At 24.2% G+C, this 120,367-nt stretch overlaps 27 protein-coding genes across 40 annotated transcripts; 11 read left to right on the forward strand and 16 right to left on the reverse strand.

The window, feature by feature from the left end:
• Positions 1-3,121: 3,121 nt before the first annotated feature.
• LOC122848257 (ras association domain-containing protein 4) lies at positions 3,122-6,493 on the reverse strand. Its single transcript, XM_044146217.1, has 4 exons — positions 6,309-6,493; positions 5,927-6,021; positions 4,363-5,867; positions 3,122-4,295 (listed from the first exon to the last, which is right to left on the reverse strand). Exons 1-4 carry the CDS (start codon positions 6,346-6,348, stop codon positions 4,235-4,237), a joined length of 1,701 nt encoding a protein of 566 aa, XP_044002152.1. The 5' UTR covers positions 6,349-6,493; the 3' UTR covers positions 3,122-4,234.
• A 1,982-nt stretch (positions 6,494-8,475) lies between these two features.
• LOC122848256 (prosaposin) lies at positions 8,476-13,517 on the reverse strand. Its single transcript, XM_044146216.1, has 7 exons — positions 12,876-13,517; positions 11,973-12,069; positions 11,532-11,895; positions 9,680-11,399; positions 9,456-9,595; positions 9,155-9,385; positions 8,476-9,076 (listed from the first exon to the last, which is right to left on the reverse strand). Exons 1-7 carry the CDS (start codon positions 12,913-12,915, stop codon positions 9,017-9,019), a joined length of 2,652 nt encoding a protein of 883 aa, XP_044002151.1. The 5' UTR covers positions 12,916-13,517; the 3' UTR covers positions 8,476-9,016.
• Positions 13,518-14,711: 1,194 nt separating this feature from the next.
• Positions 14,712-26,690, forward strand: LOC122848258 (putative uncharacterized protein DDB_G0277255). The gene is made up of 7 exons (XM_044146218.1): positions 14,712-15,638; positions 21,376-21,678; positions 22,048-22,243; positions 22,523-22,981; positions 23,566-23,772; positions 23,895-24,091; positions 24,185-26,690. Exons 2-7 carry the CDS (start codon positions 21,460-21,462, stop codon positions 26,261-26,263), a joined length of 3,357 nt encoding a protein of 1,118 aa, XP_044002153.1. The 5' UTR covers positions 14,712-15,638; positions 21,376-21,459; the 3' UTR covers positions 26,264-26,690.
• Positions 26,691-27,359: 669 nt separating this feature from the next.
• Positions 27,360-34,500, reverse strand: LOC122848259 (probable chitinase 10). Its single transcript, XM_044146219.1, has 3 exons — positions 34,265-34,500; positions 33,913-34,189; positions 27,360-33,842 (listed from the first exon to the last, which is right to left on the reverse strand). Exons 2-3 carry the CDS (start codon positions 34,182-34,184, stop codon positions 27,416-27,418), a joined length of 6,699 nt encoding a protein of 2,232 aa, XP_044002154.1. The 5' UTR covers positions 34,185-34,189; positions 34,265-34,500; the 3' UTR covers positions 27,360-27,415.
• Positions 34,501-34,952: 452 nt separating this feature from the next.
• LOC122848260 (cyclin-dependent kinase 11A-like) lies at positions 34,953-39,739 on the reverse strand. The gene is made up of 4 exons (XM_044146220.1): positions 39,498-39,739; positions 38,780-39,400; positions 38,499-38,687; positions 34,953-38,405 (listed from the first exon to the last, which is right to left on the reverse strand). Exons 1-4 carry the CDS (start codon positions 39,563-39,565, stop codon positions 36,848-36,850), a joined length of 2,436 nt encoding a protein of 811 aa, XP_044002155.1. The 5' UTR covers positions 39,566-39,739; the 3' UTR covers positions 34,953-36,847.
• On the forward strand, positions 36,046-36,492 carry LOC122848261 (pigment-dispersing hormone peptides). The gene is made up of 2 exons (XM_044146221.1): positions 36,046-36,171; positions 36,235-36,492. The coding sequence occupies exons 1-2, from the start codon at positions 36,046-36,048 to the stop codon at positions 36,358-36,360; spliced, it is 252 nt and encodes an 83-aa protein (XP_044002156.1). The 3' UTR covers positions 36,361-36,492.
• Positions 39,740-39,968: 229 nt separating the features above from the next.
• Positions 39,969-43,745, reverse strand: LOC122848262 (serine/threonine-protein kinase PITSLRE-like). Of its 2 annotated transcripts, none has more exons than XM_044146223.1 (5): positions 43,579-43,745; positions 42,990-43,403; positions 42,147-42,758; positions 41,828-42,025; positions 39,969-41,761 (listed from the first exon to the last, which is right to left on the reverse strand). In XM_044146223.1, the coding sequence occupies exons 1-5, from the start codon at positions 43,644-43,646 to the stop codon at positions 40,162-40,164; spliced, it is 2,892 nt and encodes a 963-aa protein (XP_044002158.1). In that variant the 5' UTR covers positions 43,647-43,745; the 3' UTR covers positions 39,969-40,161. The 2 variants fall into 2 exon arrangements, with proteins under 2 accessions (XP_044002158.1, XP_044002157.1); XM_044146222.1 differs by having other exon boundaries at positions 39,982-41,761; positions 42,147-42,773; positions 43,579-43,738.
• A 186-nt stretch (positions 43,746-43,931) lies between these two features.
• Positions 43,932-46,998, reverse strand: LOC122848264 (ras association domain-containing protein 8). The gene is made up of 5 exons (XM_044146224.1): positions 46,388-46,998; positions 46,216-46,326; positions 45,680-46,142; positions 44,593-45,618; positions 43,932-44,226 (listed from the first exon to the last, which is right to left on the reverse strand). The coding sequence occupies exons 1-5, from the start codon at positions 46,457-46,459 to the stop codon at positions 44,126-44,128; spliced, it is 1,773 nt and encodes a 590-aa protein (XP_044002159.1). The 5' UTR covers positions 46,460-46,998; the 3' UTR covers positions 43,932-44,125.
• A 167-nt stretch (positions 46,999-47,165) lies between these two features.
• On the forward strand, positions 47,166-50,437 carry LOC122848265 (beta-1,3-galactosyltransferase 1-like). Of its 5 annotated transcripts, none has more exons than XM_044146230.1 (4): positions 47,166-47,828; positions 48,266-48,374; positions 48,572-49,215; positions 49,294-50,437. In XM_044146230.1, exons 3-4 carry the CDS (start codon positions 48,630-48,632, stop codon positions 49,788-49,790), a joined length of 1,083 nt encoding a protein of 360 aa, XP_044002165.1. In that variant the 5' UTR covers positions 47,166-47,828; positions 48,266-48,374; positions 48,572-48,629; the 3' UTR covers positions 49,791-50,437. The 5 variants fall into 5 exon arrangements, with proteins under 5 accessions (XP_044002165.1, XP_044002161.1, XP_044002164.1 ...); XM_044146226.1 differs by having other exon boundaries at positions 47,774-48,017; XM_044146225.1 differs by having other exon boundaries at positions 47,800-47,903; positions 49,294-50,208.
• Positions 50,438-58,656: 8,219 nt separating this feature from the next.
• On the forward strand, positions 58,657-61,664 carry LOC122848267. The gene is made up of 3 exons (XM_044146233.1): positions 58,657-59,118; positions 59,649-59,836; positions 59,904-61,664. The coding sequence occupies exons 1-3, from the start codon at positions 59,026-59,028 to the stop codon at positions 60,031-60,033; spliced, it is 411 nt and encodes a 136-aa protein (XP_044002168.1). The 5' UTR covers positions 58,657-59,025; the 3' UTR covers positions 60,034-61,664.
• Positions 61,329-64,241, reverse strand: LOC122848266 (enolase). The gene is made up of 4 exons (XM_044146232.1): positions 64,113-64,241; positions 63,370-63,463; positions 63,113-63,286; positions 61,329-63,044 (listed from the first exon to the last, which is right to left on the reverse strand). Exons 2-4 carry the CDS (start codon positions 63,430-63,432, stop codon positions 61,977-61,979), a joined length of 1,305 nt encoding a protein of 434 aa, XP_044002167.1. The 5' UTR covers positions 63,433-63,463; positions 64,113-64,241; the 3' UTR covers positions 61,329-61,976.
• Positions 64,242-64,715: 474 nt separating this feature from the next.
• On the reverse strand, positions 64,716-70,182 carry LOC122848268 (facilitated trehalose transporter Tret1-like). Of its 2 annotated transcripts, none has more exons than XM_044146235.1 (10): positions 69,726-70,182; positions 69,261-69,609; positions 68,362-68,497; positions 66,834-67,048; positions 66,399-66,665; positions 66,089-66,329; positions 65,813-66,006; positions 65,504-65,683; positions 65,028-65,162; positions 64,716-64,937 (listed from the first exon to the last, which is right to left on the reverse strand). In XM_044146235.1, exons 1-10 carry the CDS (start codon positions 69,740-69,742, stop codon positions 64,893-64,895), a joined length of 1,779 nt encoding a protein of 592 aa, XP_044002170.1. In that variant the 5' UTR covers positions 69,743-70,182; the 3' UTR covers positions 64,716-64,892. The 2 variants fall into 2 exon arrangements, with proteins under 2 accessions (XP_044002170.1, XP_044002169.1); XM_044146234.1 differs by having other exon boundaries at positions 69,261-69,612.
• Positions 70,183-71,457: 1,275 nt separating this feature from the next.
• LOC122848269 lies at positions 71,458-75,907 on the forward strand. 2 transcript variants are annotated; one of them, XM_044146236.1, is made up of 5 exons: positions 71,458-71,932; positions 73,554-73,697; positions 73,774-73,911; positions 73,977-74,173; positions 74,365-75,907. In XM_044146236.1, exons 3-5 carry the CDS (start codon positions 73,821-73,823, stop codon positions 75,241-75,243), a joined length of 1,167 nt encoding a protein of 388 aa, XP_044002171.1. In that variant the 5' UTR covers positions 71,458-71,932; positions 73,554-73,697; positions 73,774-73,820; the 3' UTR covers positions 75,244-75,907. The 2 variants fall into 2 exon arrangements, with proteins under 2 accessions (XP_044002171.1, XP_044002172.1); XM_044146237.1 differs by having other exon boundaries at positions 73,554-73,691.
• A 2,583-nt stretch (positions 75,908-78,490) lies between these two features.
• LOC122848271 (protein claret segregational-like) lies at positions 78,491-80,827 on the forward strand. The gene is made up of 2 exons (XM_044146238.1): positions 78,491-78,676; positions 78,746-80,827. The coding sequence occupies exon 2, from the start codon at positions 78,746-78,748 to the stop codon at positions 80,774-80,776; it is 2,031 nt and encodes a 676-aa protein (XP_044002173.1). The 5' UTR covers positions 78,491-78,676; the 3' UTR covers positions 80,777-80,827.
• A 365-nt stretch (positions 80,828-81,192) lies between these two features.
• LOC122848274 (COA8 family protein CG14806, mitochondrial) lies at positions 81,193-81,899 on the reverse strand. The gene is made up of 3 exons (XM_044146245.1): positions 81,741-81,899; positions 81,468-81,683; positions 81,193-81,393 (listed from the first exon to the last, which is right to left on the reverse strand). Exons 1-3 carry the CDS (start codon positions 81,795-81,797, stop codon positions 81,193-81,195), a joined length of 474 nt encoding a protein of 157 aa, XP_044002180.1. The 5' UTR covers positions 81,798-81,899.
• Positions 81,900-82,049: 150 nt separating this feature from the next.
• Positions 82,050-85,455, reverse strand: LOC122848272 (probable ATP-dependent RNA helicase DDX43). The gene is made up of 3 exons (XM_044146239.1): positions 85,255-85,455; positions 82,794-84,960; positions 82,050-82,715 (listed from the first exon to the last, which is right to left on the reverse strand). Exons 2-3 carry the CDS (start codon positions 84,957-84,959, stop codon positions 82,503-82,505), a joined length of 2,379 nt encoding a protein of 792 aa, XP_044002174.1. The 5' UTR covers position 84,960; positions 85,255-85,455; the 3' UTR covers positions 82,050-82,502.
• Positions 85,456-85,736: 281 nt separating this feature from the next.
• On the forward strand, positions 85,737-90,147 carry LOC122848273 (transmembrane GTPase Marf). 4 transcript variants are annotated; one of them, XM_044146244.1, is made up of 10 exons: positions 85,764-85,888; positions 86,272-86,342; positions 86,805-86,889; positions 86,979-87,105; positions 87,169-87,667; positions 87,811-87,831; positions 88,067-88,220; positions 88,297-89,045; positions 89,134-89,301; positions 89,388-89,944. In XM_044146244.1, exons 2-10 carry the CDS (start codon positions 86,280-86,282, stop codon positions 89,787-89,789), a joined length of 2,268 nt encoding a protein of 755 aa, XP_044002179.1. In that variant the 5' UTR covers positions 85,764-85,888; positions 86,272-86,279; the 3' UTR covers positions 89,790-89,944. The 4 variants fall into 4 exon arrangements, with proteins under 4 accessions (XP_044002178.1, XP_044002175.1, XP_044002179.1 ...); XM_044146240.1 differs by lacking the exon at positions 86,272-86,342 and having other exon boundaries at positions 85,757-85,888; positions 86,580-86,889; positions 89,388-90,147; XM_044146242.1 differs by lacking the exon at positions 85,764-85,888 and having other exon boundaries at positions 86,320-86,342; positions 86,580-86,889.
• A 267-nt stretch (positions 90,148-90,414) lies between these two features.
• On the reverse strand, positions 90,415-92,336 carry LOC122849363. The gene is made up of 4 exons (XM_044148055.1): positions 92,057-92,336; positions 91,735-91,924; positions 91,187-91,614; positions 90,415-91,092 (listed from the first exon to the last, which is right to left on the reverse strand). The coding sequence occupies exons 1-4, from the start codon at positions 92,147-92,149 to the stop codon at positions 90,415-90,417; spliced, it is 1,389 nt and encodes a 462-aa protein (XP_044003990.1). The 5' UTR covers positions 92,150-92,336.
• A 268-nt stretch (positions 92,337-92,604) lies between these two features.
• On the forward strand, positions 92,605-95,541 carry LOC122849364. Its single transcript, XM_044148057.1, has 3 exons — positions 92,605-92,978; positions 93,065-94,729; positions 94,868-95,541. Exons 1-3 carry the CDS (start codon positions 92,816-92,818, stop codon positions 95,539-95,541), a joined length of 2,502 nt encoding a protein of 833 aa, XP_044003992.1. The 5' UTR covers positions 92,605-92,815.
• A 634-nt stretch (positions 95,542-96,175) lies between these two features.
• Positions 96,176-99,347, reverse strand: LOC122848275 (N-acetyltransferase eco). The gene is made up of 3 exons (XM_044146246.1): positions 99,298-99,347; positions 96,908-99,041; positions 96,176-96,825 (listed from the first exon to the last, which is right to left on the reverse strand). Exons 2-3 carry the CDS (start codon positions 99,032-99,034, stop codon positions 96,322-96,324), a joined length of 2,631 nt encoding a protein of 876 aa, XP_044002181.1. The 5' UTR covers positions 99,035-99,041; positions 99,298-99,347; the 3' UTR covers positions 96,176-96,321.
• A 713-nt stretch (positions 99,348-100,060) lies between these two features.
• On the forward strand, positions 100,061-105,459 carry LOC122848276. Of its 3 annotated transcripts, XM_044146248.1 has the most exons (7): positions 101,773-102,352; positions 102,426-102,989; positions 103,087-103,228; positions 103,346-103,922; positions 103,987-104,225; positions 104,295-104,454; positions 104,546-105,290. In XM_044146248.1, the coding sequence occupies exons 2-7, from the start codon at positions 102,507-102,509 to the stop codon at positions 104,871-104,873; spliced, it is 1,929 nt and encodes a 642-aa protein (XP_044002183.1). In that variant the 5' UTR covers positions 101,773-102,352; positions 102,426-102,506; the 3' UTR covers positions 104,874-105,290. The 3 variants fall into 3 exon arrangements, with proteins under 3 accessions (XP_044002182.1, XP_044002183.1, XP_044002184.1); XM_044146247.1 differs by lacking the exons at positions 101,773-102,352; positions 102,426-102,989 and adding an exon at positions 100,061-101,074; XM_044146249.1 differs by having other exon boundaries at positions 101,784-102,989; positions 104,546-105,459.
• Positions 105,446-106,673, reverse strand: LOC122848278 (peroxiredoxin-5, mitochondrial). The gene is made up of 4 exons (XM_044146250.1): positions 106,366-106,673; positions 106,168-106,302; positions 105,964-106,095; positions 105,446-105,890 (listed from the first exon to the last, which is right to left on the reverse strand). The coding sequence occupies exons 1-4, from the start codon at positions 106,468-106,470 to the stop codon at positions 105,699-105,701; spliced, it is 564 nt and encodes a 187-aa protein (XP_044002185.1). The 5' UTR covers positions 106,471-106,673; the 3' UTR covers positions 105,446-105,698.
• A 298-nt stretch (positions 106,674-106,971) lies between these two features.
• Positions 106,972-107,484, reverse strand: LOC122849365 (ribosome biogenesis protein BRX1 homolog). Its single transcript, XM_044148058.1, has one exon. It carries the CDS (start codon positions 107,482-107,484, stop codon positions 106,993-106,995), a length of 492 nt encoding a protein of 163 aa, XP_044003993.1. The 3' UTR covers positions 106,972-106,992.
• Positions 107,485-107,587: 103 nt separating this feature from the next.
• On the reverse strand, positions 107,588-108,181 carry LOC122849366 (ribosome biogenesis protein BRX1 homolog). The gene is made up of 2 exons (XM_044148059.1): positions 107,926-108,181; positions 107,588-107,848 (listed from the first exon to the last, which is right to left on the reverse strand). The coding sequence occupies exons 1-2, from the start codon at positions 108,019-108,021 to the stop codon at positions 107,588-107,590; spliced, it is 357 nt and encodes a 118-aa protein (XP_044003994.1). The 5' UTR covers positions 108,022-108,181.
• Positions 108,182-108,540: 359 nt separating this feature from the next.
• Positions 108,541-112,925, reverse strand: LOC122848279 (transcription termination factor 2-like). Its single transcript, XM_044146251.1, has 3 exons — positions 112,546-112,925; positions 112,316-112,473; positions 108,541-112,234 (listed from the first exon to the last, which is right to left on the reverse strand). The coding sequence occupies exons 1-3, from the start codon at positions 112,695-112,697 to the stop codon at positions 109,026-109,028; spliced, it is 3,519 nt and encodes a 1,172-aa protein (XP_044002186.1). The 5' UTR covers positions 112,698-112,925; the 3' UTR covers positions 108,541-109,025.
• Positions 112,926-113,154: 229 nt separating this feature from the next.
• Positions 113,155-114,361, forward strand: LOC122848280 (death-associated protein 1). Its single transcript, XM_044146252.1, has 3 exons — positions 113,155-113,445; positions 113,598-113,691; positions 113,761-114,361. The coding sequence occupies exons 1-3, from the start codon at positions 113,397-113,399 to the stop codon at positions 113,915-113,917; spliced, it is 300 nt and encodes a 99-aa protein (XP_044002187.1). The 5' UTR covers positions 113,155-113,396; the 3' UTR covers positions 113,918-114,361.
• Positions 114,362-114,837: 476 nt separating this feature from the next.
• Positions 114,838-118,629, forward strand: LOC122848281 (extracellular signal-regulated kinase 2-like). Of its 2 annotated transcripts, XM_044146255.1 has the most exons (10): positions 114,865-115,262; positions 115,682-115,901; positions 115,965-116,095; positions 116,164-116,479; positions 116,555-116,747; positions 116,826-116,966; positions 117,032-117,198; positions 117,270-117,424; positions 117,744-118,265; positions 118,362-118,629. In XM_044146255.1, exons 1-10 carry the CDS (start codon positions 115,176-115,178, stop codon positions 118,365-118,367), a joined length of 1,938 nt encoding a protein of 645 aa, XP_044002190.1. In that variant the 5' UTR covers positions 114,865-115,175; the 3' UTR covers positions 118,368-118,629. The 2 variants fall into 2 exon arrangements, with proteins under 2 accessions (XP_044002189.1, XP_044002190.1); XM_044146254.1 differs by lacking the exon at positions 118,362-118,629 and having other exon boundaries at positions 114,838-115,262; positions 117,744-118,322.
• Positions 118,630-120,367: the final 1,738 nt, after the last annotated feature.

Here is a 120,367-nt window from a genome sequence, read left to right on the forward strand (position 1 = left end):
CGCCATGTCCCGGAGGAATTAAATTAATATAATTAATAAATAGCTAACACCTATAACAGCAAAGTTGTCCGAGAAATATTCCCGTTCCATGCAATAACAATTTGCTCAATCCTCGGTGTCCACATTGGTCCACTCTAACATGGAACGAAATATATTAATTAATGTTCTAGAGTCAAAGTACCTATTTGGAGTAGTATTGACGATAGTTTTAAATATTAATCCCGTAATTTAAAAAAAAAATTAATAAAAAACCAAAAAAAAAAATTACAATTTCAATCTCTCCTTTTTCAATTTTCCTATAAAATCTTGGTGTCCTTGATGTTTAACTAAATTATAACGATGAAAATATTCAAAAAAAATGTAGTAATTGTCTGTTTAGATTTTAAATGTAAATTATCACTCAGTGATTATAAAAAAAATATATAATTTTTCAATTAATAAATCAATTTTTTTTTTTCTCTATTAATTTTTTGTTTTTTTTCAATTTCATTTTTAATTTTTAAAAATGCACATGTATTGCGTTTCATTTGACCAATATATAGTTACGAAACCAAGGTGCAATAACTAAATTAATTTTTTCAAAACACTTTCACAATCACTGAGTATATTTTAGAAAAAAAAAAAAATAAAAAAAACTTTGTGGCCCTGTATAATCATTTTCATCGTACCTCTTTCGATAATTATTATCCTAACACTTGTAATCCTCCTAAAAAACCTATATAATACTTGAAAATTAACGTTATTTATTTTATCTGATTTTTTGTAAAGCACAAAATAAATAAAAATGTCACGCATTGACATGCTAAATTAAATTATAAATAAATGGATGTTAGAGATATTTTTAAACTTGTACTAAATGTGATAATTGATGAATTGACAATGAGCAATCTAATTGTAATATAAATATATATATCAATCTATTGAATAGATATATATATATTATATAAAATATAAATTAAATTAAAAAAAATTAAATAAATATATTATAAATGATCTATAAATATAAATCGATGTCTCTGTCGTACAAGCTGTGACGTAGACTTTGCATAGTACGTGTTAGCTTTTAAATAAAATTAAACGTGGATATAATAAAATAATAAAAATTATATGGTAAATATCGGTGAAAATAATACGTTAAAATTTTTAATATTAAATTATATTAATAATTAAATAAACACCGTCTTAAATCTGTCCACAATATTGTCAAATGACGCGAGGTGACACTCTACATATATATTATATAAATAAAACAATTAAACAATAAAAAACATAATTTTAATTTAATTATATTTTACAAATATTATATGAAAGTAAATTTAATAATTTATTATTATTATATATTTTAAAATATGCCGTGGTACAAATGTAATTTTCAATCCGATCCTCATCGCCGTCACAATCTCAACATCGACCAAAGTAATTAATGAAATGGAATCGAAATAAATTAACAAAAAAAAATATATATAAAAAATTAAAATTCACCTCGCGCCAATGATGGTTAATTATTATTATTATTACAGCTAAATTTAAATTATTGTAATGATAAAAGAAAAAAAAAAATGAAAAGAAAAAAAAAAAAAAAATTATTAAAAATTATTAATATACCGATGAATATTAATGAACAATATATAACCAATTGTTGTCTACGATATAATGTTATTTTTCTAATTCATATTCAATTGTTATTGTTGAAAAAAAAAGCACATCGAATTTTAGATGAAATAAAGAGAAAAAAAAAAGCAAAAAAAAAAAAAAATATGGAGAAATACTGTGTAATAGTATTTATGAATTAATTGCCTTTTTGGGTAATGAAAAAATTTTCTCAATGTAATTAACAACAAAAAAAAAATATGGTTGTATTGACCTGCACAAAATAAAAATTATTCGTTTATAATTATTATTATTATTATGAAATATTGTAGCCAAAAAATTTAAAATTAAACAAAAAAAAAATGTGGAGTTTTTAGTCAGATGAAATGAATAAGCCAATTTAAGAAATTTTTTAATTAACGTGATGATGATAGGGATGATAATGATGATGATGATTGAAGAGAAAAAAAGAGAGATGATTTTTTTATGTGTCAAATTAATAATTTGGTAATATTATTATAGGTTTTGTGGAGGAGAATGTCAAGTAACTAAATTGATAAATATTGATTTAGAAAAAGATTTTTTAAATAAATCAATAAATGGTCCAATGTTACTTGAAATTTTTGAACGGCTTAATTAAGTAATTGATATTCTTATTATATATACATGCAATGTCGTTTGTTGACAATTAGAATTACGCTTGAACGAAATTTTAAAAAAAAAATTTAATGCCAAATATTATGCTCAATAAATATGAGTGGTAATTATTCGTGCAGGCCTAATCTATATGTAAATCAATGTATTATTATTATTTAATTTTTATTTAATAAAAACAATCTTGATTTTGATAAAAATAAAATTTTAAAAATCCTAATTTTCCACGCAGTTATTTGGCGAATATTTGCGAACACGCATTGTATTTTTTGTAAAGCTCATTGAGCCAGATTGTGATAATCGAATTCGCCAAAATTCGTCGTTAATTTGCGTATAAAAAAAAATATGTTTTATTACGATAATTGTAAATTGAATAATCTTTTTTTCTTGGATAAATTTTCGATTGCCTAGTCAAATAAGTGAGCATTAAAAAAAAAAAATTTGTTCATATGCCAAAGGTAAAATAATGTAAGAAAAAAAAGAGAAAAAAAAAATTTGTTGTTAATTTATTTTAGTGCTTATAATTTTAATAAAAAAAATTTTAAAAATACTAATTATTAGTTTAGATATGAGTGTCGTGCAATGAGCGATTGTGCTCCTTCGATGTTGTGAGTAAATACATACTCGTTTTTAGAAACTCGTATGATATTAAAAATGATTTTAACTACTCATAATTATTCTGAATTGCATTGATTCCTTTTGACTCTATTTATTCGATGAAAAAAAAATGAAAAAATTAAAAATTAAATAAATACATTCTGTCCAATCTAATTGTTTTTGTTTTTATTTATTCCTTGATTTAACATTTTTTCTATAGAAAAGAAAAATGATTCAACTGGTAAGTGATGATTAATTTTTATTATAAAAAAATTTGAATTATTTAAATTTGTATTTATTGTTATTTTTTTTTTATTTTACAATTTGTTGTTTATATAATTTATTGGGGAATTAATTTTAATTATAATTCGTTTAAAAATATATTTTTATCATGGTTTTTGTTTTTATATTGGTGTCATGGTTGTAAATTTTTTTTAATTTTAAATATCTAATTAATTAATTTGATTGTTTTTTTTTTCTATGAGTTAAATAGATGGAAAATAGAAATCAACATGTGATTTACTTGAAAATGATATTTTAAAATTTATTACATTTTATGTTGTAATTTTTTTTCTTTTTTAAATCAGACTTGTATAAGCTGCCATATTTATATGGTGTCTTGGAATATTGTATAATTTTATTTTCATCATCGACTCAATAGTGGCTATTCGCAATATACATATTTATTTTTTTTTTGTTATTAATTTTGAAGTTATTTGTTAACAGGAACTATAAATCATTTTTTTGTTTAAAGCTTTTCTATTTATTTTCAGGCTTTTTTTTATTTAAATAAAGCTACTTGTTAGAATTTAAAAATAATAATGAATTTTCGTTTATTTAATTAAGATAATTATAAATTTTAGTAGCTGATATAATTAAAATGTAAAATAGTATTTCAAAAAATTTAAAAAAGATCGATAAAATTTCTCATTTTAATTCAAGTTGAAAAATAAAAAATTTATATATTTTTTTTTCCATAAAAAAACATTGATTATTTATCAAACACTGAGTCGATGTTTCTATTAAATTTTTCCTACAAAATAATAGACAAACATGTATAAAAAAAAATCTAATATCTAAATAATTTTTTAATAGTAACAAATTGTTAATAATTGTTAGTTAAAAAATAATAAAAAAAAAAAAAAAACTGAATAAAAGAATTTAATTTGTCACTATTAATTTCTTCATTCACATTTTTTCAAAAAAAAAAAAAGCTATATGATTATATTTCTCACGCTTAACGTGATTTTGTTAATTAATTAATAAGAACAATAATAATTATTAGTACTTATTGTAATAATTTATTACAATAATTGAGTACGTTAAGAAAAAATCGTTGTAATGCAAATGTAATGGAATAAATTCAACCAATTGTTTTGTTTTTTTCTGTTACCTATAATCGAACTTTAAGTTCTTCCATTCGTTGTTTAATCCGACGTCTCATTTCTTTGTACCTGTTAAAAATACAACAATTAAAAATTAATTCCCTTGTTAATAAAATAGCTAATGAATAATACTAACTTTTCTTTTAAAATTGCTATCTGTCTTTCTTCTTCATAATGATAACGTTGTAAAATTCCTTGACACTCAGCAATTGAAAGATTTAAAAATTGTGCAACATCAGAGCTTATTTCTTGTGTTGATAATTTATCAACTAAAAATAAACGTGCAACAGTTTCATGTGGTCCAAGTACAACTCTAACTTCAAGTGGATATTCATCATCTCTCAATCTTCGTTGTTCACCATTATCTCTTACAATAAATAATGCAAAATTATCTGGTTTAGCATCAACTTTATATTTATCCAACATTAGATTAATAACTTCTTGTGTACTAACAAGACTAGTTACCCAAACAGACATTTGTGAACCATGTGGTGGTGTAAAAAAACTTGTTTCACGATTATAAAAATGTCCATTTATTGAACAACGACGTCGTAATTTACTACGTGATTGTCTACGTCCACCAGCACGTCTACGTATTGCTGTTGATCCTTGTTTTCTTCTTAATACAACACCATCTAATTCTAATCCACTGTCAGTTGACATTGTCATATTATCATCATCTCTAAATTGTAATGAACTAACTGAATCTGTATCACTATCACGATGTCTTTGTAAACAATCTGGACCAGACATTGAACGATTTAAACCTTTTTCAATCCAACTATCATCATTACCAATACGATTACTACTACTTCCACTTTTTTCTAAACTATCAAAATATTCAACACGACGTAATGTACCATTTTTATTTGGTGTACCATGACAATTTGGTGTATCAGTACCAGATGAACTTTCAATACTTGGACTTGATGTATTACTAACATTACTACCTTGTGTTTTAGTATTGATACTTGAACTTGATGAACTTGAATTATCTAAACTTGAACGACTTGATATTATAGATTTATCTTTGCTGGAATGTGAACTCATTGATGGTAGATTTTCTGGCATTGTTTGATATAATTTTTCACCATCTTCTATTTTTCTTTCTACCTGAAGTAATTCATCAAGTTCATCTAAATCCATATTTTTAACATCAAGCTTCATTGGTAGAGTTAAACTTTTTAAATGATCTGGTGATACTGGCACAGAATTTATCACAATTTCACTTATATTTTCAGTTAAATCTTTTATTTCAACTTCAGGCTTTTCATCAACATCTGAATCTTCCTCCTCTGATACACTTCTTCTACATGAATTACGATTTCTTGCTGTAACAACTGTTCTTTGATCATCATCTTCTTTTAAATGTATAACACCACGAACTCCCCAATATATTCTAAGTGCTCCTTCAAGTATTAATCTTCCATTAACTTCACGACTTCTTATTCCACCACTTTTACCATCATAATACTGATTAAAAACTTTTAATTTTGTTTCTAGGTGAGATCTTGGTAGAGCTGAGCGTAATTCTTTTTTACCAAAACTTGTGTGTGATTCAACTCTTGTTCCATGACCAAATAATTGTGGTCCAAATAATGCTCCATAACATGGCACATGACAATAAGGAACACCCTTGTGCTACAATTAATTTTTTAAATTAATTTATTGTTATAATTATTGTTTATTTAAATATTTACCTCAGCATGTTGACCTGGATTTAAACGTTTACCACACTCTTCACATCTAAGACACTCTGGATGCCAATCATAGCCTAATGATTGTTTTCTTTCAGCTTTAAAATTAAATTAATTATTAATTAGCATAGAATAATTATTTTGTCAATGGACAATGATATTTTCATTACAAAATGGCCTTGACAGTTTATTAACCTGTCATTCATCTTAAAATTTACTTGAGATATTTATCATATTGAAATAAACAAAATATACTGTACAAATTTTATAAAAAGATATTATTGTTATTTTTTTTTCTATCATTAAAATGTAATTATTTATTGGTGGTGTTATTTTTGGAGTAATTTAAATTGAATTTTCATGATTAAAGTATGATGATAGTTACCAAAATAAACAGGCTTTCCACATTTATGACACTTCCACATGTTGTTATGTCAAATGAATGACAATTGGTTAATATTTTTGTTAAATTATATCACTAATGCAACATTGTTTTTAAGATAATTGTATACTTGTTTATAACAATATAAAATCAACAGTTTTTTTTTTCAAGTGACAAAGAATATGTCACTGAACTATACACAACAAGCTGGAGCAAAAAAGAGAGAGATGGAAAATTAATGTACCGATGTGTAAGAGAAAGCTGGAAAATATCGGGAGAGAAAAAATACGTAATATCAACGAAAGATAGCAGCATGATGAAATTATCGCTCAACAAGAAATCTACTTATATTTACTTTTTTTTTTTTAAAATACATATAAAAATTATTTAAATAATTATTGAAGATATTTTCAACTTTTAACAATATTTTTTCGATAAAAAAAATGAATTTTTAATTTTTAACTTTATAAAAACTTTCACAACATGATGTTGCTTGCAGGGGCTATGAGCAGAAACGTTTTTAAATTTTTTTTTTTTTTATAATAATTGTAAGGAAAATTATTAATTTTTAATTTTCAACTTTATAAAATTTTTCCAAACGTGCTACTCACAAGGGCTTTTTTCACATTAAACCTACTTACCTTCGAAAATTAGTCATTTCGAAAATTTCAATGATAGAAATTATTGTTATAGAAAAATATATTATATTTATTCAGCTGTTGTTTAATCAGTATTTATTGTAATTTTATGACCAGACAATTTTTTTCTACAAATCTATTTCCTGGTATTGTGTATATATAGCCACGTTTTTTTCTAAAAAAAAAATATCAATTATTTAGCGATTGACTGAACTGTACTAATCGAAATTAAAAATTGACTCTGTTTTTTTTTATCAGTCAATTGAAGTCATTTATTTTCCAGGTTTGAAATAGAGTTACTAAAAAATCGACGAAGGCATAGTCACTGCTGTCATCAGCGTAAGTAATAAAATAAAATACTATTAAAATTATAAAAAATAAAATTAATAAATAATTGAAAATATTTATATTGTGATGCAGAAAAATTATTAAGATGAAAAAAATTTTATTGTCTATTGCATTGTTGGTATTTATTGCGACAAACGTATTGGCAACATCTGGAAGTGTTTCTATTGCCAACAATAGCAAATATACTCTATTTTTTTCGATACAATGTAAACGTTTTAATGGTAAAAAATACTTTGAAGAAACTGAACATTTTAATGATGGAAATGTTAGAACACTTTATGTTCCGGATGATTGTGAGCATATTGTTGAATTGCATTTAACTAACATTGAAAACGATGGATTTACTGAAAATCTATTGTTGAGAAGGATGTTTTATCTTCCAGTTGATAAATGTTTAAGAATGACTAGTGATTCTCGTGGCAGTATACATAAAAAAGAAGAAATATGTCCGATGTCTGCATAAATAAATTATATGTACCAACAATGTTTAACTACTGTCAACAATAAATTTAAATTCACAACAAATATTTACAAGAAAAAAAAATATCTGTATAAATTGATTACAAAATAAAATGATTGATTGAAAATTATTGTTTAATATAAAAATATGATTTTTAATATTAGCGTAAAAAAAATTAACAAAAAAAACTGATTTTTATAAATTAAAAATGAAGCCATAATAATTTATTGCAAAAAGTAATTTTTTTTTCACGTAAATTTATGTATATATTTTTATTTTTTATATGTTTTAAAATACAAATAAAATTCGTTTCAATATTTTTAGTTTGACACTTGTGGAGTCCAAGGTTGTCATTTAATGATGAAATTAAAAAACAGGAATGTGAGATAGTATTTCATGGCCTTAGAAAAATATATTATTAAAAATAATATTTTTTTTTTATTTCATTTCCTGGTATTGTGTATCAATAGCTGTTTTATTTATATAAAAAAAAATAATATTCAGTCAACGATTGACTCAATTATACTAATCGAAATTTAAAATCGAAACGTGTCCAAATATCTGCACAAAAGAAATTAATATCCAAAAATTATAAAAGCTCTTTTTCATATGCAAATTAATCAAGAAAATATTATTTGTTATCTGCTCGAAAAAATGGATTATTTATTAAAGTAAAAAAAGTACTGCTAATTTTTTTTTCGAGGTAAAATAACAACACTTGAAATGATTTTTAATATTTTTTTTTATTTAATCGTTATCACAGTTAATTTACATGTAACGAATTATTATATTCTAAGTAATAGTAAATATTTAACTTATTTTTAAACGAAAAAAATTAAAAGAAAAATGAAAATTATAATATGTTTTTAATTATGTTTAGTTGTAAATCGTACAAACTTGAGATAATGATATTTTTTTAAAGGTTTACAAACCATTTTTAATCATAGCAAAATATCATAAGCGAATATGATAAGCAAAGGCATGTAGTTACACATCTACAATATTAATTATAACTTTAAATTTTATTTTAATCTTTCGTCGTATATTTTAAACAGAAAGATTTATTCATCACTTAATCAAATGTCAAAATAAAAAATGATAAAAAAATAATATTCGATAAACAAATTTAGTTTTTTTTTGTATCTAAATGATTGATGAATAAAGCCTTCATAATTTCAAACTCGACAATATTTTTTTTCTTAAAAATAAAATGAATAGAAAAGGAAGAAAAAAAAACACTGTGCCATGTGGCTTTTGGAGATTGTTTACAAAGTGTCAAGAGCTGGTGATTTATTCCAAACATTTTTCTTGCAATATTCAGTGTACTGAAAAAAACAAAAATTATAAAACAATTATTATAATTTTATTGATGAAAAGTTGAATTAAATTATGAAATAAATTACCTTGCATTCAGCAGCTATCTTTTCATTGGAGCATACATATTTATTTCCCCATGTGCAGTATTTTGTAGGAATATTTGCATCAAATCTTCTGTCACGAAATAGTGAATTTGACATTGCAAAAAAATCTCCAGATGAACAGAGTGTTAATTTTCCACATATTTTTTTAGTATCAATACCAGATTTTAAAAGATTTATAATACTCTGTTCGTATACTTCAAGCATCATTGTACACTGTTAAATTAATTTATATATTAAATCAAATAATCTTTAAATAAATATAATATAAAATAAATAAACTTACTTTTCCTTGTTTACTTGGTGCAATATATTTGCAAGCATCACCAACAATTTCTTCAATAACATGATCAACTTTTGGATTTGTTAATGCTGTATCAATTGAAGAAATCATTGCTTGACAAAGAGCACACTCATCAATTGAATCTACAAAATAAAATTATTAATTTTACATATTTTTTAAATATATATTTACTAAATAGAAAAATTAAAATTAATCGAAATAATTACTAATCATTCGTTGAACAGCAGCTTGACATAAACCAAGAAGTGTACAAACTTCTTTTGGACTAACTTCTGATGACAACATATCAATAACCAAATCAGCATATTGATTAACAAAATTATTACAAGATTTTGATACAGTTTTTGGCATATAATTACATATATTATGAACAATATGCTCAATTTCATCTTTTGTTGATTTATTTTTCATAGCTTTTTCAACGTATTGCATGACAAATTCACATGCAACACATTTACCATCATCTTTAATATTTTTTTTAACATCAACTGGATAATTTGGTATTTCATTTGTCATTATTTCACCATCTTTATCAAGTGGAAATAATTCAACAGATGGTCCAGCATTTTTAGTTGGATCACAAAGTTTAGCATAAACACAAATTTCTTCTGGTGATAAATCAGCAATTAACATTTCAACAAGTTCTTTACTATAACCTTTTATCAATGATGTACATTGTTCATTAAGATCTTTTGGTAAATGTGTACATAATTTATCAAGTGCATGTTCAATATTTTCTTCTGTTTTATCATTTTTAATAACTTTTTCTAATTCACTAACAGCAAGAAGACATAATGGACAACTTGGTTTTTCTTTAACATCACTATGTAACATAAGATCTTTTGGTATTTTTTCCCACATATTCATTGCATCAATTGATGGACATACATGCATTGTTGGACATACAACTGATGGATCAATTGATTGTGCAAGTAATGCAACAATAGCATCTTCATAAGTTTGTAAAAATTCATCACATGTACCTTGAATTGATTCAGGTAGCTTTTTACATACTTTACCAAGTATATTTTTAAAATCATCATCAATTTTTGGATCTGTTATCATTTGTTGTACAAAATGAAGTAAATATTCACAAAATGCACATGTTTCTTGTCCTTTATTATCCATATTTGGCATTAATAAAGCTGGAAATGCACCCTCATATCTTTCATATGGTAATTGCATTTCTTCAGCTTCTGTTTTTTTAATTCCACTACCATGTTCACCAAGATTTTTATGTTTAATATCAGATATTATTTGATGATTTTTATTTATATTTTCAACAGGTAAAAGTGGCATAAAAGGTGTTGCAGCAATATTTTTAACACCTGGTGATGGACAAATACCAGCCATTGTACAAATAGCATTACTATTTAAATTATGAGTCAATGATTCATATATTATTGTGTAATATTCATCAACAAGTGATTTACACTCAGTGGAAAATGATTTTGTTTGTTTACACATTCCTTCAAGTACTTGTTTAAATTCAATTTCAGTTGTATTTGCAACAAGAAGATCTCTAAGATGACCAACTAATTGTTCACATAATTTACAAGGAAGATCATCATTTATTTCAACAATTCCAACTGTTGATAATGGACGTATTTCAACTTCTGGAGCTGATGAATTTTCGTGTTTATGATAATTGCCAACACATTGACCAGAAAAATGACATATATTATTTGGAGTTAGATCTTCATCAAGTCGAGTATGAATACTGTCAAAGTGTGTTATAGCAAGAGACATACAAGCATCTGAGAATGAACCCATTTGTCCACATATTGAAAATAATTTATTAAGTAAATCATCCTTTGATTGTTTTTTAAATTTGTCAGTTAAATGTGTTGCAATTGTAAAGCAACCTGTGCATGAATCAGGTTCAAGTTCATCATTTTCCAATGATACAACTGATGCTTTCTTAATCTAAAAGGAAAAAAAAAAAATAAATAGATAAATGTCGTGACTTTTTTAATCATTAAAATGTCAGTACATATCAGCAGGGTCAATTGATTAAAATCCCCTTTTTTGTTTTATCAGCTAAAATAATTTACTAACCGTAATTTTTGATGCTTCATGTTCAGCAATAAGTCGATCAATTTCTTTTGAATTACATAGTCCAGATACTGAACAAACAACTGATGGATTCATTTGTGATGATAATGTTTCAACAAGTTCTGGAACAAATTCATCAACAAGCTTGTCGCATACTTCAATAACTGGTTTGATGAGCATCAATTTACATGATGTTTCAAATACATTTTTTAAATCTTCCTGTGTTGCATTACTTGTCAATTGATCACGTGCTTGTTGTACCATTTGCTTGCAAATATCACAAACACTGTCATTGTCTTCTGGAACATTTCTATTTAACCAATGTTTTGTAATACAATGCTTTGTTGCACCACATCTTGCTGAGCTCCTGTATAAATCAATTAATTATTTCAATAAAAAATAAATTATCTTTTAAATATTTTATTTATTATTTAAATTACATACGTCAAATTTTTACACCAGTATGATGGACCCCATGTACACTCCTCGGCACCCAACAATTGTTGATGTTTACGAGTCACTGGAACTGCGGCTGTTGCAACTTGATAAATAAATAAATAAACATTAATGAGTAATAAATATATTAAAATAATTATAACAAAAGAACAAGGTCCATAATAACTACAAAAAAAAAAATGATAACATCATTTCAATTTCCTTTTGAATTGAGTTCAACTGATAAAAATGAATAATATACAAAAACATTTCGAGATAATTTGGTTACAAAAAAAAAAATAATAAAATCATCATCAGCTATCACTTGTAATAATAATAATTGAAATTTCTTTTCGACTAAATTTATTCAACATATTTTTTAGTTAATCTGTTTAATTAATAACAAATAAATAATTGAGGTAAAAAAAAATTTTTCAATGTTTTTGCTTGAGTCATGAGTAATTTTTCAGGACAAATTTCCATCAACATTCCAATTAGTTAATGACTCACACTGTAATAAGAGTCATTCAATAGCTATATATAAAAAAATAAATAAATAAATAAATAAGATTTAGTTGCTATTATAAATAGATATTTTGAAATAAAAAATAATATTGTTGTTATTTATTATTAACCTGAAGAAAAACATCAAATTGCGTTTGAAAAATTAAAAAAAAAAAAAAGAAATTTCCAAACCGTTTTATTACGCAGATTGTCTTTTTGTTTGTTTTTTTTTTTTTATCGAAATTTATTTATAATAAATTATTAAAACAAGATGCCAATGACATTGTCAAGATATAAATAAAATACATTGATGTTCGACAAAGTAGAATAATTAACGATAAATACAACAAAGAAAAAAATAATTCGTGATGTGAATTATTAAAATATATAATTAAATTAAATAATTACCAGTCACAATTGCAGCCAGGGCGAAAAAAATCGCCTTCATTTTTTAGTAATCACAATTCACTTGGGTTTTGAGATATTAAAATTAATATTACAATTTAACTTGTGATTTGTTTATTTATTTTTATTATTTTTTTAAAAATATTGTTGATAAGTGTACTTAACTCGTATCGATCAAAGATGACGAATAACTTTCAAGCATCAATGTTGACCAATTTGTACTGTCACTGTCAATTGAGTCAATGTTTTTATAACGGGCTAGTATTTACATATATTCTCTCAATTCTCACTGATTCTCACACACATTTATTTGATTAACTGCACATTGGACAGTGCTGCCACTAATTTATCAAAATGCACTATATTATTGAACAATTGAAAATTTAAATTTCGATGTAAAGATATCAGTAAATTTTTATTTCGATTTTTTCCAGCTCAGTTGTATTTGATGTGGAATTTTATGATTTTTTTCTTTTCAAATAAAATGCATTTTTTAATTTTTAATTTTGATAACAGCACTGTATTAATATCAAAAAATTCTCGTCAATAATGTAGAGATTGATAAGTAATATTATTTATCAAATCAATTAATTATCTTAATTAAAATTAGACCAGCATAATATTATTATTAATAATTTACAAACTGCTTACTTGGTAAATAATAAATGTTAATCGAAATAAAAATCCAAATGACTCGTACAGTGCTGCCTCTTATATTTTCACACACATCAATTCATCATTAATTATAAAAATTTTAATAAATTAAATCCTATTAATACATTATTTTAATAATCAAAACAAACACTGTACAAAAAAAAAATGACAAAAATTTTTTTAAACCCATTTAAAAAAAAAAAAACAAATATCTATTTTGAGAATAAAATTTCAACAAGCATTTAAATTATACATTCTTCAAAATATTCTAGCTTTATTTGAAAAAAAAAATATATATATATAAAATATACAAAAATTTAACGGATATTTATAAATAGAACAGTAAAAAAATTTGACAAAGAAATTTTAATTTATATCTTAAAGTGTCTTACTCATAATTTCCAAGTATAAAAATAATTTAAAAAATAAGAAATAAAAACAATTAAAATCATCTCAAATTTGTCAACAAAGAAGATGAAATTTCGTATACCCTGATCAAAATGATATACAATCAAGTCAACTAATACCTTACAAAAACAAACAACAACAAAAGAAAAAAAACATCTTAATTTAAAAAATTAAAAATTAATAATTAATAAAATAAATTAACCATCAATAAACAATAAATTTCCAATTCAAAAAAAAAAAAAATTAAAACGTGAGAATTTTTTAATCACAATTATCCACTAAATCATGACTAGTAAATATAATAAAAAAAAAAAAAAAATGATGCTGCATTTATTTTTCAGATGAATCATTAAATATTTGACATGATATTGTATCAGACATGTATCAAGGATGTCTGTTACGATCCCCAAAAATCTTGTAATCATACAGCTACATCGAAAAACCCAAATACACCATCAATTCAATCGAAACATTTTTCGATTCATGAGTTGTATTTATACCCATAAAAACTTGGAGCACATATGTATCAAATGTTATATCAAACAAGGGGTAAATATATATTTCTATTTTTTTTTTTTATTTCATTTCACCACCCTAAATTCGTATGGAGCATGATGAGTGCGCGATGTCAATGTCTTGTCTCTCCCGGTCTCTCCCTGCACTTGGACCAACAATATACATCAAAGATGCTGGGTTTTGCGCAGGATCTCCCATCAGGACCATTTCCCTTTCTTTATTCCATATATAAATATTATTTTCTCTTTATTTTCGATATTCGCATTGATGTTTGTGCGTTGTGATACATATATAGGGCGTCTTTTTTTTTCATAAATTTATTTCCATCAAAGGAACAACTTGCTTTATCATCTCAAAATAAAATTTTTATATGGTTAAATAGCCGGCGCTTGATCTCTCTCTCTCTTGCTTTACTTAATTTTATATTTTTATATTATGTATTTGATAAAATATATATACAAAGTGGGCCTGTTTTATAGTGTGTGTTGAACTGTTGGTTAAAAAATATATATTGGAAGTTGGACTCCCACAGTCACCTCAACTGCAAAGCCAGTTTTCCCCACATCGGCAAATTGTTAACTTGTGTATATTTATATATATACAACATTGCCGCGGGCATTGATATTACTGTATATATATGTATTTACCAAGACGGTGAGACTATCCCCGCGCGTTCAAGTACATGGTAGTTTCTCTGTTCAGTATATGCCTTGATGTTGACGATCATAGCATCACTGTAAAAAAATTACATTAATTATTATAAACAATTATTACTTGTGATCATTTTTTTTTTCTTTTCTTTTTTAATAACGTGTTTAATAGTTTTTTAGAGGATTTTATTTTTATTATACCGTTTATATATTAAATTAAATATCATGTAATATGTATTTTAATTTTTTTTTTTTTTTTAATTTAATAACTTGCTTAAAGTAATTTTAAATATTAAATTAATTTTTCTATTATTGGTTTATTGTAAAACATGTGATTGTGCAGCGTCAATTGAAAATTTTTTTTTACTCCAATTTTTTGTATTTTTTTTTTTGAGAAATTATTTTTGTTTACGAGATTATGGATATTTAAATTTTTTTAGTAAGATTACATGTGCAATATTTTGTAATTTGATATTGTGTATTTTAATTTTTTTTCATTGGATTTTAATGGATATCATAAGGTGTTTTAAAAATATTGGTAAGTTGTATATTTAATATTAAAAAAAAATTTCAATTTAACAATTGATTAATTTATTTGAATAGTTTTAATTTTCAATTATAGAAAATATATTATTGTATATGACTGAGTTTCACAAGTCATTCAAAATGGTAAATAAATAATAGAAAAAAAAAAAAACGAGGCTAATATAGAAAAGTGTAATTAACACTGATTGTCGTTGAAATTAAACTAACGTGTTTGTGCGTGATGGATTGGAATAAAAAATAGTTAAAAAAAAAAATAAATAATAGAGAGAGACTTGTAGAGCAAAGTAACATTGAGAAAAGTGATGAACTTTGAGTGATGAAAGAGTTTAAGTATAAAAAAAAAATAATTCAAATAAAAAAAAATTAATTTGATCTTGATGTATGGTTAATATCGAAGAAACCGGTAGAAACTTGAATATCCTCATACGGATGAGTATTTAACCTAATAAATTTTTTAATTTTAAATTTAAATTGTACATGATAATTTTTTCGAAAAAAAAAAATTACCATAATTGCAATTTTATATAGGGTAAACAAAAAATAAAAAAATACATTTTTAATTATTTTTTCTCCATACAATTATCGTAAATTATATTATAATGTCTTCATAGATAACACATGCTCTACATAAATTGTATATATTTGTTTACACAGTGCGAATAGCTGAAAAAACAAGTTTAAAAAAAAATAAAATACAAGATGAAGAAAAATTATTTTTAAAAAATTAACATTCAAGATGATATATGAATTACATGCGAAATTAAACAGCTGATGTAATTCATACTTGTATTTAATATACGACACAGGATATCCTTGAAGTTGTCATCATCTTCTAACGGACTATCCTTCGTTTTCGTCCTCGCACGGAATTTCAATAAAATTAACTTAAAAAATTCACAGACATATTACAAAATAAAACCTGAATAACTGAAAAAAAAAATATAAAAAAAAATAATACAATCTTCATAAAAATAAATGATAAAATAAAATATAAATAATTTCCATAAATACATACATATAAATAAAATATTTATCATCAAATTTACTGTAAAATAAAATATAAATAATTTTATCTTAGAGAAAATGAAAAAAAAAAAAATAGTTAATACCTTTTTTTTTCTAAAAAAAAAAATAATGAAAAGAAATTTTTTATTTTTATAACTGCATATATTATTTTGTCATATGATTATTTTATATATATATATAAATATTAATATTGAAATGGGACACCCGGTAGTGTGTGTGTGTGTGTGTGTGTGTAGGTATATCGAGGTACTATCACTGTAAAGTTTTTTAAAAAAACTCGCGATGGTAAGAAAGTGGGTTTTGACCTTATATACGCAAACTTATAAAAACCAGTAAAATTATTTATTTAAAAATATAATAATATACTGTATAAATATAAAATTAAATACATGAAAAAAAAAAATATATAATATTGTTGAATTTCATTCAAAATTAATTTTAAAAAAATGATAAGAATGTTGAATGGGTAGGAGTTGTATGTCATATAAATTTACATATTTTTATTCATATTATATTGTGATGGTACTATGTACCATACGCAGTAACTATATAGCGATGACCTTCCCCACGCCCTCATCTCTCTCATATATATATATCCTTTCTATATAATAATACAATCATGACTATCATTATTTTAAAATTTCCTTTTACGAAAGTTTTGAGACAATATTAAGGCAAGGGTTACAAAAAAAATACCTGTCGTACATCGTTTGACCAAAGTAATACATTTTTTTTTTTTTTTTCTCTTTAAATTTATATAATAATAATAATGCTATTATTATTATTAAATTAATTATCATAAATAATTAAAAAAAGATCGTATCAAATTTCCTGATGATAATTTATACGTGTTGTTGTTTTTTTATTTTTTTTAATTTCTTTTTAATTTGCAATTAATATTAAAAATTTGTAATTTTTTTTTTTGTAAATTTTAATTTCATTTATTTAAATATATTTTTGCAATATTTTAATATTTTTTTTTAAAAATATATTTACAGACTTGGTGTAACCTGAATCTCGCAGGTTCTCAACTTGAATTAATCTTTAAAAACCAATTTGACATTTAAAAAATATAAAAAAAAATTTTAAAAAAAGTTAAATTGATATTATAAATAAAATGAATATAAAAATTTATATCAATAAATTATTTTCTTTTTTTTATTTTGTTATTTAAATTAATTGTGATTGAATTGTTTTTTGATTTTTTTTTTTTTGAAAATTTAAATAAGAGAAATATATAAATAATTGTTATTTATTATTTTTATGCTTGGCTGTTTAATTTATATTTTGTATTGAAAAAAAAATTTTTAATGTTAATAATATTATTGCGTGTGATGTTGCCGGTAAATCCTTTTTATTATTTTTTTTTTTTTTTGAGAAAAAAAATAATTTAAGTGATAGATGTCATTGTAATAAATGGTAAATACAAATATGTTTATACAGCTCTCGTAACATGCTGAATGACCAAGATCATAGCTCATGCTGCTCTGCAAGATCAACTTCTGATATCTGCAGCAATCTGCAGATACAGATACATACATATAATATGCAGTAATGCAATATACATAGTCGTCAGTCGTGATCTGCTCCTCATGGGCGTTGCAACTGCAGGTAGAACCTGAATCTCAAAGGTTCTCAACTCTTAAACATTTAAAAAAAAAAATTATTTATATTTTTTATATAACACATACTGCATAGAAACATTTAATTTACAATATTTAAATATTTTTTCAATCAAAATTAAACAGTATTAAAAATAAATCGTTAAAAAAATTATTCCATTTTAATTTTTATTATTCGAAATATATACTGATTACTATAATCTCTCCTTTTTTTTTTTTTTTTCTCTTTTATATAAATTACAGTTTGCATATTTATTTCTATCATTTAAATTATTTTCCATTGAAATTATTCATATGCTATTTAATTATTTGAATTTATGAATTTATTATCATCATCAACAACAGTTATAATTTAAAAAAAAAATATATTTATTACTATCATTTGTATTATTTTTAATTTCAAATCAATTTATGATTAATATTTAATTTTTTGTATTTATTGATTGTTTATCATTAATCAGCATCAATAATTTAATTTACAAATAAATATATTTCTTTTTTTTTTATAGCAAAATCAACTTGCTTATAAAATATTGATGAAAATTTTTTGATTTGCATAATCGAAAACAATAAATTGAATTAAATTATTTCCAATTTAAAATGTATTAATTTTTTTTTTCTTTTTTGATTTAAACATAAAACACATTTTATTTTTAATTTTTAATAAATAATTATTATAAATTTTTACATTTAAATTTTAATAACAAAAAAAATTACAAAATAAATTTTCTATTATTTTTTAAATTATTTAAATAATTGGAAAAATAAATTTTTTAAATAATAAACATTTCATTATTAATTATTAATAAATAATTATCATAAATTTTTACATTTAAATTTGAATAATAAAAAAAAACGTAAAATTAGATTTATTAGTATAATTTAAATTGAATAATTGCTACTTTTTAATTATTTAAATAAATCAATTAATTACCATCAACAGTTATACATTAAAAAAAAAATGAATAAATTACAATTTTAAATAATTTTTCAATAAAAAATTTCACATCAGTATATTTTTATATTCAACTTGCGTAGATTTATTTATATAAACTACTTTTTTTTATTAAAAAAAAAAAAAAACAAATTATTCATTCAATGTAAATATATATATGTCTAGAAATGTATTTTTTTTTTATATCCATTTACGGTTTATGGACACGATTATTTTTTTTTTACGTAATAAAATACCGGCAAAATTTGTAACAAGGACGTGCTGATTTTGTCCATTTTTGGTATCAAACTACCTGCTGATGCGACTATTTGTTATAAAAATACAAATTATTTAAAAAATAAAATAAACACTAAAATTCAGTAGTGCATATACACAAACATAAAATAAATATTCACACGTAAATCCAAAACAAACATCTATATTCTAAAATTACAGCAGCAATTCATACGATCTCAGAAAGTGTGAGTTTTTTAAAAAAACTATCCTTATTTGTCTCGTCATGGTGCTATAAATATATATATCAATTATATATTATATAAAACATGATACACCGATATCAATTTGTTGACACAACTAAAAAACCAAGAAAATATATTTTAATCTCACAAAGAAAAAAAGCCCAAAAGCTCGAAACAAAAGTAATCTTAAAAAAGACATTGTTGCTTGTCTTGTTATACTGCAGTGATAAAAAAATAAAAGAAAAAAAAAGAGTATATAATAAAAAATAATTTATATACTATATAGATTATATTATACTTTCTCCAAGTTGTCAGAACATAATTGTTGCAATGCATGTATACTTGTTAAACTATAAAAAAAAAAAAAAAAAGATAATAACAATTTAAAATAGTGTTGTTGATTTTGTTTAAAATAAAATAAAACTACTAGGATTACTTTTTTTTTTTTTATTTATATAAAATAACATATTTAAAAATCAATTATAAATGTCTAAGTTGTCTATCATCCTCTTATTATCACTTTCGAAATAGAAGTAGCTATGATGAGTATATAAACATATAATAAACAACCGGAAGTATTGTACATTGTTTTGAGGTGAAACCGTGTGCCCATGGATTAACATTGCCAAGATAATAAGAGCAAAAGCAAGCAAAAGCTTCCCGCAATAAATATATAGATATATAAGTTTGTGTTGTGGTGCCGACAGTGTGTCTATTAACTTTACTTTGCCACTTTACCTATGTTTTCCCCGAGACCACCGAGATATTATACCGCCAATGAAAAAGAAGATTACTTCTCTTTTTATTTTTATCTATGATTTTTAACTATTTTTTTTTTTTCAAATCTAGCTTTCGCTTTGCTAATACACACACCACTTTCATCTGTTATATATCAATATTTCAATCTATTTATATATATAAATAAATATATTGAATTTAAACAATCATAATAAATTATATTTGAAAAAAAAAAATTTATTTTATTTAATAGTGCAATTTCAGATAAATTTATTTATTTTGTTTTTTTTTTTAAATAAATATATTGAATTTAAACAATCATCATAAATTATAGTTGAAAAAAAAATTTTTTTTAACTATTTTAAATTGATAAATTTTATTTGAAAAATAAAAAATTTATTTTCATTTATTTTCGAAATTTTATTTAGATAGTCATAGTTAAATTTATTTAAAAATAAAAATATTATTTTTCTATTTACAATTTCAATAACAAATATTTGTCTTTTTTTTTTTTTAAATAAATAGATAGTTATTAAATTTAAACAATTATAATTAAATTAATTTAAAAATAAATTTCTTTTTATTTATTTTAATACTAAATAAATATTTATCTACTTGTTTTGTTTTTTTACAAATAAATAAACTGAATTTAAACAACTATAATTAAATTTATTTAAAAAAAAATAATTTCATTTATATTTACTTTACACAATTTTAATATAAAAAAAATATATATTTTCTTTTATATAATAAATAAATATATTGAATTTAAACAACTATAATTAAATATATTTAAAAATTTATATTTCACTATCAAATACATTTTTTTCTTTTATATTTATTATAATAATTTGAATGTCAGATGTACGTGAGATTTATAAAGTTATATAAAAAAGTAATTGATTGTTTTCTTTTTTTTTTTTTCTCTAGAAATATGTTGAAGACAGAGATAATGATTTTAGACTTGTCTTGCTAGAAAAAACGTGAAAAAAAAATTTCAAGGATTTGTTGCAAATGGCCTCATTACTGATAAATAATGAAATGGGCACCAACGAGTCAGGTTCCACTAGATGTATTATTCTCCTTCAAAGAGCCTTGGCCATCCAACTGAGTCGTGGTGGACCAACAACACCAAAATCAATAACATCAAATAGCCACAATAATGACACATCAATTGATCAACATCCAGCTGACGAGATGTGGATGTACGACAAAGGATACAATTTATTCCAGGTATCTACATATATCAAATTAAAATTCAATCAATCATATTGACATTATATTCATTCAGCATTTTACATCATGTCTCAACAACAACAAAATACTATTATCGATAAATAAATAAAACATTTAATAAACAATTAATTATACTTTAAATTATTTTTTCATTTTAAAAATTCAAGAGTTAATTAATTTTAAAAATCCTAGGCTAACCAGTATTATTTTTCTACGTGTCATATATTTTTTTCCTTTAAAAAAATAAATAACTGTTGCTAAATTAATATAAATGGAATATCACATGTGCAATCTGATTTAATCAAAGAAAAAAAGGTAACTTGTTTAATTGTGGTGCTATTTGTTTGTTTGTTTTTTTTTAATTAGAGTTTTTTAGAATCAAATTCAAAATGTTGGTGGAATGCAGCTCTGATTGATGCCACGCGCCAATTGAGATACAAGGGTCACGTATCACCGGGCATTCTCATGGTTGGTGGTCCGCCTTGTGCTCTTGAAGTACTTAGAGCTGCTTGGTCAAGAAATGTACTGAGGCCTCCAGCAGATCATGCAATAACTTGCCTTGGTAAATCTCATTATGATTTAATCTTAAATACCATGTTATATACTATAAACATTTTATATTTTCTTTTTTTTTCTTTTTTGTTTCTATTTAAACTCTTTTTTTCATTATTTTATTTACAATACAAAATTAAATTTTTATCTAACAAATTTATACGAGTATGAATAAACATAAAATATAACTGCTTGTTTTTATTTTTTATTTTTATGATAATTTTGTTTACCTTGGATAATGACATTATGAAATATGAAACAAAAAAAATAATAATAAATAATGTTAAAGGTGATATTGAGGATTGTTTGATGGCACCAGTATCACAAGGACAATTTACACCACTTCCTGAAGCACTTTGTTGGGCAATATTAGAATTAACAACACAACGACAAGCAGCAACACTTGATACATTACGTTCAGCATTAAAATATGCATTTCCATCAATGCAAAGACCAAGTCGTGAACTTGTTTATGATGCACTTGCTAAATTAATACAAGAAAGAAAAATATATCATACATCACAAGGTTATTTTGTTGTAACACCAGAAACAAAAAGATTAAGAAAAGATTCATCAAATGGATCTAAAAGAAATTCAAGAGATATTGGAAATTGTCGAGGACAAGGTGGTATGTTGATGAGTAATGATGAAGCAATGGCACTTGTACATGGTGAAATGATGACACTCAGAGATGGTAATGTTACACATCAAGCTGTTCAAACTAATCTTGCTGATGTTATCTGTGGTGGTAATTATTTTTTCAATTTAATATACAATTACATTTACTTTTTTTATTTTACAACTTTTTAATTAAAATATATTTAATGTTTATAATTATATACTATTTTTTAATTTATATAATTGACATTTTTTTATGATGTAATATTTAAAAAACAAAAAAAGCTTTGTTTAAATTTTTATTATTTATTTTAAATTGTAAATTAATTATTAAATGATTTTTTGATTAATCATAAATTTTTGATAAATAGTTATTTACTACTTACGTTCATTTTTTATCTGAGCATTTATAAATTTTCTCTCAGTACAAAAGTATAGCCTCCGGCTTTCCTGTCTCTATGAATTTTTTTTAAAATTTTATTTCAAAGTCTATTTCACTGTTATTATTGGATAGATAAGTGTTTGGGAGTGTTTACAGTGAATTGTACATGTAAACAGATATTAGATAATTCATATAAATTGAACAGGTGATTTGCAGATTGTTAAATTACTTTATGTTAATATTTTCTCATCGTTTATAATATTTTTTTTTCATATTAAATTCAAACAAGATCAATTTAAATCTAAGTAAATTTTATATTTTATATATTTCAGGTAATCCAAATGATAAGGTATTATTTGCAAGATGTAGATCAGTACCTGGACGACTTGAAAGACGACATTCATTGAGAATTTGGGGTTCCGCAAAACGTTTGCATAGAAGTGGAAGTTCACGTTCATTACCAAGACGACCAGAGCGTAGTGAAACATCATCAAGTATTGAATTTACAAGCACAGACAGTACAACACGTACTCCTACAAGTAGGTTAATTAATATTTAAAAAAAATAATAATAATATTTTATACTCATTAACTAACCAATTAAAAATAACAATAGAAAAAAAAAAAAAATCAACAATATTATATGATTTCTATTTTTCAAGGTTTATCTGGAATATTTTCAGAAAAAATAGGCCTACTGTCTAGATTATTTAGACGTACAACAAGAAGAAAAGGAGCAATATCTGATGAAGGAAAAAATTCACCATTGATGGGAACATTTAGTGCTCAATATCCACCAACAGAATGGTTTAATCCAAGAGTTGTACATTTACACAGTGTTGCAACACAAACAAAATCAGTTAGTTTATTTTAATTGATAAATAAAAAAACAAATCATATTACAATTACCTAGTTCAATATAAAAATTAATAATAATAAATTTAATTTACAGATTAAAGAAGGTCTTGATCAATCACAAACAAGTTTTCGTGTATGGGATGATACATATTCAGTTAGATCAGCAACATTACCACGTCGTCATAATCAACAAAGCAATGATTCAACAAGTTTACTAGCAAATTCAACACCGAGAAGTTCACGTCGTCATCGTTCACCAAGTTCATCAACATTACCAAGATCAAAATGCTCAAGTTTAAGCAGATGTACATCACGTGCATCAGTTCTACCAACAACAGCTCCAACAACAAATGGAGCATCAACAAAAACATCAACACCGCTACCATCACCACCACCATCACCAATATCACAACCAGAATTATCATCATCATCACCATTACCACCACCACCGCCAACACCGCCTCTACCACTACCACAACAACAACAACCAGCACAATTATCATCATCAGCATCATCATTGTACAGTACAAATAAAAGTGCTGGTAGTAATAATTCAATAAAAACAACAAATACAAATACAAATACATTAAAATCATCTGGCTCAACAAGCTCAACAAATGCAACAACTGTTAGACTTGGTAGAACATCAAGTACAAGATATAATACCAGAAGACAACATCATGATTTAAATAGTAATAAAAATAGTAGTAATAATAATCATCATAGTAACAGTAGTAGTAGTAGTAATCCTACAAAATCATTATCAAAATCAAATAGAGTACAGCAACAAAAATCAAATTTAAATGATAGAAAAACATTATCACATTCATCATCAACAACTGTTAATCAAAAAATTATAACAAATTCATCTTCATCATCATCAACAACAACAACAACAACTCTACCATCATCATCATCTTCATCTTTATCGTCTTCGTCTTTAAATCCATGGAAAATGATACAACATCAAACTGGCACAACTCTAACACCATTACAAGAAACTCAAAATTCAATAACACTACAAGTATCAACAAATTTAAGTCCAAATAAAAATAATTCAATAACAACAAGTACAACAACAACAACCACAACACCATCATCACCACCATCAAATGATAATTATGATAGAATTTCATCAAATACATCAAGTACAACAACAACAATATCTGGTACACCTGGTACAAAAATATATGTACATCAAAATAATAATAATTCACCAATAAATTCAATAATAAAATTTGATAATTCAAATAAAACAACAATTAATAATGATAATAATCATATGTATGATAAAAAAATTGATACAACAATAGTAAATTATGTTGATAAAGAAAAAGATGAATTAATAAGTGAAAAAATTAAATTAGCAATATATGAAAATGAAAAATTAATAAATAAAAATATTGAAGATGATGATAATAATAAAAAAAAATATAAACAATTAATTAAAATTGATAGACCATCATCATTATATACAACAAGAGATAATAATCAATTAAATGATAATAAATTAAAAATTGATGATGATATAACATTAATTAATAAATTAAAATCAACAAATAAATTAAATAATAATAGTAAAATTAATTTAACTGATAATGAACGTGAAAAAAATACAATGACATTAATTAATGATAATAATTCATCATCAATAACAAATATACCAACAATGAAAAATACAAATGATGCTATGAATAATTCACGTAAATTGAGTTTATCATTATCAAAAGATACATTGAGTTATAGAAATTTATTACGTCCAGATTCTAAAAATAATATAATATCAAATCCACCATCACCAACTAAATCATTTGATGGTATTGGTGGTTCATTTAATAATGTTTATATTGATAATCTTGATTTCGCTAAGAAACAGCTACGTGCACCACAAGGATCAGAGCCGAGTTTAGATAAAACAGCAACAACAACAACATCATCATCATCATCAACAAAAACAACAACAGCATGTCCAATAATAAGTCGTTATGATTTGCATTCATATCCAAGTTTAAGTGATATGCAAGTACAATTTACAAGTCTAGCTGCACAAAAAATTTTAAATGGTTGTCCAATAAATAGTGTTGATACACTTGTTGAAGTCAACATGGCTGCATCAGATAGTAAACCTGATAATCGTGATGTAACTGTGCACACTGATTTTGGTCTTGTTTAAAAAGACTACGCATATTTATTTTTATTAATTATATTATTAAAAACTAACTGTTTTTTTTTTTTTTTCTAATTGTTATTAATTATTTTAATAAATAGTTATAAAATATTCAAATAATAAAATTCATCAGTTGTCATCTCACCGGCCGTGCCGACGACAAATAATAAATTCAACTATTGAAAAATAATATTTATATTGATTATTAACTGAAAATTCAAGAAGTCTTTGCATCATTTTATCATATTAAAATGAAGATTATGTTAAAGTCTTGTGTCTTGTTTATTTTCGTTTTTTTTTTTAAATAATAAATCAAACTGAATCTGGTTGAAGATAGAGTTGTAAAAGTGAGATGCCAAAGAGGTTTGTTGAGATTTTTATTACATGTATATGATAAAAAAAAAAAAAGAACGTACTTATTATTAATTAAACATATATCTATTATTAATAATTGTAGAAAATAAATTAACATTAATATGAGAAGCTATTAAATAATGAAAAATAATTTCATTTTATATTTCAATGCAAAACACGTTAATAAATGAAAGTGCCAAAACCATAATTCTAATTGCCTTACAAGTCGGAGGATTTTTTAATGGTTTTATACTATTATTAACTATTAATTTGCACCTAATAAATAAGCATTATTATTATCAAAAAAATTCACTGTAAAATTTTAATTGCAAAATAAAAAATAAAATTTAAAACAGAAAGTAAAATATTATAAATTAAATATTTGTTATTTTTATTATTAATTTAATTGTTTAATATAAAAAAAAAAATTTTAATTATTAATTATAATATTATAAATATACTGTATAACTGAAAAAGAAAATTTTTCAATTTAAAAAATCAGCTAAAAATTGTACATTGTTTAAAAAAAAAAATATACAAAATAATTAATTATTTTTCGTCATTTATTATTTAATATTTATCAATTAAACAATTTTTTTTTTTTTTCACAATAATAATATCTATTAATACATATTTTTTTATAAAAGCTCCAATTAATCATAGACATTTTTTTTTTAAATTTAAAAAAAGAAACTGACAAAAAAAAAATTAATAATAAACAATTGCATTATTTAATAATAATATTTTCGTAATTAAAAATATATGAGGATATTAATAGTAATTAAATTTAATGTTAAAAAATAATTATTGTTTTTTGTTATTATGATTTTTACATTTTGTATTTTCAGGCCAATCACAATGACGTAAATTCCAATAGAGACCATTGGGACATGATAGCACTGATACTTGTCCAAAATTGCATATTAAATATTTTGAACAATCATCTTTATGAGGTTTATATTGTTCATTTTCATTACATTCACCAATTGGTAGCATTGTTGTTGGAGCTGGTCCAGATATAACTTCAACGGAATCACCATTTTCAATTATTGTTTTTGATGTTGTTGTTGTTGTTATTTTTGTTGGTTTATTATTGATATTGTGAACATTTAAAGAACAAGTTGGTCCAGCTGGATAATTTCTCAATACTCTATTAATTGTTCTTAACAATGGACTCGGTTCACAGCCACAACGATTTTCAAAATCATCCAAGTCAAGTGCCCAAACCATAGCACCAGCTAAATTATGATTTTTAACAAATTCACTTTTAAGTTTAATTTGCTCAACATCATCAAAACTAACCCATTGATCAGCTTTATATGCATACGGTCCAATACGTCGTTTTGGATCTTGCACAACATTCCAACCTTTGAATAATATTTTTTCACATATTTCATAATAACTTAAAAATCCACGTGCTCTTGTTGAATCACCAGCTTCACCACCACCATAAGTTGCTGAATTTAAACCATTAACATTTGTTTCAGCAAGACTAAATGATTGTCCATAAAGTGGCATACCCATTACTAATTTATTTGCTGGTGCACCTTTTTCAAGCCAATAATTAACTGTAAAATTTGCATTAAATGTCATTTCCCAATCATCATCACGTACATATAGTGGTGCAACATGACCAGTTTTTTTATCAAAATGACCATGATAATCATATGCCATTATTGCAATCCAATCTAAATATTTTGATATTATTGATACATCATAACCAGCATCAATAACACGTTTACTTGGTGATACTGCTGATGATAATAATAAACCTCTTGGTTTAAATTCATCACTTAATTCTTTAACAAACATTGTAAATGATTCTTTATCAGATTCAGGTCCTTTTGTACAATCAACTTGCCAACATACTGGATATTCCCAATCAAGATCTAATCCATCAAAACCATATTTATCAATAAATTCAATTATATTTTTAATAAATCTACTTCTTGATGATAATGAATTAACTAATTTACTATATTTATCACCAGCTGAATCATTCCATCCACCAATTGCAATTGATACTTTAATACCTTTTGTTTTATATGCAACAACACGTTCATAAAATTTATTATCAATATCAGCCCATGAATCATGAGTTTTAATTGTCAATGTTGAACTATCTAACACAGCAAAACCATAAATAATATGTGTACATAAATCTGGATCAATATCTTCAGGCATAAATTTACCACCTTCTTGTCTGTACCATGCCCAATTTGTAAAATAACATACAACTTTAAATTTATTATTATTATTATTATTTTTATTTTTATTATGATGAGTTGTTGGTCTTGATGTTGTTGATGTTGTTGTTGTTGTTGATGGAGAATTCATTGTTTTATTATTATTATTATTGAATGGTTTCATTTTTTTTGGTGGTGTTAAAGTTGTTGGTTGTACAATAACACTTGTTGGAGTTTTATCATTATCATTTGGTGGACTTGCTAATACTTGTTGTAATGTTGATAATAATGGATGACGTCCATGACCACATTTACCACGAAAATCATCTAAATCAAGTGCCCAAATCATACCACCACCAAGATGATTATCTCTTATAAATTGTGCTTTACGTTTAACCATTGTAACATCATCAAAACTGACCCATTGATTACCCTTGTATGCATATGGACCAATTGAATTATTTTCATCTTGTACAACTGTCCAGCCATGATTATTAATTCTATCACATATTTCATAGTATGCTAAAAATCCAGCAGCTTGAGTAAATTCACCAGCAAGACCAGCACTTGCTGGTGCATTTAAACCATGACCACTACGATTTGGATCATGTATTGTAAATGATTGTCCATAAAGTGGTATACCCATAACTAATTTACGTGGTGATGCACCTTTACTAATCCAATAATTAATTGTGAAATTTGCATTAAAATATGATGGTTCAATATCTTGATGATGATATAATGGTGCAACATGACCTGTTTTTTTATCCCATTGACCAAAATAATCATATGTCATAACTGATATCCAATCAAGATATTTTGATAATTCTGGTACATCATAACCAGCATCAATAACCATTTTACTTGGTGATACAGCTGATGATAATAATTGTCCTTGTTTTTTAAGTTGTATATTTAATTCTTTAACAAGTAATGTAAAACCATTTTTATCTGATGATGGTCCTTTTTTACAATCAACTTGCCAACATACTGGATATTCCCAATCTAAATCAATACCATCAAAACCATATTTATTTATAAATTTAATAGCATGATCAATAAATTTTTTTCTTGATGATGCTGAATTAACTAAACGACTATATTTATCACCAGCTGAATCATTCCATCCACCAAGTGCTAGTAATACTTTTAAACCACGTTTTTTATATGCAACAACTTTTTCATAAAAATTATTATCATAATCAGCCCATGAATCATGAGCTTTTATTGTTAGCTCAGAATAATCTAATACAGCAAATCCATAAATAATATGAGTACACAATGTGTGATCAATATGTTGGGGTAAATATTTTCCACTTCCTCTACGATACCATGCCCAATTTGTAAAATAACAAACAACTTTGTAATAGCCAGATAGGGTTGATACTTTTGCCGGATCAATTTCAGCTGATGGTATAGTTGGTTTAACTGTTGGTTTATTTGTTGGTTTATTTGTTGGTTTAATTGTTGGTTTAATTGGACGTCTTGTTGTTGTTGTTGTTAATTGATTTGATGGTTTATTTGTTTTATCATTATCAGCTGTTGAACTTGTTGTAACTACAATATTTCCTACATCACAATTTGCATTTTCTGGCCAATCACATTGAGATGTTTGTTTATTAAAATGAAGACCTGGTGGACATGGTTTTATTTCAGGTTTACCCCAAAGACAATATTGATAACTACTACAATCACCATCAACAGCATTAAAACTACCAGATATACATTCATTATTTTCATTTTTAATTGAAAATTGTAAATTTTTATTTGGTTTCATTGTACATGATTTTTTAAATGCCCAATCACACATTTTTTTATCATCATTCCAATTTAAACCTGGACCACAATTTTGCATAACTAAATTATCATTAACACATATTAAAAATTGTGTACAAGATTCTGGATATGGATAATATTGTCCATGTTGACAATGTGTAGGTATATTTGGTTTTACAGTTGTTGTTGTTGTTGATGATGTTATTGGTCTTTTAGTTGTACTTGCTGCTGGTTTTTGTGTACCTGATTGACATTTAACTAATGATGGCCAATCACAAACTCTTTTATTATGATCCCAGTGTAAACCAGGTGCACAATATTCACGTCTCAACATTCCTTGTATACAACGATAATAAGTACCACAATTATTTGGATCTGATGAATAATCACCATTGTCACATGATCCACCAGGTGTATTTATTAATTCAGGTTCATGAATAATTGGTTTTTTAGTTGTTGTTGTTGTTGGTCGTGTTGTAGATGATGATGTTGTTGGATTATCTGGTTTCCAACTCCATGATGGCCAACTAGTTGTTGTTGTTGATGGTTTTTTACTTGGTTTTTCACTCCATGGTATCCAACTTGTTGTTGTCATTGGTTTTTCAGTCCATGTTGGCCAAGTTGTTGATTTCATTGTTGTTGATGTCATTGGACGTGTTGGTTTTGGACTATCACCATCATGTGCATCACTATGTGCAGTCATAATTGGTGGTTCTGGTGTAATTGGTGGTTTTGGTATTGTACAATCTTCTATATTAAATAATGATGGATCAGCTATTCTTCCAAGTCCATTATTTAAACTTTTAAGTAATGGAAATGCTCCACGACAACATTTATTTGTAAAATCATCAAGATCAACAGTCCATGCTGTTACACCACCATAATCATTATCAACAATCCATTTAGCTTTTTTTTCAACACTCATTGAATCATCATAAGATACAAATTGATTATTTTTATATGCACTTGGACCAGCTCCAGTTTTCCATGACTGTCGTTTAATACGATCACAAATTTCATAATATGCAAGCATACCCGGTTGATTTGTAAATTCACCAGGCATACCTGGACCACTTGCTGAATCACCCATACTTGAATGGCCTGTTTTTGAAAGACGATATGATTGTCCATAAAATGGTATACCAATAAGTAATTTATTTTTTTCAGCACCAAGACTTGTTAGATAATTCATTGTCCAATTAATATTGTAATATGGATTTTTATCATTTGGCATTGTGTATAATGGTGCCAAATGACCAGTTGTTGTTTCCCATGATCCAGCATAATCAAATGTCATAACAGACATAAAATCAACAGCTTTACTTATTTTATCAATGTCATATGCACGATCAATTATTTCCTTATAACCCGAAACAGATACAGCTAATGTTAAATGATATGATTCAGCAATATCATCAAATGCATCTCTTAATTCATTAATAAATTTTGTAAAATTTGGTCTATCTGTATCAGGTCCTTGTGTACAATCACTCTGCCAACATTTTGGATAATTCCATTCAATTGATATACCATCAAAATTATTTTTAATCAAATAATCAATTGTATTTGATATAAATTTTTTACGATTAACTGAATTACTAACAAGTCTTGAATATTTATCACTTGTACTATCTGTCCATCCACCCAGTGCCAATAATACTTTACTACTGTCTTTCAACATTGTTATTCTTTCATAAAGTTTATTATCAATATCAGCCCATGGATCAAATTCTTGAATTAATAATCTATCAGAATTTAAACCAGCAAATGCATAAATAATATGACTACATAATTTTTTATCTAAATTTTCAGGCACAAATTTACCATTATCTTTACGATATAATGACCAAGATGTAACATAACATACAACCATTTTATTAGCATCATCATTATTATTACGTTGTGTTATTTTTTTTTTAAATTTTTTTTCAATTTTATATTGTTCATTGATATTTGATTGTTTACAAATACCAGCAGTTGCTTTAACACATTTTTTATGTATACTATCATAAAATTTATTTTTACCACAATAATCATTATATAATTTTCCATCATCACAAATAAAATAACGTGCACAATTATTATCATCTGGATGTATATCATGATGTTGACATTGACCAATTGAATTAGTTTTATCATCAGAAATAATATTAAATGCTGAATTTAACATTGGCCATTGATCACCACAAATACCAATGAAATCATCAAGATCAAGGGTGAATAATGATACACCACCAATACCAATTGTCTTGATATAAGCTGATATTATTTTTAATGTTATTGGATCATCATAACCGATCCATTGATCACCACGTTTAATATATGCACCATCATCATCTCTTCCTCCAATCCATGTGTTATCTTGATTGACAATATCACATATTTCATAATAACCAAGTTTACCTTTATTTTTAGTATATGCACCTTCAATACCAGGACCAATTGTTTCCTTATTAACATATGTTGAATTTTTATATTTCATTTTAAAACTGTAACCAAATAATGGTACACTTAAAATTATTTTATTATTTAATTTACCAGTTGAATCAATTGACGTCCATTTTTTAATTATATTTTTAGCAATTTCAAGTGTTATTGGATGATGTGATTTTTTATCAACATCATGATTAATCCAAGAACGAAGAATTAATAAATTTGTTGATTCTAATAATTGTTGATTAACATTGTCATTTTGTCTTTTTGTTACAGCAATAATTATATCTTCCATTGATTTACGAATATTATTGATTAATTTTAGCAAATCATTGTCATTACTATTTTTCCAATCAATATCAATACCATCAAATTTATATTTGTCAATAAAATCAATTATCAATTGACTTGTATCATGACAACATGTTGTATATTTATTGACAAATTCAATTGATATTAAAATATTTATTGATGGATTATATTTTTTTAAATTTAACAAAGATTTAAAGCCACCTTTGACTTCATCATAATCTTGATTATTTAATGATAATATTGATGTTGTATGATCAATAGTTACAGCACCATTATAAATAATATGTGTACACTTTCTTTTGGGTATTGAATGTGGTAAAAATGTTAACTGTTCATTTTGATTTAAACCAGTTGAATTTAAATGACATATTATAATACCAGATGAATCATTATCATTACTACTACGTATTGATGGTGTAACATGTCGTTCAAGCCATACTGAATTATGATCTAATATATTTGTACCAAGTGATGGTGGTGGACGACGTTCAACAGCATCTCTTGATCCACTTTTAACATATAATCTTTAAAAATAATTATAAAAATTATCATTTGTTTAGTTAGAAATCGAAAAAAAAAAAAAAATTTATTTACCTTTCTGATGTTACAATGATTTCATCAAATTTATTATGAATTTTTTGATTTTTATATTCATGAAATGGTATTGATTCAATTGCATCTCTGAGTGGTAGCCTCATTGAACCAAATTTAATATTTGAATTAATATTTATATTGTCATTATTGCTGATTGATGATCTATCAGGCAAAGGTGGTAAAATATTATAATCCGGTACGTGATAGGATGTGACAAGACCTGTCATGAGGGTCATTAGACCCACCAAGGTCATTGCTACAGTCCAGCCCATTTTATCTAAACAAAAAATATATATTCAATTAATTTATAAAATATATATCTTCTTTTTTTTAAAAAAAAAAAAATTCTTACCTGGTTTCTTTACAGGGGAAAATAGCACAAAGATAATATTTCAATGATACAACAAGTACGTCGACACCAGAGTAAAGTTTAAAATTGAATGACTATTTTATTTTCATCATACGTTTGTAAAATAAAATTGAAAAATAAATATATGCACGATGAAGAGGGAGACAGGAAGGATTATTGGAGAAGGCCCTTCAGGGACAACCTTGCTTGATAGGAAAAATACACGAATGTGATATTCAAAAGGCGTATCATGTCCCCATATATATACTCTCGAGGCTGCTCATCCTTCGTTTGTTCATCACCACCCCGCCCAGTTCCAAGTTTAAGCAAGTGATTATATTTTTTTCATATTGAAATATAAAATCAACAATTTGCTAATATTTTAATCTATCATTAATTATTTATCCTTGCAATAGTTATTTATTTTTTTCAACATTGAAAATAGAAATTTAATAATATTATATAATTTTATAACACAAAAAAATCATTATATTTTAGTCATTCAGGGTCATTGGCATCATAAAAAAAAAAAACATTTATACAACTTGTTTTATATTTGAATAAAAATACATTTAATTAATTTGATGGATTGATATTCTCATCAAATAATACAAGACCGTTTTAAAATGAAAAAAAAAAAATATAAAAATTAGCATTTTACAATGTTTACAAGGAAATTAAACATGGATTATTTTTTTTTTTTTTTTTTTGGTATTAATGGTGTCATGTTTAAGCTGAATGATTGAGATGTATAATGATAATATTAATTCAAATTAGAAATGGATATTTAGTTTTAGAAAAAATAAATAATACAAGTACTCAAACTGGAACAGGTTGAATGACTTTGATTGTAGCATCCAGCTCTTTTTCGTGGTGTCGTTGATGTTGCTGGTTTAAAAAAAATTCAAAGACAGTTCAAGGCCTTTTCAGGCCAAACTCAAGAGCTGGTTTTTCTGGCTTATTTGTGACCAATCATCATTGTATATAGCCAATACTTATTTTGAAAAAAAAAATTCAATAATAAATACAAATTAAATTTTTTTTTTTTTTTTTTAAATTATATATATTATATAAATTATATAAATTTATGTCGATTATTTATTGTTGAAATAAAAATGAGAAAATCAAGAAAATTTATTATATTTTTAAATTAAATAATAATAGACGTTTTTAACAATTAAAAATTTGAAAATTATTATAATTGTTTAAGGAGTTTTTTGACTTTATATTTCACCTTGAAATTTTTATTATTTTTATATATTTTTTGCATATATAAAATCAGGTTTTTTTTAAGTGATCTCTGTGATGATTATGTCGAGTATTACCAAAATATCTGACTCATCGTAAAATTCGAAAAAAAAGAAAACTAAAAAAAGCTTTTTACGAAATAAATAAAAGAGATTATAATAAAATAAAAAATTTATACTCGATGAAGATTATTTAAATGTAAATATATAAAAATAATTATTTATGTAAGAAGAAGAAGAAGAATAAGGGTAGAATTAAATGAAGCATAATTTTTATAAAAAAAAATACATTTAGTACCTGTCATGAGCATTGATAAGCTGTAAAAGACAGAATTTAATTAGCCATGAATTTATGAATAGTATAAAAGGGCATTGTCTGTGGATAAAATTTTTATAAATATTTGAAATTTCAAAGAAGAATCATTGTCTGAATAATAAATTCATAAAAAAAAAAACAATAGAAATATTGGAAGCTGATAAATAGAGGATAAAAAAAAATATTAATTACTTATTTACAGAAAAAAAAAATAATTAAATATGAATACCAGTTGTTTGTGCATCATGATTATTTTATTGTTGTTTGTGTTGATAAATTTTGCAGTTGGTACTAGTGTTGATGAGCGTGAATTAGATTCATCAAATTATCAATATGCAAGAGAAGTGGTAATTATTTTTATTTAAAATAAAATATATATTTGTATTGTTAATTGTATTATTATTTTTTAGGACAATGAACTTCAGCTTGCAAGAATACTAATGCTTCCTCAACGTATTTGTCACACAAAACGTAATTCAGAATTGATTAATTCAATTTTAGGATTACCAAAAAATATGAATAATGCTGGAAAATAAATTAACGAAAAGGAAATAATATTTTAAAAATTAGTCAATGGAATTCTAGTCTTGCTTGATTGTTATCTAAACAATGTAATGATCATGATAAAATTTGATTAAAATAAAATCATAATTGACTGTTGAGCTTTATTTTTTTAGTTGTTTTAATTATTACTGGGAATTGTTGTTATAATTTGAACGATGAGTGTTAGAAATGTATTAATTTTTAACAAACAATTAAAATTTTTGATAGAAATTATCAACAGCTCGGTTTTTCTATAGAAAAAAAATTGTCGGAGAAATTCGAAATAATTTTCTAGGCTTGTTTCTACGATGGACCAATTGCAGATGAATATTTTCACCAAAGAAATTGAAAATTAAAAAAAATGAAAAAAAAATAAAAAACGATTGTAATTCTGTAAATAAATTATTTACTATGGCAAATGAAAAATATTTATAAAATTGTAAAATAAAATGTATTACGCAATTAAAATGTAAAGTACAATTAAAATTTTAAATGAAAGCCAGCACCAGCAACTGGAGGTGATCTTCCACGTTTAGTCGTAATGCCCATATGAAATCCTCCTGATGAATTTAATTCTACTGGTTCATCACCATCGCCAAGTTGTTTATATTGACCACCGCCACTTGGTGGCTTTGGTGATGCATTTTTAGTTTTAACACCGAGTTCTGATTTAGCTGGCCAAGTTGGAAACATTTCAGGATCAATAGCATATGGTGCTTCTTTAAAATACTCATGTCTCAATGAATCTTCAGCAGTTAATCTTTTTGATGGATCATATGTCAATAATTTGGTTAATAAATCAATACCATTTGTTGTTAATGTTAAGCCAAAACGTTGACGTAGATTATCAAGAGAATATGCTGTCATTGAAAATGGTTGTGCGATTGACAGCTTACTGTAACCTGGCAAAATTTTATCATTTGGTGTACCTAGTTCTTTAAATATTTTTTGTAGCTGATCGATTTCTGTTCTACCTGGAAATAATGCTTCCATACGTACAAGTTCAGCAAATATACAACCAACAGACCACATGTCAATTGGTGTACTGTATTCTTTATAATTCAATAATAATTCTGGTGCTCTGTACCAAAGTGTTACAACAACTGGTGTATACTGACGTAATGGTGAACCATATTCACGTGCCAAACCAAAATCACCAACTTTTAATATACCACGATGACTTAATAATAAATTTGATGTTTTTAAATCACGATGCAATATCCAATTGTCATGTAAATGAAGTACAGCTTTTAATAATTGTTGCATTAAACATTTAACTTCACCAGGTATAAATACTTGTTTCTTTTGTTTCATTGTTTCCATCAATGATTTTAAATCATGCTCAACGTAATCCATAACAATAAATATTCTATCCATATTACTACCAACAACAATTTCACGTACAGTCACAATATTTTCATGTTGTGCTTTTAACAATGTATTTATTTCACGTAAACTTGTTATTGGAAAACCTTCTTTTTCTTTTTCCATTTTTAATCTTTTCAATGCAACTATTTCATTTGTTCTTTTACATTTCGCTCTATACACTACACCATATGTACCTTCTTCAATTCTATTTAAACACTGAAATTCTTCAACACTACGGCAACCTTGTATTGCTGGTAAATATGGTGGTAATTCATCTCCATTGTCATTTTCTTCCAATGATTTCTTTTCAGTGTAATCATTGTTGTCATCTTTTTTATTATCTTCATGATTATTTTCATCTACTGGTAAATCATCGACTATCGTTGTATTTTGTGACACACCATTTGACTCAATATGACCTGGTGAATCACCATCAGAATGATCTGATTTTGCTAAACGATCAACTGATAATGGACTTGGATTATTATCATCAGAATCAACATTTGATCCATCGACTGATGTTTTATCTGAATCATTTGAAGCGTTATTATTTACATTATTATCATCGTCTTCATCATTACTATGTGAAGTCGATGTATCAGAGGTAGCTCCGTCTGAGGATTTTTCTTGCTCGTTATTACGATCATTTGACAAATTTCTTCCAGTCGATCTGTAACATAAAAATTAATAATAAATATTACCCAAGCTAAATCGTAAACATTATTCACGTAATATTTTTTTTTTTTTAAATCAATCGACTTACCGTGGTGAATTTGATTGATTACCAGATCGTCGAGATCTAATACTCTCATCTGATAATTCAACAGTTAAAAAATCAGTACCATGTTCTGGACTACGTGAACGTTTTTTACCACGATTTAATCTTTGAGCCTCTAAATCAAATCTCAACAGCTCTTTTCTTCTAGCTTTTTCTTGTTCAGCTTCTAGTAATCTTAAAATACAAAAATTAAATAATTAAAAAACTATATTTATTATTGCAAAATGTCAATGTATAATAATTAATAAAAATAAAATTGCAATTACCTGTCTCTGGATAATTCTTGTTCAGTCATTTCTCTTGGCTCTTTTACTGAAATTTGTGGTTCCATAGTATCCATTGACTCAATTTCATCAGATGGTATTATTGCCATAATTTCACGTAATTGTTGTTCACGAAATTCTCTACTATCACGTTCAATTTTTTCTCTATCACGTATTTTATCATGTTTATGATTTCTTTTATGTCGTTTTTCTTGTCGTTGTTTTTCAATTGATTGTTCAACCACAATATTAGTGTCAATGTAATGCTGTTGTTGTTGTTGGTGGTGGTGGTGTTGTTGTTCATCATACATTTGTGCATATCTACGTTCATCAATATGTAAATCACGACCTTCTATAATTCTATTACTTTCTGATCTATCTAATCCATCAATACCACCACCACCACCACCACTGTGTCTACTACGATGTCTATGTCTATTCCTGTGTCGTTCTTCTCTCTCATAATAACGTGATGATTTATATTCTTTATTATCATTTCTTCTATCATTTTTATCATTGTGCCTATCTCTTCTGTGTGATAATAAACTTGATTTGTATCTATGCATTTTTACTTGTGGTGGTTTTATATTCAATGTGTCACTATCATTATCCTCGTCAGAAAAACTGTAATTAATTGATTTTTTTTTTATTAATTAACACTGTTTAAATATTACTCAAGGGTAAATAATTATTTATATTTATTTAATGACAAATTTATTACCTGAATTCATCCAAATCATTTGGATTTTTTTTTACTCCACTTTGTTCACTGTGATTATCAACATCCATTATTCATTTACTCACTTTTTCGAGTATTTTTATTTATTGTAAATTTAATTAGTTTTTTAATTAATTTTTTTTATTTAACAGACTACAAAATTGTTATAAATAATATTGGCTACATATGTACACATGTATTTACAAGTTGACGCAAACGTATTGTCAACGTTATATTTTTTTTTTTATCTTGTTTGATCATGGGAGCCAACATGCATGAATAATATATAACTAACCAGAATAAAAAAATTACTATGACACCAAAACAAAAGTCCCTGAAGCAACAAGTTGTTGAACTTGAAAAAAATAAATAAATAAAAGTGTAATTTTTAAATTAACAAATTTGTAATTAAACTTTTGAATTTGAAATTATTAATAAATATTAATGACAATATGAAAGGAATAAAAAAATTAATTTTTTAAAATTGTTTTGGGTTTTTATTTACTATACTGTATAAGTATGAATATTTACAAGCTTTGATAATAATAATTGAATTTCAAATATTATTTAACATAATTTATTGTGCAAAAAAAAAAAACGAGAAATTGAATAAACATTATATTCAAGTAAAATTATATGTAAAACATATTATGCAACTAAATTAAAATTAAAATTTCAAATGAAAACCACCACCAATTGGAGGTGGTCTTCCACCTTCAGTCGCTCCCATATGAAATCCTCCAGATGAATTTAATTCTACTGGTTCATCACCATCACCAAGTTGTTTAAATTCACGTCCACCACTTGGTGGTTTTGGTGATGCATTAGCTGTCTTAGCACCAAGTTCTGACTTAGCTGGCCACGTTGGAAACATATTAGGATTAATTGGTAATGGAGTTTCTTTAAAATAATCATGTTTCAATGCTAAACTGGCAGTTGATCGTTTTTCTGGATCATATTTTAATAATTCAGTCAATAAATCAGTACCATTTTTAGATACAGTGGAAAAACGTTGTTTTAAATCTTTTTTATGATAAACTGGAATTTTAAGTGTTTGAACAATTGGTAATTGACTATAACCTGGCAAAGTTTTATCATTTGGTGTACCTAATTCTTTAAATATTCTTTGTAGTTGATCCATTTCTGTTCTACCTGGAAATAATGCATCCATACGTAATAATTCAGCAAATATACAACCAACAGACCACATGTCAATTGGTGTACTGTATTCTTTGTAATTCAATAATAATTCTGGTGCTCTGTACCAAAGTGTTACAACAACTGGTGTATACTGACGTAATGGTGAACCATATTCACGTGCCAAACCAAAATCACCAACTTTTAATATACCACGATGACTTAATAATAAATTTGATGTTTTTAAATCACGATGTAATATCCAATTGTCATGTAAATGAAGTACAGCTTTTAATAATTGTTGCATTAAACATTTAACTTCACCAGGTATAAATACTTGTTTCTTTTGTTTCATTGTTTCCATCAATGATTTTAAATCATGCTCAACGTAATCCATAACAATAAATATTCTATCCATATTACTACCAACAACAATCTCACGTACAGTCACAATATTTTCATGTTGTGCTTTTAGCAATGTATTTATTTCACGTAAACTTGTTATGGGAAAACCTTCTTTTTCTTTTTCCATTTTTAATCTTTTCAATGCAACTATTTCATTTGTTCTTTTACATCTCGCCCTATACACTACACCATATGTACCTTCTTCAATTCTATTTAAACACTGAAATTCTTCAACACTACGACAACCTTGTATTGCTGGTAAATATGGTGGTAAATCAATTCCATTGTCATTTTCTTTCAATGATTTTTTCTCAGTGTCATCATTGTTGTCATCTTTTTTTTGTTGTTTTTTATTATCATCATGATTATTTTCATCTACTGATAAATCATCGACTAACGTTGTATTTTGTGACACACCATTTGACTCAATATGACCTGGTGAATCACCATCAGAATGATCTGATTTTGCTAAACGATCAACTGATATTGGGCTTGGATTGTTATAATCAGAATCAACATTTGATCCATCGACTGATGTTTTATCTGAATCATTTGAATTATTATCTAAATTTTCATCATCATCATCATTGTTGTTGTCATCTTCGTCTTCATCATCGTCGTCATCGTCATCATCACTTTGTGAACTTGACGAGTCTGAGGTATGATTGTCTGAGGATCTTTCTTGATCACTATTATGATTATCTGATGAGTGTCTTCCATTTGACCTATAAAATGTAAAATTATTAAATTAAGTATTTAATTAATTATATTTCAATTTCAAATTAACTTACTTTGGTGATATTAATCGACCATCATCATCATCAGACTGCCTCGATCTTATACTTCCATCTGATAATTCTACAACTGAAGAATCAACATCAGCTTCCGGACTATGTGAACGTTTTTCACCTCGTTTTAATCTACGTGCTTCTAATTCTAATCTTGATACTTCTCTCCTCCTGGCTTTTTCTCGATCAGCTTCAAGTAATCTTCAATAATAAATAAACAACAAATTTATATTTATCATTACCCAATAAATATATATAATAAAATAATAAATAATTCAAAAAAAACATAATTGAAAAATGATAAAAACAAAAATACAATTACCTATCTCTACGTAATTCTTGTTCAGTCATTTCTTTTGGATCTTTTAGATGATGTGTCATTTGTACTCCCATAATATCCATTGATTCAATTTCATCAGATGGTATTATTTCCATAACTTCACGTAATTGTTTTTCACGATGTTCTCTGTCATGTTCTCTTTCATGTTCACGTTCACTTTTTTCTCTATCACGTATTTTATCATGTTTATGATTTTTTTTATGGCGTTTTTCTTGTCGTTGTTTGTCAATTGATTGGTCCATCATAATATCAGTTTCCATGTAATGCTGCTGTTGTTGTTGCTGTTCATCATTAATTTGTTGTCCATGTCTACGTTCATCAATACGTACATCACGACGTTCACGTACATCATCATTAACAATTCTTATATCACCAGAAACAATACCACCACTACGACGATCACGTACATCTTCAATTCTCATATCTCGTCTATTATTTTCTCTCATTATTAACATTTCTCTTGATTCACGTAATTCACGAATTTCACGTTGTTCACGACCACCATCATCAATCATCATATCACGTCTTGATTCTGTTTTTATTCCTCGAATATCACGAGGATCATCTCGACGTTCTCGTCGTTTGTCCAATAATCTTGAAACGAAGGCCCTTTTGTTGAGTTATTGATAATTTATTAAAAAAAAAAAATAAAAAAAAAATAAACAAACAAACAAACAAAAATATAAAAAAAAATAAGCTATGAAAAATGGATTGTAACTAATTAATTAAATTAATTATAAATATATTATCATTAAAAAAATAATGAAGCTTTAATGAATTAAATTAATTATCAAATAAAATATAAATCAAGTTAAATTAATTTACCTAGTACGTAGATCTTCAAGTACACGATCACCAGTTGTTCTATCTTTTCTATCATGTCTTGATGATGAATCTCTATCACGTGAATGTGTATCAACTCTATCAATTCTTTCCATTCTATCACGTTGATCTCTTTTTGATAAATCAGAACGATCTGATCTTTCTGATCTATCTAAACCATCAATACCACCACTATGTCTACTACGATGTTTATGTTTATCTCTGTGTCTTTCTTCTCTATCATAATAACGTGATGATTTACGTTCTTTATTGTCATCTGATCTTCTATCACGTCTATCATTATGTTTATCACGTCTACGTGATGATGATGAACTTGATTTATAAACACGCGTTGCCGCTTGTGGTGGTTTTATGTCCAATGAATCAGCAGTATCACCACCTTCTTCCTCAGAAAAACTGTAATTTTAAATTTTCAAATTATTTCATCTAATCAATTATTCATTATACATTTATTATTGATTAATCATTTTAATAATAATAATATTATATAAACAATAATTCAATAATAAAATTATCATTAACCTTTAAATGTATACAAACATAGAATTTGTAAATTATTATTTAATATTACCTGAATTCATCCATATCTTTTGGACTTTTTTTTATTTCACCATCTTCACTTTGATTATCTACATCCATTATTTGTTTAATTGTTATTATATTTATATGATTTTTTATTTTTATTTTTAATTAACAATAATAAGTATAAATATATATTCACTATTTTTTTGTGTGTGTATTTGTCAATTGTTTTTTTTTCTTCTCTTTTTAATGACAGCTTCTTCTTTTAATATATTTTTTTAATGGAGGTTTGTATGGTGCTGCCACTGTCGTTTATGCGCGGTAAAATTTAAATAATATTCATGTGTTTAAATTAAAATTAATTATTATTGATGAGGTAAAGGTTAATGATATTTAATATGATTCATTTATAATAACAGTAAATGTATTTGAATAAATTTCAATGTTATTGGACACTGTCCTAATTGTATTACATTTATTAACAACTAATTATATTTTTTATAATTTAATTATGCAATTTTTACTATATTTTATTAATAATATTATTCTAAATATATATATAAGATATATATATTTTTTATTTTATTTTTGATATATTAAACCCACACACCATGTGGATTTTTGCTAGTTGGAACTGCTGTTTCAAGTTGCCTTGGTGATCCAATCATTTTTCGTGTACTACCTGGTTTTTGAGCACCTGAAAAATAAATCAATTCAACAACATTATTTTATTATTTAATTAGTTTTAATTAGTTAAAAAGAGTTCGAAGTGAAAGAGAGACATTTAAATTAAAAAAACTAGAAGAATTTTATTTTAAAAAATTAGTACTGATGATCATCATCATAGTAGACAAATTGAAGACACAAAACTTTGCTCAGTCAACAAAATATGCTAGCATCTAATAAATACAAATAAAAAAAAAAAACAAAAACAGTTTCTGCAATTTTTCGAGTGAGTTATTAATTTTTCAGTTTAATATTTTATAAAATTTGTTCCCTTTTTTTATAATAAAAAAACTAATATGAATAATTTTAAATTAATTATAAAAAAACTAATAATTACCTTCAAGTAAATGTTTAATTTGTTCATCTTGACAAGCAACAGTTAAACTCTGTAAATTAGCTTCTTTCATATCAGCAACAAGTCTTTCAACTTGTAATTTTTTTTCAATAATTGTCGTTTCAAGATTATTAACTTCTTGTTTTAAATTATCAGCTGATTGATTTGTATGATCATTTAATCTTTTAGCTTGTTCAACATCATTTTGTAAACATTCAAATTCATTAATAACTTTTCTTTCAATATTAATACGTTCATCAGTTTCACGATTTAAATTTAATTGTTCAAATGTTAATTCTTCCATAACTAAACGTATTTTATTTTTACATTGTAATAATTCAGTCTCACAATTTGCTAATTTTGAACGTAATAATGTTATTTCAGATAATAATGTTTGTTCTTGTTGTCTTACTAATTCTGATTCTTCTTCAGTATTAACAAATTCATTTAATTGTTCTTCAGTAATACGACAATCTGTTTCAATTTTATTAACTTCTTGTGATATATAACCCATTTGTTTTAAATTTTCTCTATTTTTATTTTCCCAATATATTATTTCAGCATCAAATTTTGTTAGATCAACTTGTTGTGAATTTATTGTATCACGTTGTCTATTGACTAGTCTTATTAAATCAGCATAACGTTGTGTATATGCAACAGTAACCATACCATTTTGTGATTGATTTGTTTGTCCTGGTAATCCCATTGTTGCTGTTGTCATTGCTGGTGTTGCTGTTGTTGGTGGTGTTGATGATTTAACTGGTTGTGTTGTTATTAATGTTGTTTGTTCACATTTTGTCGTTGTATCTTGTAATTCTTTTATTAAATTTCTTTTTGTTTTTAATTGTTCATCTTTAATATGTCCATAATTTATTATATCTCTTTGACCATTTGGACTTGTTACAATTGGTGGTGGTGGATCACGATAAGGTGGAAGTGTACGTATTGGTGATGTTTCAAGTCCCGGTGGTTCTCTATATGGTGGTACTTTTCTCATTTTATCTTGTATATTATTTCTGCCATTATTACCTAAACATAAAACACAAAATAAACATTTGTAAATTGAATTTAAAATATTAATTTTCTTTACCGTCACTTGTTGATGGTGATCCTCTTGTTGGTGAATCAATTTTTTTTTGTAATACTCTACGTGAATGATTATCTTTATTTTTATTTTGCATTGTTGGTTGTACAACAGCAATATTTTCCATTTGTAAATCAGTATTATTAACATCTGTTGTATTAACACCATGTAAACCACTAAATGTCAATGATTTTCTAATATCACGATTACGTTCAAGTAACTTTGGTGATTCTGTTTGGTGTTTATAATCAGATGTACTATTTTTATTAATATTATTATTATCATTGCCTTTATTTATGGCACATTGTTCAAGCATTGATCCTCCTTGTATTGCACCATTTGATGGTGAATTACCATGTATATTTCTTGTATTTGATATTATTTGATTTTTGTTATTAATTTGTTCTGTATTTGATCGTCTTAATATTAATTGAACATCTGATGCATATTCACCCCATTTCATCAATATCTAGTATTTAAATAATTCATTATTATACCTTATTATTGCTATTATTTATTTAATTAATTTATTTATTTATTACCGTTACTGGATTTTCGAAAGGAGCAAGAAAACGTTCATTATTTCTCCATCTTTCAACAAGTGTAAATCTACCAGATTGGGCGGTGGCATGTGCAAGTGCATAAACAACATCCTAAAAAATTTTTCATTATTATTATCAACAAAACAATAAAAATCATATGATATTAATTTACCTGACAAGTTGTTGTTTCTGTAACACCACAAACAATTCTTTGTATTCCCTCAACCCAAACTTTCAACTCCATTATTAATATTACATCAACAAATTAAATTTAAACTGCATTGCTAATTAATTAAACAACTTTATTGCATTATAAAAAATATTATTATATTATAATTAACAATTGAAATCAGGAATTTCAGCTTGTTTGTAATTTTTATAGTTATATGACAGATTATTGCATTGTTGTGATTTGATTATTTACTCCGTTTCCATGGCTATTGTGTTATTATTTTTATATTAACACATACATTGACTAAACAACAATTAATATACATATATTTGTCATAAATATTTATGTTAAATTATATTACTATCGAATAACCTCACTGACGTATACTCATAATTATTTATGTATATTTACTTTTTTTTTTTTCGTTTCGATTTTTTATATATTTATTCTCTTTTTCATGTATCAAAAAATAATAAATAACACATGTTTTTATTTATATCAATTTATATATTTTTTTTTGTTGTTTAATTATTTTTATTAATTTACATAATTAAATTGTTAATTATAAATTTATATTTACTGTTTAATACTAGTACCAACAGAGTGGCTCTGTCAGAGAGATATAATGATTTTTTTAATTATTAAAAAAAATATATTGTTGTTTGGAAAAAAATAAATAAAAAAAAATTAAACAATGTCATGTACTTGTGGCTATGTTCACGCATGTGTGTAATTTTTTTTTTTTTTTTTTATGTCGTTGTAAATTACCGTGTAGTATACAGTATGTTACTGGGTTTTATTTCAATCTGAAAGTTTTCCATTTTTTACCGGAAAATCTTGAAAATTTAGTTGATTTTTTTCGTGGGATTATTGTTTTGTTAATTAAATTACAGCAAAATTAAATTAATCTGAAATTTACATCAATTAATTTCAATTATTTTCATTTATTTAAGATTTTTTCTAAAATCACTAAAAAAAAAATTTCATTTTTACTTTTTACATACAATTAAAATTTCTGAATTTAATTAAGCTTATATAAATTAATTATCTTGTTTAAAAAAAATATAAAAAAGCAATGTACTAATTGATAATAATATTGATAAACTATAAAAATATATTAACGATAATTCTAAAAGAAAAAATGTAACTTGATTTTTTGTCGTCAAAAAAAAGTTGAAATTTCTCATAAAAAAAAATGTAATTAAAAATCAACGACTATCATAATCAATTATATTACAAAAGAATATTAATTTCCATTGTTTTTTCTAAATAATAAATCAAGTTTTTTAGAACAACCTTATAAATTTCACATAATTATTTAAATTAAAAATAAAAAACAATATTCTAGGGTATTTTTGTTTTAGAACAACCAACCCAGCAAGTGGTAATTCTGAGTTTGATTTCTCCTTCAAGGGTAATCAAAAAAAAAAAAGAAATTACGGTAATATATTTTAACAAAGTGTAACAAAGCATTATCAATTTATCAATAATGACTAATTATTAACAAGGGGAAAAAGTACGTTTTCATAAAATATTAACAATAACCACCTGTCCACCTTGCTGGGAATCTAACTAATCCATTAATTTACCCTTGATATATTGCCTGATATATTTAGCCACATAACAATAGGTATACAACAATAGTAATAATAACAATAATATTTAAAAAATTATTCGAATGTGTACATGTGTGTGTGTGGTGTGTTCTACATATAGGTATTTCGATCTATACAACTGATAAAATATTAAAATGTCAATGGCATAAATATTCTTAACGTTTTTAATTTTTTTTTTTATTTTTTACTATGAGTCAGAATATATCTGATAGTTTCAACAACTAGTTATATGTATATAAATTTTTTTTTTTTCTTTTTTTAGTCAATAAGTTATGTGTCCAGTATGTCTACAAACGTTCTTCAATATCTTTAGTCAACGAGGTGTGGCGATTGTTGATTTAAAAAAATTCTTCAGCTTAAATATTAACAAGGTAAATAATAATAAATAGATAGATAAAAAAAATACATTATTTTTTTAATAATTACAAATAAATTAATAGGCTAATTAGTTGATAAATATAATTTAAATTAAATAAAACAAAAATATTATTTTTACTATTTTAAATATAGTGCTTTTTAATTTTGATGAATTAATTAATTTTTTTGTGTTCTTTTTTTTGATATACAGTGACAAATAATAAAAATATATTTAAACATCAAATGTAAAATGAAAGAATATTGTTAGCATGTTGGAAAAGCGACGATATCTCCATGGCTACGTTGCACAGCCATACACAGCAACACTTGTTATAACAACATTATTACTATGTTGTTTTACATTTTGGATGTTTATTGAAACACCAAGAGTACAATTAATAGTACCAGATGAAAAACTACAACCATCTTATATTCTTCTTGTTCCTGATAATGTATCATCATCAACACTACAACAACAACAACAACAGCAACAAGAAGCATATTCTCTAAATAATTTATCAATTGACGATGAAACAAGGCTAATTGATTTGAATGATTTTAAATTTATAATTAATCATGACTTATGCAATAAAACAGAACCATTATTATTAATAATGATTCATACAGCACCAAAAAATTATGATAAAAGATTAACAATACGTGAAACATGGGGAAAAAAAACAAGTGATATTGTTATATTATTTTTAATTGGTGCAACAGATGAATATCATGATAGTATAATTGAGGAAAATAAAAAATATAATGATATTATTCAGGGAAATTTTATTGATGCCTATAAAAATATGACTTATAAACATGTGATGACACTTAAATGGGCAACATATTATTGTTCAAGTAAGTATATTAATTTACAAAACAAAAAAGTAAAAAAAATATAAATAATTTTGATTTTAAAATTTAATTGCATTACAGATACAAAGTATATATTAAAAATAGATGATGATGTATTTATTAATATTCGAGAACTGATTGATTTTATAAAACATAATTTATCACCATGGGGTGCAAGACGTATGATACTTTGTGATCCATTACCACCATCAGCAGTTAAACGTACATATCGTTCAAAATGGCGTGTATCACCACAAGAATATCCAGATAGAAATTATCCAGGTTATTGTGCTGGTTATGCAATATTATATTCACCAGATAGTGTCTTTTTATTATATCGTGAAGCACAAAAATTACCATATTTTTGGATTGATGATGTTCATATTACTGGTACTGTTGCTATTAATGTCAATTTAACACATGATTCCCTCCATTCTTATATTCTTAGACATGATGATATGATTAAATTAATTCATAATTCAAATTATCAACATAAAAGCTTTATATTTGGACCACCTGATATGACTGAAGATAATATCAAAGCATTGCACCGCATAAGCTCAAATAACACCACGTAAATTTAATAGGATAGTTGTAATATTATTTTTTAATGACCGCTACTTAATTAGTTAGGTAATGTTTAATTTAGATAACATGTACATCACGTTTGCTTATTTTTTTTTTTTGTATCTTTTTTTTTATTGCGCAATTGACTGTGGTAAAATTATTAATCAGTGTTTCTTTATAAGTTGTTGCTCATTATTTTATGCATTTTAATTGTAATTAATTATTATTAATTAATATGTGATAATACAAGTATAATTTCATAACACCTGATTACTTTTATTTATTTTTTTCTTTTTTTTTTGGTTTATTGATTTTCATTGAATTGTAATTTACATCACAGCAATTAATTTGCCAAAATTGGTATTATTATTTGGTATTAAAATTATTTTTTCTTTTTTTTATTATAATAGATAATGAAAAGAAAATGATATGTTAAATCAGTATTTAATTTTGCCAAATTAAAAAATTAATAAAAATTGTAAAGAAAAAAAAAATAAATAAAATGTAAATATTAAATTGAGGTGAGACAAAAAAGTAATGGGAAAGAAAATTATTGAAGAGTATAATTAAAATTAGTTGTTGAATTTTGTCAAATGTGTCGTTGTTTTTTTGGTGAGGTTTAAAAAATTTATTGTTGATATTTCAACTGGCCAAATAATTTAATCTCAATAGTTTTGTAATTTTGTTTTTATGTGTGTATAATTATTGTAAAATCATTGAAGAAAAAACAACATTTAGTTTTTAAGAATCCATGTAATAATTTATTTTACTGACATAATAAAAACTCAATTATTATAAGAATCGAAATATTTTTATTAATACCTTTTGTCATTGGAAAATTGATGAATATTTTTTTAAATTTATTTTTTGATATTGTTAATTTATCAAGTAATTTATATATATTTTTATTTTGTTGTTAAAATTTGTAAATTAATAGAAAGTTTAATTGGAAAAATTAAGATTATAATTATCGAAATATATAAAATTAAATCAAATAGCCTTGCTCGACCGGTACAATCATTACAAACCGCGAACACTTTCGAACTTTTTTTAAATTTAAAAAACATGTATAAACAAAAATTAAACAAGTAATATTTAAAACTATTTGTAAAAAAAATTAAAATTATTCTTTTTAATATTTGCCAATTAGATTCAACAAAAAAATTTCAAAGAAAAAATATTATTCAATTGTTAATTAATTGTTTAATTAATTTTTTTATTGAATTATTTATTTTTCTATTAATTTATTAAATTATTTATTAACTCGTTGATTTACTTATTCAAATTATCAGTCGACTTTAGGTGTATCTTTCAGAGTAAATAAAAATATTTTTTCTACAATTTTTAATCATTATTTTTGCTTTCTATTATATTTTCTATAATAAAATACAGTTTAATATTAGTAAATAAATATAATTAATTATAAATTACATAATCTTCTAATGTTTTTATTAGAAAAAAATTGAACTCGTCAAGTGAACAGCAGTTTAATAAAAAAAAAATTCATTCAACATACTTGCCAAATAAAAATAATCATTCCAATTTGTTTTTTCCATTAATTCATAAAATAAACTCTAACAATATCAATATATAAATATTTATTTTAAAAAAAAAACAAAATAACTGAACAACCATTAAAAAATACATTTATTATTAAACGAGGGCATTTATATTCAACGAAAAAAATAAATTTAAAAAAAAAAATCTGTTGCATATTATATTTCGAAAAAATAATAAAAAAGTATAAAATCACTGGCGAGACAAAATTTAAAATACAACACAAGAACAAAACAATCATCATAAATGTCTTGTTAAATTCTATGAGAATCAGCTTGTCACATATATTTAATATACCTCAATAAATCAATATTTTACGAGACACCTCAACGGAGAAATTGCGGTGTTTTACGAGTCAGCAATTTGACCACAGCACATATTCCCAAAAAAAAAAAAATAATATTTAAAAAGAAAAATAAAAAAAAAATGAAAACACATGAATCAAGTTATTCGCATAATTTGAATTCTTGTCTTTGATTCATGTTGAAGGAAGCATCCCTGCGTGAGTTTAACAACACTTTTATTTTATTTTTTATTTTCAATACTTCCACGTGCATCATATAGATGATTCTATATAGTATGATTATATTTTGATGAGTTACATCTCACGGTTATTAAATTTGTTACCTTACGTATATATTTTTTAATTTTTTGTGCTCATATGTAAAAATAATTATGATTATTATGCATACATCTTAACACACGCACTACAAACATATATATTTTTTTTTACTTAAAAATTTTTCATAAATTTATAATATATATATTTATTTTACTTTTTTATGATTTTATTTTTTAAATACATTTATAATATATTAATGAAAATAAAAAATTACATCTGTATGGTTAACAGGCCTTTATGTCATTAAAATAAATTGCATTTTTCTTGAGCTTTTTTACTATTTTAAAAATTATTTTTTATTTTTTTTTCATATTGGATCATGTATAATCTGTATTACTTATCAACATCATAAATAATATACATCAGTCAACTGGGTCACATATTAAATTCGAATTTAAATATATATTTATGGATTATATATCTTGCAGCAATAATTTGCATTTGACTTTGTAAGAAACATCAAATTATTCAAAGATAAAAAAATACAAGTATTTTTTTCTTATATCTTTGTATATAATAACATGTGTTACTACATTTTTAAAAAAAGCTATTTAATATATACAAAAGTATCAATAAAACTTGTATTCAAAAGAAAAAATTCGATATATTTATTTTTTGTATTTTTAAAAATTTAAAAAACACTCAAGATTTAAAATACATGACAGTAAAATTAATGTAATTTTATAATTTTTAAAATTTTTTAAAAATAATACACAGTGTTTAAAAAAAAATTGAAAAATTATTTAAATTAATTTATTTAAATTATCAATTATCCCTTAAACAAAAAATTTTAAAAAATTGATAATTTTGTGTAATATTTAAATTAATATCATAAAAAAAAAAAAAAAAAAAGTGATAATATGCAGTTTTAAAATTAATGAATGAACTGATTAATATTTACGATAAGACAATGATTTTTTATCTGACAAAGTTGATGATGGTCGTAGTTTTTAATATTTATCATCATTGACACTATCAATATATGTATATAATTTTTTATAAATTTATTTTAACATATGTATATAAATATGTGTACAGGTCGCTGCGTAGTAACCTCGAAAAATAAAAAAAAATAATAAAATAATCTTGTCATTCAAGTCATTGAATAAATTATAATTCCAAACGTATATATGATAACAAATATTCGTCATTGAAATAAATAATGAATGAAAACATAATACTGCGTCATATATATATGAAATAATAATAATATTAATTATTATTATAATTATATATTAATTTTAAAATTTAAATGGCTAAATGGCTAAATGGCTTATATTTTGCCTTTCTAGTGCGGCACGAGCGCGTAAAATTTATATATTTTTGAATTAAAATTTGTGTGTCTAGACACACATGTTTATTACTTTTCTATTAATTTATTTATTTTTATTATTAAAATTATTATTAAAACACTTTTTAAATGTCATTTGTAATTATACTTTTAATGTGGCTATTTTATTCATTCCACATGATGATTTTAGATTTCAAACTTTAAGTTTTTTGTAAGAAAAAAAGAAAGAAGTTGAATCACCGTGTAGAATAAAATTAGATTTCTATAAAACCCCAAGCTAATGAAAATATTTTCTTGGGGATAATACAACTGATGAATATTTTTAAATAATAATATTTATAAAAATAAAAAATTATTAATTGCTTACTTAATACGTTTATGAGAAAAATCTTTAATTTAAGCTCCTGCATTTACATTTAAATTTTTTCAACGAATTTTTTTTGCAATTGTTTTGTAAAAATGTAGAGTTAATTATAGAAAAAAAATTAATTATTAATTTTGAAAATTAACAATAAATAATTAACAATTACTATTTGACAATTTGCCTTTTGTTTCGATTTGTATTTCAAATTTTTCTACTGACTTTTTTGTCTATCCAGTCGAAAAAAATAGTGAAAAATATGTCTAATAAATTTTGATAGTACCATTTAACAATAAACAATTAAAATTTATTAATTACCTATGTGTATTTATTATAATACACATATAAACTTGCTCGTTAAATATTTCTTTCATCAGCTAAGAAAAAAATCTGCGAATAAACAAACGATTTATTTTTGTAATTCGAAGCACACAGATAAATATATTTATTTAATCTAGATTAATATTAACAATAAAGGTAATTAGATCCACTGTATTTATTACAATATAAGTGAGTCAGTTTAAAGCAGTATTCGTTTCGATGCTTCGAGAATTGAGAACTGCACGTGCGTTTCCTGTCGGTCAAATAATCATCCAAAATGAGTATGACTTTGGTATCACATGTGATAAACTAAACTGACATTAAATACATACAATCTACATCATCAATAACAATTGAATAATTTAAATAATTAATTAATAATTAAAAAAAAAAAAAATTCAAACTCATTCAGTATACAACAATCATAAAATTAATTCTTAAAAAAAAATTTCCATCTATATCAGCTTATATAATTAAATTACTTATATATATTAATTTTATAATTTAATTTAATTAAAACAATAATAAAAATTAACATAATAAATATCAAAAAATATAATAAAATAATGAAATAATAAATTACCTTTCACAATCACAATAAAAATTCAAAAAAATCATCATAAAAATTTTCATCTCCAAAACGAATAAACAATAAAATAAAAAAAAAAAAAAATCATATTATTCAATGTTGAATAAAAAAAAGGATATTTCATTAACTTATTTTCAATTTTTATATATAGATATATATATACCTGTGAGTATGTGTATCTTAGTTTGTCTCGACGTAAATTCAAAACGGCGTCGCGCTGTCTGGTTAATAAGCGCGACTGTAGTTTGTATATATATATATACAAATAAAAATACAAATAGTATATACTATAGTAGGTAATAACAACGTATCAAGTATCTACAATATTATTATTATTATTAAATTAATTAAATAACTTGTTATCAATTTAATAAATATAAAAAATAAAATACTAAAAATGATTTTTTTAATTTAAAAAATTAAAATTCTTTTCATTTTATTAATTTATTTTTGATTAATATAATATTACTGTTATTATTAGTATTAATTTAAGATATTAATTGAATAAAAAGTATGTGTATTAGTGATCACTCCGGATGTTTGATTAGATATTCATGTTGTAAATTAATAAATCTTATTACTTGTAATTTATGATATCTTTAAGTGCTGTCAATCGAAATAAATAAATAAATATATGTATAAAAGATAAAAGATTATTATTGTGCGTAGTTTGTATATATTAAAGTGTTTTTTAAATTTATTATCAAAATACCAACGTCAATGTATTAGCCAAGTGACAAGCTTGACACGGGATGCGTTTCCCATGCGTAATAACTTAATAATCCCATCACAGGGTCGGAGGTCTCTGTAAACACACAACTGATAACAAATATATATATGTATTTTTTTTTTTTTTTTTTTATATATGTTTTTTGTATTTTATTTAATATATATATTGCGTATTTTTTCATTAAATATGTACAATATTTGTTGTTTTTTAAAAAAACTTTAAATTTGCGATTTAAAATTTTTCTTATTTTTTATTTTCATTTATAATTCTTTTTTTAATTTGAAAATAAAATAAAAAAAAAAAAATTTGAAAAATTGGTAGTAATATATTATACATACACAAACATGTGTATATGCATGTGTTAATGTATATATTTATTGTAAATAAATTGAGGGAGCTTTTACGCAACACGTTTGGCATCGTGACTGCCAAGAAAACCAAAAACGAAATTGCTTCCTGTCTTCTCAGAAAATTGTCTGGCCTCAGTAGCTTTGATAATCCAATTTTGACAATATTAATTTTAGTAAAATTTAATTTTTTTTTAAATAATAAATGTTATATATATGAATTGTTGTAATTATTATTTATTGTATATATACTTTTTTATTTTGTATTTTAATTTTTTTTTCCTTATTATTGTTTTCTCTGTAATCGATTATTTATGATTTGTTTAATAATTAAAAATTGAAATTAACAAAACAAGAGAATAACGAAAATAATATTTATAAATAAAAAAAATATATTTTAAATTGGGTAGATTTTTTTAGGAAATTTTTATTTATTTTTATCGGTAGGTTTTTCAATGTAATTTTAAAAATTAATACTAGAATTTTGTATTTAATTGAGCTTTTTTTATATATCAAAGAAAAAATAAGAAAAATATATCGTTAAAATTATCTTAAAATGAACTTTCATCTGATATATTTTTTAATGCTACAAAATAAATTTAAATAATGTATTTTTAGATAATACTGAAGAAAATAAAATAAATAAAAAAATAAAAAAATCAACAAGTATTAATATATATTTTTAAACATAGAGCTTTAAAATTAGCCCTAAATAAAAAAGTTGTACTTTTCATTCAAAAACAAGTCTACAATGTTGATTCACAAAAAAAAAAAAAAAAAAAAAAAAAAAAAATCAAATGTGTAATTGAATAAAACAAATTTGATAATTTAAATTTTCAATTGTTGGAAAAAATTGAATATAAATTTGTTAAAATAATTAGATAAATAAAAACTTATAATTAAAATTGATAAAAAATATTAACAATTTAAAAATGGAAAAGAAAATTAAATAACTAAATTGAAGAAATATTTAAAAAAACAAAATTTCCACTTAATATAAAAATTTAAAAAATTAAAATTATATTTGTGATTTATTAATAATTGAATAGATTAAATGACGATATCAATGATGTCACCTGATGAAAATTTTAGCTGTATAAAAGATCCACTGTAAAAAAAAAAAAAAATGAAAAAATTCGAATGATGATACATAGTAATAGGATGATTCAAGTTGACGTCATGATTTGCGGGTATTCAACAAGAATTTGGACTATGATAATAGCAGGGTGATACGGGTCGACATAATAATCCAATTCGTCATAAAAAATTCCCAGAAAAAAAGAATTTAAAAAAGAGTTAAATTTCTCTTTTTCCAATAATCTTTAATTTTATATTTAATAAAAAATTTAAAATATCAATTTTAAATATTTTAAAAAATTTTTAAAACAAAAAATTTACATTATTATAATGCCTAATGATGACAGTAAATATTCATCTGGTTACAAGAAAAAATAAAAAATAAAAAGCCATGCAAAAAGTTGAAAATGTGCATATAATTAATGTTTTATTTTTTTTTTTACATGTATTTATATAAATATGTATATATGTGTTGTTTGACTTCCTCTTTTCTCTCATTTATACTCACCCTCATTCGTTGCACAAAATGCATAAATCTATATACATATATACACCATAAATATCTACCTTAAGTATATAAAAAATGAGAAAAAATATTAAAATAAAAAAATTAAAATAACGACACGTTGACGAGTCGCGCGAAGACGAAGAAATTTCGTCACGCTTTAAAACTTCAGTACTCTGATTCATCTTACAAAAACTCTCCATCTCATCTCACAAGGAAGAGATAAATAAAAAAAAAAAAAAAGTTCACGTACACGCTCATTCACGCATATTCTAAGAAAAAAAAAAACAATCTAATGATTATGATTTTTGATAAAATGCGTAAATGAAAAATATTAAAATTTATTTGAATTAATTAATTGAGGGATGAATAATTAATTTAATTCAAATATTAAATGAATAAATAAATAAATAATTGAATGAATAAATTAATAAATTAATTAATAATTAAATAAATAATACACATATAAATACATTTATTGGATAAATAAATATATATTGTTAAGTTTAATTTAAATTGAACTTATTGCGCAGTACTTCAAACATACACGCATGTGTTTATATATGTTTTAAAAAAAACACCAAAATATATATCAACATATATACATATGTACATGTACATAAAAATACATATATACTTGTAAATGTCTGACGAAATTTTACTCCTCATTGCTGTGATGTATCGATGCTTATTTCTCTAGAGAAAAAAAAATCCTACATTTATTTATTTTTTTTTTTTCTACAATACAAATATTTAACAAATTTCTAATTAATATATAATATTGTTTATTAATAATTACAAATAATAATAATATTATATAATTAATTTATTATAAATAAATAATTTTATAGAAAAAATATTTTACTGTAATTTTTTTTCTTCCTTTTTTTTCGATAATTCAAATGTAAATACAAATAGTAAAAATATTTTTCGTAGAAAATAGTTAAGCCTTGTATATTCAGGGTTGTTTTATCGTGTCAAATAAATAAGGGTCTATAATAATACATTTTTTTATTATTATAAATGCGCATTCCAACTAGACCATACTAGATAAATAAAAAAAAAAATTCCATCATCTGATAATGCACATTCAACGAAAAAAAAAAAGAAAAAACCAAATAAACTTATCATAAAGAAAATAATATTAATAAAAAAAATAAAAAAAGCAACAATCTCAAAATTGCATCATTCAAATTTTATCTTATAAAAATTAATTAATAAAAATAATAATGTTTTTTTAATTTTTTGTAAAATTTTTTTATTTTTTTTTTGCTCTTAATTAATAACAAGAAATTACAAATGTTTATTATAATTATTAAAAATATATTGCAAATATTAAATTTTTTTTTTTTTAAATTTTTCCCTTTAATTTTTTTCATATAATTTTATTACTTTATATTATTATAACTTCTAGCTTGATATTGCCCCTTCTCATCCGGTTAACACTAGCTCACAGCCTATATAAACACGAGACGCCACGAGAGCATCCTCACTCTCAATCTATGTTCAAAAGCCAACAAGAATAATCCAGTGGTGGTTTTTTTTAAAAAAAAAAAAAAAAAATATTCTATAAATTCATTCATATATTTTCACTATAATTATATTATTTTTTGTGCATGTGTATTGTGAATTAATAGCAATTAATTAATTGATATTAATGATTTGTTAAAATAATAATTGAAAAATAATTGTGAGTCTGTGTCGAGTGAATGCCGGATTGAATAACTTGATGATTCAAAAGTACGCGGTTAAAAAAAAACAGTGTTATTTACATAAGTCGGTTAACAGGACGTATCAATAAATTATCAATAAATTATCGAATTATTTCAAATTAAATTAAGTGATAATGGCTAATGTCAATATCAGGATTTTTCTTATATTATTATTGACAATTATTGGCTGTGTCAATATGACTAACAGTGCTACTATTCGTTCAGACGTAAGTTTTTTATTTTTAAAAATATAATTTACACTAATAATTTCATTATAAACAAAATTTTTTTTTACTATTATCTATTATTTTACGCACTAGTTTTACTGATAAAAAAAAATATTTATATAAATATTTAATCGTCAATAGCGTGATAATATAAAACGTAAAAAAAAAAAATTTATCTACAACTTTTTTCATTCATCAAATTACAAGATATTTCGATTATTATTATTATCATCATACATAGTAGTAAAAAAAATAATGTCTACTTGTATCTATATATGAAATTAGATTTGAAGAAAAAAAAAAAAAATCATAAAACCGGAATAAAGTACTTGTTACAAATTAAATTTAATAATATTATTTTTTATTTTCTAATTTATTTTTAATAACGTAATTATAAATTATTATTTTGATGGAAAATAGTGACGTAGTATTAATGACAAGGCATTTAATGTGAAATTGATTATACACGTGTTAAAATGAGTAGAAGAAAAAGGATTTTTATAATTAAAAAAAAAAAATTATTATTTTAGGAATTTGGAGAATTACTTGAACGTATGACAGCGTATGATAATAATTTATCAGATAAAATACGTTATCAAAAAAGAGCAATTCAATCAGGGGGTGAAAATGTAGCTCCAAATTATTGCTTAAATCAACCTTGTGGATGGGCTGTTTATATACCATCAACTCGTCAAATTGAATCATTCATAACAAATGTGTAAGTAAATAATAATTGATTGTCTAAAAAATATAATAATAATTTATTGTTAATTAATTAATTTTAGATGTACATGTCCGGATAGTACATACGAATGCATTCGCACGGACGATGACCTTTCAGTAAGTGCCTATGTCTATCGTTGTCGTCAGAATACAACTGCGGATGACATTAAAGCTCCTAAGGATGCAAGCTAAGGATTTTTCAGACTGTAGTTTATTACATTTTAATTTAAAAAAAAAAAAAAGAAAATATTATTTCATTTTTTTATCCTATTTTAATGAGTGCATTTTATTTTTTTTTTTTTTAATTTTATTTTTTTTTTCACTCTCACTTTTTCTCTCTCGCTCTCCCTCTAATTACTATCTCGTATTAAAAAAAAGAAAATAATATTTTTAAGATAGCATATTAATAGTTATTTACTCAACGTAAATATAATAACTTAAATTAAAAAATTTTTGTAAATTAGGCAGCAGATATATTATAAAAAAAAAAATGATTCATCAACTTTTAACCAAATGATTCATGTAGAATTTTTTTTTAGAATTAATAATTGATGTATTTACAAGACACACACACACACACAAAACTACAGGACTATTTTTTTTTTTCATTGTATATTTGAAATTATGAAAGAAAAAAAAAAAAACTCATCGGTATTATATAATTACTCTAAAATAATTAAAAAAAAAAAAAATTTTTTTTTTTTTTTTTCATTTTTGGGTAATGTAATTTTCAATAGATATTTTTTTTTTTTTAAACAAAATTTTATTCACTCTATTTAATTGCACATTATTTAAGAGATTTTATATTTGTTAAATCATATTAGGATTAAAATTAATTAATATTATATTTAGACAATAATTTATTTCCATAAAAAAAAAAACCATCAAAATTTAAATTCATTTTTGAAAAAAATCTAATAGCTTTATATTGTTTATATTAATTAACAAAAAAAAAATATATTTAATAATAATTAAACCTGCCATGACATGAAGAAAAAAAAAATGAAAATTATAAAATTTAATTTATAAACAAAAAAAAAACAGTTTTTAAAACGACAAAAATTGTTTCGAACAAAAAAATCAAAGAAAAATGAGAAAAAAAAACGACATCAATATCCTCCACGTACTTAAATCGACGAAAGATTTATTATATATAATATTTCCGATATGATAAATATTATCAATATTATTAATATACATTATTTATTATTATTAAAAAAAAAAAAAAAAACAAACAAAAAAGAAATAATAAAATAAAAAAATATTTGTGTTTTTATTTGTTACTTAATATTGCATTGTACAAAATTCAGTTGGGAGTATCATTTTTATTAATTTTTATTGTTTAATAATAATATAATATTATTGTTAATAGTTTAATATTGTTGTTAATAAGAAATTTGATAGAAATAGTCAGAGGCTTATACGTTAAAAAAAAAAGTAATTGGTGCTGATAGTAATTCACTAATTCCATATAGAAAACCATTTAATTTGTTTCTTTAATTTTTTTTTTTTTTAAATAAAATTATTGATATATAGTCTCTGATAAAATGCTCAACCTGGAAATGTGCAAAATTATATTGTCCATAAGAAAAATAATAATGAAATTATGGAAAAGAATGAAAAAAGAAATAATAATATTCAAAAAACTATAGAATTTTTATTTTTAATTAGTTTGTAATTATTATTTTTTAATTGGATTAATTTTTTTTTTTGTTTTTTTATGTATTTTACACAGTATTTAATTATTAAATTTTATGTAGATGGAGAGAATGAGGGGCAAAGCTAGATGAAATAAAAAAAATTAATCAAAAAAAAAAAAAAAATTACAAATAATTGTTTTATCAATTTAAAAATAAAAAAAAAATTAATTATTATCAATATTTATTGACTTTTTTTTTTGTTAATTATATAGGTAAAAAAATAAATTACAATTTTTTATTTTATTTATTTTATTTATTGTAATTTCTATTATTTTTTTTTTTCAAGTTTATATTGGTTTATCTAGACAAATTTAGGTAACAACAATATTTGTATTTTTAAATTGAACATTTTGAATTACAGCTGAAATAATAAAGTTACACGAAAAAAAAAAAAAAAAAGTAATATTAAGAATTAAAGAAGAAAATATTGGTAAATTAAGCTGATGGATTACGGAATTTTTCACCAGCAAATTTAGCTGAAGCACCAAGTTCCTCTTCAATACGTAAAATTTGATTGTATTTACACAATCTTTCTGAACGACATGGTGCACCAGTTTTAATTTGTCCAGTTGATAGACCAACAACAAGATCAGCAATAAATGTATCTTCAGTTTCACCAGAACGATGTGATACCATTGTTCCCCATCCAGCACTTTTAGCCAAATTATGAGCATTTATTGATTCAGTTACTGATCCAATTTGATTGACTTTTAATAAAAGACAATTACATGCTTTCTTTTCAATAGCAGTTTTAATACGAATTGGATTTGTAACAGTTAAATCATCACCAACAATTTGTATTGGTGTTGCAGCAGTTAATGCTGACCATGATTCCCAACCATCTTGATCAAATGGATCTTCAATTGATACAATTGGAAATTCTTTAACAAAGTCCAAGTATAAATTTTTCAATGCTTCTGGCTCAAGATATGTAGCTGGATCTGATTTTTCATTTTTAAAATCAAGATCATATTTTCCATCTTTATGAAATTCTGATGCAGCAACATCCATACCAATTTTAATTTTTCCCTCATAACCAGCAGTTTTAATTGCATTTATAATTAAATTTAATGCTTCTTTATTTTCAAGTATATTTGGTGCAAAACCTCCCTCATCACCAACAGCTGTTGCATCAAGACCAAACTTCTTTTTAATTCCAGCTTTAAGATAATGATAAACTTCACTTCCCATTTTCATGGCTTCAGTAAAGTTTGCTGCACCAACTGGTAAAATCATAAATTCTTGCATAGCAAGTTTATTACCAGCATGTGAACCACCATTAATAACATTAAATGCTGGTACTGGTAAAACAATTTCTTTATTTCCAGCTAGTTCAGCAATCCATTTATAAAGTGGAATTGATTTTTTAGCAGCACCAGCTTTACATACAGCCAATGAAACACCAAGAATTGCATTTGCACCTAATTTTGATTTATTTGGTGTACCATCAAGTTTCAAAAGAAAATTATCAATTTCAGTTTGTTCTGTTACTTCAATATTAGCCTAAATAAATTAAATATATAAATTAGAAAAAAAACAATTAATTTAAAATCATGTCAATGTTTAATTACCTTGAGTAATTCAGGTGCAATTATTGAATTGATATTATCAACAGCTTTGAATACTGATTTTCCATGATACATTGATTTGTCATTGTCACGAAGTTCAAGTGCTTCATGGACACCAGTCGATGCACCAGATGGTACAGCTGCTCTGAATAATCCATTTTCAGTTACTAAATCAACCTAATTAAATAGATAAACAAATTATCAATTTATTAACTCTAAATTATTATTAATTTATCAAGTTAAATGAAGATATATTTTACCTCGACAGTTGGATTACCACGAGAGTCATAAATTTGACGAGCCTTGATACTTTTGATTGGCATTTTAACAGTTGAATAATTTAACTTTAAATTTCTGCAAAATAAAACAACAACAAAACTAATTATAATATTTAATCAACAAAATAACTATTAATTTTAAAAATTATTTACAGTCCTAGATGTCTTCTTGATTTCACATAAAAAAAATTAATTAAAAAACAAAATAATATCCCAAAAACAATTGACAATAATGAGCATTAAAAAATCAATAATATTTTTTTTAAATAAAATAAAAGAATCTTTATGTAAAAATAAAATCAATATGATGTCACATGAACGTTTGTGTGAGATGACATCGCGTTGACCTTGTCAAGGTTAAACTTGAACAGAAACTCTATTAAATATAAATATATTAAATAAATAATAAAATAGCAATAAGCAATTGACAATAATAATTATTAATTAAATTATGATAAATTTAGATGAAAAATATTAATTGACCTTGATAATAATTTACTCAACAGCAAACTTGTCCCATTTTGTATTGCTCGCATTTTCTCTGTTAGAAATTTTTTTTTTCTCAATAGTAATTTAAAAATTAATAAATGATATTAATTATGATAAATGCCGGTTTTTATTAAAACGGATAAATGCAAATGTAAATTAATTAACGTTGATATTTTTAAGTTAATAAATAGTTTATAATTATTTAATTAGTTGATAGAAAAAAAAAAAATTTTTACCTTAAAAGATGTGTGACAGTCAGCCAGACACGAATGAGACTCGGACGCTTTTTGAGTTGGTCTATTGATTCTCCGTGTGTTAGTAGTTGGTACGTAATATAGCATCACAATTCCATCATCTAATCATAATAATAGTTCAAATTTGTATATGTATATTAATAATGTTTTCAATGTGTTTGTGTGACCTACGTCTGTCCTACGAAACGCCGGATATTGATTATTTTATACTCACCAAGTTTTTTGAGAACGAAAAATTAATAAATAATTAATTAATTATAATTATACATAATTATTTAATTAATATATACATTTTTTAATATAATTAACATAATTTTTTAAATGTATATTTAAATACAGTTGTTGTTTTGATTTTTTTTTTCTATCTACTTTAAATTGGTAGGATAGAAATCTGCTGATAAAATAGAAACTCTTTTGTAAATTCAAAAAAGACATTTCGAAATATATTTTTTTTTTATTTTTTTTTTTTTATTGAATATATAATACATATTTTTTATTTATCAAGTGTCATATTTATAGATAATTTTTATTTTATTCAAGTAATAAAAACTATAATATAATAAAAAATAAAATTATATAAAAAAAGTTTTTTTTTTTTTCTATTTTTTTTTTTTTTTTTGTTAATACTAAAACAATATTTCTATCAGTTCTAAATTTACTAAAAAAAATGTAAATTATTATTGTTTTTATACTAGTGAGTGTGTATATTTTATAATATTATTTATATTTAAAAAAGAAATTGATTTATTGAAGATATTTTTATTAACACTTTCGTCTTGTTTTGCTTATCCAGAGAATATTTCCATCCTGAATGTTAAATAGATAAATAAAGTATAAATTAAAATTGTTTATTAAATAATTTTTTTTATATATTTTTTAAATATACTTTGATATTACCTTGAAATAATCTTCGATATCTTGAAGTGTACGATTTTTAGTTTCTGGCAAAACTAGCCAAGTAAATAGAGTTTCCAATGATGCAGCAATTCCAAATATTCCAAACACTCCAGCAATTCCAATTGCATTTTTAATCTAATTTAAGAAACAAATAATTAAATAGAAAAAAAATAAACTAAATTATTATACAATTAACAATAGAAAAATAATAAAAAAGTAAAAAAAAAAAATGTTTTAAATATCAAAAAAATACAATTTACAATTTATTTTTATAATTTGACATTTAAAAATTTTTAAATTATTAAATTAAATATTTAATTATTAATTAATAAATTTAATATTTAATATTCACTTTAAAAAAAAACCTTTAAATGTCAATTTAACATTTCAAGATGTTTAAATGATTTTAATATTTTATTTTTTAAAGTTTAAAATTAATTTCTAATTATTACAAATTAAATAAGAAGCATAAATACCATTGGAAATATTTTAGCAACACCAAAAAGTGCAAAATTAAATAAAAACATTGTAAATCCACCACCAACACCACGTGCACGTTGAGGAAGTAATTCACCAATTAGTAATCCTGGCAGTGTCATCAATCCAATTGTATTCAAACACACGTACATGAATACACAAATAATAACAATATATTTCTAAACAATAAAATGAATAATTAAAATATTAAAAAAATAAAAAAATAATTATTTAAATATATATAAATTACTATAATAAATTGCAATAATATTGTTTTTTTTTTTTTCATAAAAAAAAGGTTAATTTACATCAATATATGAGTCATTATTTTTCATAAAAAAACCAGCAAGAATAAGGGATGATAATGCTGTACCACTTGCTGATATCAGTGCAATTGTACGACGTCCAATTTTTAAAAATAAAATACATGATATTCCACAACAAATTATTCTAACAACTGCCATCAATATACCAGCAATATAATTATCAATTTCTTCACCACCTAAACTCGATATTTTAATTTATTAATAAATTAGAAAACAATGAAAACAAAACAAAGACAAATGGATTTATTTAAAACTTACCAATATCACGTATAATATCAACACCATAAAAAACAATTAAATAAGTTCCAGATAATACTTGAAGTAAAAAAAATAAATTAATAATAACAAGTGGTTTTATTATTTCCAAATGAAATATATTTGTTTTGATACCACTTGTTATATTCGTTATCAATTTAATAATATTAATTTTCGATTTATTTTTTTTAATAAATAAATCAGTATTTGATCTATTTTCAAGAATTGTCAATTCCAAATTAACCTGAATAATAATATGATTTGTTATTAATAATTTTAGCTTTTTTTATTATTAAAGATTGGATTTATTTACTTGTTTTTCATCATTTCCACGTAGCCAAAGTAGTGCTAATTTAGCTTCATTAATTTTATTATGTTTAACAAGCCAAGCTGGACTTTCAGTTATAAATGTCATTGAAATAAGTGCTATTATTGGTAAAATAATACTTGAAAATGCAACTGTTCTCCAGTTGAATACACCAAGTATGTAAACAATTGCGATACCACTACTGTATGCAACCATCAATAGACTCATGAGAAATCCTCGAATTCCAGCATCAGAACATTCACCAACTAGTACCTAAATAAGTAAAATTTAATTTTAAAAAAAAATATGAAATGATTTATGATTTTTAATTATTTTCATCAATTAACAATGAAAAATAAAATATATTATGTCAAGATTTATAGCCAATAAATTTAACAGTTATATATTTTTTAGTCATAAATAAAATTAATATTTATGTACCTGTCCAGCAACAGCAGTTAATCCAACAGCAGTACCACAAAAAATTCTTCCAACAAGCATTAACCATATATGTTGAGTACTTGAAAATCCAATTAAAATCCAGCCAAGACAAAGTGGTATTGTTGCTATTTGCAAAAGTGTTTTTCTACCAATTAAATCCAATAGTGGTCCAGATAATAATGAACCAATTGGACTTGATAAACTATGAATTGATGCTAACAATAAATTATTATTAATAAATAATCTATATATCAAACTATTATTTATTTTATAATAAATAAAAACATTAAATTTTGATTTTTAAATGTAAAAATTGAGCATTTAATTGTCAAAATAATTAATTATCAAAATTTTACAACTTTAATTTTCAATTTTTAACATTTAAAAAAAATTTAAAAATTGTTTAAAGTTAATAAATAATTAAAACAATTAAATATAACAAATAAAAAATTAAATTTTATAATAATTTATCAAATAATTTAATCTCCATAAAAAATTAATTCCTAATATTTATTTGTGCTACTATATGCAATAAAAAAAAAACTTGTTATATAAATGTTTTTAAAATAAATATTAACATTCATTTTAATAAATTTTTCACAAGGTGGTACAAAATGATCATTGTTGGATTCACAACAATTTATAAAGATCAAGTTAAAATTATTCAATAAAAAAAAAAAAATAAATATAAAATAAAATCTAGGTCAGTTATACGCATCGTGTATAAAACATTTAATATAATAAGTAAATTTATATGTATGTGTATAAGTGAATGGATGAGGTTGATCTATAACGAGACACAATTGACGTATTTACAAGGACAAATTACATATGCTTTAATGAGACACATGTACCATGAACCTGTACTAACACTTGTAGGTCCTTGAACTTGTTTTGCATCAATGCACTTCCTTCTATAATTTTAATACTTGCAATTATTTATTTTATTTATCCATTACATCCAAACAATTAATACTATATTTTACCTAATAAATTTAGATATTATATTAATTAATTTATTAAATAATAAATTATTAATAAATAATGAAATATAATATATAAATTAAATGTTATTTAAAAAAATTAAAAAAAAATAATTTATTTATTTATTTATTAATAAGTAGGTGATTGTTCGTTATTGAAATATAAATTTAAATAAAATTTAAACAACAATGAAAAATATTTAATTTATATATATTAAATTGTCAAAATAATATGTGATAAATAATCATGAAATTGATACGATATGATGGTGATGGTGATACATAACATTGACCTAAATTATTCGGTTAAATTGAGATAAAGTTGAGACGTCAACAATGGTTTATATATAATAAAAAAAATTGTCCTTGAGTAATGAAAATTTGCAAGGTTTTTTTAACCTTTTATATTGTAACAATGAAATAATCATTGTTATTTTATTTTTTAAAAAATTTTATAATAATTGATTTATATTTTATTGTTTATGTTGGAAAATATTTGTATTTTTATTTTTTTTTATAAGTAGTTTAGTAGTATTTTTATTTACCTATCCAGGAGCCAAGATTTTCGTTAATTTTTAAAGTTGAATTTGTGTTGTTTAATTGGGGCAATAGTATGGCACTGTAACCAATGGGCATACCAGCACTTGCTGTCACAGCAAGCACCGCAGCAACCACCATACACTGAAAATATTTTTAATACAAAAATTAATTATCTTTTTAATTAATTAAAAAAAGCTAGATAAAAATAATATTTTTAAAAATGAATTTTTTTATTTATTTTTTTTTTTAATCAATTAAAATTATCAAGTAATTAATTTTTGATTTGATATTTTTAATTTTTATAATGTTTTTTTTATAATTGAACATAATTTATTTGTTTATAATTTTTTTACCACTAAAATATTGTGAGAATTAGAAAGAAAAATTTTTTAATTTTTTTTAAAAAAGTCAATAAATATTTCTAATTATTACAATGATTTTTTTAGAGTATTAAAAAAATTATAAATAAATTGATGTTTGATTATAAATAAATAAATACTAAACATTAAAAATATTTAATTAAAAATTATTTATTAGTTCAATTAATAACAAAAGCAAAAATAAATTAACTATTAAAAAAAAAAAAATTTCTAAATTTATTTTGCTTCTTTTTTTATAAATTAATTTTAACTTTTTAAATTTTACAATGTTAAAAAAATTATACATTATTTTTAACTATAAAATATGCATTATCCATTGTAAATATTCAATTAAAAATTAATAACATTTTAAATAACTTTAATTTTAAAATAAAAGTTTAAAAAAAAAAAATTTTAATTCTACTCTTTTTTCTTTTTTTCTATGAATTATATCAAACTTTTGTTTTTAATATTTAAATATTAAATTTTTGTCTAATAAATTACAAATTAATTATATTTTAATTATTACGTATTTAAAAACTTACCTGAGCTATTATTCCTTGACAATTTGATGAATAACTCGATGGTGTTTGAATTTCATTATCATCATCATAAAAAGTTTTTTCATTCAATTTATCTTCATAGTTATTATTGTAATTATTATTATTATTATTACTATCATTATTATTATTATCATCATTATTATTAATTTTAAAACTACTATTATTATTATTGAATATATTTTTATTATTAATTTTATTATTATTATAGTAATTATTATTTTTAAAAATTTTATTATTTTCTAAAAATTCTTCCGTTTCGTGAAATTTTTCTAGGTTTGTACTATTCATTGTATTTATTGGATAATATTTTGATTTAAATACATCATCATCACTGCTAAAAGAGACAAAAAAAATAATCAATAAATAACAATTTATTATTTATAAATAAATAATAAAAATTTGTCTATTTATTTTACTTGAATTTGAAGTTTTAAAATTATTTTTTACCTTGAATCAAGCAGCATTTTAATAATTTAATTTTTACAAATGTATAAAATATTTATAATTTTTTCACAGCAAATAATAACTAATGATAATTAATTTTTTTATTAAACTATTCACAATAATTATTAATTAATCACTGAAAAAATAAAGGAGAATTTATAGAAAAAAAAAAAAAGAAAAAACTACTGCATCATTGTTGAGGTTTGGAGTATTGAAAAAAAAAGACAAAATTATAGTTAAAACTTGGTAAAGATTGTCACACAGTGACAGAATTAACAAACTGAATGTTATAAATTTGCAGACAAGTGCTTTTATAAGCATCAACGAAGCATCTGTATAGTTGGGGCGGGATTATACAAACAATTATGACGAGAGTCGATGCTAGAGTATCATCATCAGTTTGAAATTATTTTCATTCACTTGTAATATCTTCTTGGAATAAATTAAAATTTATTAATAAAATTAATAAAATTTATAAATATATTTCATTATTCAAACTAAACTATTTTCTATTCTTTATTTTTTTTTTTAAATCAAATTTAAATAAAAAAAAATTCATGAGCTTCTGAGCTTTTTTTTTTTTTAAATTTTCATTTCGATTTTCATTTCAATTTTCGTTGCTTTTTTATTTATCATTTTATTATGAATATTTATAAGGACATTATAATGAATTAATGAATCATACGTAGTGATATTTTGTAGATAATTTAATAATGTTTTTATTACAATAAAAAAAAAAAATGCTACGAGCAAAATGATGGAGAACCTTGACCGACTCACTCGTGACGACTATACGAATTTATTTTTTTTTTTTTATTTTTTACGTCTGCAAGATAAAGGCCGAGGATTCAACTTGACCGTTTATCAAAAATTTCTTTTATTTTTAAATTTTCTTTATCAGTTATCACCTAAATTCACCTCAATGATTTATCCTCTAAAAAAAAAAAAGAAAATATCCAATTTAATAAAAAACTATTCCTTTTAAAAAATCAATAACCACTCAATACGAAAATTATTAATTACATTTTATAATTAAAACACAAACAAGTGTATTATATATAAAAAAAAATTGACAAAGGTAAATTAACAAGCTGACTTTGTTTTTATAAACTTTATCAACACCTCATCATTAAATAAATATAAAAATAGCTTTAATTTAAAAAGATCATTATTCTACACTATCATCATGAATAAAATAACAATTGAAAAAAAAACAAAGCAACAATAAAATAAAAATACCACAAAGACATTAAAATTCTCTACACATTTTATATAAATAATTATAATTTTATTGTTACAATATATCCAGTTATCACAATATTATTCAACATAGAGCCAAAAACCACTCTAACGCCATACGTAATTTAAAAAATCAAATAAAAATACGTATATAAAATAATAACAAAAATATAAAGACAATAGAAAACGTCATAAAATACAAGGACAAATAAACAATTGTTATTTATTATCATTTTATTTATATTTAATTTACTTTTTTATGTTTTTTTTTTTTCATTTAGCAATACGAGTTTATCTTATTATCAAGTGGTTCGAAATAAATGAAAATAAAGGAAAGATATATAGAAAAAGTCTTATGATAAAATTTTTTCGATGACGTGTATTCAATAAAAGAAAAAAAAACAATATATAAATAATAAGAAAAATGTGGTAGCCAACAATATATGTTTAAGATTTTTTTTAAAGAAAAGGTTTTTTTTTTTTTGTGGAAAAAAAAAATATGATAATAAGAATTTCAAGAAAAGTAAGAGGAAAGTTAAGTGGATCTAGGGTATGTCGGGGTTGTCTAGCAAAGGGGAGGAATATCCTCAAAAATAAGAGGAGTATATTTAAGGGAGGGAAAGGTATAACAGTGCGCAACTCTAAAATCCCAGCTACCCCAGAACTATATCCCTCTTGTTTTGCACACACTCTTTTAGTGTTTAGTCATGTTTGACATTGTCACGTGGAAATAATTTCATATAATTTCTACTAAAATATATATATATTGTTGTTTTGATTTATTTTTATTTAATTGATGATTAATTTTATCAAGTGTTAATACTGTTAATTGTACTGGTTAAATTAGCTTTGATCGAAATATTAATTAGAAATTTTTTTTTAATTTTTATAATTTGTTTAATTAGATGTGACAATATTAATTAGTGAAAGATTAATCTTGATGAATTTTATCATTTAAATTGATCAAATTTGTAAGTATAATTTAATTTATTTTTATAAATTTGTTTGTTTGTTTTTTGTGTATTTTAAATTGTTTATTTTTACGAGGTAATTTTTTTTTTTTTTTTTAATTAAATATGTAATTTGTCATTAAAAAATTAGACTATAGTTTAAATTACCATCAATGATCGTACAAGTCATGTTGTATTTTTTTATAACAATTTGTCTATTTTATAAATTTATAATAATTTAATAAAATTATATTTTTCAACTATTATTTTATATGATAATAGATAAAAATTTAATTAACGTAATTTGAGGTAAAAAAATAATAAAAATGATAATAAAAATAAATTATAATAGAGTAAAAAAAAAAAAATAGACAATAATTTTTCTTTCCACATGTTACAATGTGGCTGATTTTTATTATTAAAATATTTTTTTTCTAGATTTATACTAAGCATAAAATATTTATCATAAAGCTACTTTTATTTCGAAACATAAAAAAAGACTTTTTTTTAATTTTATATATTTCTATTATTTCTAGATATAAACTAGTCTGCTTTTTTTTATTTTACTTTTTTTATTCATTTGAATAGTAATCTATTTTTTTTTTTTAGAGATTATGTATTTAACGAATTACGGTCATTCATATAATACTTTTTATATAATTGGCTATTCAAATTTTTCCATCAAAAAATAGATTTATATATTTGCCTGATATAAATGCCAAACAATTTACATATAAAGTAAAATTTCACAATTTTTTTTTCAACATATCTATTTTCTTTTTCATACGAAAAATTTTTATGATAAAATTATAAAATATACACAGCTTTTATCATCATCATATGCATAATATTATTAACAATTTATAATAATCAATATTACGTTATTTTTAAACATGATAATTATTATAAACAAAACTTTTTACATAAATTAATTATTAAAAAATTGCTATTTAAAAAAAAAAGATAATTTAAATTTCAATAGATTCAAGTTGAAAGTTATATATCAAATCAAATGATACGAGAACTTGAAAATTGATTTGATTATTTTCTGCTGATGGTCATGGACACATACATTGTATTTTATTATATATCTATGTATTATTAGGTCGGTAGGTATTGTCATGCATGCGACTCTAAATAAGAAAACTAAATCGATGGCAACATTGATTATGAAATTATTAAATATTTAAATAATATGAATTAATAATATTATTCAAATAAAAAATAACAAAAAACATACTCTTCCATAAGTACTAAAATACTATATAAATTCATTAAAATTATATTTTTTTTTTTCAATTTTAAATATGAATAATTATAATATGCTAAAAGCTGAATATTAATTTTATTTTTAACACAATATTGTTTACATAAAAGCTGTTGATATTTTATAATTATTTATAAATTTTATTATGCATCAACTATGTACACTCTAAACTTAAACGTTCTTGAATTTCATTATAGAAAAAAAAAAAAGGCTTTTCGATAAGTCACGTTCTTATCATAATGAAATTTTTATTTTTTTTTTTATTTTTAAAAATAACAAGTGTCGTAAAACTGCTGTCAATAAAGCTTTCATTATAATTTACCCTCCTGATGATTTATGAATAAACCAAATAAATAGTAAATGTATTATTTATAGATTTGAATTATTGAAAAAAAAGAAAAAAAATATATATAAAAACTTGGAAATAAAATCTATAAATTGTGGAGGGGAAAGTAAGAAAAATAAGACATCGTCATCATGCTACTGCCTCGCCAATCAAAGTCCAGGTTATTGGTAATGGTAAATTAAATTTATAATATAAAATTATTAAGCATAAATTATAAAAAATATATCAAGCAATAAATATATTAAACAGGAGACGTGACAAAAATTGAACTGGAACTTGAAGAAGTTCCAGATGACATGAAAGAAAAACTTCCAGTAATACTTTTTGGTCCATTAACAGACACAAATACAACATCAATATTAGCTGAAATAAATTCAACATATCCAGGTAAATGATTATCAATTATAAATAATCATTAATTAATATATTAAATGATTATTATTAAAATTCAGGTTATGCAAAAGCTGGTAGTGTTGTTGTACGTACAGAAGAAGCATTGATAGTAACACTTGTTCTATTACTATGGGTTGCTGCAATTGCATTATTTTTTAATAGATGGGGAAAAATAAGAATGTTGGAACCTTATCAGCCAAAATTTGAACGTGAACATCGATCAAGTTGTGCAATTATTGATACAAATACACTTCCAGTAAGTTAATTATTTAAATATACACACACAAAATTTAAAAGGTTTCTCATTTGATTATTTCCAAGCAATTATTGATTATATTACGCCTCAACTAATCTCTCTTATTATACTTTTAATTCCCCTCAAGCTATATTATCTAATGAAATGGAAAAAAAATAATATACTTTTATTTTTTTTTTTAAAAAAAACAGCTACGCACATGTTCGAAATTTAATATTCACTGTGTTGATCATTCACTGTGTGTATCACCAAATATTAACAACAATAGATTACGACAAAATAGTGTATTTGGTGATTCAAGTATGACACTATTACCTGGTTATAATTCAAGATATCCACCAAGACGTTCAAAAAGTGCATTTGATTTACAATCAATTGGTGAAACAAATGGTCAAATAAATAATTCATCACCTGCACAATGTTTGAGTAAAGATAAAAAACTTGAAGAAGAAGAAGATGATGAAGATTGTGAGTTGAATAATGATGCATCATTAACAATAAATAATTTACAAAAATCATTGAATCCAATAAAATCATTTCAACGTGAACGTGGTATGAGTATATGTCAATTTGATAATAAAAATGATGTACATCAACAGCTTGTACGTCCATTACAACGTGAACGTGGTATGAGTATTTGTCATTTTGATAGAATGGATGTATTGGCACATCCAATATTACCAAGAGAACGTGGTATGAGTATTTGTCATTTTGATAGAATGGATGTACTTGCTAGACCATTACCATCATCATCATTTATACGTGGTAGTCGTGCTAGTATATTTAATTCATCAATTGATAAAAATGATATTAATTTACGTAATCAATATCAACGTATTGGTAGTAGATCAAGCATTGGTAATATTGAAGTATCAAATAAATTCATTCAACATCGTATTAAAGATACACTTGGTGAATCACTTGGTAATAAAAATTTAACAACTGTTAATACAACAATAACTGGACATCGTAATAATCATCAACAAAATTTTCATAGTAATTTTAATGATGGTCCATCTTGTAGTAAAAGTTCTGATCATGTTCTTGGATATAATGCTACATGTCTTTAAACAAAAAAAAAAACAAAGAATCTAGTCGAACGAAATTTTAATAGTATTATTATTTTTTTTTTTATAAATAATTATTTCGAAGTTGTTTCGAAATTATTACTATAGATTTTTTATTTTATTTCTCTGTAGAAAACTTTTTAAAATTTATTATTCAGTTGATTTAATTTTTTTTTTTAAATACATAGAAAATATTTCTATCGAGTTTTAAAGATTTCGAAAGAAATAATGTATTTTTATTTGTATTATTTATTTTTTTATAAATACAAAAAGTCAAATTTAATTTGATTAAATATAAAAAGTATTAAAGAGTGAATTTAATACTTGTAAAGAATAAATAATAACAATTTTACTTGTGGGTTATTAGAGTATCTGAGTCGATAGATCTTGAAGGGCGTATTTCAGCTTGAAAAATTGATGGCGATATTATACACATATTTATAAAAAAAAAAAATTGACAAGTGGAGAATTTTTTTTTATTTTATCAGCTGTGAACCTAATTCAATCCATCAAATTTATGTCGAAAAAAAATTTATAAGAGTAGGTCAAAATAGTATAAGCTATTATTTTATAACTATTGTTAAATTTATGATTTTAATATAAAATAATTGTGATTAATCACAGTTTTATTACTCGAGATTATTTGACGAAAAAAAAAAAGAAACAAGTTATATTCCAATCTACATTTCTTTATTTTATATTTTCTTCCTTCTCTTTGTACATTTATCAATGACTAAATTGATATTTCTCTTTGATAAAAACGAGTATAGTATCTCTTATCTTTATCTCAATCTATCTCTACTTGTAAAATAAATTAATCTACTTTTTAAACTCTCTTCAAAAAACTTCAAGGTCCTTGTAAGCATTTTTTTTTTATTTTTTATTTTCTCGATAATTATTGATGACACTGTGCCAATAAAAAAAAAAAGAATCCGTCTCAATAGACTAGTTTTAAATAAGCTTGATATCAACTTATAAATAAAATAAAAAAAAATACTGTAGTACCTATAAATTCAATTACACACAAGAAAAAATTTAAACATTTTTTCAAAGCTAAAATATTTTTTTACAAAATGTTTTTTGAATATAAAAAAGAGAAAATATAAAATACAATTATTATGAAAATATTTAACAAAAGTATATATATTATATGCATAGATTAATTAACAATATATCAAATTATAAATAAATAAAAAATTATTATAAATTATTAAGTAGTAACATATACTAAAAATGTTTTTAAAAATTAAATATATGGGACCTTCTAAAAACCATCTTAAACTCAATTTAAATTAAAAATGAAAATAGCTAATTAGTAATGTTATAAACAAGATGAAAAAAAGTAAAAAAAATATCTTTTATTTTAAAATAAAAATCTAAAATTGTATGGACCAGATAATGAGAGACTTTGTAACTTAAAAATTCAAAATATGTAATTGTTTATTGATAAATAAAAAAAAATATATATATACTGAAATTATTTGTTTTGTTTGTTAATAATAAAAAAGTAATTTCAAGTTTTTAATGGTACAATATTTTGTATGTTTAGCAGTTTTTTGTTTTTAGTTTTGCTGAGATTTCTAATCTTGATATAAATGAAATTCTCATGAGGAAAAAAATATAAACTGAGTCAGCAAACAAACATATTATTTTTTTGTGTGACACACAGCATCATTGATCCCAGAGGGATTCAACTAAAATATTTTCTGATTCTCACTATCATATACACATTTAATGTCTAGCTATTTATTTTTTTTTCTTTTTATTTTCGGTCGATAGTTTTATCTATTTATTTTTTTTGGGTTTATGCCTTTTGTCACGACCGGAATTATACATCTATATATTTTTTTATGACTGTTTTTTACTTCATAATAAAAATATGATATTAAAATAAATAAATAAATAAGCAGCTGTTTTTTTTTATGATAATATAAACAACAAACAAGTGCTTGTTTTAAATATTTTAAAAATAATTTCTAACATTGCAATAATGTTAGAAAAAAAATACTAGTCTTGTTTGAATTATAGAAATATTTTGCCAGTGTAATTATGTGTAATTAATAAAGATAAATAGTTGAAATTTTCATGAAGCTAAATATGAAATGATCAACTGTTTGATTTGATTTTATAACATGAAATATACTTTTCGTTTTAATTAATAACCACATTCGTTTTGGAGAAATACTAGAGTCGTTCAAATTTTCATTAAAATTATTAAATTATATAAGTAAATAGGTTAATTTAATTATTTTAAATATTAAATCAAACCTTGTAATTTAATTTTCAGTCTCTCAAATGAAATATGCATAAATGAAATATGCATATAAATGTCGTCAAGAAGATAATCAAATTTTGCATTGCGGCTCATGTTCATATATCTAAATTAAACAAAAATAATATTAAAAATATTATACATTTATTAATTATAAATTGAATAATAAACTAATTATTTATAATATTTAATTGCAAATTATAATATTAATGAAGCTAACCTCATGTTGTTGTTGAAAAAACCCAAATGTCTTTTCTTTGTCATCTTGAATATTTTTCATATTTATTTATTATTTATTTATTTAATTTGAAACAATTATTTTTTTCTTACAATAAATAATCTTTGGAGCAAAAATCAAATAGTTTTTCAACATGTCTACTTGCCTGATTCATCAAATGCCCCAACAAATGTTTTTTTATTTTTTTTTTTTTTTCAAATCGAAACATCGGTACAACAAACATCTTCAATACCGGTTAAACAATCTTTTTTTTTTTAATTTTTATATTGTTTATAATTTAAAAATAATAAATGCAACAATTGTTTTTTTTTTTTTTCAATGATTAATAATAATATTATAATTATTTTGAATATTAAATTATATATTTACAATTAATTAGTGTATTTGTTATTATTTATTAGACGCCATTTTGTGACGTTTGTTATTTTTGAATATAATTTCGGTTAAAATATGTTGGAAAAAATATGACGCTTTCATCGTGTTCTCTCTCTTTCTCATCAGTAAATAATTGAGAAAAAGCCGGTATTATTTCTTTGGATTTATAAAGAGAGCAATTAATTTTTTTATTTATAAAAATTAATAAATTAAATGTAAATATTAATTTGTGTTCATGATAATAATTATTTGTGTTAAATATATTTAATTCAATGTGCAGGAGTGTGATAAAATAAAAACTACAAACTAGCCTAAAAAAAAAAAATATACAAATATATAAATAATTAATAATAACAATCAAAATAGTTAAAAAAAAAAAAAAAGTGTGTGGTTTAATTTATTTTTAATAATAATTAAATAAACACTCAAAGTTTTACTCAACAAACTGTTGCTAATGTATATTTATTATTATTATCATTATCATAAATAATAATTTGTTGTATCCTGGTGTCTGTATTTATTGTCAACAATAAGATAAATTAATAATCAAGGTTAGTAAATTGTTTTGTTATTAACTATGAGTACTAATTAATAAATATTAATAATTATTTTATTTACAGATGGCATCTCGTTTGCCAATGCCAAAGATAGGCTTAAAAAAATCAACAAGTACAAGTGAAGTTAATAATTTAAAGACTGTAAATGATAATATGAATGGTACAAATAAAAATAATGCAAAATCACAACAAAATTTAACAGCATCAAGTATCATAAATAAAACAGCAAAAACACTTCGTGTTAATGAAAATAAACCACCAATACAACCACTGTCACGTTCTCGAACAGTTGGTGCAATAACACGTGGTACAACAACATCATCAAAACCTTCAACAACAACATCAACAACACTTGCAACTAAAACAGCTATTAAACGACCAGCAACAGCAGCAGCATCATCAACAATTGCTGCTAAAAGAACAAGACCAGGTATAACTGGTAATTCAAGTCTAAATAAAACAACACGTCCTGGTGTTGGTGTTACAACAAAAACAACATTAACAACAAAACCAGCAGCATCATCAGCAGCAGCTAAAATAAGTAAATGGGACTGGAAAGGAAGATTTGGTCTTGTTAATGATGAATTAACAGCTTTAAAAGAAAAACATAAATTCATTGCTGGTGATTATGATGAATTAAAAAATATTGTTGATGATTTAAAAACACGTGAAAATGAAACATCAATTAAAAATGAACAACTTAAATTAAATAATGATAAATTAATAGCTGATTATAAAAAAGCTGAAAATGATGTTAATAAATTAATTGAAAAAAATAAATTGTTAGACAATGAATTAAAAGAATCACAAGAAACAAATGAAATAATAAGTAAATCATTAGAAAAATATAAAAAAACATGTGATGAACAAGAAGATAAATTAATAAAACATAAAAGTCAAGTACGAATTTTAGAGAATGAATTGAATGACAAAAAAGATACCATTGATGAACAAGTAAAACTAATCAAAGATTTACAAGAACTTGTACATGGTATGGACAAAGACAGACGTAACTTACATAACACAATACAAGAATTAAAAGGGAATATAAGAGTATTTTGTAGAGTTCGTCCGAAAATTGATAAAGAAACAATGAAAATACCATGTTCCATTAATTATCTTGATGAGTGCACAATGGAGATTGGTAGAGCTGATGGTTCTGATGCTGTTAGTTGTACTGGTAAATCACGTGGAACAAAGCAAGAGTTTACATTTGATAAAATATTCCCACCAACTGCAACACAAGCTGATGTGTTTGAAGAGCTATCAATGCTTGTACAGTCAGCACTTGAGGGGTATAATGTTTGTGTGTTTGCATATGGTCAAACTGGTTCTGGTAAAACATACACAATGGAAGGTGCATGTAATCCAGACTATGAAGGTATGATACCGAGAACAGTTAGACATATATTCAAAGAAATGGAAGAATTCAAATTACTTGGTTGGGAGTACAAGGTTGAAGCAAGTTTTTTGGAGATATATAATGAACATATTGTTGATTTGCTGGATTCAAAACAAAAAAATCATGAAATACGTATGACAGATGCAAAAGGTACTGATTTGTATGTTACAAATTTGAAAACAGTTGAAATTAATTGCCCAGATGAGTTACACATGTGGCTAAGAACAGCACAACAAAATCGTGCTGTTGCTGCAACAAAAGCCAATGATAGATCAAGTCGATCACACTCAGTTGCACGTATTAGATTAATTGCAACACATGCAGTTAAAGAAGAAATGTGTGTTGGTAATTTAAATCTTGTTGATCTTGCTGGTTCAGAAAGATTAAAAAATGAAGAAGCTGCTAGAACAACTGAGACTAAAAATATTAATAAATCATTGGCTAATTTGGGTAATGTCATATTGGCATTATTGAAAAAACAAGATCATGTGCCATATAGAAATTCTAAATTAACACATCTTTTGATGCCATCACTTGGTGGTAATTCAAAGACACTGATGTTGTTAAATATATCACCACTTGATGAGTGTTTCAATGAGACATTAAATTCGTTGAGATTTGCCAGTAATGTCAACAGTTGTAAAACTGGAAATATCAAAAAATCCAAGACAACTATCCAATCAACAAATTAATTATTTACTTGGAACAATTATATTTTTTATTTCAATTACAATTTAAGATTATCATCTACTTTTATTTTATAATTATTTGACCATTCAAACATCAGTTTTTTTTTAAAAAAAATATGTTCAGCAAGTCTTGTTCTTTTTTTTATTTTTATTTGCTTTTTTTATTTGCTAAATTTTTTAAAATAGCAGATAAATTATTATTATCATATTTTTTTTTTTACAATTGTAATTTTAGGTTATTTAAAAATTTATAAACAATATTTAAAATAAAATTATAATTTGTAGGAATTTAAAAATTTGGATTAATAATAAAACAAATATATTTCTTATATTTCAAGATTAATGATTTTTTCGTTTTTTATAATTTAATTAATTACTTGTCTAGATAACTGGTTGATTTTTTTTTATTAACAATTTATTTATTTAAATTTTAACTTTGATAATCTTACTTTAATTTCGAGTATTAAAATTTTTAAATTTTGTTTATACCAAGAAATATTATAGTCAATATGATTTTTCCAATTTTTGTCTAAAAAATTTTTATAAAACACTGACATTTCATCAGCAGTCACTGAGTCTTTTCCATTGACCATTAATTTTTTTTGAAATTCTTTTCTTTCCTATCAAATAATACAACAAAAATATTAAATTAATTTATTATTAATTAATTGAAATAATAAATAAATCATCTTACTGTTGTGAATTTTGTATTGTGATCTGACCAAAATTTATGATTCCATTTTTGTGTTTTATCTCTAGCTTCTCTGTATAATTTTTCAGTCTCTGTTTCATTATCATTTTTTTTAAATATTATCTTTCTCAAGTTAGAGATGTCATCAGCAGGTCCAATTTTATCAACATCACCTGGTTCAGGCACTTGTTCAGTTGCTTTGAGGTTATGGTTTGTTAACTAAATTAAAATAATTCAATTAAAAAATATTACAAGACAAATTCAATTAATTTTTACCTTTGAGTATGATTGTTTAATTATTTGAAGATGTTTTAATTTTTGATAGCTCATCATTTTAATATTTTTTTTGTGTACATCAATGTTTATATAATTTCTGTCATTTAGGTTTTATTTTGTATTTGTTTGTATATGGTTTGTATTCAACTATTCCTACTATTACACCACTCATACATGTATTCAAAAAATATACATGTGATCCAATGTGACCACATGGCTTATGGCCATTGTTATTGAGTATTGTTGTCAATTGTTGCAATTTTAAATGATATTATTATGGTGTATTTTGTATGAATTAGCTAGTAAAAATATCAAATATACAAACACTTAATTTTAAATAAATAAAAACAAACAATTGTATAATAATTTTTCTAATTTTTTACCTTTTTTTTTTATTAACTCATTATTACTAAGAACGAAATAAAGTATTTTTCATTAATTAACATCATTAATATAATTAAATCAATGACAAAAAACAAAAAAAAAAAAAAAACAAAATCATAAATGATAAATGAAATATTTTCATACGAAAAATAATGTCAAGACTTTTTTTTTTAGCTCTTGATTAAGATAAATGCATCATAATACAATATATACACAAAGTCATATATATTTATACTTAATCGTAATTATTATATAATTATTAAAAATAATAATATTTTTATCACGTTGAAAACAAAAACAAAAAAAAAAAATTAGCACCCTTGTGTGCTGAGGTAAGTATTTTGTACTTTGATGCATCAACTAATTTTTGGTAATGCTTTACCAACGATTACCTCCACGTCCACCACCACCACCACCTCCACGTCCTCCACCACCTCCACGACCTCGTCCACCACCACCACGTCCTCTACCTCTAAATCCTCCTCCACCATCAAGACGTTCAAGCTCTTTTTCTTCGTCTTTACGTTTTCTCCAACTATCATAACGATCAGCCATGTTGTACAACTCCTCTGGTATTTCTTGGCTAGCTTCCTATAATTTAAAATAAATAATTAAGTCAGTTAATTAATTGATTGATTAATTGTTAAAGATAATGAATGAAAATTTCACCTCAAGTATTGCTAATAGTTGTCGTGCAACTGACCAATTTCCTCTTGTAAATAAACTAATACTTTCACCCGTTTTACCAGCTCTACCAGTTCTTCCAACACGATGTACATATTCCTCAACGTCTTTTGGAAAATCATAATTAAATACATGTGTTATATCATTAATATCAATTCCTCTACTAGCAACATCAGTTGCCAATAATATATTAACTTCACCATCTCTAATATCTTCAAGTGCTTGTTCTCTGTCTGATTGATCACGTCCACCATGCATACTTTGACAATTAACACCAGCAAGTGCAAGTTCACTTGATATATCATCAACTCTACTTTTTTTACAAAAAAATACAATAACTTTATCATTATCTTTCATTGTTTTAAAAAATTCACGTAAATGATATGTTTTATCTTCATCATCAACAACAAGTATTGTTTGACGTACACTATGTGCAGCTGTTAAATCAAGTGAACCAACACATACTTGTATTGGATCTTGCATATATGATTGTGCAAGACGACGTACACCAGCTGGCCATGTTGCACTTGTCATAACTGTTTGACGATCTGGTCTAACATCAAGTAATGTTTTTCTAATTTGTGGCTCAAATCCCATATCTAACATTCTATCAGCTTCATCAAGTACAAGATATGTTACATCTTCAACTTTTAATTCACCAGCCATAACTAAATCATTTAATCTACCTGGTGTTGCAATAACAATTTGTACACCTTTTTTTATTGATGTTATTTGTTCACGTCTATCACCACCACCAAATACTGTTACAGCTTTAATACCACGATAACTATATTTACTAGCTTCTTTACTAATTTGTTGTGCAAGTTCTCTTGTTGGTGCCATTATTAATACACTTGGACCAACACGTTCTTCACGTGGTGTTTTTTGTCCATCAATATGTATTAATGCTGGTAATAAAAATGCCAATGTTTTACCAGTACCAGTTTGTGCAATACCAATCATATCTTTACCACTTAATAATATTGGCCATGCTTGTGATTGTATTGGACTTGGTTTTTCAAAACCAACTTTTTTTATTTCATTTAATATATCTGGATAATTATGAAATGCTTGATTAAATGTTGTTATTGGATTTGGTACTTTTGGTTTATCACTTTCTGGCTCAAATACATAACGACATTCAATACCATTTTTTTCTTTTCTAATACGTGCAACATCTTCATCTGTTAAATTAGCAACTTCTGGTAATTCTTGATAAAAAACTTTAATAAGTGGCTTTAAATTTGCCCATCTTTGTTTTTGAAATTCTTCATGTTCTTTATTTGCTGATGTCCAATCAAAATTACTAAAATCAAGAGGATCTTCTTCTACATCTTGTTTTGTAGTTTCACATTTTTTTTCATCTGGTGTTTGATTCCACATAGATTCATTTTTATTTTCATATGATGATTGTGTTTTTTGATGTTGTTCTGATTTATATTTATTATCTCTTGATTGTCCACCCCATGCAGATTCATTTTTATTGTCATTTGATGATTGAGATACTTGTTTATTATTACTCATTGATTGGTCTTCCCATGAATCATTATTTTGTTGACCATCATTATAATTATTACGAGATGATTGTTGATAATTATTGCGAGATGATTGCTGATAATTATTGCGAGATGATTGTTGATCATTATTACGAGATGATGGTCGATCATTATTACGAGATGATTGTTGATCATTATTACGGGATGATGGTCGATCATTATTACGAGATGATTGTTGATCATTATTACGAGATGATTGTGGATCATAATTGCGAGATGGTGGTGAATCTATTAATTTTTGAATCAATTCTTTAGCTTTATTTTGTGATTCTTTTGATCCTGATATACGAGCAGTTGATGCAGCATTATAACCATTTGTTTTATCAATTTCAATTTTAGCACCAGATTCAGTTTGTAGTTCTCTAATCATAGAACCACCACGTCCAATAACTCTACCAATTGTACCTTCTGGCAAAGGAAATAACATGACATCCTCATCGTCTCCATAATTTCTATTAGTATTTTTCCATTCACGTTTTTGTGGATATGAATTTCTGTCATTGTTGTATTCACGACGATCATGACCACGTGAATTTTTTGATTGACCACGACCACTATTGTCATTCCCATCATTTGACTGATTCTCCCAATCCATTCTATAATTTTAATTAAAAAAAAACACTATTAAATATTTTTAATATAAATATAAATTAGTTATTCAACAAATAATAAATTAAAAAAAAAAAAAAAAAACGTGTCAGACAAAAATAGATTAGATTAGATAAATATTTTTATTTTTCAAAGAAAGAGAGAGACAGAGAGAAAAGGGGAGAAAAAAAATAAAAATCGTGTGTAAAAAGACAAAAGACAAAGGAACAAAATTCCATAATTTTTTAATTTTATAAATAACAATGAATTATTTAAATAATAATTTAATAAATAACATTTACCTGGTTGTTATTGATGTCAACTGTCAATTGACAAATAATAATAAATATCAAATTTTATTTATGAAAAAAATAACGTTATTCACCGGTAAAAATAAAACTTGTTGAAACTTGCTGTCGACTGTTGAATCATTTATTACAATGGCCGTGATTTTCTTCCGGGAATCCCAAATACAAAGGCTGCAATTGGACACTTTTTTTTGTTTTTTTTTTTTTTTTTCTCCTCGCCCCTGTCGGACATGACATGAACCTTAAATATTATTATTAATTAAAAAAAAAAAAATATATCTATTATTATAAATTAATCCTATTGTTATGATAAATTTATAAATCAACATAAAAATTTATAATAAATTTTATATTTCTAATTTGTTAATGTGACATTGTTGTTATTAAAATTTTTACTATAATTTTTTAAATATTTCGCGCCAATTAGTTTGTGACGTCATTGCACTGCCATTGACTGTACTTGGTACTTAAGGTACTTGGTACTGAGACCACTGACATATTGCAGATTGCAATAACCAAACTGTACACTTAATGTGCATTTGCAAAAAAAAAAAAATAAGTAAAATATCAAGTGTAATTTTGTATAGTTGAATCAAGTATTGATTCACCTTGATAAAAGCTCAAAACCGTAAGTAATCAAAAATAAAAATACCAGCTCTAAATATTACAAAAAACTAATTAATTATTTATAAAAAAAAATTAACTATTAATTCAGCCAATTGAGGTTAGATTAACTAGTATATTTCATCATACAAAAAATTAATAAACTATTAATAAAATTAAACATAACATTATTAACAATTTTTATAAATTAAATATTTTTTTAATAATAAAAATAAGTGTCATTTAAATAATAATTATAATTTTTTAAATAATTAATTTACTCCAATTTTTTAAACGTGATGTCAATGTTTCATGACAAACTGCGTAAATTTATTACGTCATTAAATAATAAATATAAAACTATCAAATTTAAATGACAGTCAATTATTGATATATATATTTTTTTAGTTTAAATAATGGATGTCGATATTGTTGGGGTTGTTGGGGTTGACAATAATCCACTTCTGGATCACAAACAGGTCTTGAAATTTGCATTATTATTGCCTCATCCTTTTTTTTTTTTTTATTGTAAATTTGTTTATGTATTTTATAGCTAGCTTTTAGAAAAAATTTTAAATGTTATTGATAATTAAATTACCTGTTACAATTTATATTTTTAAAATTATAAATTACACTTGTTTATTATTTATTAAAAATATTATTTAGATTATTATTTTATCCACGTGCTTATTTTTTATTTGTATTATTTGTTTCAGTTGATCCTGCATGCTGTCTGCACAACTTATCTACACTTATCAACAATAAATATTGCACTTGATTTATAATTTATAATTTTTTGTTATTATCATTATCATCACATTATTATTGTGCTTGATAAGTGTTAATTGTAAATGGCTGCATATATTAATCGCACTCTTTCAATGATTGGAAGTGATAGTCAACTTCGTTATGATGCTAGAACTGATAATTCTCCTCTTCAGATATTCGTCAAGGCTAAAAAAAAGATAAATGATATTTTTGGAGAAATTGAGGATTATGTTCAGGATACTGTTGGATTTATGGAATGTAAGAATTTATTATTTAACATTTAAATGTCTTACTATTTAAATTATTATTTTAAATAATTATATTATATCTTTTTTTGTTTTTTAAAGCATTGAAAAATGAACGTGACATTATTAATCAGGATGAAACAGAAAGTATCACAAGTTATGTCAATAAAGTTCATGGTATTCGAGATGTTCTTCAAAGAGATCACATGAAAGTTGCATTTTTTGGAAGGTAAATATTATAAATTAAAAAGCAAAAATAACACAATTGATTAATTGTTAATTAATTTTACAGAACAAGTAATGGAAAAAGTACAGTTATAAATGCCATGTTGAGAGATAAAATATTACCAAGTGGTATTGGACATACGACAAATTGTTTTTTACAAGTTGAAGGATCAGAAAATGGTGAAGCATATCTCATGACTGAATCATCAAATGAGAGACAACCAGTTAATTCAGTTAAACAATTGGGACATGCATTGTGTGAAGAAAGATTATGTGAAAGTACATTAGTTAGAATTTTTTGGCCAAAAGAAAAATGTCTTTTACTACGTGATGATGTTGTCTTTGTTGATAGCCCGGGTGTTGATGTTACACCAAATTTAGATGATTGGATTGATAAACATTGTCTAGATGCTGATGTGTTTGTACTTGTTGCCAGTGCTGAATCAACATTATCAAGTGCTGAAAAAAAATTCTTTCACAAAGTTTCAGAACGTTTATCAAATCCAAATGTTTTTATTTTACATAATCGTTGGGATCTTTCAGCAGAATCTGACTATATTGAAAAAGTAAGTTTTTATTTATTTAATATTAAAAAATATATTCATTAAAATTCGTGTTTAAAAAGAAGCAAAAAGTTGCATATAAAAATCATTTGCAATTTATATAAAATTTAAATTTTTTTGATATAAATATATCACTTGTGTCTCAGCTGGTCAATGAACAAAAAAAAGTAAGTTTTGTTTGTTAAAAAAAATTGACAAAAAAAGAAATTAGAAACATATATGCACTGCTACGTAAAATAGCAATTAAAATTTATAAAAAAAATTATGAGAGTCAATGCACGCTTTATCGCCAGCATTTTTAATAAAATTAAGCAATTTATTTTAAATTTTTAACGTGCATGTTATTTAATTTAAGAATAAATAAATTATAGAAATGAATTTTTAATTTACAAATATTTACAGGTAAGAGAACAACATCAACAAAGAGCTGTTGAATTTTTATCAATGGAGATGAAAGTTTATCCAGATGGTGAAGCAGCAGAGCGTATATTTTTCATATCAGCTAAAGAAACACTTCAAGCTCGTATGCAAGAACAATGTGGACAACCAGCTCACAGTAAATATACAAAATTTTAATTTACATCATCATTAGTAATTGTATTTTAATAAAATTAAATTAAATTTAAAAATAGATGGTGCACTAGCTGAAGGTTTTCAAAATCGTTACTTTGAATTTCAAGATTTTGAAAGAAAATTTGAAGAATGTATATCAAAATCAGCTGTTAAAACAAAATTCGAACAACACTCACAACGAGGAAAGCATATTGCAACTGAAATACGTCAAACACTTGATGATATATTAAATAGAACACAAAAAATGAAAGTTGATCAATTGTCTATTAAACAAGAAGTTCATGATCGTTTAAATTATACAGAACAAGAATTAATGTCATTAACACAAGAAATGAAAAATAAAATTCATCAAATGGTTGAAGATGTTGAACAACGTGTATCAAAAGCTCTTAATGAAGAAATACGTCGTCTTGGTGTACTTGTTGATGAATTTTCAGTACCATTTCATTCAGAAGCACTTGTTTTAAATGTTTATAAACGTGAATTACATAGTCATGTTGAAAACGGATTAGGATCAAATTTACGAGCAAGATTAAGTACAGCACTTGCTTTAAATATGGAAAATTCACAACGTGAAATGACAAATCGTATGTCAACATTATTACCAGATAATAAAAAAGCATTAACTGTTAATATTATGCCAAGAAGAGAACCATTTGAAATATTATACAGATTAAATTGTGATAATTTATGTGCTGATTTTCAAGAAAATTTAGAATTTAGATTTTCATTTGGTATCACTGCATTAATCAATAGATTTGCTGGTAAACAAGGAAATAAATTAGCAGTTGCTAATTATCCACAAGATGTTAGTTGATTTTATTTTATAAATTTATCTTTTTTTTATTCGTCAAGTTGATAAATTGTATTATTTTTTAATTATTTAATTTGTTAAGGTACCACAAAGTTTATCATCACCAACAGACAGCATTGATTCAACAAAATTCATGACAAATCCAATTAGTTTTCCATCGAGAAATGATGACTGGTCATTGGCAACAAGAATTGCAATTGCATCAATAACATCACAAGGAACAATGGGTGGATTAATTGTTGCTGGATTTGTAAGGATAAAAATTATATTCTATTTTTAATAATTATTTAGTAATTATTGTTTGATTGATTATTGATGTATGCTTTTTTTTTTTAGATGTTCAAAACAGTTGGCTGGCGATTAATTGCAGTTACAGGTGCAATATATGGTGCTTTATATTTTTACGAACGACTTACATGGACAAATAAATCAAAAGAACGTGAATTTAAACGTCAATATGTTGCTCATGCAACAAAAAAATTAAAATTAATTGTTGATTTAACATCAGCAAATTGTAGTCATCAAGTACAACAAGAATTGTCAAGTACTTTTGCAAGATTATGCCATTTAGTTGATGAATCAACAACTGAAATGGATGATGATTTAAAAACAATTGCATCAACACTTAAAACACTTGAAGAAGCTGCAACAAATGCCAAAGTTTTACGTAATAAAGCAAATTATCTTGCAAATGAACTTGAGCTATTTGATGCAGCATATATCAAGTCATTAAATTAATTATACAAATTTGAATTTTAGGAATTATTATTAATTTTTTTTCTTTAAATCAAATTAATTTCTTAATTAGATTTTTTTTTTTCTTTCTTTTTGATAGTCATCGATAGAACTGTCATTGTTGATTTATTACTTTTTTCTTTTCGTTTCTCTTTTAACTGATCTAATGAATTTTGATATTAAAATTAATTTTTTTCTTTTTTTTTTTTTTTTTTGCTTATAACATTGTTTTATTTAAGATGAATTATAATGTATCTTAGTAAATTTGTCTATTTAATAAACTGTTTAAAAATTATTATTGTTTATTGACTTGTTAATTATTTCATTTAAAAAAACAAATATATCTTCTTGTAAATTTAAATTGACTTTTTAATTTACATCTAACGAATTTAATTTTAACTTGCACTTATTGCATGAATATGAATAAATTTGTAATTTTTTTGTTTAAATTTAAAAATATTTTTTCCATTTGCCATATTTAATATTCTCGAAGATTTTTTTTGAAATAATTATTTTTTATTTAAATTGAATAAATTTAAAAACAAACTAAAAATAAATTTATAAATAATTTTTTATTACTCAATTTTCTTTACAAATTTAATAATGAATAAATAATTTTATTTTATAATTAATTAGATTCAAACATAAATTCAACGTTATGTGATCCCAATATTGATTTAAAAATACCATTACAATCTTTAAAAGGAACGAATACACGTAGTTTTTCTTTATGAAATTTTGTTAATTTAGATAATTCTTTGGCAGCTTCAATAGTAACATTTGTATTTCTGAGTGTTAGATATGCTAGATTAGGTAAATTTTCAAAGAGTGTAATTACTGATCTATTCGAAATTTTAGTGCAATTTGATAAATCTAAAGACTGCAATTTTTCATTAAGTAAACATTGAATTGATTTATCAGTGATGAAATTATTCGTTTTATTCAATGTACATAAACTAAGATTTAGCACTTCTAATTGACTCAAATTATTGACTGCCATCATACCATTATCTGTTATATTTGTACCAAGTATATGAAAATCTTTTAATTTTTTAGCATTATCACCGAGATTAATGAATAATTCATCTATATCACCGCAATTCCAATGAATAGATAGTCTTTTAAGATTTTTTAAATTCCCAATTGGAGACATATTGATTTTTTCATTAATCATTGGATGATCATGAGGCAGGAGTAAATGTAACTCAGTTAAACTTTTTGTTTCACTTATCGACTGAATTACTGCTTGACTCAATCGAAAACCATGTACATCCAAATGTTCTAGAGCGATTAACTGAGAAAATACCTGAAAAATAAATATTTTATTAAAAATCAAATTAAATTTTTTTGTTTTACACATACATGAATAATAATAATTATTAAAATTTTATTGAACTTACCGGAGCCAATGAATCTGGTAAGAAACAACCATCTTTCGAATTACTTGTAAAACTTAACGTTTTCAAGGTTCCACCCACTTCTTCTAATGACTTGATCAAAGTCATTGGCAGCGTTGATTTTTCACATTCCCATAGAACCGATAGCGTTTCAAGTTGATGCATATTAGAAAAAACATTTTCAAAATCCTTATCTTCTATTTCTTTAAGCACTACAACAAGTTTCTTAAGACCTGGACAGTTGGTATTAATCAATGGCATTATATGAGAAAAATGATATCCAAATACTTTAACATACGTTAAATTATATCCACAGAATTTCAATACATATTTAAGATCATTTAGTTTTTTCTCATTATCATCGTATGATGGCGAAAATGCATATTCCGTAAAGCATGAAAAAACAAGTTTATTATACATATATTTGCATACTGAAAAATAAATTAAATATTTTATCATTAGTATTTATTATAATAATAATATAATGATGATGATGATGATAAAGAATTTTATTTCTATCATTAAAAATTAGTCTGTTGTTATTTTCTTACTTTTTTTGAGTCGTGGTTCATGAACAAATAGTGTATTCAACCTATACATAAGACTTTTATGCAGTTTTTTCAATTTCTTCTGACGATCCACAGGATGCATATCGCAATCTTGAATACCTTTTTTAGCTTCTTCAATCATCTCTTTTGTTATTACACACTGTAAAAGTGATCTGTTTGAAAAAGAGCTCGCCTACATGAAAAAAAAATAAATTTAATAGTTTTTAATATAATTAACAATAAACAATAACAGCAGCTAAGAGCTGTGCGATTGAGGCGAACTATAGTTCTTTCAATTATATATAATGTAAATTTCAAAACTTACATTTTGTGTATTAAAAGCGTCTATTCTCGACTTTTTAATCAGCCATTTCATTTCAATTAGTCTCTCCATTTCAACTTGTTGATAAGTCTTCATATCTTATTTATTTTTATTGCAAAATATAAACAAAAAAAAAGTCGATAAATTATATTATAACCTCGAATAAATTTGAAAAGTTTGATGGAAAATACTTGATTAATTAACCCGTACTTTTTCAATACCGTTTTTTTGTATTAAACTGAGCTTTAATCACGAGTGTTTAACAACTGACTTTTAAGTTGACAACGAGTAAATAAATAAGCAAAAAAATATAAAGTTTACCAAAGTTTACTTGTTAATGGCAACGTGTATGAATTAAATTTAGTTTCTCTCTCCCGTTGGCTGAACGACTTTTTAAATTTTAAATTTTATTCAAGAAGACTAGAGACTTTTTTTTTTGTGTAAACGGAAAATCTAGGAATAATTTTTTTACTAAGCCATTGGCAATACTGTCAGCTTTGTTATTATTATTTATTTATTAAATATTGATTAATATTTTCAAACAATTTAGCCGTTGAAAAAAAAAAAAACATTGAAGCCTGTTGATCCTTGTTGCTTGTGCACGTTGTCGTTTTATCATAACATGATTATATTTGGAGTTATTCTGGTTGTTAATAAATGTTAAATAACAATAACAATATCAAAAAAAAAATCACGTGAACAAGTGGTAGTGGGGGGTTCAAATAAACAATTACAAAAGTCAAGTTAATTAATAATTAAAAAATGGATCGTCAAAGAGAGTATAAAAAATCTCGTGATCCATTTACAAGTGAAGCAGCAAAATTTAAACGTGCTGAAAAAACAGAATCAAGAAGACGTCAACAACGAGATAAAAATGTTTCTCAACGACGTAAATTAGATGAAAACCATAATACAACTTCAACTGGTATGTTTTGTTTTTAATAGCTGCATCTGAGACTTTAACTTTAACCAAATAATATATTAGCTAATAATTTTTGTTGATTAATTTAGATGGTGAAGAAACACTAAATGATATGTCAGTCAAACTAATGAAATGGAAAGAAGAAAAAGCTCTACAAAAAAAGCTTGAAGCCCAAAATAAAAAGCCTATTTTTAAAATTGGTATTCCTCATCATAATTTATATTCTCCTCCATTGAATGATGATAAACTTCAACGTAATCATAAAAAAACCAAGAATCCAATTGATACTAAACAAAAAAAAATAAGTCGAGTAACTGAACGTCGTTTGGCATTGAAAGGTGCTGCTGGTGAAGCTAGATGTACACGTGCAAGTAAAAAATTAGCTGCTGCTACTACTGCTGCTGATAATAAACAACCAGTTGATCCAAAAAATCCAGTAGTAATTGCTCCAACACCATTATTTGGTCAATTTGAAATTCCAATGGAGCCTGATACATCCAACGAACAAAGTAATAAACATGATGCAACATTTGTTCTTGAAAAAAATACAAGTAATGATGAAAAATATATGGATGCTATTCTTGAAGATGAAAATGAAGATGAAGAAAAGAATAAACTAACAAATGATGCAAATAATTCAATTGAATCAGTTATGCTACGTGTGTCATCACAAGAGTCACTTGATTCTAATGAAATTCATGATAAACAAATAAATAATAAACATTTAAATATACAAGATAAATGTGCATCACCAATTGCTGCATTGTTTTCACCATTTATTACAACAAGTCGTGGTAAAAGTAGTGCAAGAAAAGAATTTAAAGAACGTATGAGTTTGCGTACGAGTTGTTCACCAGCTGATGATATTCCAACAAAAGATACAGTTATGAAAAATTTAAATATATCTGTTGATGAAGAAGAACATACTGCACAATATTACAGATCATTGGGTGAACGTGAATCAAATAGACTCAAGGAACTATGTAATGATTGGAGAATAATTCAATTTTTAGATGATACACCTGAAGAATCAATTCATCATATTAATTCAGCAATTGGTCAAGCTGAACTTTTACTTAATAAAAAATTTGGAAGATTTCAACAATTAGTTGATAATTGTGAAGATGGAAAAGGTGAAATGTTAGTACGTTGTCGTGATTTACAAGGTTTTTGGGAACTTGTATCACGTGAAGTTGCTGATTGTGATTCACGTTTTTATAAACTTGAAATACTTAGAAATAATGATTGGATTGAAAAAGAAGAAGAAGATACAGAAGTATATCGTAAACCAATAAATAAAAAGAAAAATATTGTTAAAAAAAAGCTTAATACAGCAAAAAGTAAATTTAAATTATTTATTGAAGAACAAAGAAAGAAAAAATTACAAGAACAAATGGATATTGATGCTGAGAATGATGAAAATATAGAAGAAAATAATAATCAACAAATAATACCAAAAAAAAGTTTATTATCATCGGAAACATTTGTTCCATCAAGTCCAATATTAACACCAAGAAGTCTCATGAGACGTCAGCTAACAGATAGTGCTAAAAAAATGGCTCTAGCAAGTATGAAAATAACCCAAATATGTAAAACACCAGAAGTACAACTTGATGATTCAATATCATATGTTAATTCACATCAAACACCAGGTAAAGGAATTTTAAAAAAATTTAATTTTGAATTTCCAATTAGTGAAAAACAAATTACAAAATCAACATGTAAAGTTAATTTTAATGATACAGTTGATGAAAAAGAATTCCTAAATGATGATGATGCTGATGATGATGATGATTATGAATCACCACTTTTTAATTTTGGTAAAAATACAATCAATGATTTGGAAAAAATAAATACAATTAATGATTCTATGCTGAGTGAACCTGATGAAGATAAAATAATTTCTCTTGAAAAGAAAAAGCTAACTTTTGATGATAGTTTATCACCTGATGAACCATTGCTAGATGACAGTATAAAATCATCATCAAATAATTTCTTTTTCAAAGATCCCAAATCTGATATTATCTCAAAAGAAATTAACAAAAAAATACCAAGTTTTAATTTAATATCACCTACACCAAGAAAACAAATTAATCCAAAAATACCAAGTATTACTTTAACATCACCTACACCCAGAACACAACGTGTATTGCCAATAATAAATATTACCAGTGCAACAGTAGATAGAAAATTAAGAAAAAAAACAATTAAAAAAGTTACTGATAGTGCTGAAGAAGTTGAAACACCACGACAATTGAGAAATCGATCAATAAAATTTGATGCAACACCAAGTGCAAGTAAAAAAAGTAGAAAAACTTTTGATACTTCTCAATTGGATTTATCAGTTTTATCAACATCAGGAATAGTTGATAAAGAAAATAATGTTCAAAAGAAAAAATCTACAGCTAGAAAAAGTATAAAATATGAAGATGTTGGTAACATGAGTTTGAATATACCATCAACACCAAGAAAATCAAATAGATTGAGTATGAAGCATGCATCTGATGCTCTTTCAGTCACTCTACCATCAACTCCAATAACTCCTCGTCGAAAAAGAAAAATTTAAAGTAGTAAATAATGATTTTTTTTTTTATTTAAATTAATTCTTGTAAGCTCATTGAAAAATTATTTAAATATGTACATTTTTTTTACTTTTTTTTTTTGTTTGTTTTATTTCTATTAATATTAATTATAATTAATTAATATTAATAATAAATGGATTGTTTATATACGTGATAATCTTATTTTATTTTTAATCAATATAAATAATTAATGAAAAGTTTCTAAATGGAAATTTAAAAAGACATTTAGTTGTAAATATCTTGTCAAGAGTAACGTAGTAATTAGTGTTTGTTTATTTAAAAAAATATGTTAAAAATTTTATTAAATATATACCAGTTCGTTGAGAAAATAAAAAGTATAATTTTAAGTACACTCAATGACAGTACAATTTAATAAAAACAATTAATATAAATAAATATGACAAATTAATTATACAAATGTTTTTTATTAATTTATTTAAAATAAGATGTTTGTATATTTTACATTTTTACCAGCTAATTCATATAAAATACACTAATAATATCATTCAAAGATAAATTAAAAATAATTTTTAAAAACCGTATGACTAATTTGTATTTGTCTTTTCATTTTTTTTTTTTTTTATAATAATCTAAGCAAACAAAAGTAAATAAAAAAAAATTTACGTTTATCAATTAATCTGACATGAATAATTGAATGGTATAAATAATTACCAAAGTCATGGATGATTAATAATAATTATCTAATCATAAAATAAAAAAAATAAAAACAAAATTGTCTATGAAAATAATTTTAAAAAAATAATTTAACTGTATACTTTAAAATTAAGTGAACCAAAATATTTTGCAGCAAATTGTCTACCAGTTGGTGTTGGCATTGAGAATGCAATATCATCAAGTGACAAAATATATCCATAAAAATAATTAGTTCGTAAAATATCAAGTAATTTTGTAGCAATATGTTGTCTACGATGGCTCATTGCTGTCCAAATAACATTGACACCACATTTTGCTGGAGTGCTTTCAGTTGAACAACAATTTAAATCAGCAAGTTCAGGAATCATTTGATGAGCTTCTTTAATACTTTCAGCAATTAATACACCTAAAACATTTTTATCTCTGATATAAAGATATATTGTTTTGTCCTGATAATCAGTTAGTTCCATATCAGCAAGACCCAAATCACGATCAACAACACCAAGTACTTCTTCAACTTTTTTCCAACAATGTTTTGGATCTGTTTTTTTAATTGTTATTATACGACTTGCTGTATATATATCCTCCATAATAACATGTTCATTTTTCCATCCCTAAAATTAACAATAAAAAAAAAACCAGTTAATCAATAAATAAATATGACTCAATTAAAAGCAAAAAATTTTAAATACTTACATTAAATTTAAGAATTTTAAAACTATTGTGATAAATTAAATGTGAATTTTCATCTTCTGGTTCACCCATTTGATAAATAACACCACATTCATTACATTGAGTTGCACCAAAACGTTTTTGTCCAGCATCAAGCTGATATTGCATTTCTCCACCACCCCATCCTCTTTTGACTCCACGTTTTTTATCATCACTAGGAACTTCAATGGTGTCTTTGTATCCTTTGGCAAATAATGGATAATATTTTTGTTGTTCTGTAGAGTTGATCTGTTGACTTGTCTCAGCTGTACCACCTTCATCACCACCACCACCACCAACAACATTATCATTTTGTATTTTCATTTGTTCATCAATCATCATTCCAGCTTGATCCTTAATATTCATTGATGATGTCATGTCACTCAATACACTACCTGGTGACATTAACAAACTGACATTTGTTAATTTTTTCATTGGTGATTTTGGCTTTGATTGATTCATCAATGGTTCCATTGTGTCATAATCATCAACTGCCCAATCATCTTCCAGTACTTTCAATATTCCATCCATTTGTTTTTTTTCAATAGATGTATTAAATTCAGGCTCATCAACACACAAATCAGTTGTATCAAATATCAAATCATTAACTTTTTGTTTTTTAATTGGATAACAAAATTTTGATGATAATTTACGTTTTTCTTTTAATGCAAATTTACCATCTGATACATTTAATTTTATATTTTCATTGACAGTTATTGTTGCAATATTATTTGATTTTAATGTTCTATTTGTTTTGAAAAATCTTTTATTTGGATCTTCAACTGGTGATGGTGGTCTAACTATTATTTTTTTAACATTCACTGGTTGTTTTACAATTTTATTTATAACCTTATCTGTATTATCAGTCTCATTTAATGTAATATTTTCATTTTCTTCAACATTATCAACAACTGTCATTGGCTCATTTATTTTATTAACTGGTGAATTTTTTTTATCATCAGTACTTTTATTAGCACCAATACTCAATCTATCACTACGACGTTTTGTTAATTTTTTTTTCTTTTTAATACCATGCATAACACCAGCATTAATACAACCATTTGTTTTTAATTTTTTTAAATAACCACCAGAACGTCTACTATTTGACTGTACTGATGGTAAACTGTGTCTTTTTTTGATTGGTTCAATTTTTTTCCAACCAAAACATGATGATATTTTATTATCATCAATATTATTATTATTATAAAATGATTTTGTACTTAATGTAAAGTTACATTTTGTTGGTAAATTTTGATTATTATCTTCTTGAAATAATGATGCACGTGCTCTTGATGTTGTGAATGTATTATCATCAATTTTGGCAATTTTATTTTTGGCATTTGATTTGTTGTTGTCATCAGTTGGATATGATCTTTTTAATGTTGTATTTTCTGGTGATGATGTTTCACAATTATCAAGTGCACTCAATGATTTTCTACGATGTAATGGTGGTACTGTTATGATACTTTGGCTTATTGAACCAATTGGTGTGTTCATACGTTTTTCTGAATGATTTTTTTTCTTGGGTGTTTCAGTTATACTAGAATTATCTTTTTGTGGTGTCTCTGGTATTATTGTATCGTCATCATAATTATTAAACATTGTGTTATCATTTGGATTATCGTAACGTTCTGGTGTTAATGGAATTAATTTTGGTGATAAAATATTGTATAATTTACGTGATGGTGATGAACGTGCAGCTCTTGTTATTTTTTTAAGATGGCTAAATGGTGTTAGCTGATGATCATGATTATTTTTATTTCTTGCTAATGGTCGTAGTCTGTCCCAATCATCAGTACTTCTTGGTGATTGTTTTTCTGGACTTGTAAATGGTGAATCATATTGTCTACCTGGTGAACTGTCATAGTTACTGCTCCTGTCAGTCAATGCAAGTGGTGACATTGGACCAAGATCTGATTCATCACCAGATTTATCAGCAGTTGTGTCAATGTCAATTGAATTTAATAGCTTCATTAAATTTCTTTTACTTGAACTACCATCTGGCTTGTTGAATAAACATTTTTGGACTCTTTTTGGAGTACATATTGAATCACCCTGACCACTGTCGAGGGATGACACTGTACTTAGAACTTGAGACTCTTGAGACATCATCAATTATCTTAAGTAAATCATCAAAAATACAAATTAATTATTTATTATAATTATATATGTCAATTTTAGATAAAAAAAAAATACAAAACAATTATTTATCATTATTTATAACATTAGCAATTAAATAATTTTGACAGTTGGTTAATTATATTATTATTATTTATTAATAATATTTATCATTAATAAATTAATTATGTTAATTTATTTTTTTATTAAAAAGACAAGCTAACCAAACATTATGTTAATTTATAGAAATTATTTACCTATTTGACGAAATCAAGATGTTAAAAAAATCGTGGTGTTTTTGTTTTTGTTATTGGAAGTAATATTTTGTTATAAACAAAAGAAACAATTGATTGTTTATTTGGTAAGATTTATGTTTAAAATTTTTATATACAATAATTATAATTATTTAATAACAAAATTGAAGCGGGAAATACACAGTCTGTGTGGATATAATAATGTTTTTCTCGCGCCTGTTTTTTTTCTCTCTCCCAATGCTGGGGAGAGACTCTCTTTTTGTTACATGTATTTATTACATGTACACATATGTACACATAAGTATAAATAACGTTTTTTTGTGTAACGGCTGTTTTCCCTCTAAATTTTTTAAACAATCTTACCAACATAAAAAAATACAACAACAAAAATTTTTATAAATAAACAAAAAAAACATGGATATAAATAAAAATTATAATTTTATTTTTTTATAAATTATATTTATATTTATTTAATTTAACATAATTTATTGATTTAAATAAACAATTAATTTTTTATTGTTGTTGCAAAAACAAAATTTTTAAAAGTAAAAAAATGTCATTTAAATACCGAGAAAATAAGAGAGAGAGAAAGCAAGTTAGAAAATAATAATAATAATAATAATAATAATAAACAATTAATTATTAACAATAAATAAATAAATATAATTTATTGTTTTTTAAATTATTATTATCGTTATTTTATTTCATGCAAATACGCCATAAATTTTTGTTGCCATTTTTTTATAATTTATAAAAAAAAAAACATAAAAAAAGAGTATATTTCATTGACTGTTACTGTTGTTGTGTTCACTGTGTGTTCAATGTTTATTGTGATAAGAATATACCATGGAAATACCAGAAGATAAAATTCAGCAAACAAAAGATTGCCTTACATAAAAATAAAATTCTTCAAAGTAAAGATAAGAATTTATCATTAATGAGTTTGCTCCGAATTCTCGACAGTTGACACAGCATCATTTTTTTGTGTGTCTGTCATATTAATATTCAAGTTTCTAAATTCTAATTTAATTAAAAAACTATTAAATACTCTTATTAAAAAATCTAGTATTTTATAATTATTTAAAAAGTATTATTTAATTTTTAAAATATTTAATTTAAATGATACTAAATAAATAAGTATTGCATTATTTATTTTTGACAATTAAATATCAAAATGACACGATTGTCATTGTTTACAACTGGCATATTGCCTTTGTTGTTACTATTGTTGTCTTCGAGTAAATCAACAAGTGGATTTGCAGTTGATTTTGGTGACATAAAAGATATTATTTCACTTGGAAAAGATATAACAATTGGAGCACTTCAATCACTTGAATTAATACAAAAAGGCAGTATAATAAATGATGATCAAATTAATATACCATTTATTAATAAAATGGAAAGACGATTGATGAATCAAATGAGAAGAGTTAATGATCGTGTTGACATGTTTCAACAACGTTTAGAACAAAATAGTAATGAAATTATTGATATTTTAATTAGAGAATTACCAAAGAGAAATCAAATTGACAGAAGTATTGCTGATTTATCAAAGTACCTGGGTAGAATTGATGACTTCCAAAAAAAATTTAAAGAATATTCAGGTTCATTAAAAAAATTCGAATCATTTACAATACAAGATTTTGCTAAAACTTGCATTTCTTCAGAGTATGGTGATCTACCAGATATTTTATTGTCATTGCACAGATTAATTGTACCAAATGGTATATCATCGAAATTCGAAAAAGGTATATTCATTCAACTTGCCAACAATGCCAAGGTAATACATCAAAAATACCATATTAATTTTAAACTATTATATCATAATAATAATATCAACAATAATTGTCATTTATATTTTAAATAGCTTTCAATTTTCGAAATCAAATTTTTCTATAGAAAAAAAACAGCAGCTCCTTGAAAGTAGGATTTTTAAATAAATTAAACAACTGTTTTTTTGATTCATGAAAAAAATAATATTAATTATAATATTGTTAACATAAATTACCTAGATTTTTTATAAACAAATATCTTTTAATTTGTTTAAATAAATTTTACTAAAAAGAAAAAAAAGAAAACAACAGTTTCTTAGAAATAAAATGTTCGAATAAAATTTATTTGAATAATCATTTTATTTTTAATTAAATATTATATTAATTTTGAAAAAATAAATATACTAAATAATTTAATTAAATATTTTATAAACAAATATATTCTTTAGTATTTTAAATTAAATTTTACTATAAAAAAAAAACAAGTTTGATAAGGCAAAGTATAATGATACCTAATTTTTTTATTAATAAATTTAATGAATCGCTGCAATTTGCATATTCAGAGCCAAAGAGAGAAGCAAAAGAGGGATAATATATTTACAAATAAAAAAAAAAACCTTCATTGTGTATATTAACAAATATATCTATATTTTTGTCAAGTAAATTGAGTAATAGAAAATTGAGTGGTGGTGACTTTATTCAGTCAACAATATTTCCACAAGTCATTTTATCCTCTGACGTTGACTCGTTCACATTAATTTAACAAATTGTTTTCATAAAAAAAAAAGGGTCTATATATTTTTACTCTATATATTTTTTATTAAATAAATTCAACAGTCATGCTGATATACCAGTTTACACACCCACTTCTGCATCTTGTTAGCTGAAGCAAGCTAAAGCTCGTTTATTATTAAATTAAACAAAAGAAAAAAAAAAAAAAAAACATATATACATCGACAGTTACTTTAATAATAACAATAATCAGTTGAAAAAAAAAGGAAAGAAAGAGTTAAGTTACACACCATGTTGATGTGTATGTGGTTTTTTATTTAACAAAAAAAAAATTAAAAAAAAAACTTGTTGAATGAACATAAAAAAAGTGTGGTGTTCACCTTGTAGCCTTGGTTTTTCACTCTCGAGACAAAGAAATATTTATCATTGATATTATTATTATTATTATTTAAATATATAGTAATGAAAATACCGTCATTGTGAGCAATTATTTTTGTGTATTTCTTTGAGGTTTATAATTTTATTTTTCATCATTTTATCAGTGGCGTTGTATGGTACCGTACCATTTTTCTGTCTCTACTTTAATGCTTGTGATAATGATGAATAATATTTTTAATAATGTTTTAGTTATCCTTGTGTGATGCAAGCTTGTCAGATAAATATTGTGTTGAAATAAATAAATTATTAAAGTAATAAAAAATAAGCAAGATGAAAGTAACAATAATAATATTTATAGTGAATTTATGGATTGTAAATGGTGTTAAAAATGATTTTTCAACAATTGATAAATTACGAAATGATTTATTGGAATTAAAAGATGTATCAATTGAAAAAAAATTTCAAGAAAGATCTGATAATGATGTTTATGATAAAATATTAAAGCTATATGATAGCTATGGTAATAAAATTGATAATGAAATGCCAAATATTGGTAGAGGTCATTTGAGTTCATTGAGTTCATTATGGCTATGGTCTAGAGCACAAAATGATATGAGAATATTAAATGGTTTATACGATTCATTTAGACAAAAATTACATGATAATATACAAAAAAAACAGACATTTAATTTACAACAGTGGATTATATTTTCTGATGTTATATTGAGTGACCCAAATGTTGCTGTGCCTAATGCACTTAAACGTATTTCAGATTTAATAATTAAAGACACTTTATTTATTCATGCTTTCAAGGTAGCATTAAATATATATTAATTTATAATTATTGTTGATATTTATTATTAATTTTATATTGTTTAAAAAAATTAAAATTAAATTTATTTTATTGCAGGAAGTATCTGCACAAATTTGCAATGAAAATCAATCACCTCAACAAGTACTTTACAATCTTTACACGACAATTGCACTTGCTGAAATAAAAGGATGTGCAATGATGCAATTTTCATATACACTTCTTCGTTTGTATAAAAATGGTAATTATCTTTTTTTTTTCTAACTCGAAATTTAGGCTTGAAATTTTGTTAATTTCGATTGATAAAAGACAAAAAAAGGGTGTTTAAATTGGTGATTTAATATTTCGATTTATACAGGTACATTTGAGGAGGAAATAAATAAAACATTTAGAGATTATGGTACAAGAACATCTGAGACACTTGTTGCTGTTCGTACTGCCATGGCATTTGCTCCATCTGATTTATGGAAATGTGATCCACAAATTCAAGAAGAAGGAAAAACTTATGAAGAAATGAAAAATTTATTTCAAGGATATATTGTCAATGAAGTTGATTTAAATCGTGAACAATCATGCTTTAAAAGTTGTGGTTCATATGAATATTCACAAGTTCATGGTTGTTTTGATAATAAATATTGTAAACAACAACGTAAATGTAATGGAAAAGTTCTTCATTGTCAATATGTTGATGCTGATATGTGGATTTGTCCATCGGAAAAAAATAGTCACAGAAGATATGAGTATATTGAATATGAAAATGGTAAACAATTTGGTCAAAAAAATACATGTACAAGACCAACAATAAAGGTGGACAGTTGGTGGCGTTGGATATTTTGGCATTGTAGTTATTGCATGTGTTATTGCGATGAAGATCATCCAGAAAGTGATCGTTATTTTAATTTACGTGATGTTACATCTGACATTGCCAACAACAAGTAAGTTTTCTTTTTTATAAATAAATACCTGGAGGTGTATTTAATTGAATGATTTAATTTACAGAGTTGTAACTGGTGTAAAATTGGTTAAAAAAAATCACATGGTTCATCTTCAAATACAAGAAGGCAAGCTATTAGCACGAGGTGAAATTGATCAATCATCAGTAACCTGGAAACCAGTTGATAATTTCACAATAACTGATAACAATGTTTTGAAAAATCGTGATTTCCATTCACTATCATGGGATCGTAGAGCCATTGACTTGGATGATTTAGTTGGAAAAGATGATCAACTTCTTACTGGTATATAATCATTTAATCATCAACAAAATTAAATAACACAAATGTGAATAATAACAATTATTATTACAGGTGTAAGATTTAAATTAATTGGAGCACATTTAAATTTTGAAATTCGTGTTACACCATTTAATTTTACAAGTGGTTTATTGAATAAACCAATGGAGATGAGTGTTTGGATTAGTAATGATAACACTGACATGACTACTCATACAAATCAACTTGGTCCAAGGTAATAAAATATCAATAATATTTTCTAATTAAAAATCTAATTATAATAAATTGATATAAATGTAATTTATTAATGAAAATTTTAATTTTAGAACTGAATTTAATACAAAAGAATTGGATGTATCAACTAAAACAAAAGCTCCAAATTTTCCTGATACAAAAACAAATCAATTTCTTCATTTTAATCCAACTGATCTTAAAAAAGATGCTGCACAAACAACAATACCATTTATTGATATTCAACCAGTTTATACAGATCCACCATTTCCATTATCTGGTGCTGGTATTTATCACAAAGGACGTGATGGTTTTGGTGGATATATTGCACCTAAAATAATGACTTATAATTTTGCAAAACATTTACATGCTGATTTACCACCACCAGTACCAATCATCGGTTTAAATGACATACCACAATAACCAATTAAAATATTTATTCTTCCTTTTTTTTTGTTTTTAAATTATCATAAAAAATTATCCCCTTGTTTTTTGTTTTTCAACTTCCATGACAATATTAGTTGTAGCCATTTTAACCAAAAGTAATTTGAAGCGTGATAATAGCTTTAATTATTAATTTTTTTAAAATATTTAATCTACCTTTGAATTCTCGTATGTATGATTAATATTTAGCTATTTTTCTTTAAACTAAAAAACAATTAAAAACAAGAATATATTGCTACAATTAAAAATAATTAAATTTAAAATTTGTTGATACATTTTTTTAAAAATAATTAATCTTCATTAACGTACCATATATTTTTTTGTTTGTCAATTTCATGACGTTTTTGTATACAACAAATGATGTAATAAATAAAATTGAATTATAATTTCAAGCAACTTGTTATTTTCATTTTTTAATAATTGTAAATTATTTTGTTTTTCAGCATTTTGTTATTTAAAATTTTATAATCATTAAATAATACATTGAGTCATTTAAATCAATTATAAAATAATAATAAAATTTAATTATTTATGATTAAATAAATTCCAGATATTGATGTAATTATTATTTATTTGTCAATCATTTTTTTTTTTTTCAACAGAGCAATTTTTTAAATACATCAAATTATTATTTGACATTATAGTGTTAAAGAAAAAAATAATTTCAAGTGTTTAACAAAAATCTAGTAGGTAAAAACCTTGTTACAATAAAGTAGAAAAAAAAAAAAAAAAACAAATGGTGTTTATATCACATATAATTAGGATATTTGCTCAGAAGAAAATTAATAATATCAGGTGATTAAATTATGCATTAATACGATCAGCCAATGAGCAACTTAAACCAGTATTATCAGGTTCAATATTAAGCTCTTTGATTGTTCCATTGTCGACAACCATGGAGTAGCGTTTGCTACGAGTACCACCAAGTACAGCAAGATCAACTTCAACATCAAGTGCTTTTGTAAAATCACCATTTGTATCAGCAAGCATTCTAACCTATCAATACAATAATAGAAAAATTATTATAATTAATCAAAATATTTAAAAGGTGTTAAATATAATTAATTACTTTTCCATCTGCTCCTTGATGTTTTCCCCATGCTGCCATGACAAATGGATCATTTATACTGACACAAAAGATTGAAGAAATACCTTTTTCTTTGAGCTCTTCAGCTCTTGTAATATAACCAGGAAGATGAGTCTAAAAAATAAACAAATTAAATAATTAATTTGCATTTTTTTAAGCAAATTATAAAGTGAGAAAAGTAATTACTTTTGAACATCCTGGAGTAAATGCACCAGGTACACCAAATATAATTATTTTTTGTCCAGCAGCAACTTCAGCAATGTTAACCTTGTTACTTGGAGCATCCTCGTAGAGGTCTATTGCTGGTAATTGATCTCCAACCTATCATTTTATCAATCAATTATTAATTTTTTAATTTTTAAATATTATGTCAATTAAACTTACAGCGATAACCATATTTTTTGATGATAAATGAAATCCTTGTCGACCAAAATAATTCAACGATTGTCTCCTGGCAACGGAAATTACACGACTGACAAACTGAGTCATCTGTTTTTATTATTTAATATAAAAAAAAAAAAAAGGTGAATCGATTATTGATTCAATTATGATAATACGTAATTTCAATGAAATTTTTATTGTCAAGTAATTGTAATTTTAATTTATTGCTAATTGTAATTACTTTTTTAAAATTTACTTATTATTCAACACGTAAATTGCGATGTGTTTTTTTTTTTTTTTTATTTAGACAAACAACGTGACATTACATAAACAGGGGACATGTTTTTTTTTTATTTTTAGGTTTGGTTGGTAGCAGTTGGTATTTGGTAGCATGATTTTTTTTTTTTTTTTTTAATTAGTGTTTAATTAAAAATGTATATGTACTTAAAAGCTTGAGTAAGAACTATGTTGGTTTAGAAATAAATATTTACAAATGTTTAGAAAATAAAATATTTTTGTAATTTTGTTTTTTTATTAAATAAATAAATATTATTTTTACCAAGTACAGTTATTAGTAATAATAACTTGATTCACTCGATGATATATTTAAATTAACATAACTTTTTACATTTATTCTTTGTATGCTAATTTAAATATATCATCCAGTGGATTAAGGTTGTATGTTTTGGACGGCTTTCTAGCTTTCGCATTCATTTTTTGTTCAATTTGATTTAAATATTTATCACGTGCTTGTATGTCAAGTGATTGACGATATTTTGCTGGTGATATGTATTTTGGATTATCCCAAATTGTTTCACCTCCAAAACTACCAGCAAATATTTTAACTGGATTTAATACAAATCTTGGTCCAATTTCAGCAAGACCACCATCTTCAGTTAATATTTGATAATTTCTAAACCATATTTTATTATCATCAATACTAAATGTATAAACATGATCAAAAAATGGTTTACTTTGCGGATGTTTATTTGGTACACCAAATATTTGACTTAATAATTCTTTTATCAATTTATAATGTGGTAACCGATCAAAACTTTCATCAAATGATAATATTGGTCTTGATCCTTTTAAACAATTACCAGTTAATGTTAAATGATCCATTGTATAAACTGTAAAAATTTAAATAAACATTATTAATCAATTAATTATTATTTTGTTATATATTTTTTTTTTTTTTTTGTTTATCAATTGATACTTGCCATTTTCAACAATAAATTTTCTGATGATGGTTAAGCATTTGAAACAGCGGTGCCAAAAAGTCTTTAACTTCAAATAATATTGCTTTGTTACAATTTTTAGATTCACATATTTCATTGATAACTTGAAGATTTTTTTGTCTTTCCATCTTGGCTTCAGCACGATGATGAGGCAACAGCTTTTTTAAGTTTTCCATTAAAATACGATCACGATTATTTATTCCACGTGATGTGAGCATTAATACTCGTTGTCGATTTATCCATTTTACCTGGTTAAATATAATTTTATTAATTAATATTTTTTCAATTAATAGTAGTACATCATTTAAGGTTAAATAATAAATACCTTTTTTGCTGGAGGTTCATCAGATGATCGTTTTGCTGGTAATTCAACTGATGTCTCGATACTCTCGATATTTCTTTTTAATATATTTTTTGTCATTTTTATAAATAAATATATTATTATTTATTACAAATTGTTGTATAACTTGAGATAAATTTTAAACACGTGGAGACCACTGAAAAACAATAACACCGGAAGGTGAACAAGGTGAACCTCTATGCTCAGCCAATGCACATTACACACTGTTAGACACGTGAGAGTGTGAGACTGGAACTCTGGTAGCTCTGGTAGAACCAGGCGGAACAAGATTGAACAAGTTCAAACAAGATCCAAGAAAATCACAAGGATCATTCAGCGCATGTGCGAACATCCAATAGTACATTATCTTGCATTATCTAGACATATCTAGGACTCAATTATTTATCATCTAATTATTGTTGATAATAAATACAAAACATAATATCACTGTAATATCTGCTAATTTTTTTTTTTCAACTTTAAACATCTAGGTTTTTTTTTTTTAAATAAATAATAAAATTAAATTCATTCATATAAAATTATTTTTATTATTAATTAATATTAAACTCCAATACTTTGAGATCAACTTAAAATATTACATTTGTTGTTTTTTTTTTTTTTTCTTATAAAAATACAGATAATTATAAATTACACAAACATTATTGCTGAATTGTATAAAAAAACTTGTTTATTAATTAAGTAAATATTTTAGTCAAGATTTAATTCAGAATTCTGTTGAAAAATACTTATTTTTAATAGAAAATTCAAGCTCCTTTGGTACCAATATTATTTACTTTTAACAAATAATTGTATGTCGTTTAAGACCACTGATAAATTTGATTATTGAAAACACAAAAACAAATGATAAGTAAAAAAAAAAAAATAACTCTACATGCTGACAAATATAGTCTAAAGTTTAGTTCATTGAAATATTTTGTTTTTTTTTTTTAAATAAATAATAATGGCACAGTCTAAAAAATAATAAATCTAGCATAAAAATAAAACTAATTGTTAATTAATTAATATTTTGTTTAAGTAAAAAAAAAAAAAAAGTAATAAAGAAAAAAAAAAAAGAACATGAGTATTTAAACTCTGTTAAAACCAAAAAGTGATTTAAGATCATCAAGTGTTAATTTAGAACTGGTAACTTTGCCACTTCCAGTAAGTACACTTGATGCAATTTGAAGTTTTTTTTCTTGCAATAATTTAATACGTTCTTCAATACTATCAGTCATAAGAACTTTATAAATAGTTACATTTTTATTTTGTCCAAAACGATAAATACGATCTTGTGCTTGTGATTCCAACTGTGGATTCCAATGTATATCCATAAGTATTAAATGATTAGCACCAACAAGATTTAATCCAACACCACCAGCAGTTAATGATAGTAACAATATACGTGGATCAATATCATTATTAAAAGCATTAATGATTTCTTGACGATCTTTAACAGCAACTTGACCAGTAAATTTTTTATATGTTGCATTTTTAATTTCATCAAGATTTTCAGCAACAATATTAAGTAATGTTGTCCATTGTGATACAACAATGACTTTTTCATCTTTTTTAATAATGTTAGTAACAAGTTCAATAACAGCACGTAATTTTGAACTTTTACGTTCTCTTTCAAATACTGGATTATCAGATGTTAATAAATTATTTTTAACACGTTCATCAACACCCATATCATCATCATCATCACCAGCAGCATCATTATCATCATTAAATAATGATTTATTTATTCCCATATTACTCATTTTTAATAATATATCAGCATCAACATCATGTCCACCACCAATTCCACTTTGATCTAAATCATCTTGATCTAACATTGCATGAATCAATGATAAATGACAACATACTTGACGTAATCTCAATAAAAGTACTAAAATTTCATGTGATTTAACTTCAGCATGTGTTGCTAATAATCTTTGTTGTGCTCTATTAAAATTACGTTCAACTGGATCAAAATAACGTGTTGGATCAGCATATTGTTGTCCACCAATTTCAAATAATCTTTGTTTATCAGCTCTTTGTGATAAAAATTGAGCAAATAATGTTTTTGAATATAACATAACTTTTTGATATATTACTTTTTCTTCTGGATCCATATCAACCCAAATAATATCAATCATTTTTTCTGGTAACTTTTCAAGTAAACCTTTTTTAGTTAAATCGTCTTTTGTTCGACGTAACATAAGTGTTTTAATAACAGTTGCTAATCTTTCATGTCCAGCTGAATCTTTATTATCAACCCAACGTTTCCATGTACGTATATCATCAAATGGTGATATTTTTAAAAATTTTAATAATGCATAAAGATCCATTTCTTTATTATGAATTGGTGTACCAGTCATTGCCCAACGTTTATCAGCCATAAGATCACATACTGCTTCAGAGCATTGACTTTTATGATTTCTAATAACATGTGATTCATCAAGTATAACTCTTTTCCATTTAATTCTAAATAATGCTGTATGACTTTTATGTGCACGTGATAATATTGCATATGTTGTTAAGACAATATCTTTATTAGCTATTTTTGATATTGATGTTTCTCTATTTGGACCATGTTGTTGATCAACTGATAATATACCTGGTTTAACACGTTCTTTTATTTCTTGAGCCCATTGATTAATCAATGATGCTGGACAAACAACAAGTGTATTACCATGATATTTTATATTTGATTTTGATTTTTTAGATATCCATTCATCTTCACTTGATGATTTACTACTATCATCATCACCATCAATTTCATTGGATTCCATAACAAGTGATATCATTGTCAATGTTTTACCAAGACCCATGTCATCAGCTAATAAACCACTTGGTGGTTTTTGTTTTTCACGCCATAATAACCATGCAAGTGCATGTTTTTGATGTGGCATTAAATTTATTTTTAAACCACGTGGGTCTTTGTGTAAAACATTTTCATCTGGACATGTTTCTAATGAACCATGAAAATTTTTTAATGTCTCAACTGTTAATTGTTCTTCACGTTCAAATGTTGCTTTTGCAATATCACCTAGTTTATTAAAATCAAAACCAGCTTTTGGACTTTGATATAATAATTTATGTAACATATTGTCTCTGTTGTTCATTGAAAATTTATTATCATCATCATCATCATTATCACTGTCTGATGATGTACTACCAACATCATGATCAGATGATGATTCATTTGAGTCATTGTAGTTAATTTTTATATCATTTATTTGTGATTGTAAAGTATTTTTTTTATTGTCAAAATTATATGGTGATGATGTCATGAATGGTACTGTTTTAATTTCATTTGATTTACGTGTTGATTTAATTTTTTTATTGTTATTTAATTTTGCTTTTAAGTTTGATAATTTTTCTTCAAGTATTGATATATTTTCACGCATTTTAAGACCACCATCTGGCAAGTTATCAACATGACAACTTGAAAGAAACTTTTTTGATTTTAATATTTCTCGAGATACTTCATCAATTTGTTCATCAATGTCATCATTTTGATATGATTCCTCGATGCTTGGTTGAATATTAACAATACTTGAGGGTCTTTCAGTTTTACCAAATTTAAATACTGGTAAATCATCAATTTCATGTGATGATTCTGGCACATAATGATTAGATGAATCTGAATCATCAATTTGTAGTGTATCATTTTTATTTGTTGTCTCTTGAATAACAACATCTTCATCTGATGAACTGTCATCATCAATAATATTATTTCTTCCAGAAGTATGTAATTTTTCTTTTGAATTATTTACTATTTTTGCTTCACGAACAATTGATTTTTCAGCATCATCTTCATCAGCAGATGAAGTAGTAATATCAACTATTTTTGATTCATCAAGATTATTGGCTGTTTTATTTGTTGATTCATCAACATCAATATGCATTGAAGTAGTGACATCAACTACTTTTGATTCATCAAGATTATTGGCTGTTGTATTTGTCGATTCATCAATATTATTGGCTGTTTTATTTGTCGATTCATCAACATCAATGTGCATTGACATTGTTGAAAGATTTGATATTGTTTTTGTAATCATTTCAACATCATCTTCACTTGTATCATTCATAACTCTAGAAAATTTACCACGACGAGATTCATCACGAAGTTGTTCATCATCATCCTCATCTGAATCACTGTCTACTGAAATTATTTTTATTCTTCGAAATTTTTTTTTAACATTTTTTGGCTTGTCATCTTCATCAGTTTGACTGCAGATACTTGAATCACCACTGCCACTCATTACACGATTTTTTATACGAGATCTTGTCCAATTGTTGTCAGAATCTAAATTATCAATAAAACATAAAAAATTATACATCAAACAGAAAATTTTTTAAATGAAAAATAATGATGATATTAATTTACCAGATGATTGGCCATTATCCTCGTGGTCCATGTCACTATCAGGAATATTTTCTTTACCAATTTTGTGTAAACTACGACGAATAGCTTTAGAAATTGATGCATTGAAGTCTTGTGGCAATGAATGATCATCATCCTCATCATCCTCATCAGAACATAGTCTTAAAATAATAACAACAAAATAAATTAACAAATTTATTGAAAAACATTTTAACAATAATGTCAATACTTACGAGTCAACATCAGATTCCATGATTGGATGGGCATTTGATTTTCTACCAATTGATCTATTTTCACCATATATTTCATCATCAGTTGATTCAATATCTGTCTCAGCTTGTTCATCACTGTCGTCAACGACAAAAGATTCTTGTTGATCAGCCATCACAAATAATATTTATTAATTTTTTCACATAAAATAATTATATTATCATTAATCTTCACTTTGTTATTTATTTATTTTATTATCAATCAAGACAGACCAGTGTCTTGGTTAGACCCTATAAACTTTAATGGCTTTTATGACCTGTCTGTTCCTGTCTGGCGTGCACTAGCGTGTGTTTCAGTGTGTTTTTAATTTTCTTTTGTTATGTTTTTCTCTCTCCTCTCCAACAAACGGTTACAACAAAATTTTTCAAACCCCAGTACAAAATATCACCACCTTGATACAGCGCTAAATGCACCACGTGATTCAAAACAATAATGGCGATTGGCGACACAATCACGTGATCGAGCAACCTTGAATTTTTATGTAAAAAATAAATAAATAAATAAATAAACAACAAAAACAGCACCACCTTGACGACTATCACTGTGTGTGTGTTATGTGTATGTGATGCGGCTTATTGCGACGTACAAATATATCATACTATCTCTTTTTCTCTCTTGAATAATCAGGAGTGATAACATTTCTCTCTCACTTTTTCTACTGGCAAACCATTGCAAACATCTCACCCACGTCGTCATAAACTGGTCATAAACGAACAAGCAGTCTACTCAATCGAACGTATATTAAAATAAAGAAAAAACTACCATATTGTTTATTAATAATAATAGTTAATTAAATTTATTGTTATTAACAACAATGTCGAGTCCAGATGAATGCAAATTGATGGCTGGTCATCCTCCAGCAGGTATGTTATTAATTAAATTATTTATTTTTAAATTAATTGTTTTATGATAAAAATATATATTTTTTGATATTTTAAAATGGCTGTTTGATATGTGAAAATGCAATTGTCATCACTTGATTGAATTATAATTTTTTTGATTATTTATTTTTCAGTCAAAGCTGGTGGTATGAGAATAACTCAACACAAAAATCCAGAACGTGAACCAAAGCCAGCAAAAGAGTCTGAAGAAAGTAAATTAGCAAACAGGTAAATTAATTGATTTTTTTTTCTTATTAATTGGACTAAAAATTTGTTTTTGTTTTTGTTTGATTGTAGTACACCAGCAGTCACAATAAGTGGTGCTCCATCACGAGGACATGCTGATTTTCCACCAGAAGCTGTGCAACATTTTCATGATAAACCAACTCCAACACATGAAGCTCGTACTAATAATTGCTCCAAGACAATGGTCATTCAGCAACCAAGAAAGTAAATTTTTATTATTTTTTTATTTTCTTATACCAAGTACCTATAAACAATGTCGATCAACAAAAAAAAAAAAAACAATAATTTTCGTTTAAAGTAAATTCCAGTGAATATGAAAAATAATATTTACTCAGTTTCTTCGAGACTTGATCATATTTATTTATTTTTCGTAAAAGTCTAAACAATAATATTCAAAGAAAAACATTGATCGACACAAATTCGTACTGTTAGTATTTTGGTAATGAAAATAAACAAAACAATTTATTATTTTTTCTTTCAAAATTATGCACACTAAAAGTGTCGTTCATCATATTTTTAATGATGTTTATTATTTTTTTTTGTTAAAATTTTTATTTTCATTTTTTTCTATAATCTACATAATTTCGTTGATTCGAAAATTAAATAATAATCCAGCATATAAGTCGTGTATCTTCCAGTATGTACCTCGGACCATCAAATTATTTTTTTTGCATTTATTTTCTTTAAATAATTTTCTATCATTGTATTTAAAAAAATATTAATTTATTATTTAAAGCACATTGAAGAAAAAATAAAAAATGTATAAATCAGTTAATTATTTTCGTACTAAAAAGAAAAAAAACTGATATCCTAATAATAATTATTGTAAAAATAGATTTCATAAATAATTGTAATTTTTGAATATAATTTATAATGATGAGAAAAAAAAAAATATACTTAAGATGATGTGTGTACTTGATTTGATGACTGAATAAAAATGCTTGTATGGATTAAAAAAAAAAAAAACTTGTAATGTTTATTTAATTATACAGTTAATTAATAATCTTTTTTTGGTAGAATAAAATTATTTTTAAATAAACTTGATAAACGAACGAATAAGAAGGGGACACACAACACATTGTTGATAATTTCAGTTGTCTTGACAACTGAAACATACATGTTGATAAAAAGAAATAAAAAAAAAAAAAAAAACACAACGACAATCGTTGTGTCAAATGTCAAATAAAATAACAAAAATATTATAAAATTAGGAAAAAAATAAAAAACAATTTACTTGGGTATAATATTTATTTGAATGTTGGTAAGAAATGTGAATTTGTCTGCAAATTAGATCAGCCCCTTTGTCATCATCATCATACCATCAACAACATCGTCAGTAAATTATCAAAAGCAGTTGAACATCGTGGGGAAAAAATATTATTTAATAGTCATAATATCAAGTTTAATTATTGAGACCTTGAAGCCGGCGTTTAACGACCAGCTCAGGTGATAAATAATTAAAAATAATGTCAGGTAAAAGTCATGAAAAACTTGGAGAAATTGACAGTCATGTCACCAAGCAGTACAACATTATTCGACGACTTGGCAAAGGGGTAAATATTTAATTTAATAATTAATTTACTAGCTTTTAAATATTTTTTTTTAAACATATTATTTATCAATTTAATTGTTAATTTTGTTAATTAACTAACAATGTTAATGAAAAATATTTTTATCCTTGAAAAAATAATTATAGCTAATTGTTATTAGTAAATTTATTAACATATTTTTCATTATTATTTATTTGTTAATTAATAATATTTTATTTTAATAAATAAATAAATTTAATACGTCATTTAGATGTTTGTATTTTTTTTTTTTTTCGATGCTTAGTGATATAGATAAAACAATCGTACCAAGCACCGATTTTATTTATGACAAACTTGAAAAAAAAAAAAATGAAATAAATATTTTATTGATTTGGAAATGGTATATTTTTTTTTAATAAAATTTTTATTTTATTTATTGACAGGCATATGGAATTGTTTGGAAAGCTGTTGATAGAAAATCACATGAAACAGTAGCTGTTAAAAAAATATTTGATGCATTTAGAAATCAAACTGATGCTCAACGTACATTTCGTGAAATAATGTTTCTATTATCATTATCAAATCATGAAAATATCATACAGCTAATTGGCCTACACAAAGCTGATAATGATCGTGATATTTATTTGATATTTGAATTCATGGGTAATTTAAAAAAAACAATTATAATTATCAATTTTGTTTTAAATAAATAATTATATTTTTTAGAAACTGATCTTCATAATGTTATAAAAAAACGTAACATATTAAAAGACATTCACAAGGTTTTTATTATGTATCAACTATTTAAAGCAATAAAATATATTCATTCTGGAAATGTCATACACAGAGATTTAAAGGTAATTAAATATTTTCATCAATAAATAAAAGGTTATATGTTAAATTAATTAATTAATATTAATTTTAGCCATCAAATATATTATTGAATGCTCAGTGTCATTGTAAAATAGCTGACTTTGGATTAGCAAGATCAGTTACACAAATTACTGATGGTGTTGGTGAGACTGGATGTGATCCAACATTGACTGATTATGTTGCAACAAGATGGTATCGTGCACCAGAAATATTAATTGCTTCTAAAAAATATACAAAAGGTATTGATATGTGGTCATTGGGTTGTATACTTGGTGAAATGTTACTGGAAAAACCTCTATTTCCTGGAACATCAACAATTAATCAAGTTGAAAGAATCATGGCAACTTTACCACCACCTACACCAGAAGGTTTTTATATAAATTTATTTGTTTATTATTTTAAAAATTATTTAGATGTTGATTTATTTTTTTTTTGTTTGATAGATATTGCTTCAGTAAGTGCTGGTTATGGATCAAATTTATTAGAAAAAACACCAAATATACCACGACGTCCACTTGAACAACTTTTTACAAATATATCAGATACAGCACTTGATTTATTGAAACGTTTAATTATATTTAATCCAAATAATAGATTAACAGCTGTTCAAGCATTGGAACATCCTTATGTTGCTGCGTAATTTTTAATTTATTTATTTGTCAAAGTTAATAACTTTAAATAACTTGTTGTAATTGTTGATTAATAATTTTTAAGCTTTCATCATCGAGCAAGAGAACCAGAACGTGGAGCAAATGTTATTCCACCACTTCGTGATGATGTACAACTTTCAATTGACGAGTACAGAAATAAACTCTATGCAATGATGGATGAAAAACATAAAAAGCACAAAAATATGTAAGTCTAATATTTATTAATTTAATTTTGAATATTTATAATTATAAAAATTATTGTGTATCAAGGTCTAAAGCAAGAATACGAAGATTATCTGAACACATTAGAAAAGACACAAATAATGCTGGTCAAGGTGATGCACCAGCAAAAAAAAATTTACATTTTCCTATTGATGATATTAGAAAAGAAAAAGAAAGAAATGAATTGTTTAGACATCCAGATATGCGTTCAAATGGTATAAAAAAAATAAAAATAGAAACAAATAGAAATAATTTTAATGTAAAAAAACAAATATTTTGTTAACAGAAAGAAACGTCATTTCCCAGTATGCAAATAATTTGATCAATGGAAACTTTCGTAATGCACCACCAAGTCAAGCTAAAAGCTGCCAGTGTTTGAGTCAACAACATCAAAAATTCGTCAAGTCACAACGTTCAATACAGTCGGATCAAATAGTAGTGGTAAAAAATAATATAAATAAATAATTAATTTTAAATAATGTTAATTTTAAAAAAACAGTTTTACATTGAAATAGATAAAATTTTCGTGTAAATGTAAAATTATTATTTACAGGCAACAAGTCATATGGATTATTTTTAGGTACTGTAATTAGTCGTGATAAATGTCATTGTGCATGTAGCTTAAAAAAAATATAATTTAGATTAGAAAAAAATTAGCAAATAAGTTGATAAATAGGGATGAATATGAAAAGCAAAAAAATGATGTAGAAGAGTTGGAAAAAAAAATGAAAAATAATATTATGTTAATTTTTAATTTCAGTGTGGAACAAATGGTAAATTGAATCAACAACCAGTTCAACAAAAATTACGAAGAGGAGTTAAACAAATACCAGTATTAGCAAGATTGTCACTTGCTAAAACACCAGTTAATCCAATGAGATACCCTCTGCCAAAACGTCCAAGTCAAGATAGTCCAAGAAGTCAAGTAATAATTGCAAATAAAATGCCTAATAATGTTACAAAACATTTTGTCAATGGAACCCATTCAATCAACAACAATATATCACATAATCAGGTCATACAAAATTATCTCAATCAAACAATGCCAATGGTTACTAGATCAGCTGTACAAAGAAATTGTACAACTAGTTCTTGCAACAAGGCAACACGTAGTCAAGCATTGAAGAGTCATTTGAGACAAAAACCAACATCAACAATTACATCATCAACATCAGGAGCAACAAATACAACAACAATGAAAAATTATCGTTCAATTATTAGCCATAATCAAAGTCATGGTATTATTACTGCGTCTGCATACAAAGAACTCAAAAATGGAAATGTTAGTTGGTAGTTTTTTATTTTTTTCATTTTAATTTTACTTCAAGTTTTTTTAATTAATTAATTTTTTTTTTTTTTTTTTTCTCCATGTTTTTAGAGATGATTAGAAAGCATTTGATGAAATAATAAATTTTTTTTTTTGTAATTTAAACACAAATTTTATATGAAAAGAAAAAATAAACAACTTGGAAAAATTTATTTTAAAATCGCTGCCAAATTTAATGATCCAAATTGAGTCTTGTAAAACTATGATAAATTGATGCCTTTTTTTTTTTTCTTTTTATAAAGAAGAGAATACAATGTACTTGTATATTAACTAGTCGAAATTTAAATATATATAATACAATTTATTTATTTATATTAAAATAAATTTTTTTTATTTTTAATGTAAAGATTATTAATTTTTAGGCAATATCTATAAACTTATTTCTTACTGAATTAAAATACTTGTAATATGCATTTTTAATGTTTATTTGAATAATAATTTACAAATTAAATATTGTAATAAAAAAAAATTCAATAATTAATTAATTTTTTTAATTTTTATTTACACAATTATAATTAATTTTTTTAATATTTATTTTTAATTATTTTTAATGATTTTTTAATTAACAATTTAGTTAGTATAGATAATTAAAATTAAAATTTTTTTTTTTTTGAAAAATTGGCCATTTTTAATTGAATCGGTAATATAGCGGTCTTTAAAAAATAATTGCCACCTGGATGTTGCAAGGTGAAATTTAGTTTTGTGTTGTTTAGGCAACGATACGTTGTATCCGCCAACTCGTTGCTGTTATGAAGTAATTTTAGCTGTATTTTAATATGAAATTAATTGTTAATTAGTTGCTTTAATAAATAGAACATACTGTGATTATTTTTGGTATAGTTTTGTGGCTAGTTTTAGAGTTCAAACAGTGAGTTTGCTAGTTTGATTGTCATCAAAAATACCTGTTCTTAGACTGCTCCATTTTTCGATTTGCAAGAACATATAATATCTTTGTTTAGTTTTTCATACATTTAATAAGCTTGGATTAATTATTTCAACTGTTTTTGATAAATATTTAACGTGACAATGAACAATTAGAAGTCAAAATAATAATAAAAGTTTTGTGAATGACAACGTAACCTCAAAAGCAAATACTCGGTTTTATTATTGTTGGAAAAAAAAAAAAATCATGTTTCGTGTTTAAAAAAGTGTCTCAAGTGATGTTATTATTTTAAAAATAATAATAATTTGATAAATAAATAAATATAGGCAATTGATTAACAAATTATTGAGCCACTAAATATTTTGTCAAAAAAAAAAAATAAAATACATTTTGTTCGTGTGTGAATTTTTTACTCAAAAATCAAGATTAATTTTGTGAAAATTATCTACGAAAATTTTATAAACAATGAGATATTTTTGTTATAAACAATTGAACATTAGTGCCATGTTGAAGTTTTATCAAGATGATTTGATGGTTTTAATTGATGTTGGTGGTTGCTGGCTACTCCAAGGTAAAAAAAAATTTAAAAAACTTATTTTTTTTCTTCTTTATTATTATTGAGTTTATTTGTTTAAATACTATTTACATGTTGTTAATTAAAATTAACAATTAAATTATTAATTCGTCGATTAAAAATAACAACATTTTTTGTTATTTTTTTTGCTCCTTTTTATGATGAATCAAACAAATAGTAAAAAAATTTTTAGCTAGATATTTTTCTTGATACCTGCCAGAATGTTGATCAAACTGGCCAATCCTTTTTAATTCCAAGAAAAAAAAAATCAAATTTCATTGTATTTTTTTATTGTTATATTTTATTTGATTATTTTTATTTTTTCTATTATTTTTTAAACTCACTAATCGAGAGTCCAGACAAATTAATTTTCATTTTTTTTTATGTCATTTTTGTTATTCTCTTTTCTTCCAGCATCTTTTTTATCTTGTACCATATTTTTTATTATTTTTCATAATATAAATTTTTATAGTTATAAAACAAGAATTCAGAAAGTTTTTACTTTTTATAAATTATTTTTCAATCATCATCTTGTCAATTTGTCTTGTCACATTCTCTCCAGTAAGTGGCGCCTCGATTGTCAATCCAAACAAAAAAAAA

This window comes from Aphidius gifuensis, linkage group LG2 (assembly GCF_014905175.1).
Source record: "Aphidius gifuensis isolate YNYX2018 linkage group LG2, ASM1490517v1, whole genome shotgun sequence".
NCBI lineage: Eukaryota > Metazoa > Arthropoda > Insecta > Hymenoptera > Braconidae > Aphidius > Aphidius gifuensis.

Excerpts from the sequence above, each read along its gene's own strand:
- LOC122848261 (XM_044146221.1), top strand. The coding sequence starts at position 36,046 with ATGAATACCAGTTGTTTGTGCATCATGATTATTTTATTGTTGTTTGTG. Across the intron at positions 36,172-36,234 it reads ATCAATATGCAAGAGAAGTG|GACAATGAACTTCAGCTTGC; the intron begins GTAATTATTTTT and ends ATTATTTTTTAG.
- LOC122848273 (XM_044146240.1), top strand. The coding sequence starts at position 86,715 with ATGGCTGCATATATTAATCGCACTCTTTCAATGATTGGAAGTGATAGT. Across the intron at positions 88,221-88,296 it reads ATGTGGACAACCAGCTCACA|ATGGTGCACTAGCTGAAGGT; the intron begins GTAAATATACAA and ends ATTTAAAAATAG. Across the intron at positions 89,302-89,387 it reads GATTAATTGTTGCTGGATTT|ATGTTCAAAACAGTTGGCTG; the intron begins GTAAGGATAAAA and ends TTTTTTTTTTAG.
- LOC122848274 (XM_044146245.1), bottom strand. The coding sequence starts at position 81,797 with ATGATGAGCTATCAAAAATTAAAACATCTTCAAATAATTAAACAATCA. Across the intron at positions 81,684-81,740 it reads TTAAACAATCATACTCAAAG|TTAACAAACCATAACCTCAA; the intron begins GTAAAAATTAAT and ends ATTTTAATTTAG. Across the intron at positions 81,394-81,467 it reads ACAATACAAAATTCACAACA|GAAAGAAAAGAATTTCAAAA; the intron begins GTAAGATGATTT and ends ATTATTTGATAG.
- LOC122848276 (XM_044146247.1), top strand. The coding sequence starts at position 100,469 with ATGACACGATTGTCATTGTTTACAACTGGCATATTGCCTTTGTTGTTA. Across the intron at positions 101,075-103,086 it reads AACTTGCCAACAATGCCAAG|GAAGTATCTGCACAAATTTG; the intron begins GTAATACATCAA and ends ATTTTATTGCAG. Across the intron at positions 103,229-103,345 it reads TCTTCGTTTGTATAAAAATG|GTACATTTGAGGAGGAAATA; the intron begins GTAATTATCTTT and ends CGATTTATACAG.
- LOC122848256 (XM_044146216.1), bottom strand. The coding sequence starts at position 12,915 with ATGAAGGCGATTTTTTTCGCCCTGGCTGCAATTGTGACTG. Across the intron at positions 11,400-11,531 it reads ATGAAGCATCAAAAATTACG|ATTAAGAAAGCATCAGTTGT; the intron begins GTTAGTAAATTA and ends TTTTCCTTTTAG. Across the intron at positions 9,596-9,679 it reads TGCTGTTCAACGAATGATTA|ATTCAATTGATGAGTGTGCT; the intron begins GTAATTATTTCG and ends TTTATTTTGTAG.
- LOC122848258 (XM_044146218.1), top strand. The coding sequence starts at position 21,460 with ATGGCCTCATTACTGATAAATAATGAAATGGGCACCAACGAGTCAGGT. Across the intron at positions 22,244-22,522 it reads TCATGCAATAACTTGCCTTG|GTGATATTGAGGATTGTTTG; the intron begins GTAAATCTCATT and ends ATAATGTTAAAG. Across the intron at positions 24,092-24,184 it reads TTGCAACACAAACAAAATCA|ATTAAAGAAGGTCTTGATCA; the intron begins GTTAGTTTATTT and ends TTTAATTTACAG.
- LOC122848262 (XM_044146222.1), bottom strand. The coding sequence starts at position 43,646 with ATGGATGTAGATAATCAAAGTGAAGATGGTGAAATAAAAAAAAGTCCA. Across the intron at positions 42,774-42,989 it reads CTTGAAGATCTACGTACTAG|GGCCTTCGTTTCAAGATTAT; the intron begins GTAAATTAATTT and ends ACTCAACAAAAG. Across the intron at positions 41,762-41,827 it reads GGTCGATTAATATCACCAAA|GTCAAATGGAAGACACTCAT; the intron begins GTAAGTTAATTT and ends TACATTTTATAG.
- LOC122848278 (XM_044146250.1), bottom strand. The coding sequence starts at position 106,470 with ATGACTCAGTTTGTCAGTCGTGTAATTTCCGTTGCCAGGAGACAATCG. Across the intron at positions 106,303-106,365 it reads CAAAAAATATGGTTATCGCT|GTTGGAGATCAATTACCAGC; the intron begins GTAAGTTTAATT and ends ATAAAATGATAG. Across the intron at positions 106,096-106,167 it reads TTACTCCAGGATGTTCAAAA|ACTCATCTTCCTGGTTATAT; the intron begins GTAATTACTTTT and ends TTTATTTTTTAG.
- LOC122848260 (XM_044146220.1), bottom strand. The coding sequence starts at position 39,565 with ATGGATGTTGATAATCACAGTGAACAAAGTGGAGTAAAAAAAAATCCA. Across the intron at positions 39,401-39,497 it reads AATGATTTGGATGAATTCAG|TTTTTCTGACGAGGATAATG; the intron begins GTAATAAATTTG and ends AATTAATTACAG. Across the intron at positions 38,688-38,779 it reads CAAGAATTATCCAGAGACAG|ATTACTAGAAGCTGAACAAG; the intron begins GTAATTGCAATT and ends TTGTATTTTAAG.
- LOC122848257 (XM_044146217.1), bottom strand. The coding sequence starts at position 6,348 with ATGTGGAAGTGTCATAAATGTGGAAAGCCTGTTTATTTTG. Across the intron at positions 6,022-6,308 it reads TGGAAAGCCTGTTTATTTTG|CTGAAAGAAAACAATCATTA; the intron begins GTAACTATCATC and ends TTAATTTTAAAG. Across the intron at positions 5,868-5,926 it reads ATCCAGGTCAACATGCTGAG|CACAAGGGTGTTCCTTATTG; the intron begins GTAAATATTTAA and ends AATTAATTGTAG.
- LOC122849364 (XM_044148057.1), top strand. The coding sequence starts at position 92,816 with ATGGATCGTCAAAGAGAGTATAAAAAATCTCGTGATCCATTTACAAGT. Across the intron at positions 92,979-93,064 it reads CCATAATACAACTTCAACTG|ATGGTGAAGAAACACTAAAT; the intron begins GTATGTTTTGTT and ends TGATTAATTTAG. Across the intron at positions 94,730-94,867 it reads TAATGATACAGTTGATGAAA|ATAAAATAATTTCTCTTGAA; the intron begins AAGAATTCCTAA and ends AACCTGATGAAG.
- LOC122848280 (XM_044146252.1), top strand. The coding sequence starts at position 113,397 with ATGTCGAGTCCAGATGAATGCAAATTGATGGCTGGTCATCCTCCAGCA. Across the intron at positions 113,446-113,597 it reads GGCTGGTCATCCTCCAGCAG|TCAAAGCTGGTGGTATGAGA; the intron begins GTATGTTATTAA and ends TTTATTTTTCAG. Across the intron at positions 113,692-113,760 it reads GAAAGTAAATTAGCAAACAG|TACACCAGCAGTCACAATAA; the intron begins GTAAATTAATTG and ends GTTTGATTGTAG.
- LOC122849363 (XM_044148055.1), bottom strand. The coding sequence starts at position 92,149 with ATGAAGACTTATCAACAAGTTGAAATGGAGAGACTAATTGAAATGAAA. Across the intron at positions 91,925-92,056 it reads ACGCTTTTAATACACAAAAT|GCGAGCTCTTTTTCAAACAG; the intron begins GTAAGTTTTGAA and ends TTTTTCATGTAG. Across the intron at positions 91,093-91,186 it reads TACCAGATTCATTGGCTCCG|GTATTTTCTCAGTTAATCGC; the intron begins GTAAGTTCAATA and ends TTTATTTTTCAG.
- LOC122849365 (XM_044148058.1), bottom strand. The coding sequence starts at position 107,484 with ATGGATCATTTAACATTAACTGGTAATTGTTTAAAAGGATCAAGACCA.
- LOC122848271 (XM_044146238.1), top strand. The coding sequence starts at position 78,746 with ATGGCATCTCGTTTGCCAATGCCAAAGATAGGCTTAAAAAAATCAACA.
- LOC122848279 (XM_044146251.1), bottom strand. The coding sequence starts at position 112,697 with ATGGCTGATCAACAAGAATCTTTTGTCGTTGACGACAGTGATGAACAA. Across the intron at positions 112,474-112,545 it reads ATGGAATCTGATGTTGACTC|ACTATGTTCTGATGAGGATG; the intron begins GTAAGTATTGAC and ends TATTATTTTAAG. Across the intron at positions 112,235-112,315 it reads GGATAATGGCCAATCATCTG|ATTCTGACAACAATTGGACA; the intron begins GTAAATTAATAT and ends TTGATAATTTAG.
- LOC122848281 (XM_044146254.1), top strand. The coding sequence starts at position 115,176 with ATGTCAGGTAAAAGTCATGAAAAACTTGGAGAAATTGACAGTCATGTC. Across the intron at positions 116,480-116,554 it reads ACCACCACCTACACCAGAAG|ATATTGCTTCAGTAAGTGCT; the intron begins GTTTTTATATAA and ends TTTGTTTGATAG. Across the intron at positions 116,748-116,825 it reads GAACATCCTTATGTTGCTGC|CTTTCATCATCGAGCAAGAG; the intron begins GTAATTTTTAAT and ends ATAATTTTTAAG.
- LOC122848275 (XM_044146246.1), bottom strand. The coding sequence starts at position 99,034 with ATGATGTCTCAAGAGTCTCAAGTTCTAAGTACAGTGTCATCCCTCGAC. Across the intron at positions 96,826-96,907 it reads TTAAAATTCTTAAATTTAAT|GGATGGAAAAATGAACATGT; the intron begins GTAAGTATTTAA and ends TGTTAATTTTAG.
- LOC122849366 (XM_044148059.1), bottom strand. The coding sequence starts at position 108,021 with ATGACAAAAAATATATTAAAAAGAAATATCGAGAGTATCGAGACATCA. Across the intron at positions 107,849-107,925 it reads ATGAACCTCCAGCAAAAAAG|GTAAAATGGATAAATCGACA; the intron begins GTATTTATTATT and ends ATATTTAACCAG.
- LOC122848272 (XM_044146239.1), bottom strand. The coding sequence starts at position 84,959 with ATGGATTGGGAGAATCAGTCAAATGATGGGAATGACAATAGTGGTCGT. Across the intron at positions 82,716-82,793 it reads AACTATTAGCAATACTTGAG|GAAGCTAGCCAAGAAATACC; the intron begins GTGAAATTTTCA and ends TTTAAATTATAG.
- LOC122848259 (XM_044146219.1), bottom strand. The coding sequence starts at position 34,184 with ATGGGCTGGACTGTAGCAATGACCTTGGTGGGTCTAATGACCCTCATG. Across the intron at positions 33,843-33,912 it reads ATCATTGTAACATCAGAAAG|ATTATATGTTAAAAGTGGAT; the intron begins GTAAATAAATTT and ends TTATTTTTAAAG.
- LOC122848267 (XM_044146233.1), top strand. The coding sequence starts at position 59,026 with ATGGCTAATGTCAATATCAGGATTTTTCTTATATTATTATTGACAATT. Across the intron at positions 59,119-59,648 it reads GTGCTACTATTCGTTCAGAC|GAATTTGGAGAATTACTTGA; the intron begins GTAAGTTTTTTA and ends TTATTATTTTAG. Across the intron at positions 59,837-59,903 it reads GAATCATTCATAACAAATGT|ATGTACATGTCCGGATAGTA; the intron begins GTAAGTAAATAA and ends AATTAATTTTAG.
- LOC122848264 (XM_044146224.1), bottom strand. The coding sequence starts at position 46,459 with ATGGAGTTGAAAGTTTGGGTTGAGGGAATACAAAGAATTGTTTGTGGT. Across the intron at positions 46,327-46,387 it reads CAGAAACAACAACTTGTCAG|GATGTTGTTTATGCACTTGC; the intron begins GTAAATTAATAT and ends AAAATTTTTTAG. Across the intron at positions 45,619-45,679 it reads ATCACCATCAACAAGTGACG|GTAATAATGGCAGAAATAAT; the intron begins GTAAAGAAAATT and ends TTTTATGTTTAG.
- LOC122848265 (XM_044146230.1), top strand. The coding sequence starts at position 48,630 with ATGTTGGAAAAGCGACGATATCTCCATGGCTACGTTGCACAGCCATAC. Across the intron at positions 49,216-49,293 it reads GGCAACATATTATTGTTCAA|ATACAAAGTATATATTAAAA; the intron begins GTAAGTATATTA and ends ATTGCATTACAG.
- LOC122848266 (XM_044146232.1), bottom strand. The coding sequence starts at position 63,432 with ATGCCAATCAAAAGTATCAAGGCTCGTCAAATTTATGACTCTCGTGGT. Across the intron at positions 63,287-63,369 it reads GTGGTAATCCAACTGTCGAG|GTTGATTTAGTAACTGAAAA; the intron begins GTAAAATATATC and ends CTATTTAATTAG. Across the intron at positions 63,045-63,112 it reads TTGCACCTGAATTACTCAAG|GCTAATATTGAAGTAACAGA; the intron begins GTAATTAAACAT and ends TAATTTATTTAG.
- LOC122848268 (XM_044146234.1), bottom strand. Across the intron at positions 66,666-66,833 it reads TAACTGCTGTTGCTGGACAG|GTACTAGTTGGTGAATGTTC; the intron begins GTACATAAATAT and ends TTACTTATTTAG. Across the intron at positions 66,330-66,398 it reads GTGGAAATGATGAAAAACAA|GTTAATTTGGAATTGACAAT; the intron begins GTAAATAAATCC and ends ATTATTATTCAG.
- LOC122848269 (XM_044146236.1), top strand. The coding sequence starts at position 73,821 with ATGAAAGAAAAACTTCCAGTAATACTTTTTGGTCCATTAACAGACACA. Across the intron at positions 73,912-73,976 it reads AATAAATTCAACATATCCAG|GTTATGCAAAAGCTGGTAGT; the intron begins GTAAATGATTAT and ends ATTAAAATTCAG. Across the intron at positions 74,174-74,364 it reads TTGATACAAATACACTTCCA|CTACGCACATGTTCGAAATT; the intron begins GTAAGTTAATTA and ends TAAAAAAAACAG.